The 133,528-nt window shown below is 46.3% G+C and overlaps 3 protein-coding genes across 7 annotated transcripts; all 3 read left to right on the forward strand.

Moving 5' to 3' along the window:
• The first annotated feature begins 9,840 nt into the window (after positions 1-9,840).
• LOC124474134 (adhesion G protein-coupled receptor A3) lies at positions 9,841-91,880 on the forward strand. The gene is given in 20 exon segments (XM_047030034.1): positions 9,841-10,551; positions 17,831-17,902; positions 25,199-25,270; positions 26,063-26,134; positions 26,315-26,386; positions 26,477-26,640; positions 31,004-31,217; positions 38,159-38,323; positions 39,515-39,734; positions 40,013-40,162; positions 41,392-41,553; positions 41,754-41,969; positions 64,081-64,288; positions 64,813-65,021; positions 77,338-77,358; positions 77,360-77,466; positions 80,097-80,220; positions 83,727-83,872; positions 87,798-87,893; positions 88,233-91,880. Coding segments are annotated over 20 exon segments (4,116 nt in total). The 5' UTR covers positions 9,841-10,321; the 3' UTR covers positions 89,629-91,880.
• Positions 91,881-98,232: 6,352 nt separating this feature from the next.
• Positions 98,233-119,619, forward strand: LOC124474115 (kinase non-catalytic C-lobe domain-containing protein 1). 5 transcript variants are annotated; one of them, XM_047030008.1, is made up of 30 exons: positions 98,233-98,843; positions 100,275-100,473; positions 103,033-103,091; positions 104,429-104,575; positions 104,748-104,865; positions 104,956-105,722; positions 105,877-105,991; positions 106,206-106,277; positions 106,491-106,552; positions 106,720-106,878; positions 107,187-107,264; positions 107,354-107,441; positions 107,595-107,787; positions 107,933-108,678; positions 108,840-108,978; positions 110,581-110,879; positions 111,661-112,025; positions 113,063-113,156; positions 113,252-113,349; positions 113,466-113,650; positions 113,889-114,011; positions 114,163-114,310; positions 114,619-114,786; positions 114,933-115,148; positions 115,288-115,364; positions 115,451-115,604; positions 115,825-115,947; positions 116,162-116,221; positions 116,591-116,748; positions 117,879-119,619. In XM_047030008.1, the coding sequence occupies exons 1-30, from the start codon at positions 98,739-98,741 to the stop codon at positions 118,108-118,110; spliced, it is 5,547 nt and encodes a 1,848-aa protein (XP_046885964.1). In that variant the 5' UTR covers positions 98,233-98,738; the 3' UTR covers positions 118,111-119,619. The 5 variants fall into 5 exon arrangements, 4 of the variants coding, with proteins under 4 accessions (XP_046885964.1, XP_046885965.1, XP_046885961.1 ...); XM_047030009.1 differs by having other exon boundaries at positions 113,889-113,999; XM_047030005.1 differs by having other exon boundaries at positions 104,748-105,722.
• Positions 119,620-121,260: 1,641 nt separating this feature from the next.
• On the forward strand, positions 121,261-127,379 carry LOC124473762 (homeobox protein vent1-like). Its single transcript, XM_047029432.1, has 4 exons — positions 121,261-121,525; positions 121,655-121,887; positions 122,238-122,377; positions 127,202-127,379. Exons 1-4 carry the CDS (start codon positions 121,261-121,263, stop codon positions 127,377-127,379), a joined length of 816 nt encoding a protein of 271 aa, XP_046885388.1.
• The last annotated feature ends 6,149 nt before the right edge of the window (positions 127,380-133,528 follow it).

Consider the following 133,528-nt stretch of genomic DNA (forward strand, 5'->3'; position numbering starts at 1 on the left):
TGTGAACGAATGGAGCTGCCATCGTGTAGGAGGAACAGTTCATGGGGACAGGTCCCAGGACAAGTTCAGCCCAAAATCACAACATCATCATGTCAGCACTACCTGTAGCCAATGTCGTATGAGCACTGACTGACAAGCCATGCACTTTGGTAGGTCTTCTTTTTCATGTTTACTATGTTGATCAGTCACCTGTGTTGTGTGATGTAGACAGCCAGTTTGGGTCCAGGGTGCTATGTCAGGATGTGTAAGGACAGGGTGTCGGTGTTGCAGGCAGGATGCAGATGAAGGACCCAGCTGCTTCTTCCTTGGTCCTCTCTGAGAAATAAAGTCATCCAGCGCTCCAGGTCCTCATGGATATGCATGAGCATCTTTTCAAGCGAGCTCATTCAAAGGAGCCCAAATATTAGAGAAGCCTTTTTTAACGCTTTAACAGATATGGTACCAGAGATGGATCCATGAAACAGTGTCAAGGAGGCATATTGGACAAAACAGCCGATCATTTTAGATAGGGAATCCTACATGAAAAATTCTTGTTTGTAATCATTTAGGTATTATGGTACGATTTCTTATCTTCCTTTAAAATGTACTATTCCACTAATCTGTTGTTTTCCTCTGATTGTACGTCTGTTGTTTTTTCTTACGAGCCTGGAGGCTCAGACGGCCTGATTGGGAAGTCACCAGTCTGCTCTGCTAACGCTCTACACAATGACAGGATGTGATGTCACAGTGCCGAATGGCTGGACTGGCAGCCCCTGCTCTCTGATTGGTTGCTTGGCATTTTAGGCTCCAGCCCGCTGGCAACTCGGCGGCCATGCTAACCGAGTACCTGCAAATTAAAAGGTAGAGAAAGTTCACACTCAAGCATAAAGAAGATGATTCTAAGGTCATTAAGATCAATTTAGTTCTTGACATACTGTAGATATATACAGTCCCTCTGCAGAATGAACTCCTGTAGATGTCTAATATTTTTTTTGATTCAAGGGAATGAGCTTCCGGCACATCCTGACCCTGCAGTATGCTGAATCTTTGATGCTGAATTCATTTTCCACTCAACCTCTGAAAGGGTTCTGAGAACATCTTGACCTCCACCATTACAACATATCAAGCCTTTTGAATCCTGTAGGATAATCTTCATGGAGACTTGGGAACAGTCAGTAGTTACTTACTGAGTAGTTACTCAGTGTGTCATGCACAGTCACGTTCCATGCATCGGTCATGCACGCAGCTGGCTAATGCTGAAACCTTTCCCCCAGTGCATAACCCAATCCCCTGAGCCCCTGAGATACCTGTCATTGCCTGGCAGCCAATCAAAGTCTCAGAACCGGCACGGCCTGTGACCAGCGAGAAGGCCTAGAGGAACACATGAGGTCTGCAACCGACGCCATGGAATCGGGGTCAGCGTTTTGCTTGGCAGGCTGCCAACATCGTGAACAAGAGGAGGGGGTGGAAAGGGAAGGGAACGGAATGAGAAGAAAAAAGAACAGGAAAACGGCAGTATTTTTAACTCCTGCAGTGCGTCATAGAGATGTATGGGGGGCAGTTAGTTTGCATGCAGGGGCTGGCGAGAGGGCTGTCCCAGGGCAGGAAACCCCCCCCCCCATCTCCCCTTCAGGCAAGCTGAAGTCAATCAAAAAACCTCAGTCAGTTTTGGGTCATAAAGTCTCCGATGATGCGCATGAGGAGTTGTAAATATTTCCTTCCCTTCCTCCCTCAGTTCCTCCATGTTCTGTTGTTCAGCCATTCCATCTCTGACAGCTCTGTTCTTTTCTCTCCTCCACGCTCTCTACATCCCTCCGGTTGACACGTCTCATCTTCTCGGCCTCCACAGACACCACAGCTTTGTTGTGGCGGCTCTCCTTAAACTAGCCTGGAGCTGAAATGGGTCCCTGATTTCATTTGGCCAGTGTGACGGCTTTTGGCTCGTGTGTATGGATTTGTACCGAGGATTTGTAGTGAGGGACTGTGTGCGTGTGTGTGTGTCTGTGTCTATGTCTGTGTGTCTGGACTTCCCTCGGTGCAGTGTGTTGATTCAGCTGGAGCCTCCCTGAACACCTGACAGCCAACTGACAGCGTCTGTCACTGGGCTCCGGCATGCAATCATGACTCAATAAGGCCAGGAAAATGAGGAGAGAGAGAGAAAACACACGTCTGGCCAGAGTGGACCGAACACAGCAGAGCAGAGGTGAGCAGGCCTGGGGAATGGAGTATGGAGAGAAGGGGTCAAGATTCACGTTGCTCTGGCTCTGAGGCTCCCTAAGAGGCTGAGTGTGAACATGAGAAATCATTTGTGTCTTGTTAACATTAACCAGAGGTAGTCTGTTCTGAAAACACAGGAACAGAGCTATTGAACATACATCATCAGGTGGCTGCACTGTTTCTTTTGCAAACTAGAGGAACAGAGAACTTGTTTTTCCACTGACCCTACCCAAATAACTGAACCCATCCCTTGGTTTCATCAATCCATGCCAAATGTTCACCAAGTGTAAAGCTGGAACAGAATAAAAAATAAGGCTTAATTGTCCTGTACTCAATGTCCAGTCTTTAATAGTATGTTCTGCACTGTGTCCGTTTGTGAGAAATTACTATATTTTGGACCGCCCCCATTAACTTCATTTTAATGATGGGAGAGTAGTGTGCTGTGCTTGGTAATTATGGCGCAAAGCAGTCATAAAAATCTCTGAGTGTAAGACAGCCATTCTGCCTCAAGATTCTCAATTCAAAACTGTAGGGACTGAAATTTTTATTGCATCGTGTCAGTTGTATAATAATGTGAATAAATTACCAATTTACTCATGTGTTGAAGCAATAAAGTTATTTTTGCATAAAAGCTGCACATAAAAGAGGTTGAGAGGAATATTGCAGCTGTACTGTAACACATTTCCATTACTATATTTTCCCCTTGAGACAAGCGTGAAATCATAAGGTGAAGATAGGAATGGCCTGGGTGTTTTAGCCAGTGAAACACAGGGCTGGTTGGCTAACTGGCAGGTGCAGCACTGTGACCTCCAGTAATCTGCCCAGTGTTGTGACCTATTCCAGCTATGGAGCACATCTCTTTCTAGAGGTGATCTGTTTTAACAGCTGGGGGTTCAAATGTTCTCCCCCCCCCCCTTCCTCCATGTTTCTCTCCACATAGCCATGGGCAGATTGGATATGGGAGGAGTGGTCTGTAAGATGAGTAGAAAAGTTGTTTTTCATGCTTTCAGTTGGAAATATAACTTAAGCTGGAACTACATGTATAACTGAACAAGGTCTCACACCTACAAAAACTAAAGCTAGACCATGGAATATAAATGTAATTCATTCCCACAGTAGCTTCCCAGTTGTTTTCACTGGGTCAGTTTTAGTTTTAATATGAAGCCCAGCTGTGGAAGGCTATCTGCCCTCTCAGAACATGCTGGGACTCCACCATGTGCGACCTTCTGGGTTTGAGGTCATGGTTTTCATGGCTCTGCCCCTCTGCGCCAGCCCGCCACATCCTCCCTCCCTTTGCTGTGGCGGCATGGCAGAACATTCTGTGGGGATGATGAGCTGGCCAAATCAGTGGTCGGAGCCAATTAAAGAGCTTGGAGCGGCGTGACTGGTTTGGAGGGGTGTTCCAGGGCGTGCGGACGCATACGCTGGATGACACAAGTAGGAGGTCGGGAGACAGGCCACCAGCACATCCCACCATCAGATGACAGAGTGGGTGTCACCAAAGAGCCCAACGTTAGCCTCACTACTCTGGAAGACTGCCACAACTACGGCAGGATTGAGCTGGGCAGATTAGAGGTTCCTGTGGTCAGGGACGTGGGCTTTCTTTATTTTCCTCTCATCCTTCCCCTTTTTAATGCGGAACAATTAGAGAGCTCCCTTGTGAAAAGTTGTGATGAAAAGTGTGCAGCGGTTGATAAGATTCCCGTTGAGATGAAAGGTTCGGAGGGTGGGAGCCTCTGGTGCAGGCTAGTGCAGTGAGAGGAGGGCAGGAACTAGGGCTGCCGGCACTTTCCCCAGGGAAACAGCCCTGACATCCTCACTGTGGATATGAGGAAGACATCTCTCGAAAGAGCCAAGCGTGCACTTTTAATAGAGAAAGCAGAGATAAAGAGATAGGGGAAAAAATCCTTGACAGACGGATAACATGGCGTGAAATCTGTGCGTTGGCAGAGCACTTGGTTGACTCTCTGATGACCTATCTCACCATAGAGAACAAGCAGCAATTATGCTTGAGGGATGGGTGGAAGTTATACTGGTCTGGCACCACTGTCCCTACAGCCTTACAGGCCCAGGGGTCACAGTCCTTATAGCATTCACCCTGAGGGCTGTTTTTAGAAAGATGTCATAAGACAAAATGCCATTGTCTCAAAAGCCCAGGCTTTTCAATAGATAGTTTGTTTCAATGACTTCTGCTCGTTTTTCGGATGTCCCTTTCCATCCTCGTGCCACATTGCCTCATGGCTCCATGGAGAAAAACATGTGTAGACTGTTTGTGTGTGTGTGTTTGTGCGTGTGTTTGTGTGTGTGTGCGTGTGTCTAGAGTTGTAGACTGCGTTTGTGCGTGTGTGTGTGGGTGTTCGAACACACTTGCGTGTTTTCAACCCCATCTTTTTGTTCGCCTGTGGAGCAGAATAGAGCACAGTGAGGAATCACTCCTTGGTGATAACTCAGAGGACATGTAAAGGACGGCAGAGAACCCCCCCCCCCCCCCCCCCCCCCCCCGCCGCCGCCCCACCCCAGAAAGAGAAACGTTCTCATGGGAGTTCATCTCCTCATTGGGTCTCTGCTCACGTAAATCGGATTACTGCTGGGGACCGGAATACTTATGAGGACAAGTTTTCTTCTGCTTAGCCCAACAGCTAGGGAATATGGATTCCCTGTCTCCTCAGCACATCTGTGTAAGAACAACAAAAATTTGTATGCTGCGCTAAAATTGTTTATTCAAAGCAAATGTATTGCTGACGAGTCAAAAGCAGTCTTTGTCTGTGCTAACGATGAGAAGTGAGCCATTGTGTTGACACTAATGATGACGGTAGTGAGCCTTGGAAAACAAAGTGCCGTATATCAAAGACATTCATGAGATCTGGGGGTTTAAATGATTTCAAGCTATTTTCATACATATTCGTGGGAATGAGACAGCACAAACCCCCCAAAAAAGAACCAAAAAATAACTGAATCATTGGGCAGTGAAGGCCTAGTGTCCGCAGGTGCATTACAAGTCTACATTTACATTTTGTCATTTAGCAGACGCTCTTGTCCAGAGCGACTTACAGTAAGTACAGGGACATTCCGTCCGAGGTAAGTAGGGTGAAGCCCAAGGACACAACGTCATTTTGGCACGGCAGGGAATCGATCCGGCAACCTTCTGATTACTAGCCCGACTCCCTCACCACTCAGCCATCTGACTCCCTCTCTAGACATAGATGACAAATGTTGCAAAGCAACTCTCATAGCCCACGTTAATTTATCAACTGTGAGCTCATCCATGGCTGTGCTATGCTGTTTGCACATGTGCATTTCTCTCTCAAAACAGCAAATTGATCAAACAATCAAAGCTAAGTGAGAGACGGCTGATGATCCAACAGAACTGATTAGCATATTGATGTGGCGCAATGATTGGCCCTATCATGCAACAGAGATAGCTGAAGCGCTACTCATTCCCTCTATTGGGCAATACGTCTCCAGCAGTGGCAGCCCAGAAAACAAAGTGTCCTCAGAGGAAATGATTTGGTTTCTCATGGCCTCCGTTTAGAGCATCACGTTCCAGGCCAAAGCCTCAGTGAAGTGGTATAGCAGTGATCTAGTGGCTGGTGGTCAGTGACTGTGCTTTGCCCTGGGAGCACTGTGGCCACACGTCCAGACTCCTCACACCGGAGCCCTCTCCCTTATATACAGATCTGGTTACGTTGTTTCCTCCTGGCACTTCCTCCTCCTAGATCACTGAGAGAAGTCCTTAATATTCTCTTCAATACATAACACAAGATACTATTGCTTCCCACTATTCAGTTTCACACTATATACTGTAGTATATACATTATGTGTGTGTATCTGTCAATGACACAATGGCAATGTTTTCATATTCTGTATACTTTACAGACTATATGCATACAGTGCCCTCCAAAAGTATTGGAACAGTGAGGCGAATTCCTTTATTTTTGCTGTAGACTGAAAACATTTGGGCTTGACATCAAATAATGAACGTGAGACCAGAGATCAACGTTTCAGCTTTTATTTCCAGGTATTTACATCAGGATCTGATGCACAACTAAGAAAATATCACATTTTGTTTGAATCCACCCATTTGTCATGTGAGCAAAAGTATTGGAACAGATATACTTAAAACATATTTAAGTGAATAAGACTTAATATTTAGTTGCAAATCCTTTGCTTTCAATAACTGCAGCAAGTCTGTGACCCATTGACGTCACCAAACTTTTGCATTCTTCCTTTTTGATGCTTTCCCAGGCTTTCACTGCAGCCTCTTTCAGTTGTTGTTTGTTTTGTGGGGTTCCTCCCTTCAGTCTCCTCTTAAGCAGGTAAAATGCATGCTCTATAGGGTTTAAGTCTGGAGATTGACTTGGCCAGTCTAATACCTTCCATTTCTTGCCCCTGATGAACTCCTTTGTTGTTTTGGCAGTGTGTTTTGGGTCGTTATCTTGCTGCATGATGAAGGCTCTGCCAATCAGTTTGGTTGCATCTTTCCTTAAATTGGCAGACAAAATGTTTCTGTAGACTTCCGAGTTCATTTTGCTGCTGCCATCATGTGTTACATCCTCAATGAAGATTAATGAGCCCGTCCTAGAAGAAGCCATGCAAGCCCAAGCCATGACATTACCTCCACCGTGTTTCACAGATGAGCTTGTGTGTTTGGGATCATGAGCAGTTCCTTTCTTTCTCCAAACTTTAGCCTTTCCATCACTTTGGTAAAAGTTAATCTTTGTCTCATCAGTCCATAAAACTTTGTCCCAGAATTTTTGAGGTTCATCTCTGTACTTTTTGGCAAATTCCAGCCTGGCCTTCCTATTCTTCTTGCTAATGAGTGGTTTGCATCTTCTGGTGTAGCCCTTGTACTTTTGTTCATGAAGTCTTCTGCGAACAGTAGATAGTGATACCTTCACTCCTGCCATCTGGAGGTTGTTGCTGATCTCACTAACAGTTGTTTTAGGGTCTTTCTTTACAGCTCTCACAATGTTTCTGTCATCAACTGCTGATGTTTTCCTTGGTCTACCTGTTCGACGTCTGTTACTTAGTACACCAGTAGTTTTCTTCTTCTTCAGGACATTCCAAATGGTTGTACTGGCTATGGCCAATGTTTCTGCAATGGCTCTGATTGATTTTCCATCTTCTCTAAGACTCACAATTGCTTGTTTTTCACCCAAAGACAGCGCTCCGGTTTTCATGTTGTTTTCACCTCTGAATACAGTCTGCATAGACAAAACCTATCTTACCCAATCTGAACCTGAGTGTAGACATTCAGTGGTATTTATTGATTGAATAATGTATGTAATAGGACACACCTGGGCAACAAAACACACCTGTCAGTCATATGTTCCAATACTTTTGCTCACGTGACAAATGGGTGGGTTCGAACAAAAAGGTGATATTTTCTAATTTGTGCATCAGATCCTGATGTAAATACCTGGAAATAAAAGCTGAAACGTTGATCTCTGGTTTCACATTCATCGTTTGATGTCAAGCCCAAATGTTTTCAGTCTACAGCAAAAATAAAGGAATTGGCCTCACTGTTCCAATACTTTTGGAGGGCACTGTATATACTGTATATATTGTAAGCATGTACATACATTTATGTTTATGCTTTTAATTTAAGAAGGGGCAATGCACGTTCATTAACAAGACCACTTGGGTCCATCATGTAAATATGCCAGATATATAACTGAAAACATTGTCATTGTAAGGGAATGCTCATAGAATTAACACACGCATTTAACTTCATTTAATTGTAAAGTCGACTAAAACAGCACAAAGGAAATAAGCAAAGACTGAGCAGAAATGTCAGAGAAGTTAGTCATGAGGTAATAATGAAATTCTGTCCTCCTGCTGCAGTAGTGCCTTGGCCTTTTCAAGCGCTGCATGTAAATATTTAGCGAGGACTGTGATTGCCTTGCAGCCACGGCCCATTCATCTCTGTCACAAGGCAATAATGGAGAGCTGTGAGCGCTAACACGAGCCAATGCTGACAGAGTAGTGACTGGGACAACATGAGCACGCAGGCTACAGACAAAGCCTGTTTGCATTGGTTCAATACCATTGACTTTGGTGCTTCATTTTGTTCTAATGAGTCTTTCTTTCCTTTCTTTTGAATGTAACTGTTAGCACTGTTTGAGCCGGGCTTACCCTAACACTGCTGTAAACAGTGAATGTGAACCAGCTGAAGCTCACAAGGATTTTCATGATGTCATCAGAAAAGGTTGCTGTCATGAAAAGTTTATAACATTCACAAAATGTTAATTGGTCTACAGTTACACAGCTGCTGGATGATCACTAGAGACTGTGTATGTGTGCCGTAACAATAAACACACCATAAAACCGTTTATATGACTTGCAACTGTTTAGGTGCGAAACTGTGCTGTTATTGTCTGTTCTTTTGTCATATCAAATCACTGTTTGTCGATGTGAGGATCTTCTGCTCTGCCACAAAAGAAAATATTTAGAGAAGAGCCTGACTGCAGGGGCTCTGTTTCCCATTAGGGCCAAGCAAGTAGCCCAGTCAGTGAACGCAGATGGCCCGCATCCAAATAAAAGTTTCTGTCTCCAGGCTCCATTAAAGATATATCATTTCAAATGATGATGTCAGCTCCACTGGGTTCTTGTCCAATTGGCCTATGCCTCCCCAGGGGTCATCTAGGGAGGAGATCCGCCTCCTCACTTTCACGAACAAGGTACGTGTACATCTGTGTAAACAAGCCTGAGTGACAGTCAGAGGAGCAGCGGCACACCATGGGGAAAGTAAGACTTCCATATGGCTTGAGTTTCCCTCTCCGAAAAACAGGGAGGGGGAAATCTGCCTCTTGCCTTGCGCAGCCCAACCCTGTGGAGAGACAGTCCATGTTTGCTTGTCAGGAAGAAGAATGAGAAACATGGGCTGCTCTTCTCCCAGCGTCAGGGAGCGGTTTGAAATGCTCCTTTGTGCTCCCAGTCTGTGTTGGAGACAATGTAGATAATGAGAGAGGAATTTGGCGTGGAGCACTGAGCACACACAGGGGAAGCACCTCGCCCCTGCCCTGGGGAGCCCTGGGGAGCCCAACCAACCAGCTGCCACAGCTTCTGTCTCCCAAGGCTGGATACTGTATACATGCTCATCCTCAGCCATAAGATATGATTCATATCTCTGCACACATTGTCTGCAGTTCTGCTTCTACTGCCCCCAAAATGTGGAGAAATAGCCCTGATATGTATGAATGTAAAGCCATTCTTCGGTTTTCTTATCATGATTCCAAGAACATGGCCTCTGTTGTTGTTAATGATGAGCTTGTGGCTTTTGTTTCTGTCTGAGGAAACATTCTGTGTTAAGGTATAAATCATGCAGCAGAAATGATCCATTACGTTGCACGAAAGGCTCCCTTCAAAGCAGTACAGGCATAATACTTACATTTAAGTATGGCCACATACCCACTAACTAGTCCAGGTTAATTGGACACGAAACACTGGACAAGCTGTCAGTAGCCTTGCCTCATGTCTGAGTAGACTCACTCTGAAAATAATAGTAAGTCGTTTATTAAGATACGTTTTATATGTTGGCTTTAAAACTATATTCGAAACATCCCTCGGTTTCCTGCGGGGATGCACGAGGGTGGGACTTCAATGTGCTGCATATTGTGTGGGCTGTTAAAGTAAGTAGCCTATCGCTGGGAGCGCAAGCCGTGAATGAGGACGTACTGCCAACCTGTTGATAACGGAGAAGACGATGACCTTGATTAACTATGCTGGAATGTGGTGATACAAATAACACGACGTCAAAACCTACCCTTCGACTAAGAAGACGGAGTTCAAGGTTGCAAATAAAACATTCCTTCGCGCTGGAGGAAAACTTGAGAAAAAAATCGATACAGTAAAAGTTGACTAGCAAGTGTGACTGTGAGCGTGATCAGTGATGACAAAAACATTTGAAACGTATCTAAAAGAAATGCGTCCGCTATCTCTAATAGGAAATCACGCAAGCTTCTTAATTTGTCGGAGGACAGAGCAGGTGTATTGTGCCCATTGTTAACAAGCCTTGCAACTCAACATTATTGAACATCTTTGGTCGGGATGTCCATACCTATGTGAACATAGCTATATGAAATGGTGTCCACCTGTCTTACAAACTGGGGAGGGATGACCTGAGATGACCATTCAATTCACAATGAAAGCGCTGATCTTTCTGTGTATCGGATTTTGGACGTCTTGTATGAGCAACAAAAGCTGTCCGAATCTCACCATTGACAGCTGTCGTTGCACTTCTGAGAGGTCCAAGGAGTTGAACAGACAACTCGTCCGAGTGAAAGTTGTTTGTGACGATGTGGAATTATTGGACACCTTACAACCCAGCTTTTTACTCAACGAAACAGTTTCCTTGTAAGTAACATTCGTTTTGTTCTGATATTGCATCCTTCTTTAGATGTCATAAACACTTGGTACAGTAAATTCTTCAAGCACATCCCACATTTGCTACATTCAGCACACAGTAAATAGTAAAGATTTGAATAATACAGTAAAAGTTTGGTGAAGCCTACTTTAATAAAATCTCAGCCCTCCTCCCATTTTATTGCCAATTCACACTGTTTTATCCAGAGGTATATACTGAAAGATGAAAAATAATTGCTAAAAATGATGTTGAATTTGATAACAAGCACATTTTAAAGAAAGTTATTTTTTAATTTTTTATGTTTTTATTTTTGTATATGAGTAATAATTATTGCATTAAGACTAGTAACACCGCTGTTGATCTAGCCTGGAGGCCACAGAAGAATTTAGTTTGTGAAGGTGCTCTCCATGGACCCCCATACTTCACGAGGTCACAGTGTTGATTGCAGCTCATAATTATTGTTAAACTGAATCAATTGTCCTTAAATAAAAAATCTTGGTCTTAAGTAAGCTTCAAGATAATCTTGGACACCTTTTTTGTTAAATACAAACCTAACAACCATATCCTCTCCTTCCCCCTTGTCCAGCCTTGCTCTTGTCCTGAAGGCCCATTGCCAGGAAGCAGTTTTTCTGCATTAGGAAATGTGACCTTTGTCTCGCTTTTGTTTAGACGTGCTGTGAAAATAAACAGATATCAGAGGGAAGTATGCACATGTGGAGTTCCGTTAGTGGATGTCCTGATGAATCTCTCTCCATGTCCCTCCCAGGCTGTGTCCCCAGCTTTCTCATCAGCCTTGTCTTCATGTGTACAGTATGCACAGTAACCCCCCCCTAGCTTCAATATACAGCTATACAGAAATCTATACAAAAGGTTGAGAAGGATAATTTTGAGAAAGGAAGAGAGGGGTAACATTTGTACCCTTCTGTTCCCCACTCAAAATTGTTCTTCTCAACTTGTTTTAAAAGGAAGGAAAAAGGTGCAATGGTCTCTTATTTTTTTCCAAGAGTTGTATTTTGTTTTATAAGAGTGGATTTATTATTGCTACACAAAAAACGGACTGAATAATTAATCCATGAAGATGTACATTTAGCTCAATAATAAACAACAAAGCAACAAAACATTTACTTCATAAACCTTCTATTCTTCAGTCTTTAATTTCTACAACATACCCTGTACGTGATGGAACAACATCAAACATAAAATGGAGAAATTAAATTTGAGTAATTTGTCCCAGCTGTAACGCAGCCAAAGCCCTTTACTAACACCTCTTCCTTTTGGGCCGATCTAACAGGGGAGAGGCTGCTGTGGAGTTGGAGTTCGGCCTGACAGCTCTGTTGACCTTGGGACCTATCTGCTGTAATGGTTTTCAGAGCATTAGGGTTAGAGTAGGAGAGACACTGGGCCTCTCTGGAGCACAGTAGCAGGGATTGTAGCAGACACCTGTCTGAGGCACTGGCTACGGTCAAAAGGAAGACAGATTGGTAGTGAGGGAGGCAAAGAGATACAGGGAGAGGCGGGGGGGGGGGGGGGGGGAGACTGAAATGGAGAGGCAGAGAAAAAGGGAGATAGTGCAAGAGGCAGTCACAGAAGGAAGTTAGCAAGAGAGGGAACGTTGAAAAGATAGAGGGAGTAAGAAAGACATTAGAAGGAGTGACAGGGACAGAAAGTCAGAGGGACTGACACAGAAAGCAGAGGATAGGATAAAGGTAGTATTGGGGAAATAGCTGTTTGCTCTGTGACATTGCAATAGAAACGACGTGACACAGAAAGATAAACAGAATGTTTGTCAGGGGTTGTTGCTCAGTCACAGTTTTAATGCCAAGTTACAACTAGGACAGGACTTTCCTCCATTTGGATATCACTTCTGACAGGATGTGGGCTCTTTTTGCACTGTATCACTGACAGAAAAGACGACTCGGGACTCCTACATAGAGAATTTGTAATGCAACAGTCCTTTCAGATTTCTCACTTGTACTGACTAAAAGCAAGTAGACGCTCGACATGAAACTTTCCAAAACATTCATTTCAGATTTGAGAGCCACAAGTCCCCAAAGCATGACAGGCTCTCATTCTGTCTTGGCGCTAAAGCACGTCAAGGACAAAATATGGCTTGGGTAGAGACCATATCTGGAGGTGTCTGGCCATCAGCCTGTCTCTGAAGACAGTCAGGAGGGGCAGCTTGTGGTGTTAGGGTGGAAGGAAGCAGGAAACCATAGCTGCCTCCCTCCTCACACCACAGAGACATTTCTCTTCTCGAGACTTGAAGTGTACTCCCTTGATCCACTTCCACAGTAGAAGATCCTCAGACTGTAGTTACGATGACAGGATTCTGCTGCATTGTATACGTCATGTCGCTATTCATCCTGTCGGGAGCAGTTACCTGTGTCAGACTGGTGGATTGAGGTCACCGCTCACCTCAATTTCACAACAGACCCTTGAGGAAACGACACACAATGCGGACACTCGCGTAAGAGGTCCTCCTGTGTCCGCTGTGATTTGTTTTCCTCTGAGCTATCTATAAATCTCGGTTTCCTTCCCTTTCTTATTTTTCCTCTCTCTTCAGCGCTTTTGCATTTCACCCCGGGTGCTGTTTGTGCGGGACACTCCTCACTGTCCTGAGTGGTTCTGCATGAATATTTCAGTGACATGCACATGTTGCCCTCTGTATCCTCTGTGCAGACTATGGACCTAGAAAACAGGGACAGGACAGAGAAGGAGAGCTTCTCGGCCAGTTAAAGGCCACAGTTTAATAAGCTGTGGTACCAACCCTTAATTGAAAGAGACAGGGCCAAAATGACCTTATACACTAGCTAGAGATTAGGACTAAAGGCTAGTATTGACAATGCACTTCCATGGTTCTGTTTCACTGCTTTTATCCAGCACCCATGCGGCTAAATCAAAGGATCATGTTCAGAAGTGGTCTTCCCTGCATTAGTGTCTGAAGTCCAAAAGGAATGTTTCTTTGAAATCACTTATTTTTCTGCCCCAAAATAGTGAGTACCACATTTACTTTATTTTCCCTGTAAAAGGCTAGCTTTCACAACCCTTGTTGTGTGTGATACATTTTGTGTTTATTTATTTTTTGCTCCGTTTTTTCTTTAGGTGATAAGGAATCACAGTTCATGACTGTTCAGAGGAGAGAACAGCTTGCAAATCACGATGGCCTTGCGAACCCAAGAATGTGTCCAACCTTAGTCAAATGTCTACCGTCTAAAAATATTGGAAAAGACAAATACAATGAGCGCCAAGGATACTTTTCTAGTCTGTTATCCCTACCTCCTCCCTTCACCATTGAGTAAATACCAAGGTTTCTTAAACTGTCATAAGTCTGCTGGCGCACAGGCAAGCCGGCTTAAGCAAGCATGTTGTGTTTTCCTCTGTCGCAAAATGAGTCAATTATAAACGTGATGTCTAATGCTTTTGTAGCAGGGGGTGGTCTCAGGAGGAAACACTAACTCCCTCCCTGTCTCATCTATGCAGAGGCCTAAGAGCAGTGTTTCAGTGTGTGTGTGTGTGTGGGGGGGGGGGGAGTAAGTGTCACTCAATCAAATTAAATCTCAAAATCATGATGGTCCACTTGTCAATTGATATGTTTTATTTAATTTATTTATGCCATTGTTTAATGGACTGAACAGTTTCCTGACTTCTGACGAACTTCGGGGAGAATTAATTGTGTTTATCACAAATACTGATTTATGCAAAAAGCCATGGTGATGATTTGCATGGTCTCAGTAAGAGAGCCTGACGTGGAGTCTTTCTGCTGCCCTGTGGGGCGGCGCCACATGCTCAGCTCTCAGCTTGGGCCTATTTGAGGCACTACTAATACTTGAACTCCCCAGCAATGTCTGTTTCTCATCCAAGGTCAATGTTAGTCAATATGAAATATGTTATTTTGGTTAGCTGTGCCTAGTAACCCGATATTGTAGAATAACAGAGGGGTTTGGATGTTTGACGAGAAATGCCTGGAAACCATGGGGCCGCCTCTCTGCATGTTTGTGATAGTTCACATTGTGAGCTTTTACCCACTTTGTCCCCATGATTGGTGACTTGGATCCCATCAATTGAAGTTATTTTTGTTTCTGCTCTCTTATAATCATAAAGTTGGATGTCTCTAGTGCATGGCTGGTCTCACTGTAAAGATGTTGCATTTTGAAATGAACCTTACAGAAATATACTAGCTGTGGTGTTGGGGGAAAAGAGTTGGACTGGTGATCTTGGACAAGAGTTGATATAAGAGTTGCTCCAAAATGTTTAACCACCAAGTACAATTCCAGTGAGGCTAACATTTAATGCCTTTGCCAAACAGGAAACATAGAAGATAAACAATATATTTATTCAAATGTAAGTATAGACTGTAAATTAAAGCACATCTGCATGTAGCCTAGGCCTCTGTGTGCCTGAAATACACACACTTTATGAAGTGTGCTGTAGTGTGGTGAAGTCTTCCATGTTAGCCCTAATCACAAAAACACAGAGCAATGACATAGACCATTTGCTCTGGCCCCAGCCAGACAATATTTAATTTGTCTGTTCTCCTGAAAGCAGCTTATCCTCTGAGAACATAATTGATCATGTAAATAGAAAGTTGGAAGGACTCTCTAGAATCTGGTCATGCGCTGTTTACATAATGTACAATTATGTTTTGCCTCTGATTTCCCGGACGTTGCACAGAGGCCTGAGAGAGGCATGCAGGGGTCGCTGAGCGGCTGCTTTCCGCTGCAAACACACAGATCGGGGGACGCTTGAGTTTGCACAAACAGAGGCCCCCTGTCCCTGCCTGCTGAGAGGGTACTTCTGCCCATAGACACAGGATGAGGGGGGGAGGGAGTTACGGGTGGAAGGGCAAGTGGAGGTGAAAATGACGGTACAGTACACAGCTCTTGCAAACCAGTACCACATGATCTCATTCAAGTGGGTGCCTTTCTGATCGAATAAAGGGTTTGCTGAAAGCCACAACAGCATATGTTTGTGTGGTTTATTAACACGCATTAACAAAAGAAGGTTTAGGATTTTTAATATAAATATATTTTTTCAATAAATGTTTATACCAGTTTGTCCTTACCTTTTAATAACCTTCCTTATACCTTTATTTCAAGAAGAATCCAACCTTTTTCATTTTTTTTGCAACCTCAAAGCACTGTTTTACTCCAACAGTAACTTTTCCAGCAAGCTTAGATATCTTCACATTTCTCTCCTTGTCATTCATGCTGTGTCATTTGATGTGTACGTGTCTATCCGTATGGCTTGTGTATCTCCCGTCCTGGCTATTCGAGCAGAACAGCTATAGCACAGCACCCCCTCCCTGCACGGTCGGTCAGCAATTTGCTTCTTCAGCACAATGCATTATGGGATCAAGCTGCTTAATCCTATAGCATTAGAATGGAGGATGCATTCCTGCTGGTGAAACGAAGCGCCCTCTAGTCACTGAGGTGACTCGTGACACATCCCAATTACCAGCCTTCCCAAACCTCTCCCATCGCTTGGGAGAGGAGGAGGACGACCTTGTTAAAGAAGACACGGAGGAAGACGGTGGATAGAGAGGGAGGGGTTTGACCTTGAGCGTGTGGGGGCGAGCCGGTGGGAACCATGTGACACAGTGCATGCAAAGCAGCAAGGCCTCTATCTCGGCATGCAGGCGGTGACGAGCTTGAGACAGCGTGCCAAGCCTCGCCATACCGGCAGGGCCTGCCCCACAGCCCCAGCAGACAGGATGATATAGGATCTGGCAAGAGCAATCAATATTTTAGCAGATACGAAATCCCAAAAATGCCATGTGAGTTGTATTTGAAATTATGTGGATCTAGGCCCAGGAATAAGCGTGACATAAATCATTACACGTCGCTCCTTTCTTAGCCCAGAGCTCAGCAGGGAGGAAGGAGGGGAAAAAGTGTGTGTGTGTGTGTGTGGGAGGGGGGGGGGCTGGGCTGAGTACCTCAGTTTTCAAAGTCAAAATGCTTTGCTGATGTGTTATGCCCTGACAGTGAAAATCAATGTCTGATGTTTGGATTGTGCTTTGTGAGTGGGCTTATCTGTTTCCATGTGCATGTCTACTGGATGATTGTCCACTTAAAAGCCCCTGAGTAGATCTGTGTGTGTGTGTGTGTGTGTGTGTGGGCACAGAGATGGTTACTATTGGATGGGTGAGTAGAGTTGATCTCAAGTCTGATATGTTTACCTCACTGCAGCAGCAGATAACACAGACCACCATCTGTGCTCTAACGAGTCCCCCAGGATTCTCACCAACTCACTACCTGGGGATGTTTGTTTGGGTCTGTCCTGTGGCGGAATGGGTTTTACCTTGTACAGGTATGGCAGGGATTTTGTGGACACTGTTTAGGATATTTCTGCGCCCTTGTGTTTGTGTGTGTGTGTGTGTGACTTTCTTCACGAAGGCTGAAGTTGTACCCACAGGCATGTGTGTGACGCCGGTTGTTTACATCAGAGGAACGAGTCTGAGTTACTCTCCAGGGAGATTCAAGTCCAAACTTTCCCTTCCTGCTCCATACAAATAGCCTACATGTTAGAGAACAAAGGATTTCATCAATGGCATTTATCTCTTAATACAAGTATGAAGCAACTGCAGTGGTCTTCTCTCTCTCTGAGCCAAATCACTATCAACACAGGCTCGCATGTTCACATCCATTCGTCACTAAATCCCCCTGTGGAACATAGCATTGATTTGTTTAGTGTTAGAACTAGCAGTGGATGATTGAATTGTGCTGAATAGGCGTTGCGTTAGGCCTCTTCGGCGAGGGTCATATTCTGACATGGGGGTCCATTACCCGTTTTAACCACGAATGGCTATGAATAAGACAGAAATGTAGCCCAGATGAGAAATTTACTGCCAGATCTAATCAAGGATAAATTTTCACCTTGCACCAAGTTATTGGCAGGATGAATAATTTACGGGGCGTTTGTATAAATCACCTCCTGGCTGTATTTCTGGAGGTATTTACAAATCTGTCCCCTGGCTCACCATCTCTCTCTGCTGTCCATCTTCTGTCTCACATCTGTCCTTTTCCTCTCCACCCTCTGTTGCTCCTCTATATTTCTCTCTCCTCTGCCTCTTCTACTGGATTGTGATTTCTCTCTCAGCTTTCTCTTTGTTTTGCGGGCCCTTCTTTTGACTATAACTCACTCACTCACACACACACACACACACACACACACACACACACACACACACACACACACACACACACACACACACACACACACACACTCACTGCCTCACCTCAGTCCCTCTCTCTGTCTGTGTCTCATCCTCAGGATCCTCAGCAACAACAAGATTTCCTTGGTGAGGAACGGCTCCTTCTATGGTCTGGCCGCTCTGGAGAAACTGTGAGTACCTCTGTGGCTTGTGCTTTCAGTCCAGCCCCTGTGCGCTAGAGCTGGCTTCACAGCGAGTCTCCTGCTTTGGGAGAGGAAGTCAAATGAGAATAATCTAAATCACTGTACAATAATAATGAACCGCTTTAAGAGAGGATGGTCTTTGATGCCCATAGTAAGTGCCACAGCACTTAACTCAATTGCAAGAGTAAGTGTCGTAATGGTGTAATATATAGGGTAACATAACAGCACTGCAAGTCCATAGGATTTGGCACTTCGATAGGACACCGAAGGATGGGAGTGATGTAAGTGTCCAGCCATGGGAAACTGAGTGACGATCTAATAATGAAATTATCATTGAATGAAAACCACTTATCTAAAGCAGCGTACAGTACATAGAGGGGATTTGAACCTTTGACCTCTGGATCTGCAGTCAAGTGCTCTAACCACCCTTTCCCTGTTGAGATGGTTCCCTCGGTAATCAACCAGTGATGATTACCATTCCTTCAACTCCATGAGTGACCATCACATTCAGTGGTGACGTCGAAACGGACCATCTTTCTGAGAGGGGAGCTGTTTAAGAATGCTAATGACATCATTACTAATGCTGCTAGCCAAGGAACTTCTATTAAAGCCAGTTCTGTTGTGGAGCCCCTTGACAGGTCATTACAGCAGGAGGAGAATCCTCATCTACTTTCTATGATGTCCCTGTGCAGCATACATAAGGATGTCATCGGTCTTCCTCTATGGTGTAATGGCACCATTACAGGATCAATAAACAGATTATGCAGCTGATATTTGTCCAGGTGACGTGTCACCACGTGACCTTTGACCTCACGGCCAATTGGGTCCCGCTGTCCCTACACCCGTCCATCTTGAAAGAGGCAGCTGAAGGCAGGGCCAGTGTACCTCGGGCTGGTGGGGTGCCAAGGCAGTGTTTCCAGTTGTGGTCAGTGAGTGGGCTGTAACGGCCAGCTGTTTGATTGCCTGGCTGGGGCTGGTGGCGTTGGCACCCAAAGACACTGCGCTTCTCTGAGTGAGTGTCCGACTGACGGAGTGTTGACTCTCCATACTGTGACCAGCTGGCCCCCTGACCAGCAAGAGCTGACGGGTGGGTGGGTGGGGGTGGGCTGTAGAAAATGTTGTAGAGGGGGAGGGGCATAGTTTCAACTGATGGCCGTGCAGAATAGCTTTGCTCTGTGTATACGGAAACAAGTTTGAGAAACGAGTTTGAATGTACCTTTGGTGAATACATATCGTCTGTATTTTGTATATCGCGCAAATTGGAGATTGGATTTCTCCGTACTTGTTGATTTGACCTTTCACTTCATCCACAGTGGCATCTCTCCGACTTCCCTATCTGAGAGGAGAGGCAGTATGTATGTGGAGAGAGTAGCCTGGTCCAACTCGCTGGTGTGAGGGTTTTTCTCACTCTGATTAATCTTCGTTAGAATTGGATTGAAGTCCAAATGAATTGATCTCTCAACAGTCAGTTGAGAGACAGAGAGGACACAGTCTGCTTGACCCAATGTTCCTCACTGACACCAGCAGCGAAGTCACGGAGAGGACTTCATCAAGATGCAGTGTGGCGAGTCATGGCCACTGCCATTCCTCACGCCACCAGCTGACTTCGGGGGCGCAGGACGCGTCCTCTACAGTTTTCTTGTCTGGTGGTTCCAGCTGGGGAGGAAAGGACTCAGTCGATTCCCCGTTCCTCAGTCTGGCGCGTTGGATTGATGGATGCATGGCAGATCCCTCAAGGACAGATCACTGCATCGCCGGCTCTGCATGTGAAAGGACGATAGTGGAAAATAGTGCCTGGAAAGTTTAATGCAAAAGTGAGTTTGGTGTATTTCAGGATTCTCAGTAATTGTCTTCACGTCCGAGTCCACTTGGGAAACCTGCCCTCAGAGGTCAAGGGTTATTTAAGGGGGGAGAACAACTCTAGTGTATTAAAGTTGTTGGATTGGGCCTGTATTGATTACATCTTTGGTGTCATACATAATTGAGCATGAAGTGAATTCATGTGATAAGGATCGCACACAGTATGATTGCTCTGGCAAGGAATACCATTAGCAATCAAGCGTTCTTTCATACGACAATATCTGAAAAGCAGCTTACTGTGGTATGTAGGAAGTAGTCATAATATAGACAGGCCCCAATGGTTTAGTGTTGTTTTGAGATATGAGGCTTTTCGACAGTGTTTTATGTGAGCCAGTTGGAGGGTCACTCTGGAGGTTAACTACCTCAGTTCTGGGGGTCTACTGATCTACTGTACCCAGCAGGCTGTGAAAGAGACAGGCTGACTCTTCAACCCCCACCCCCCCCTCCCTTCTCTCTCTCTCCCATTCTCTCCCTCTGTTTCACTCTCTGTCTCTCTCTCTCTTATGGGCTTCTCTGATGCCTGGTCTCTGAGGAGCTCTCCAACAGACCATCCATCAACTCTGTCTCATACCTCTACCTCTAAAGAAGAGTTACTTCTCTTGTTTTCCTTCTCCAACTGGCCAATGGCAAGACATTAAAGCATAGTGATTTATCTGTATTAAGCAGTTTGTGACGTTGTCCTGAAAGGGAGTGTTGGAAATCATCTCTTGGTTGGCAGTCACTTTACACAGGGTAAGTAAATAAAAGTGTATGTACAAGTGTTTCTCTCAGGATTCATGTTTTAGACAAAATGACTACTGTTTATCTCCAGGTAACTATCATCCCCAGGGAGGAATCTTTTCTTCTTCTTTTACCTGCCCTGCCTGCCGCTCCTCCTCCATAGTCTTCTCTGTGTATTTGAACCCATACGTCATAGAATTTTTTACCTTTAAATAAATACCTAAGGGGCACCCTACTTACAGAAAATATACAACCCTCTGAAGCGTTCTTTGTCTTGCTAGTGAAGCAGGCAGGAAATTATTGCAGTAGGGTTCCATATCATAAATGCTTAAACTGATTAGACACTGGGAGAAACACTGAGGCAATATAATTCTGACTGTTGGACAAGAGTCAATGATTTAGAATGATTTCCAAACCACATACTTGACAAAATATGAGCTTGTTTGGCAAAATGTATTAGCACTGGGCTGCATTCAGATGTAGTCTGTCAATGCCATATCTCTAGCTAGGGACCTTACTAATTCATGATGGTTGGCCCCTTGTATTCTATATGTTATTTCCCAACTAACGCAGTGAGGGAAAGCCCAATGGCTTTTGATGCTCTGGCAGTGGTTGCTACGAGTCTGTCACACAGACATGCGCCCAGACTTTCTAATTGGACTGAACTGTCTAACTACCCCTTCTTTTTGCTCCCGAGCGACTTTCAAAGCATATTTATTTACAATTTCGTAGGTGGCTGTTTCCACCCTAATGAGATGTATTTTCTCTCATTTGGGGAGTGTGAGAGACATATTTCCCTTCCATGCTGCTCAAAGGCACTGTAAATTGACCCACGAATATTTGGAGTATTAACAAATGAGTTAAACGGACCGCCTTATTAGCATAAAGAAATGAGGGTGGTATCAATGCAAACACAGCACGTTTTCAAACCTTAGGCCAAGAGACTTGTCATGCAGCTACTGACAGCTTGACTGTGTGAGGGGTGTACAGCTAGAGGACTTGTGTTCTCCCCGGCCCCGCACTGGGAGAGACAGAGGAGGAGGCAGTTTTTCAGCAGTGAGGCCACTGCTGCTACAGTGGCCTTTTCTCACTGTCAGCTGGTGAACTCTCCTCTCATTAGTCTATATGCCTCCCACACCCCCCCCCCCCCCTCCCACTCTCTCCCCCCCCTCCCACTCCCTCCCCCCCCTCCCACACTCTTTATTTCTCTTTCTTTCTCTCTCTTTCTCTCGCGGTTGCTCTCTGGTTGGGTAGGAGATGTGTGTTTATGTGTGTTGAGGGTGGGGTGACAGAAGTCGTCATGCATTGTATCAAATCGTCCTTTTCTTGAGTCACAGTGGATTTTGACTTCAGTCCCCTACAGGATTAAATTATGTTTGCTGGAAACACATAACATTACTGTTATGAATTAATTAAATTAGACATGACACAAGGCTTACACAATCGTATTTGTCCTCACTCATTCCATGTGATATACCATGCAACCTATCTAATGCACCATGCTGCATTGTTGGAATTGAGTGCGTTAAACCGAGTAGGAAGATATTTCATGGACAGCAAATCTATTTCTCCATGCTATATCATCATTAACCTTTACATAACCCTCGTGGCCGTCAGTTGGATTCTTCACAGTAACTTGATGTTTTCTTCTCTGTTTACATGTACTTTATGTGATTTGACTGAATCTGAAGCCAGTTACAACAACACAGATTCCAAGAGGAACACAGATAGTTAGATGATGAGATCCTGCACTATGTCTGCTGAAGCATGCGTGTGGTCCAGTCACCCAAGTCAGGAGTGGGTTTGCACGCATGTGTGTGTGGGTGTGTGTGGCAAGTCGTTGAAACGGAGATGAATCTACCCATTAGTGTCATGCTACATGGGAAATAGCTGAACATCCTAAGAGTCCAACAGATGTGGGGAACTCCAGCAGTCTAAGATATACAGCACTGTGGAAATGAATAGTGAACCACTTCAGTGGCCTTTTAAACATTAGCCACAAAGAGATGAGTTTATGTCAATGTTTCCTCCCTTCACTTCCAGCACTCAGTGTGCAGAGAACCAAAATGATTGTTGTTTAAACATTCATCTCATCTGAGTTTACACAGATGAACATATTGAAGAGTTGGTCACCTCATAGTCGCCCTTGGGTTTGTTTCTAGGTATGTTCAGACATAGGACTGTGTGTGTGTGTCTGTGTTATTCTTGACCACAGCTACAAACGGACTAGTCTGAGGAAACGGGAAGACTTATTTATTCTAGTGAACTTCCATCCGGCCTTTCTCTTTACCCTGCCAATCACCCTGAAATCCAACAATGCTACAACACAACAATCACATGCGCGGTACTGGAAGAAAGAACTTGTTGCTGATGAATAGAACACTTTCAGCAAACCAGCCCTGTTATTATGAGTATGTGGCAGAATAACAGAGCAGGAGGTCTTTGGAAAGCATGAAGACATGAAGCCTCTCAGACCATTATAGTTTAACAACAATGTTTTAGCAAACTCCTGAAAATGAAAACCCTTAACACATGCCCTGCAGGCATTTTTTGGGGTTGTGCTTTTCTCTGTCAAGGTCTTGTCAGACATTTCTGCACTGCACTAACTTCATACTTATAGCTAGCAGCTAGCTAGCTGCTTCCTCCTCTGTATTTGACCTGACTCATAACTGCCCCCAGGCCCAGGGCTGTTAGGGGAAGTGCTGACTGGTCAGCCCTGAGACAGATGGACAGCTCCTCGCTGAGGAGACCGCTGGTTGCCGCAGACTCAGAGAGATGAAAAGGAGGCGTACAGAAGGTACCACAGGCCAGGTGACAGACCTTCAACCCCAGCCCTTGGCCTGGTCTTCTTGTTGCAGTTTGTACGTTATCAAAGACCTGCAGAGACAGGAAATCACAACTAACCCACTGGTCCTAACCGTGCACGTGACATAGACTGCTGACTCGCTGACTTCTTCAATCAGAAAGATCTTTCCAAAAGTGACTGAGATTCAGTTTTGTTTAGTTATGAAGGGGCTGCCTTTCATTGTCCACTATTGTGGACCACCAGACCGTATATGTGCATACAGTATGCATATACAGGACAGTGACTGAGTGTGGTGAAGGGTAGATACAGACCTTGTGTCTACATGGCTGCTTGGTGTGGGTCGCTAGGGAAGGACTAACGGCTCACACAAAGTGTGTTTTAACTCTGGACAGAACAATTTAACACAAGACACAGATCATTAAACCCAGACAGGAGTCATTTATCTGACGATAATGATGGCTTCCCTCCCTTGTTTGTGTGTGCAAGTGTGTGGCTATGTGTGTTTAACGATTAACATTGACCAAATTACCACCAGTTCCAGTGAAGGCCCACCGTGTAAAACAGCTTGTCCTTCAGTGTTCAGAGTTTTTGACGTAGTAAAGTTAAAGTAGTAATATCAGTTACAGCAAAGTACTCCTTGTTCTTTGGCAGTAGCCTTCACCTCATGCCGTCTGGATGCAACATCGAGTCGTTACGCTGTGGCCTAAAACAACAGAGGAATCATTTAGCTAAGTCCTTCACAGTTGATTTAAAAAAGATGGGCATTTATATTTCAAGTGTTGTTTCATTTGCTTCATTCTTCTCCCTGGTTAGCTCCCTCCCAGCCATGATGACTGCTAGCTGCTAGCTGTAGAAGCAGCTGGATGTGGACTAGGAGAGCTGAGCCATGTGTTTGTGTGGCTCCTCACCCCGGCACATCTGGCTGGAGAGCAAGGCGAGCTGCCTGTGATGTTCACCGCTCCTGACAGAAGCAGGCGGAGGAAACAGGGGACACAGTTTCAGGAAGTTATCTTTGGCTTTAAAAGGGGAAATCAGGAGAAGCGAGGTACTGGGATGATGCGGTCCTTTCTTAGCAACTTGGGGCCGGGGAACTGAGAGAACTGAAACCACAATGTGTGTGTGTGTGTGTACTCTTCCCTCTGTTAGACACCACACTGTTTCTGCATAGCAGGGAAAGAACATCTGTTGGACAAACAGGTGCTACTCTTCTTAATACCTATAATAGGAACCTTTCCTTCCTCTCTCTCTCTCTCCCTTTCTCTGTTGCTCACTCTCTCGCTCGGTGGATAATGGTGGTAGATAGGATAAGATGATCTGTTCAGGGGAACACAGCTATGTCACCACCACGCTAATGGACAAAATAAAAAATGTCTCCAAGTCCAAGGATTTGTGGTTTTCAGATAGCAGGATGCACTCTTGAATTTCTCTATAATGTAGAAACCATGTCAATTTGACTCTATATAGTCATAGAATGTATAAACCCTCTAAATACACTCAGGCAGGAATTATGACTCCTCTGAAAATGATGTTTACATCTCCATGTCAGTGTGAGATGGAGTTCTGTGCTCTGACGAGTGCTGGGAGCCTGTCTCTCTCGCTCTGTCTGCCAGCACGATGACAGGGCCCCGCTGAGCTGGCTCCTATATACATGCCATCACGTGTGACCTCTCGGCTTTTCCCTCTTTCTTTTCTGCCTTCCAACTCTGACTTTCATTTCGTTACTTTCCATTTCTATTCTTGTTCTGTTGCTCACAATTTTTTTCTTTCCCTTCCCTCGTCCATCTCTTTGTCTTTACCCCCCCCCCCCCCTCCCTCACCCACACACACTCCCTCTGTCTCTCCCCCCCCCCCCCCCTCTCTCTCTCTCTCTCTCTCTCTCTGTCTCCCTCTCTCTCTAGGGACCTGAGGAATAATTTGATTAGCACACTGGAGCCCGGAGCCTTCCGTGGACTGCTGGTTCTTAGAAGACTGTGAGTATAACAGAGGACTGTCCCAAAATGGCCTGTGTGTGGGTGCGTGCGTGTGGGTGTGTAGAGGGTGGGGGGAGGGACAGGTAGGGTGGCCTACTATCACTGCAAAAGTGGTGATATTTTACTATGATGCTTTAATTGAGCACTCACACACAAAGACATGCACACACACACACAAACAGAAGGCTTTAGATCAAGCGTACGGTATAAATGTCTTAATTCTATCATGATCGTCCAGGTTTTTAGACTGGCAGGGTGTTGCAGGGATGCTGGTTTGGGACGCGTGTGTGCCAGGCTAAAGGAGCTGCCTCGTGCTAATTTAAGTGCTCCCCAACTGGTGATTACTCAAGTGCTTTGCTTATTTTCCCACAGCTGCTCCAGCAAAGCAGCTCTTTAATTACAGAGGGGAAGGGCACCGAGCCACAATCGCAACTGCACTCAGCTACTCACATCTAGGAGGCCTCCGTATGACTTGTGTGTGTGTGTTTTTGAGAGGTCAAAGGGTGTTAAAGGTCAGGGTTAATGTCCTGGGAGTTGGGCTGGTTTGAACATCACAGTTCCATGAGCTACTTAAGCTCTCTTTATTAGATTATTGAGAGAAGAGGGCAGAGACTCACAGATACACAAGCTGACACGCACTACACAAACTTGTTGTCACAGCAAAACCCATTCTGTTTTCTGTCACACACACACGTTCCCTGACAACCCGTCCAAGATTAGTACTGTTAATGGTTCAAGTCCAATAGGATTGGCTTATCTCTAAACCACAAAGTTTGCTTTTTGTCCATCTAGGGATCTGTCCAACAACAGGATTGGCTGCCTCTCTCCTGAAATGTTCATAGACCTTGGCAATCTTTCCAAGTTGTGAGTAATCTCCTAATTGGAAACATACAGCTCTGCAACGCACAATTTACAATGAGTGTGTTGAAAATATGTTGTTTATCTTAGATAATGTGGTTCCAAACTAACGCCTCTACAGATTCTGTTGCTGTTGAACTTCTTTAAACCATTTTAATGTGGATCTGGCATTGTGTCCCCACACAGGAACCTTTCTGGAAATATTTTCTATTCCCTGCCTGCGGGTCTCTTCATCAACCTTCGGTCTCTCAGAGTCCTGTAAGAACACCAAGGAGATCAAAACACACTCACACATATAAACACGCACATCGAGAATACAAACGTAACTCCTGTGTCGTGTCCCATCAGGCACTTCAGTACGGAGTCTCTGTTCTGCGACTGCCAGCTGGAGTGGCTGCTGCTGTGGGCCCGGGCCAACGGCGTCCGCATCGCCAACGACACCCTGTGCGTGTACCCCAACCACCTCCACGGCCTGGAGTTCCGCAACCTCCGAGAACAGCAGCTCCGATGTGGTACTGTCAATCGAACCCTCTTTCTAACAGTATGTCTGCTGGAACACTTTCGTCTGTGGGCTTGGTTCACAGGGCAGGGATAGAGACGATGGGAGCGCCGATGTCCCTTGGTGTGTTTGCGATTGCTCCTTGTGTGTATATGTGAGGCCAGAGTGTGAGGAGCATAGATGGAGAGAGATGAATGGTAGAATGTTCTGGTTTTTCCATCTCTGCTGTGTGCTGTGTGTCGCGAGGGAATGGTGTCTCATACGTGATAGCCTCTGGCCCCCCTCCCCATCACCCCCCGCGGCCTGTATAGGCTTTCAGGATATGACATCGGTATGACAGAATTGCATGAGATGAGAGCTGGAAAAGTGAGAATTGACAAGTGTCTGGGTTCCCCTGTATTTATTGTTGGCTGTGTGTGTGTTTGTGTGAGTGTGTGTTTGTGGGTTAGAAGGGTAGAAATGCTGGTCATATAAAAGGCCTTTTTCCTGTCTCCTTCTTGTTTTCAATACCTTGACACCTCTCTGTCTGAGCCCCACATACCAACCCAAGTTATTCGATGTAATGCGGAGCGTTTTTCATTTGCGTCGAACAATCCCAGCAATTACAGGCTAAATCCACGCAGCCCTATGTGATGAAGAGCCAAGTGTGGAATTAGGGTGGTGGGGTGCTGTATTCTCTGTTCTCAGGCCTAACACATCCATTATGGGATTACAGTTTGATAACATTCTGCACCCCCCCCCCCCTTTCCCCCTACCCTGCATGTCTCACTACCCCTCTCTCTTTACAATAGCCTTTTACAGTGCCTTATTTATGTGCTTGGCAACAGCCATCTTCGATTGGACACAGTACAGAGCTCCTACAAGCACTTCTTGTAATGTTATTTGCAGGCTATTATCCCCATATGGCTTCACTTTGTGTCATGGAATGCCGTGCGGCTTCCCTCCCGTCCCTGCTCCGCCGTAGCACGTCAGGTCTGATCACACCCGTCTGATGAAAGGTGCTTCAAGAAGAATATAGATAAGATAACAAACCATCGGCAATTTAAACATAATATATATATATGTATATATATATATATATATACATTTTTCGTATTTCAGTACACACTGAACTATCTAGGGGCTGTTACCACGCCTCGTTTCTGCGGCTTCTTCTCCACCGTGATGAGTAGCAGATGTCAAGGCCCCGCGACGCCTCTGCTCCCTCTGCCTGGCGGAGCGCTCAGGGTGGTTGTCCCTCTCAAGTGAAGGGAAACGGAGGGGCACTTCTTGCGGGGTTTCAGGTGTGTCCTGCGGCGTGGTCAGGGGCAGACGTACAGCACGTCTGCTCGAGCCATCTACCCACGGAGAGCCCTCTCCTCGGCTTCCTGGAGACCCTGTGTAGGAACCTTACAACCCCACTGTAAATATGGATTCACATGAAATAGAATAATGTATAATCAATAATAGGTTGATTCAGACTCCCCAAGGGTCTCCTGAATCTTTGGAATTATTTATTGTGTGATGGCACAGCAGTGAAGTGGTCTTTTATTGGTCACTGCATGGCCTAAGAAGAATCTCTACATGCCTGTCCTAGCTGGTGGTATTTGGCCACACAAAAGGACATGATTTTGCACATTACCTGGCATGCAATTACCTTGAATTTGAGTCATCTTAGAAAGCTACTACATGAGAGCAGAGCTTGTGAAAAGATGATTTTTGTCCGTTAAAACGTTCGCAGCATTTTCAAATAAAGGGAAAAATCAAGGTTGACAAGAACACAGCAGACTGGCTGAATGTTAGATTGTCAGCAGCCATTCCACTTTTAACCATTTGTCCTTCAATCTCAAAATGTTGTTTGAGACACATCAGTACAGTGTGTTTGTGTGTGTACATTTAAATGCTTGTATGTGGATTCATAAACGTGTAGTAAAAGTGTAAGTGTTTGGGTGACCTCGTATCTGTATACTGTGTGTGTTTGTGATTGCATGTCGTTTCTGTGTGCATTTTTGATGGATCTCTGGTTGAAATCTGCTACCAGTCGCTAGAGCATGTGTCCACTGCATGCCCCTGGCCTGACCACGGCAGATGTTCTGCCTCCCCGCCAGAGAGACAGGTCAATTTGGTTAACGTGGTGACCCTATTCCGTCTTGCCCTGCAAACTATCCCTTCAACCTCGTATACAAACACACACGTGTAGACTTACACGGGCGCACACACACCACACACACGCATGCATGCAGATATGGCCTTTCTCAGGCGTTGCTTGCACCATCCCACACGGGGATCCCTCTGGCTATCTGATGCTCACACACCCACACGGACACAAGTGTGTTGCTCTGGCAGGGCCTGATAGGCACGAGTGATCTGCTACTCTCTAATCCTTGGCTCAAAGTGTTGAATCAACAATATCAGCATCAGCCAAGTCAACAGTCAAATGCCACATGCTGTTTTGATGTGTAGCTTCCTGTCGTGCTAACAGGGTTACAGCTACTGGAGCCACCGTTTAGCAGCGATGAGTGCAGAGTTAGCAATAAACCCAAGTGTTGATGTAAATCAATTACTCTCTACCACTGCAATATCGGCAGAGTTTAGCTGTGAGCATGCCAGATAATCACTAAGTTATGCAGTTTACTGTAGCCTATACTATACACCCATGCAGCGTTAGCCCTGCAATGTGCGGTACTGCTATGCATCATGCGTTGCATAAAATCAAGGTCAGGAGTCGGCTCCTATAAACAGACTTGATCGCTCATCAGATTACACATTACCATAAACATCACGGCGTATATTTAAGATAGCCCTTGGGACGTGTAATGCTGTAGCCACTCTCCCTGGGCCTATCTGGCTCCATTCACAATAGAGATGTCACATAGACGTCCACGGCTCCTGTGAAATGTATGGGCAGCCATAAAAGCCGGCGGTTTACGACCCGTGGAGCCAACGGGCCGTCACGCTGTAAGTGCGGCTGTGCTGCAGGCGTCCGCCATTGATCTGAATGGAGGTGAAGGCAGAGTGAAGCGACGCTCCGCTCTGCTCCGCTCCCTGGAGCTGATCCAAGGAAATGTCTTGTAGCATCTAATCAAACATGTTTCCCCGGCGTCTGGAGAAATTCTGCAGGTAGGAATGCAAGCCAAGAAGACGCGATGAGCCAGGTTTTGCTGGTCCTGAAACACATGATTGATTCTCTCCAACCCATTGTGCACCACTATGATCCATTAGAATCCCATTATGTGAACTGGAGGCAGGTGTTTAAGATTTTATTTAGATGCTCATTCTACAGCAGGGTCAGGCACGATGAAATCCATATCTCATCCTCTCTCTTTCCATCCACAGAGCCCTCTCCTCTCAGGTCTCAATCCAGTTTCAATTGTAATGTCACTCTGAGAAGGAATTAGGATCAAGGAATCCTATCTCTAACGTAGAGCAGTTACTACCATCTCTTTAGTTTGTCTCTGTCTAGGGAGAGAGATAGGGCCTAACAGAAACATGGAAAGTGTTTGGCAGTGTGTGCCTCACAAAAAGTAATATTTATTTCATCAAAAGAATTGCCAAAGAGGACAACATCTTTATAAATAAAGCAAAATAACGGTGCCAAAGAAAATTAAACTGAAATTAATAAACCTGCTTAACCAAATCGTTCCAAATAGCAATTGATGCCTCTTTAACAAAAGTACATTGGGTGGCATCGTTCCTTGCCGAAGTTTTCTTAACAAGTTTAAATGACTTGAAGTGGTGTATGTACACGAGCAGTCTAACTGTCCCCTTGACCATGTGCAAATGACCAAACAAAAAGCATTCTTCCCCGTATAGGCCCAGTAATAGCCACTAAAGGATGAGAGTGTTGGAGGATGATATCTAAAAGAAATAACGTATACTTTTACCACGGAGTAGGAACACAACCAACACAGAATTGCCGACAGCAACAAATAACACCATCAAGTCCATTAGAGCAGCGCAAACACAGAATCAATCTGCTGTCAAACATGAGACAGGTGGGGTTTCACTGGAAGATGGACGCACAGCAGATTGGCTGGGAACGGTTCCGCTAGTGACGAGTAATGTAGTTGATGAGCCAATCACAGACCGACATCTGAATATATGAATGAGAATGAGGGAGGAGAGAAACAGAAGAGTAAGACAACACTCCACAGACAGAAATATATACAATAATATGTGGCCGTAACGAGCACCCACCATCTCCTGGCAGTGACAGTCACGGTGGGTCCAGGGCCTCCCTAGGGTATTCCTCTCTATCACGCCATCTGACTGCATCAAGACGTTTGGCTCAGCGCAGCAGAGAATAAAGGAGTGTATCTGCAAGTGTTGTCCCTCTCTATCCATGTATGAGTCCTCCCTCCTCCACTGACCTCCTGGCCTCCATGTGTTCCCTGCAGACGGACCCCTGGAGCTGCCCCTCTTCCAGCTGATCCCATCCCAAAGGCAGCTGGTGTTCCGGGGGGACAGGCTGCCCCTGCAGTGTACCGGCTCCTACCTGGAGCCCCAGGTGAGCCTGCACTGGCGCCACAACGGCCAGCCCGTCCACACCCAGGAGGAGAGGGGTGTCTACCTGGAGGACACGCTGCTCCACGACTGCTGCCTGCTCACCAGGTGAGGAGGGTGGGGAGGCAGGGCGAGGAAGGAGTGGGGGCGGCGAGGGAGGACACGAGGAGACGAGAGCTAGGTCATGATCTCGTGTACCGTGCTCATGAATGCACACGCCCACGCACGTGCTGATCGCTCATGCAGTGTGCTCCTCAGCATTTGCGCAATGCCAAGACCTACACAAAGCAGACACAAACACACACACACATATATATACCCATCCCCCTTTCCCCCTCTCTCTCTCTCTCTCTCTCTCTCTCTCTCTCTCTCTCTCTCTCTCTCTCTCTCTCTCTCAGATCGTGGCTGTGATTTAGCTTTTGTTGCGGCCGTCCTTGATAAGGATCTGAAAGGACAGGCCAGGATTGGCTTGGCAGCGTGCCAGCACCTCTGAGCAGTCTGCCACTCCTCTCTGGAGGTTAGCCTGGCACTCTGGCAACATTGTCAGAGCGCTAGCTGATCACACGCTAACACGAGCAGATGCTGAATCATAATTACGGCGATAATGCTCCCGGTGTTGCTTTTCTCACATTTCTACCGTGAGTGTGGGGGGGGGGGGGGGGGGGGGGCAACATCCTCTTCCTGTCTTTGTGTTTCCTCCCCGGGGGCGGCAGGGGCTTGTGTGTGTGTGGCTTAGGCTTCATCGGGGATGGGGGGGGAAGACCCATTGCCGCTGATTAGTTTAACTGCTCCTGCTCGCTCCCAATGCACAGCCTCTCAAACATAAATATTGATGGAGTGCTGACAGAAATATGTTTCCATGTGTCAACAGGCGGAACGCTCCCAGCATGGTTTACTTAGCAACAGGAATGCTGGTTCCTTCAGCATGCTTTCTGGGAAGAATAGCACCCTGTGTGGTGCTCCTGATTTGACCGATAGTTTTTGTTTATTATGCGAAGCCAGTCAGTCCCTTTCACGCTTCAAATCAGTAGGACCGATTCTGAGAGATGCCCCGTGGATCTTCCGATTTCAACAGCATTCCCTCAAGTTTACAACGATTCTTATTGTAAATAGATGGAAGGAGCTTGAGTAGTTTACCTAAATGATGAACAGTCCTTCCCTAGGCTGTTCCACCTGGCCAGTCATTAGATACAAGCTAATGATTGCTTAACACCCCAGCTAATAGGCAACAACAGCTGTGGTGCTCGCTTCTGAATTGTTTACACAGAAAGTCATCAAGCAGCTCTGGTGAACGTATGACTTGCGTGTGTGAAAGACTTGGAGAGTGATGAGCCAACACTGTGCAGGGCCACCACAGCCGTGCAGCAGTCGTTTGGTAGACTGGAGAGAACCAGCCCAGTGTCCATCACCTGAGGAGAGCTCTTTACGCCACCTGGCTCGGTGGTGATTTGTGACGGTCATCACGCCCTGCATTCCCCTCAGCACACATTGTACTGTACGGCTGTACTTTATTGTACCGTGTTGCCCCACCATCACCCCACGCCCTACCCCCGCTCTCTTTCCCCCCTCGCCTGTAGGAGACCCAAACACTTATTTTCCACCGGCATGTCCCAACAGAACACCTCCCAACAGAACCTGATGGATTTCACCTTATTCCCATTCTGATTAGGCTTGCCTCGTAATTAGTGGCAGGCTCTCCCTTGTATACACAAATGATGCCATCTCCCCCCCCCCTCCCCAAGTGGAACCTATACAGTCATGTTGCTCTTGGCAGCCAGCGAGCTGTCCTCACAGCGGACCAGGCGAGGAGACATGCCTTCATTTCCACCACAGACAACGAGTGTATAAAACAGACCTGTCCAAGAACAACACACACTGGGCCCAGTCTGAAGCAACCCCCTCCCCAACCTTTATCATAAACACTGGTGTGGAAAGACATACGGGGGGATTAGGGAATGTTAGGCTCGTTGGCCTCGGCGCCTCTCATTAAGTAAAGAGAAGGGATCAGGGATTACTAATGCCCTGGCTCAAGCCATGCCAGGCTGTGCCAGTGCCAGGTTAATGACACCAGCCAGTATTTGAGGGGTTCCGCTCTGTGTTGATGTAGTTCACCTTGAAGTAATGTACTCTGAGTCAGTCACCCCAAGTCGTTCAGCTCATTGGAGGAGAAAAGTCGAAACACACAGGATTTATCATGTAGCTTAACGTCCCTTGAACCTGGAACTCGAGATTGGCACAATATAATCAGATACGCTAAGGCAAGTCGCATCGAATTTAGATTTTATGACCCCTGTTAAGGTGACTCAGTGATGTTTTCTTAGCTAGAAGCGGTTTATTTCATAGTCAATACAGTGTCACACAGAATAACCTGTGTAAACATTCTGACTATGACCCAATCTCACTGTCATTGACATAAGTGTGTCCTGCTGTCTGTTGGTTTGTGTGTGTGTGTTGGTTTGTGCATTTACTGAATGTGTTTGCAACTGTGTGTATTTTGTGTGCAAGCATGTGTGTGTATGTTCAAGTTTGAGTTTCTAGTTTATAAGCCATTTATAACAAGTACAAGTACAGGCATATTGCAATGATTTGGTGCTGCTCCTCTTGACAATCCCTAGCAACTTATGTACACCTAGAGTACTCATCCAAACTATAAATACTGTAAATCTCAACCTATATGAGCTGCTATGCTTTTTATCTATATCAACAATAGTATTTAACAACGTAAGAAAGAAAAATGCTAGAATACTGAACAATTCACTGAATAATTCACTGAGAATAACCTAAGCTAAGAATAATAACTAAGAATGTGTGTATTGGCTACTCTAAAACTGCTGCTGTGCATGTATTATGTATCATTACAGCACCTCTCGCCGGAGCAGGGCAATAGGCTGATTCATTTTCATATTTCATTCAGAATCCGAGCCAAAAATAAGGTCCGATGCAAGGTGTGTGTGTGCGTGTGTGTGTGTATTACAGAGCGATGCTGAGCAATAGTGCCAGACCCGGCTCTCAGTAAGGGATGCTAGCGGCGGACATGGGACCAGCCTGGAATTCATGTTCCATGAATCAAGGCCTTTCAAGCCTGCAGCCAGCCACAGCTTTGGTGGGATCTTTCTTAATCCTCTCCATTTTTAATCACCCTAATCTAGCAGTGAACAGAAGACCTGGGAAGCATTCCATACTGGGGATAGAAAAGGAAGGCGCTCCGCCGTGCCCTTTATTCTATGCCTATCTCCTGTTCTCTCTCTTGCTTTCACTGCTTTTTCATGTCGCAACTTTTATCCATTTTTCACTCTGTTCTCTCTCTCTTCATTAATCCCAAATCTGTCTCCCTTTATCATCACTTTACGCAGTCCCTGCTCTATCCTCTCTGTCCTGTGCAGTACTTTCCAGATTTCGTCTCTCTCGTTCCCTGCTACCTGGTTGAGGGACTTTTCCAGGTTAAACGGTCTCCGCTGACATCAGTCACTATGGAGACCATCCTTAATTGTGTCAGTCCGGCTAGAATTGAATAATGCTTCCCAGTTCGTTAGTTGATCGTCAGCTAAGTTAAACCCATGAAACGAGAGAAGATGATAATGGCAAGTGTATCAGAGTAATGCAGTGACATCGAGGTCATTCCAAAAACATATCGAGATTTACCACTAATGTAGGATATGAGTTTAAATAATGGTCAGGTCATTTGAGGTAGTGTTCTCCCACAAAGCCCAGTTTACTGTGGCACCTTAAGCGCTTCAATCTGAGGAGCAGCATATCTGGTTCTAAATGAGGCAGGAGGGGAGGACAACCATTGCACAGACCAACATCTGCTTTCAAGGATGGGGCTGCAGGAGAGATCTTTTATTTATTCTGAAATCTCTCTGTAAAGCTTTCAGGTCGCTACTGTCGGCTCTCAGATTTAGCCCTCTTTATTAAAGCGTTATCATCACTGGCCAAGAGTCAGTCAGAGAGACTGTCGGTGTGTGTGTGGTTGTACTCCCCTGTCATCCAGTATTTTTGTGTTGTGTGTGATTGTCGACAGTAGATGTGTGTGTGTGCGTTTGTGTGTGTGTGTGTGTGTGTGTGTGTGTGTGTGTGTGTGAAAATCCTCACATCCTCTGAGAAGAAGTACTGTTGTAAAGAAGTTCATTAAAAATCCTGAGTTTTAAAAGACTTCTAATGAAAAGGGAACCGATTAAAAGTTTACTGCCGCAGAAAGCATTATGTAAACAAATTGTTGAATATCTGCAGAGAGTGTAAATGGTCCTAATGAGGCCTTCAGGAAGAACTCCGGGCGGAGAACTCCACAATGGAGTAGTTGTTGGTGTGCATTTAGGTCATTGCTTTTGGTGTGTGTGATGTGTTTGTATGTGTGGTTTGTTTGTGTGTGATTGTGTAGTGTGATTGTGTGTGTGTGAGAGAGATATTGTGTGTGTGTGTGGTGAGTGTGTTTGCCCCTGTCCTGCTCAGGGGTTCTGCAATGAGGCTGTCTCACATATGGTTATTATGCAGTGTGAGAACAACCTTCCCAAACTGAAGTCTACCGAACAAGCCTGCGAGCCTGCTGCATTAATTCCTATGCAGTCTTTTTGCCTTGGGTTCAAGTTCATTTCGGTTTGTTTTAGATAGTGTGCAATGCTACGTAGCTAATCCTTGCTGTTTTTGAAAGCACAGTACGCATGCTAACACTAGCTAGCCACACTAATACTGTCTGAACCTCCATAGTCTGTGATTGTTATAAAACATAACATCTTTATTCTGTCTGGTACAACTGTTTTAATACACAGTTCTTTTAAAAGGCTTAGACTAGGCTTAACCAGAGATTGCAAGGGAGGGGGAGAGAGAGAGGCAGAGAGGCAGAGAGAGAGATTCAGGGTGGGGATAGAGAGAGATGGAGGGAAGGAGAGAGAAATGTCTCTGTGTGTTGGCCAGTGTTCACCAGTGATGTAACTGGCCCCTTGACAGACTGGCAGCAACTACTTTTGTATCTCAGTCCCACACACGTGGTTCATATGCACAGAGATGCACACTTCATGGATCCAACGCTCGCGCTACAGTACAAAGTCCCCGCACTCATCATCTCCATCGTCACCATCCTTGTTGATGTCAACATCCTCATCACCCATCTCCATTCTCGGCCATTCTCAGTATTTGATCTTGACGTGAGGACAGGTCAGTGGTCCCTCTGCTGTAAGGTTTGTAGCAGGAATGAAAGAGAGGACTGCAGTCCTCAGGCTCCTCTTGGATGGAGCTCAGAGGCTTTCTATTTACGGCCTGACTGGAGAGTTGAAACCCTACTTTGTGGCTGTGTTTCTTGGAAGTAAGGCTGCCATTTGAGAAAGAGGGGGAGAATGAGAAAGAGAGATGGGGAGAAGGAAAGAGAGAGAGAGATATTTTCTGCCTGTGGTGGTGGTGGCGGTTGTGTAGATGATTGGCGCTGCTGTAGCACTGTGTTGACTATCTGAGGATTACTCAATGCTGGACTCCTACTGTGAGAGCTGGCTAAATCAGTCCCCTCTGTACAGAAGCAGCACACTACTTCTCCTGGGCAGGGCCCTGAACAAGTTGAAATAATTAACTGATCTCTCTATAGACAACCAGATGAATGGAGGAGAGGGGCAAAGAGTAGGAATGACGCTGGATCTCAAGAGGGTGTTTGACAGTGATGCGTACTGTGTGACTGAATGTAGAACATCTCAGGGCTTTAAGGTATTTTTTTCTGTCAGTGGAGCGGAGACTCTACTCCAACCAATAAAATAATGATCACTGAGTTTCAAAGCTTTTAGCTAACCGTCTTGCCAAATGCCCTGGAGTTTGTGTTGCGCAACTCTCTCTCTCCATATACACACATCACCCATCACTTCAGTCAAGCGTTCAAATTTGATTTAAAGCCCTTTGGACTACCGATCAGAAACAAGTGGTTAGCCAAATGTAGAAAATGGAATCATGGGTTATTTCATTATACATTTTCCTCTCAGAGTGTCATTGAAGCAAAGTCACTGAGAAGAATTGGTACTTGCAGATAACGTGGGTAGGGTAGATTCGAGGACATCACCGGCCTTTACCGACCACCAAAATATGGGGTTTGTTTGCTAAGTGATTCTGTTTGTGAGGCTGAAATTGATAGGAGTTGGGATATTGGTTATAGGAGCTGTAAAAGGGGAAAAGGGAAGAATAGTTGAGTTATTGGAAATTATGTAGAGAGGAAGCCAGAGGGAACTGCATTTCATGTCTCTGAATACATATTTCTCACAAATTCTCTGTTTTGCGACACTGTCAAGGATTAGGCCCTGGCACATCAGAGTGCACTCAGCAACTAATCATTTTGACTGTGGAAGATTTAAGTGTCTTCTCTAGCGTGTCACTTATAATTTGAATGTCAACTGTCACACAGCCATTTGTGGAGTGTTGTTACTCTTAAGTCGGATTTAAAAACTCATGTTTTGAGGGAAACTGCGTCTACTGTTGTGAGCACAGCACAAACCGACGCTTGACAAAAGTGAGTGGAGAGTGCCAGTTTGGTGAGGCTCGTGTGGAAATGTGCATTTGAAGGCAATTATGACCTGGTAGTAAATCAAGCACTTGGCTTTTCACTGAGGAAACATTTCCATGGTGATAGTGTTTGTTGCCTAGCAATTTGTTGAGTTTATTTTCACATGCGATGAGCAATGCTGTCACATGAGTTTGAAAAGCCCAAATGTGCCTGTATGAGTCAAGTGTTCTGCAGATTCACCATTACTTTGTCACATCCTTAATTTAAGCAAGTCTCATTGAGAGAAAGAGGTTGTCCTTCTCACACACTCCTCTCTTTCTGTCTTTCTCTCTGTCTTTCTCTCTGTCTTTCTCTCTGTCTTTCTCTCTGTCTTTCTCTCTGTCTTTCTCTCTGTCTTTCTCTCTGTCTTTCTCTCTCTCTCTCTCTCTCTCTCTCTCTCTCTCTCTCTCTCTCTCTCTCTCCCTTCGACACACACACATACAGTGCACTCACACACACACACAAACACAGACAATCTCAGTCAAGTTACCTGTACCCCTCTCTCTCCCCCCCCCTCCTCCCCCCCCCCCCCCCCCAGTGAAGTCATCCTTTCCAACATTGACGTCGGTGTTTCCGGCATCTGGGAGTGCCAGTTGACCAGTTCCCGTGGCAACAAGTCCCGCCAGATGGAGATAGTGGTGTTGGAGACGTCAGCCCAGTACTGCCCTGTGGAGAGGGTCATTAGCAACAAGGGACACTTCAGGTGCAGTACACCATGTCATTCTTATGTCTAATGCTTAGATTTGGGTTTTCTCAGTTCTCAGTTGATTATGAAGTAGAGTTCTAAGTAAAGTAGCTCATAGTTAGGATTTACATGATTTGTAATAGGCTTAGATTATTGTTAAAGGTTTAAATAGGCCGCTAGGGATTGTCGAGAGGAGCAGGCCCAAACAATTCCGATGTACCAATGTACCTTCGCTTAGACTTGTTCCATGGCATGAAATTAAGGGTTCATTTCAGGTGAAGGCCAAGTGACTAGGTCAAATACCGGAAGATGTTTGAATTAAAGACAAATTGTTTGTCGGCGGAAGGCAAATAATTAGATGTCTGAACTCTGCCTGTCCCTGTCCCCAGACAGGAAATGAGATGAGATAACACAAAAATAAAATGAAAAAATAAAATGAAAAAATAAAATGAAAATAATGGGCTTAGACTTATGCGCTGTAAGGTTAGCAATGCCCATAAGTTGTGTGCGGCGTATCAATCTACTAGATTCAAATAAACACCCCCGTGTAATATCTATACTGCTGCTCTGTAAAACAGGGTGGGGACCTCTCACTTTTTCTACCCACGCTCTCTCTCTCTCTCTCTCTCTCTCTCTCTCTCTTCATGGAGCGGTTCCATCGTAGTCTCTCGTTCTCCATCTCTCTCACTCTCTTCCGCTCTGTCTCTTTCTCTCCCACTCGCTCTCTCCCCGCCGCTCACTGTCTCTCCAGTGTTGTCGTGTACGCTCCAGCATGGCTGCTGTACTTTACAGCCCACTTCCACTGCAGCAAGCGGAGAGCCTTTGTTTCTGCCCAGCAGGGATGTAATGGGCTGGAAAATGAGCTCCCTTTTTTGTTGGGAGGAAATTAGTGCCATTCATTACTAAGTAGCCGCTACTACAATGACAAGGAGAGAGCAAGGAGGATAGAGAAGAGAGAGGACAGGTTCTACTCTAGAATAGATAGTTTGTTTGTCCCTCTGCTTTTACCATGATGAAGCCCAGTATGACAGTGCTGGGATTAAACACCCTATTATCTAGCTGGTTTGTACTTAACCAGCTCTCACTGGTGTGTAGAGAAGCTCCGGCATGAACTACGCGACAGGGAGTAATTGTACCGCTGTCATAATGTGCCGTGGACCTGGCTAAATGTCCTATTGACAAGGCTGGCGGGGTTCTATCTCATGACAGGTGGCCAAAGACCTTGGCGGGAATCCTAGCCTTTCTGCCCTGTGCCCCCCCCACCTTTGGCTCTGCCCCCCACCCGCAGGGCATCGTCCCTCCCCACCCCAACCAGAGGGAGAAGAAGGCCTGGCGCCACTGTGACCGGGAGGGCAGGTGGGCGGAGGACGATTACACCCAGTGCCCGTATGCCAGCGAGGTGACCCGTGTGCTCCATGAGCTCACCCAGGTAAGCCCGGTGCCAGCTTTCGATCCCGCTAATGATTGAAAACAATTTAAATGTCAGTACCAGTCAGGGCCTTAAAACTGCAGGCTGTATGGATGTTGTAGTGTATCTCGATCCCACTGATGTAAATGGCCTTAGCAGTTCTGCTCTTCAATCGGAATTGTGTCGACATGACTTTCGATTAACAGCTATAGATAAACTGCAGCATTGAATGCCATGGCCTATGTTTGAACACGCAAGCTTAATCCTGTTGTACCTCAATGACCCGGGACCTCTTGCAGATGCCCATCAACGCCACCAATGCCCAGCCCTTAGCCCAGCAGCTGGTGGCCTTCACCAGCAGGGCGGCAGACTTCACCCACGTGATGGACGTCATCTTCGTCACACACCTGGTGGAGCGGCTCACGCGATTGGTGGACCAACGCAAAGACGTACGACGACACGCGCGTGACAACGAGCCCCCACCCACATGCACACTGTGCACCCATGCACGGACACGCGCACGCACGCCCCCCCCCCCCCCCCCCCCTCCCCACTCTGCCCTCACAATGTGCTTGACCGCACATTCTCAATCCAAGCAAAGGCACTATAAAGTAAGCCAAAGTGTTTCCTCTGCACTGGCTGTTTTTAGTCCAATGAAAGGCCTGTCTGGAGGACGGTCTCTCTTAGTGCCTCTCTCTGGCTCGCCTCTCTGACTCCAGCTCCCAGTGCTCGACCTCATCTACTGCTAATTTCTCCACATGTCATCAGTGCAGCAATCTAACAACATACAATTTAGGGGGAGTAATACATATTGTTAGCTGCTATTTCTGGCCCGGGCATTATTCATGCCTGCGAGTCCTGAGCACTTTGTTTTTGTAAAACAGTGATTTGATGTTTCCATAGGAGTGGAGGAGTGCGGGAGTAAACTGCAGGCTTTCCTGTGCCATTCAGAGTTTAGAGGCAGCTTCGATAGATCACATGCTCCTGGCTGTCACTGGGCCGTGGAATCAGGCACAAGCCCACAGTGGACTATGAAAAACATGTCAGCCAACTGCTGGCTGTTAGCCCTCCATTGATCTTGAAGGAGAGCTGTAGGTTTTCTGTTTAAGCGCTCCCGTTCTCGTCCTGTGGCTCTCCCCCTCCCCTGTGCTTGTGCTGAGGATGTAGTTGAATGACCACTACAGGGATGGGGATTAATGGCCCTTGGCTAACAGGAGGAATACAGCTCCATTGGTTTTCAAGGTGCACACTGGGTTTGGCCCTGAGGAAGATGTCAGCGTATGTGTGAGGACTGTTTGCCTTTGACAGGAAGGAGGTTTGTCCGAGCTCCAAGCCTCATACAGCACCAGGTCAGACAGGGGTGACGGTGGAAGACATAGAACATCATTAATCAACCCCGGCTGTGCCATCAATGCATGCCATCCCATCAAGGAACATCGGAATAGAAGTTGAAACTGATGCAAATAGTTCAACTGTCATCCCAAGGAAGTGATTAGGTCCCATTCTAACCGTTAATCTAAATTAAATCTTTCTGTAATGAATTAAGTCACCATCGCCACCCTCATAACTCTGACATGGGATTGTAAATGTGTCGTCTGTAGTGCGTATGATAGATGATAATGACGGATGTGCGTCTGTGAATGTGTGTGTGTGTGTATGTGTGTGTGGGTATGTGCAGCTGGGGGACTACATCTCCGACATCGCCAGTAACATGATGCTGGTGGAGGAACATGTTTTGTGGATGGCCCAAAACGAGGCCAGAGCCTGCACGCGCATTGTGCAATGTGTGGAGCGCATCGCCGACCAAGCCCTCAACAGCGATACCCGGGCCATATCCAAGGTACTCGGTCATTTGCACAACTGGTCAAAGGTTGATTGTCCTATTTAAGTCATTGGAGATATATATATTTTTAACTTTTAGCTTAGCATAATGAGTTACTTTTAGCATGAAAGAGACCCAATTTCTCTTGATTCGTCTTCCAACCACTTCCCTTGTGCCTATTCTGTATCTCTCTCCCTCCACCCTGCTTTTGTCTCTAGGTGTCTGCTAACATAGCCCTGGAGGCCTTCCTTATCAGGCCGTCTCATTTTCTGGGTCTGTCCTGCACGGCTGTCCAGCGCCCCCCCCGAGGTCCTCTCCCTCGGGGGCCGGTCCGGCACAGGGCTGGCGAGGACCCCGTCGGAGACGCCCTGCTCAACTTCAAATGTCACACGGTCAACAGCAGCACCGGTCCCCACGCCAACCCTCTGACAAAGGTACAGTGAAGGTTTAAACACCTCCGTGTGGGACAGGATCTCACCGCCAGAGTGACCGTGGAGATGAAAGGGATCTTTTTAGTTCTAGACCGAGCTCGATCTGTGACTGGCAAAACCCGACCCTCTTCCTCTCTCTCCTATTGGCGAGACGTCAGCTTGCTTAAGACCGAAGTCATGTCCTGCAGTCTGCTGTTCCAGCTCCAGAGGACAGTTGGTGGCCCTCTGGCCACTGGAGTCCATTAGTCTCCTAGATGTGACGTCCTGTTGTGGCGCGCTGGCACACCGTATATCACCTCGTGATAGGACGGACTGCAGAGGGGGGATGGGTGCAATTTGGGAGTCAGTGAATGTAGGCCACTCCCCCGTGATGGATACGGCGGCCTTGTGTCCCTGTCACTTTAAATCAGGCCGCGCCCGGTCATACCTCCGGTTGGGCGCTGTCTCCACATGACAAACGCCACCTCAGTGGACGCTCTTCAGCCTGCATATGCAGACAGGAGCGACACAGTCTGCTCCCCTGGCATTGAGCTGGCATTGTTCTGCAATATTTCAACAGTTACACCCTCCAGCTATTGTGCTGGTGTGTGTGCGCGCGTTCGTGTTTTTTTCCGTGTACGTTTAAATGATGCATGTGTGTGTGTGTGTGTGTGCGCGTTTGTGAGAGAGACCAGGACCCTATTGTTCCCACTCTATTGCTTTGTAGAGAGAAAGTACTTTCCTTCCTGTATTCTCATCGACTGCAGCTACATTTTGACAGACATTTACGGGTGTAGAGAGAGAGATTTTGTTTTTTTCTACGAGTAATTCCTGTGAACCTAATGTACTTCTGCGGTGCTAGTGAAGCAGCATGTTTGTGGGCTGGACGGAAGTGATGGAGAGGGACTGCACAACAACACATGGGGCCACGGAGGGTTGGGATGAGGCCGCCGCCAGATCTCTCTCTCTGTCTCTCTCTGTCTCTCTCTGTCTCTCTCTGTCTCTCTCTGTCTCTCTCTGTCTCTCTCTCTCTCTCTCTCTCTCTCTCTCTCTCTCTCTCTCTCTCTCTCGTCTCCTGTCTCTGTCTTTGTCTCTGTCTCTGTCTCTTTCCCTCTCCCTCTCTCTGTCTCTGTCTCTGTCTCTCTCTCTCTCTCTCTCTCTCTCTCTCTCTCTCTCTCTCTCTCTCTCTCTCTCTCTCTCTCTCTCTCTCTCTCTCTCTCTCTATGATTCTCTCCTTTTGCCTTTCTCCCTCCACTTCTCTCTCTCTTTCTCCTAACTAGCGTTTCCTAAGCCCTGGCACTGTGGTCGTCCTTGCTCGGCCAGTATAAGCCTGAAACGTGGTAGCGCATATGGGAAGGCCCCCCAATTACTGGCTGTCTGGCAAGGCCTCTCTTGTCTCCTCACCTCATCCCACCTAACCTCTCTTGCTGACAGTGGTGGTATAGAAATAGAATGCCCTCACACAAAGAACTAACTAGGGACAAAGTTTTCAGGCCAGCAATCGCAATTATTTGGGCTCTGGATGTTTTAAGAAACCAAATTTAGATATACAATATATAGACACAGACACACAAAAAACATACAGTTGCATACAAGCACTGACAGAAAGTCACAAGCAAGAAAGCTATTTTCTGAGGCATATAACAAATGGCTGTGGCTGCAGAACTGCTTCTGGCTATACAACCTCCTGGTGGTGGGAGGGTGGATGTGGGGGTGATGAAGGACCTTGCTGACATCTTGCAGCACAAGGCCCACTGAAAGCAATTACAAATGCTGTGGAAACAGGCCCCACAGTTGACCTCCCTGGTTGTGTGTTTCTGTGTGTGTTAGTTTGGGTTGTTTGTGTGCACATGAACATCTTTCAAATAATCATGGAGCTACAAACACTCATTATACCCTCTTCCTACCCTCCTTCTCTGAAGAGACCGTGTCTGTATTGATGTAACGCCGGGAAGACTTCTACAACGTGCTCTTCCCTTCTCCCAGCCCCTTCTCTGGAGTCTGTCCCTTGGGCTGGAGCTAAAGAGCTGGAGCCCAGTGTTCCTACCTCTGCTGTTCTATAGTCGCCCCTTCTGATCTCTCTCTCTCTCTCTGGCACTAGCCCAGGTCTGTTTAGCACTGTGCCAGGTTAAACTGGACTAACACACACAGCATATGGCCATGCTGGGCCCAAGACACCCGCAGCCAAACAGTGGCATTACTTCAGTCTCTGTTCTTCACACACGTACCACACAAACACAAACACACACACACACACACAGTCAGGCAAGTGCTCATGTGCACCCACGCACACAGGCGTGCGCTCACACACACACACACACACACACCCACCCACACACACACACACAAACACACACTGCATGTGCCAGACCTCAGACACCATATCCAACCACTCACTTTGGTTTTGAAATGTCTGGCTGCAGTAGCTAATTGGATTGGTTAAGTCTGAAATAGCAGGACTTTGGTTTGCAAGCTCCCTCAAAAGAATTTCACTCAAAGGCTGCACACAACTCGCATATTCCCTTGAACAATACCGTGGTGCTTAGTTAGTTTTGCCATCATTCTTCAAACAGCATGTTTAATAGCCGGATAGCAGGTGCATCACACTCTCTGCCAGCCATGGAGAGTTCCCTTAGACCTTCTGTATACACACATACTAGGCAGAGTTATCTCCATTCCACAGACTCATTGATACTGGTCAGTGTGATTACTGATTGTTTCCAGCTGTTTACGTGTACTGGGAACATGACTGTCCTGGAGTGGACTGTAGGATCCCAAGGCTGAGATGCGTCTGATCATAACAGTATGATTTTAAGAGTTTTGAAATATTCAAAACTGCCTACGCTCCTGAAATAATGTCGTTCTTAATGCGGAATTCTAGAAAAAAAGTTGAGGTATTACAAGTCGATCTGAAACCAAAAAGTGAAGTCTGCACGATTCAGGTTTATGTGATGCTGTTTGTTAAGAGCTTTCTTCACAGCTAGTACCTCTCCGCCCCAGCTTCCCCGGTGGTGTCAGAACTCTCTTCCTGGTCCTACACGAGTGTGGAGCGGTTCTGAATGATGCTGGTTGTCCAGTGCAGGGCCCTGCAGGTGTAGGTATTTGGTGCTGCTACCACGACAGCAGCACACTCCCAGGTCCCCGCCACCAACGCTGTGCCACCCAGACAAATCAAAACATGACCCACTTTTCCCGTGTTCTATATCAGAAATAAAAAATAAAATCTACCTATTCTCTTGCGTATGAGTGAGGAAAATAGCTGGATGTTGTTTTGTTACGTGAGCACTTAATGACTACATACCGACACCTATGTTGTTTGTAGAGGCCAGTGAAAGTCTTAACCAAGCCACTTCAATGGGTATCTGTGAAGGCCTGTTCATTAGCATTGTTGACCTGTGTCTGCTGAGAGAGAGACAGGGGAAGCCATGTACGTTCACAACACACAACGCGGATGTGATCCGTCCAAATCCCGTGTGTATTTTTGTGTGAAGATGTGTGTACATTTGTCGTCCTGTGTCCAGTAAAACATATACAATCAGTTTTCTCTACCTCCAGAAAAGCATCTGCTTCCTGGTGTTGCTATTTAGAACACAGGCCAGTGATGCTGCAGTGAGAGGCCCTGAATGCTAAACACATTTCAGAGCACTGAGAGAGAGGAGGGGGCGAAAGTGAGAGGGAGAGAAAGGGAGCAGATGGAATTCAGAAAAAATGAAAAGGGTTGGGAGGACAGGAGAAAGCGACAGATTAAAAAAAAGGGGTGAGGGGGATTGATAGGCAGACAGAGAGATGGTGCGAGAGAGTGAGAGACACAGAGAGAGATTAACGGGAAAGGGGGAGGGGGGTGGAGATTGAGGAAGTAGAGGAGCTCTATAGATGGATAGAAATCTGGGGCCTTGGGGAGATCCGTCCATTTCCGCCGAATGAAGGACAGAGGAAATGTGCATTCCTTTGTGTCGGAAGGAGGGGGGGGGAAATATGGAAGTAGGAGAGGATGGCAGAGCATCTAGGGCAAGGTATTGTCCAGGGTGGAGTGACCAAGTCATCCCTCTATCATATTCTGGAGTCCCTGAGAGGGGGAGCACCCTGCCCCCAGGGGAGCCCTTGCCCTTTTTGGATTCTGGATTCTTCCACGATCCTCTATCTTACCCATCCCCCCCTTCCTTGGTGGAGGCAGGGGGGTGGATGTCATCGGTGACACGCTGCTGATTCACGGTCAGATCTGTCACAGAGGCAGATGTTGTTGATGCCCTTGGCTGGCAGTCAGTCACAAAAGGTCGACTTTGGTGACACACACTCCTTGAACGTTGATCTCGTAGGAGGCTGTGTAAAGACCCTTGCAGACCCTGCGCCGTGTGGTCAAATCACCTCAGTCATGAGCTGCTGTCCACGTCTGGGACTGAAAATGATCTAAAGACGTTTGTCATATTCCCACCTTTTTCCCGCCACATTTCACCCTTGACCTCAGTAATAGAGAAGTACAAAGTAGTTGACCCACGGCACTTTACTACGTGGCAGAGGCTAATGTAACCTTCTACCTCCCCTCCGTCCAAAGCCTTTATCTCTCTTCCCCCCTCCGTCTTTCTCTCCGCCTGCCTGTCCTATCTCTCGTTTCCTCTCCTATAAATGGCTAAAAGCCCCATTTTGGGCCAGTTGGCTGGGGCTCTGTCCCTGGTGCTAGTTAATCTGCCCTGTCCTGCTTTATCTACCACCTATTGCTACTGGCCTACAAATCACAGCTCCCTCCTCTCTCTCTCCCTCTCTCCCTCTCTTTCACTCTTTCAACTTTCTCTCTCTCAACTCTCTCTCTCTCCCTTCCTCACTCTCTCCTCTCCCTCCACCATCTGTCCTTGCAGCCGTCTTCAAGCTGGGGAACAAGTTGAGTGGCGGTGTCAGTCTTTCTCTTTTTTCTTCTCCTAGTTTCACCCCCCCCCCTTTTTCTGCTTCTGTTTATGCTCTGCAAGCTGATGGCCGCCTCATGCAGTCCTTCTCTGGCTATGTGGGGTAATTAAAGTTAAATTAACAAAGAATTAAGTACTAAAAGAACAGGCTGTTGTGGGTCATTGGGAGTAGTGCAAACACGCAGCACAGCCACACACGGTGAACACACACACACACACACACAAATATAGCAGCAAACGATCACACCACCGCATGTACCGTACGCAGGCACACACACTTCTGCGCACGCAAATGATGAAATACACACACACGTTCACTCATCTCCCATCCATTGTGCCTATTTAATGTTACCACAGTAGTCTCTTGATATTTCCTTTGAAATGCCTTTCTCTTTTCCCTGCCTTGTTTCTCTATTTTCTCACTCTCTACTTCAACCTCTGTCTCTCTCTCTCTTTCACACACACACACACACACACACACACACACACACACACACACACACACACACACACACACACACACACACACACACACACACACACACACACACACACACACTCAGTTTCTCTCTCTCTCTCATCAAATTCATCTATCCAGTCTCCTAAATAGTGCTCCAGGCTTCGGAGGAACAGTCTTTTTCTAATACCCAGAACCAGGAGAAAGAGGACATTTTCTAATTGCTCTGCAGTGTGTTTGCATGGGCGCCATCTGCGAGCGTCTGCATTTCCCTCAATTAAAATTCTTAGATTAACGAGATTGAAATGTTCCTATACTGGCAGTGTTTGTGTGTGTGTATGTGTGGAGTGTGTACAAGGCTGTGGAGTTGGTAATTACAGTAACACCTCGTTGGTTTCTCAGTGCCTGTTTAAGGAGGGTGTGGAAAGGGTATTCTATTACTCACTGATTATCCCCATATCTCTTCTTGAAATAACAGTGCTGCTGGTTTTAATGGAACCACTAAAAGTCTCTCTCTGTCGATATTGAAGATGAACTAAAATAACATTGTTTTCTCCCTGCAAGTGTTTTTGTTGTGCCGATCAATCCCACTCTTCAACACTCACATGTATATGCACACACGTCCATGTAGGCAAATATATACAGTACAGAAATGAGGGCCTTTGTCATTTGGAGGACATTGTGAGGCTTTGCTAATCTCTATATTGTGTCAACGTAGCACATATTTAGGCCATACAGGCTTTACATGAAACATAATATGTGAAGAACGGCATATCATACACATACTCACTCACACACTCACAGACACACACACACACATAGTGCAGTATTCTGCAGCATTAGAACAGAAATCTCCCAACTCCATTGTTGCTTCTCATTATAATTTAAACACTACTCTGCCCACCCACTCCCATCTCTCTCTCTCTCTTTCTCTCTCTTTACTCCAAATATCTCCCAACTACCCACTCAGACCTACACACGATCTGTGATCACCACAGAGCTTGACGGAAGGTCCACATTGCCTCCCGCCCTTGCAAACAGACATTTCGCCTGGGCCCATTTCCTCAAGGCCTTTTGGTCTACATTACTATCCTCCATATTGCCATCCCCTCCCTGTCTGTTCTAATGGTCAGCCGTGTTGAGTGTAATAGCCACCTGCTGTACGCAGAGCAGCGGAGGACTGCAGTAATTACAGCGTGCAGGCTGATCCTCCTGCTCAGGACCAGCATGTTAATGGCTTCTCAGGGCCGGAGCAGGGGAGAGCACAGCGTAGAGGGGATTCCTCTACCGAAGGTGGGAAAGGGAGGTGAGGTAGAGGGGTGGGTGTTGACCGAATAGGGTGTACACACCCACATACACACATGCACATACACACACACACACACACATACAAGCAAAACGACATAGGTTTGACAGAGCGGAAGAAAGGAGAGTGGGGCCCTTTAATGAAATGGTTCCTTTTCCTGGTATAAGCTTGTTCTCCCAGATCATCCCTCTCACATACCCAGTGGAGTGTGGCACCCTCTCTGCTGCTCGGAGCCAGTCTGGCACCAGGGGCTTCTCTGAGGAGTGTGAGCATCCCACCCCTCCCTAATTCATCCTGCTCTACTCCACCACCTCAGGCTGGCACACCCGACTGGAATGCGAAAGTTTACAGAGCATTTGTATTTGTAAGCCAACATGGCCCCTTGCTGGAGCTTTCCCCCTCATAGCTGCAGTTCAAGGAACACCGGGCTGGATTCCGTGTTTCTGAGATGATTTCTTTTAGAAGATAAAGTGACCTGCATCCCACAGGGTTGCTCCATAGACTGGGCGGTTATGCCTTTGTGTATGTGCACCGTGTTTTGATTCAGACCCATTCCGAGAGCCTAGAGAAAGAGTTAGAGAGTGTGTGAGGGACGGAGGGACGGAGGGAGGGAGAGAGGGAGAGAGGGAGAGAGGGAGAGAGGGAGAGAGGGAGAGAGGGAGGGAGGTAGAGAGGGAGAGAGGGAGGGAGGTAGAGAGGGAGGGAAGGAGAGAGGGAGATGTGATTGCTGCTACAGTGTGGACAGTAGGGCTTCGATAATTCATGAGAGGCTGATAAGGGGATAAAAGCTGCTCTCAGCTGATGGAGGGAAACCAGGTGGTGGAGAAAAAGTGAGGGAAGAGATTCAGAGGGAGAGAGATAGTGCCGGTGACAGAAAGATGGCTTTGAGTAAACATTGTTTGCTCACAACAACAAAAGAGCATGCACTCCTATGATTGTTAGTTTATTGACCAGGTAACTATAGCACCGCGGAGACACACTGAATGATACTTTGCAGGTGTGACACAAGGGCCCAGGGAAATAGCAACGCGCCTCCACTTCTGAACACCAATGTAAAGTGCATCTTCCTGTAGAGGGTAGAGGGAGACGGAGAAGAAGAGAGAATGAGAGCCAGCACACATGGGTTAAGGTGGGGAGGGAGAGAGGGAAAGAGAGATCGAGTGAGGATGATGAAGGAAGCCAAGGAGGAACACAGAAGTGAAAGAAACGGCAAACCAGATGGAAAGACGTCAGAAATGGTGCAAGTTTGACATCCATCATTTCCTAAATCTTATTCCTGTGTTTGTTTGGAGCGCGGCAGACTTTACTTTGCGGCACCTTATGGCGCCTCCCTGGCTGTGCCTTGCTGCTTCTGTGTGTGTGTGTGTGTGTGTGTGTGTGTGTGAGTACGGTCATTAAAGCAATGTGATTTTAGCTCCTCTCGTCTCGGTCTGCTGTCCGTCTGCAGGCTGGACTAGGGAGGGCACTGGACTCCCAGCGCTTGGCTAATCCCACCGGTTTAGAGCAGACGCGAGGAACAGATCTTGTCTGATGATTGGTACATTGTTTCAAGGCACTTGGGCTCTCCGTCCTCCTGGTGTAGACTAAAGGAGAATAGGAGAGAGGAAGGGAAGGGGAGAAGGGAGGGGAGATAAAAAGGAGAGAGAAAGAGAGAGGTAGTGAGGTAAAAATGGTTACAGATAGGTTTGGAGAAAGAGAATGAGGAGAGAGAGAGTGAAGGGGAATCATAGAGAACAATATTAGACAAAGGGAGCAGGATGAAAAGACAAGTGACTGCTCTCCCAGATGACAGTTCTGTTCTATGTGCTTGTGCTTATGGCTGCATTTTAGAGGACACTTGAATAGATGTGGGTGATTACTGATTATCCTAGGTGGGATGGAGCTACGGAAATGCACACTGGGTGTATTTAATCCCACATCCCCCTGGTATCCTGTCTGTCTCACAGCTAGCTGGAACTCAGTACAAATGGGACTGGGTATTACTTGAATACCCAGTAAGGGTGCAACACCAGTCAGTCCATGATTTCATCCATTTGCTGTTTATGAATGTTCTCGCTGTATGTCATGTGTTGTAGATTCACCACAACAGGACAAACGGTCAATGTGTTTCACCCCAGTTCCTTTATAAATGTATTTGACAAACGGATAGATTTGGTTCCATTTGTGGCACGGATACCCCTATTCTCTTAGCCTTCCTGCCATGTCCTGTCCCATCATATTACAGGCTGCCTGAGTCCACGGCCAATAGGGAGTGACAGCCTGAGATGAATGTAGATGTAGAGGATATTCTGTCTGGGCTGAGTTTTAATAGATTGCATTTCATGGTGATTGGGCTCCCCCCTGTCATTCAGAGAGCAGTAATGCCTTGCATACATACACATTCACATGCTCACACGCAGTTTCTCTATTACATTCATAGATATGAAGGTTTGCCTGTTTCAGTGTCAGATTTCACTCAAAGTGTCTTTGATCAGTGATTTTTGTCTGTGTTGACATACAGTACGAGTCTTGTGGAAATGTTAACGATAGAATAATTGCCGAGATTGAATAAGGTGTTTGTCTGATTTGCCCTTGTCTTTTCACTCTATTTTTATTGAGCTGCTCCTGAAGCGACAAGGTTGTTAGCGGCAACAAAGGCCGCAAATTAGGTTTGGCGGCCGACGGGCGCTTAAATGGTTCAATAAAAATCTGTTTTACCCACCGCTAGCCGCCGCCCAGCCAGCCAGCCACCAGCCGTCTTCCCTGCTCTCTCCACCAGTCTTCTGTCCATCAGACATCTGGGCAAGTACACTCCAATCACACCCTCCGTACGGACCAGAGCTTTTTATAGCACGCCATGTCCGCTCTCAAGATGGCTTTTCAATTAAGTCAATTGGCTCTCAATGATGTGGGTTTAACTTGCTGAGCATTGATTGAGCCAGCTCAGGCCCAGCCCCCTCTTCCCTCTTTGCCAGACAGCCAGCCAACCAGCCAGACAGACACTGTTTCAAGGTAGACTTGTTTTGATATAGGAGAAAGAATCAAATCAAATCCCAATTGGCAGGTCTTTGAGGCCTGATATCCATGCTCCCGTGGTGAATCGTTTTATTCCAGTCCTGTGAGTGAACCACTTGTTTATACGGCAGACAACATTGATGTTAGAAGTGATCCAATTTCTTTTTTTTTTCCTATTGGTAGCCTGGAACAGAAGTATAAATGTGTGTTGAGAATCCGTACACATTTCTCAAGGTTAAGTACATTGCCTACAGTAGTAAGGAATACCGTTTTATAGGAGAATCTGTTATTATCTGTTATAACAGAATCACACAAATCAAGTACATGTATGCACACTTACTCAACACATAAATTCTATGCCAACTGCAATAGGTAGCGAAGTCACCGATTCACTCTCTTAAAACAGGAAATAAGAATTCAGTCATTCATTCAATCCTCTTTACCTCCTGGTGATGTTGGTTGCCTCAGGTAATGACCAGTAATAATTTATTCATTAAAATCCATTATCTGATTAATTCCAACTAATCAGACGGTTCTGTTTCAGTAAACCCAGTCAGAGGCTAACAGAGACTCACCTGACCGCGTTTCATCTCCTCACCCCCGCTGCGGAGAGAGTGAGAGAGACGACGACAAATCTGAGTTTTGGGTGAAGAAGAGCGTTGATTAAGGTTTTATAATGTGAGAACAGGGGCTGGGAGAGGGGCTGTGTACCAGGGAAAGCTAAACCAAACAAGCAGCTGCCAAACAAGGAGCCCGGCTCCCCCGAGCTAATGAATAATGTATCGCAGGAAAGCAGTGCGTTCTGTTAGCGCCGCCACAACAGTAAACTGCCAGTTAACACTGAGAAGCTGCTAAAGGGGAGTTATGGAGGTGTTTCCCAGCAAGACCAGGCTCAAATCAAGGACTTTCTTCCTGTCATGTTCACAGGCTTGGACTGGAACCAACCTTACTCTTTTGAAGTTAATTAAAGATGTATTATCTGGTGTATGGACCCAGATACAGTTATATACAGTACAAACAGACAGCTGTAGAAGGCTGTCAATGTACAGTTCATGGTCAGACTCCATGCCATCCTTCCTGTAGTTTTCTTAGCATATACTTGTAAAGTATCCAAGAATGTTCTATAATTGTTCTATCTTTAGCTTAATGGCCTGTTTCATTCAGTCCCATAGCTTCCCATGGTTTCTAATTCATGACCTATTCTGCTTTGAGTGAGGCTCCAGCAGAGTGTTTGCCTGCTTCCGGGCATGGGGAATTGTGGACATGGTTAGCAACAGGTGGTGTGTTTGCCGAGTTTTTAAAGTGTTAGCCCATTTCTAGGGCTGAAACTAGGGAGGGTGCTTCAGCTAGCAGCATAGGTTCTGATGCAGTGGAAAACGCCTCACCACCAACCCCAGCCTCCCAGCGACCTCACCAGAGCCTCTTCAGGGTCAAACACACTCTGGAGAAGATTAATGAGGCCTCATGAAACCAGCGTTTACCTGCATTAGCCAACAAGCTGACCAAGCGCAGTATCTCCGTTTCATCATCCTGTGAGGTCGACCTACTCTATTCGTGTGGAAGGACAGGTTCACACTACAGTATGATGTTATCTCTGCACCCACGCCGGGGAAAATGTTAGCAGTGTCATTTTCCTCTGTTGCATAACACCTAAGCAATAGCCAATTGCACGCAGTAGTCAGTGGGTGAAGAGAGACATTTTAACTGTCCGTTTGCCTCAATTGGACACAGTCAGCCTCCTCTTCTCGGGGGACATTGATTGACATGGTGTGTTTACAGACACCGGGGTGTGTAACAACACTTATCAGGGTCTCACAGCCCCAGGAGTATACTTGGCTCAGCTCACCAGCTCACACACACACACACACACAAACACACACACAGCCCTTCAATGTTAATGAAACGGGATACTTACTGGTGAACGGGAGGTGGGAAGGGGGGGGGGCATTACACTAGTGTATGTGCCTCTCTCTCTCTCTCTCTCTCTCTCTCTCTCTCTCTCTCTCTCTCTGTCTTGCTCTCTATCCTAATGAAGAGCTAGGCCCTGGGGGAATGTAAAGGTTGGTGGTGGTGTGTCTGTGTGTTATTTGTGTGTGTATGCAGGTGTATGCTGTTAGCAGGGAGTTGGTCTCAGAGCCCTCTCTAAAACGGGCCACAGAGGCAGGGCTGAGTAGGGAAGGTCATTTAGATAAGGGGGAATGATGTTCAGCCTGGAAGATAGGGAGGCACTGCAATTGCCACCACATCCATGAAAGTCTCTTTAAATATCTGCCCGCCACAGACCCATTGACAATGTGGGGCATGTGGGGACTCCTCCCCCTTCCCCAAACCCTCCCCCACCCCCCATGCACATACACATTGACACACTAACACACCTGCCAATGAAAGCTATCCTAGCTGAAATGTGTCCATGATTCATTTATGGCCCAGTGTGTCATAGGGAGACACTGACACAATATGACTGCCTCTCAGTTTGTAAAAAATAGTGCAGGGGCATAGTCGCATACACATCCACACACACATCCATGTTCTTCATCGATACACACATCCACAGTACAGTAAAACACACACACACACATTTACCTCTGACTGAGTCTCACACCTTAATCCTGGATCCAAGGGGAAGAGGTGCCTGGAGCGGTTTACTGGGTGAAATTTACATTTATACTGACATGGAAAAGCAGGTCTATCCCTGGAGCGGAACCAAAACCAGACCGGCAGTAGCATCTCTCTCTCTTTCTCTCTCCCACCCCCCCCCTCTCTATCTCTATCTCTCCGACCCTCCCTTTCTCTCTCACCCCCCCCCCCTCTCTCTTTCTCTGTCGATTTCTCTTCCTATCTCTCTCTCCAACCAGGCTTTTTCAGGAAGAAATCAGTTCCAAGGAGGCTGCAGTTTTGCAGCTGACTTTATTTGCCTTTGAGCAGCTTGTACGTAGAGGCCTCAGTGAAATGTTTCTCCACTCCTTCCTCCTCTCACGTGTACTCTCTCCTCCTGTCTCTCTCGCACATGCGTATGTGTTTGACCCCCCCCCCCCCTTTTCCCAGCTTCAAAACAAAAAACTCTGATGGGAAGAATGTCAATAGAACATAACCGTAAATATTCTTCAGCCAAACTGCTTCTGAAGCATTTTCCTAATGACCAATTCGGCATTCTAATATTAATGGGTACAAAATGAGAAATGTGCTCATTGTACCGTGCACACACAAAGTATTCCCTGTTTAAGATCAATCTATTCCACTAGCACCTCATTTGTTTTTGTCTGCGCTCACATGCTCAGCGAGAATGGCACATAGCATGAACCAGCATCGGATAATTCACTTATCTATTAAAACATTCTTCTGAGGAATGCCGTATTTTTCAGCCAGCTATGCTGAAGAGGGGAAGAGGGGTGCCTCCCAAGAAGACCAACATCGTATGCTAATAGCGGAGTTGGTAATGAGTTGTAATGGTGCCCATTTTCTCCGCAATAATTAATGAGAACGAAGGGAGTGTACGTGCCATCCATTCTGAGGGGCACGGTGTGGAACGTCCCCAATGCCAAGTGTTCCGGAACAAACCGGATGAACCCCTTATGCGAAGACTCCCTTGGGCCTTTGGTCAGGTTGGTTGAGTTGGGCTGCCATTATTCCACTTACAGGCAATGTGGTGGCTGTACATGCACAATACGTATGCAAGACCAAACTGCTGCTGGGCTTAATGAACAAGGATATGGATGAGTGTTTTCGACTTCCCGTGGCGGAGGGGTTCCAGGAGACGTCCGAGGCCCCGGCAGCCCGGCTCCTTAATCTGGTGAGAAGGACAACCTGGGCTTCCAGAGGAGTGACAGCGGGAGGTCATGAGGAACACAGACACCGAGCCAGATAGTGTCTCTCTCCAGATGAAGGGGACAGCAGTTAAGAGCGTAGAGATGCCAGCTGGTATAAATCACTCCGCGGGCTAGACGCACACATATTGGCTAGACGCACGCACGCACGCACACATGTGTGATAGTAATCTGACCCCTGCTGAAACACACTGGCATTTAAACAGCACGGTGACTAGATAAGAGAGGCGGGAGTCAAAGAGGAGGGCCTTTATGTTGCAATCTCTCTTCACTGACTCCCACTGCTTGTAGTCGAGTGGAGAATGGGACATGAGGAGATTCAAGGCTCAGATATTCGGCAGTCGTGTTAATAGCTACTACACTATGGCAGATGCTTTGGAGTGGCACAATACAAGGATGAGGCCAACGTGTGTGTGTGTGTTTCAGCATGCGCGTGTTTGAGCATGTTCACACACTGCACGTTTGTTTGGGAATACACCAGTGGGCAGTCACAGCACCCACAGGAAGCGATGTCAGGGAGCTGAATCATTGAGTACATGCTCCAACAAGTACAAGCACAAGAAATCAATCTACAAGAGAGTCAATCACAGCCCCCCAGCCCGACTCCTTTATGCTTCCCTAGACAGTCTCGTAGTCCTCCTGTATCACAACCTTCTGTATACTGTACCAAACTTAACAGATGGTAAAAGCGACATGGTCAGACGCTTGTATTCGCGTTCGTTCGATGCACATGCTTGCGTTCTAATTAGCGCAACAAACAAATCTAGACGTCACTTATCGCCTCCCCGTTGGGTCAGCAGACCTGCTAATGCGTCCCTGTTGGTTCTTTGAGCCTGGCTCTCCGCCAACCCTCTGGCGGCTTGGAGCGTGCCCGCTCAGCCAGCTCCTGAGGCTGTGTACCACAGATGAACCTGTGCCAGGCGAAGGTGCTGGAGGAGGCGCGGTGACAGGAGCTGGCCCAGGTTCAGGCTGTCACTTCAGCGCTCTCCGGCCAGGGTGGAGATGTCTCTGTTTTCTGGCTGTGCTGTGAGCGTCGTCATCACTACAGCCAGCTCCGTCACATCTCCAAGGCGGTATTTACATCATTGTAATGAAGGCCTGAGGATTGATAACGCTCTGTAGGGTTTATGTCATTGTCCTTAATCAGATTAGACCAGATCGTATATCAGATCCCAACGGAAATTCTGACTCTGGAGTCTATCAGATCCTCTTCATCAGGTCAACAGCATTAGTGATATTGTCATCATCATTGTAATCATCATCATAATAAACAATAAATAATCGTCTCTCGAGGCAGAATATGGCTCTCTTTTTTCTGATAATTTACCTAGTAGAGACCGCATTTTATTCCCATTCTCAATAAATTAAATCCATGGTATCTGGCCTTGGTCTGACCTATTCTACCAGGAGGTAGTCACGGATGGGCTGCTCATTGATCACGCTGAGAAGGGGGTTGGGGACAGGGAAGAGGCTGAACGATCAGGGTCATGGTAATGCTTCAGCAGATCGATTAAAGGGATATGCGTTTGTGCCACAGGAGCACGACCATAAATTCTGAATCGCAGCCCGGTTCCTTGCTCTCTCTGGCAGCCAGAAAAGTGTCGTCCTGGCAGGCCCCAGGCAGGCTCTAGGCAGGCTCCAGGCAGGCTCCAGGCAGGCCCCAGGCAGTGCTCAGCAGCATGCTGAACAGCTTCCCTGGGGGGTGCACCCCCGTGGCTCAGCGGGTAGAGAGAGTACCACATAGGCTAAGCCTGACCGCATGCTCCTGGATTCAATTTTGGCCCGGGCCATTTCCTGCATGTCATCCCCTTTCCTCTTTCTCTCTCTCTCTCTCTCTCTCTCTCTCTCTCTCTCTCTCTCTCTCTCTGTCTCTCTCTGTCTCTCTCTCTGTCACTCTCGCTCTATCTCTCTCCCCCAGCCTTTCCTGTCTCTCTGTTTCTGTCTGTGTTCAAAATAAACAAAGACCAAAATATACCTCTAACAGCTGCCCAGGGAGACGTTGGGGCAGTGGAGCACGCCAAACACCATGTGACTCAGTGTGGGTCAACTGGTCTGAAATGATTGTTTTGGCATGTGGATAGAAATCTTCATGGAAAAGGTAAAATGGTCATGTGATCCCTATTCTTATGACACATGTTGTGGGATAGCCACCTCATGGACATGATCTGTGCTCTGGGATGTTTTTGGAAGAATGTCTATTTGTAGTTAGGTAACAGCATCCTTTTTGCACAAGCACGCGCACACACAAACACACATTCATTTGGACACGCACACACTTTCTGTGGGAACTTATGATGGACAGTTCCATGGCCTGGGAGTGAGTTTGTCATTGTTGCCAGTGAGTTCATCATCAGACAGAGTGATACAGATTGCCACAAAGCCATTACAGTTTTATTTGGTGCAGCCAAGGATTAGAGGGAAGGAATTAATATGGTTAGAGGCAGTCATAAATATAAAGCCTTTTTCTCTCCCTCCGAGTCTATTTCTCTCTAAAATTAAGCCTGGTAAAACGGCTGAGGTTTATGAACATGAAATAAATACTAATTTGAAGGGTAAACACTGTCAGACACAACAGCCTCTAATGTTTGATCGTTTTAATGTTGCGCGCCAGATATAACATGCTGGACATGACCATGGGTCATCCACATTCCCTTTTTGGCTCTATCCACAAATAATGAAGACTTGTGACAGATCTCCCTGCATGTGTGTATGTGTGCATGCGTTCCGGCCTGTGTATGCATACATGTGTGAGAGTGTGTGCGTGACTGTGTGTGTGTATGTGTGTCTAGGCATGTCTAAATACATGTATGCGTGTGTATGCCCGTGTGTGTGTGTGCTTGTGTGTGTGTGTGTATGTGTGTGCTTGTGTGTGTGCTTGTGTGTGTGTGTGTGTGTGACTGACACACGTGAGTTCCTTCCTGCCTGAGGCTGACTAGTGCGAGGGTTCAGCTGGAATCAGTCAGCTTGTCGCATCATCAAACACAGTGGTGAAATTTCAGAACCCCCATGATGGCGTTTAGATGTGTGCAGAGGTGATTCATCTCACAAGATCTGTTCTGCAGCCTCATTGTTAGTTTGCCATGCAGACAGCCATATCCCCCTGCCTCTTTGACATCTCATTGATTTACATGTGTTTGGCGTTTGGAGGTGAACGATTGATGACATGTTCTCCTGTTCAGTCATGGCATCAGAAAATACTTCCCTGTGCCATCTAGTCAGCTGTAATACCCTGACATTAACTAACACAACCAGCACACCCGCACACGATTAGCACAGTCACCCCAAGTCACCTTAGCTTTGGCTTTTATTAGACCTATTCTCTAACTAAAAGACCTATTCTCTCATCAACTCCTAACAAAAGTGTCTCAGGTTATTAAATAGCTTGATTACAATGGCGTACAGGCCCCGAAGGTTCTTGCTATGACTTCAGATGATGGCTCTTGTGCAGATCTATTGGCAGCGCTTTGAAGCAGACCTTCATTTGGCTGATGAATGGACAAGCCTTCGGAACTCTCACACTTGAATGTTCTTATCTCGCCACTTTGATGTAAAGGCACTTTGTCGGCCAGGAGACCGCTGCCCAATGCCCCCCCCCCCCCCACCCCCCCCGCCCAAGCCCACTGTCCCCCCCCCCCACTGTCCCCCAGTCCCCCCCTTCCTGCACTCCAATGAAATTGTTAAGTCACACAGCTTCATAACCAGGTTACCATGGAGACACTCGAGGATCAGTAGCTATAGCTCCTTGCTGCAGCATCATAAATTGGAAAAGGCTCCATGGGCCAACATCTCTCAATGGTTATTACTATGAACTAATACACTCCATACATCATGGGTGAGACCTCTGATACGGACCTCAGAGGGGTGTGTGTGTGTCTCTGTCCTTTCCTGTGTGTGTGTGTGTGTGTGTGTGTGTGTATGCACATGTGCACGTGTTGTGTGAATCCACACTGTTGAGTTTGGGAGTGTGTGTGTGTGTGTGTCTGTGCAAATCTGCACTGGTATGTTTGTGTGCGTGCACGTGTGCGTGCGCGTGTGTGTACTCCTCTAGCTGCCTGATTGTGGGAAGTGGTTGAAGTTAGAATCTATAACACTCTGCTGTGATAATCATGTCATTGGAATTAATTTGCTGAGTTCAACTACTCCAAATAATTCAATAGGAGGCATTGTTATGTCAATTTAAAAGCTTCTCATCCTGAAATTGTAGCCCCCCAGTTCAGCTCAGATGTCATTAATTGGGGTCAAATGCACACCATGCACAGAATGTGTCGTAAATAACTCCCACAGAAATCAAACAGCGACTGAAAGGTAAGTGAAAAAGTGACTCTGTAGAGAAAGGCTGCAGGTCACATTCACTTCACCTTGGGAGCCTAATCTCAAATTACAATCTGCAAGGCTCTTGCAGGCACCATTGTTTTCTCCCGCTTACATGAAATAAAGATCCCATTTAATCACAACATCCAAGTACAATGCAATATCTGGAGAGGAACTATTGATTCTGACAGCTGCTTCTTAAGATGCATATAGTAAATTGTTGCTGACAAATATTACATGTCTGACATTTCATTATATCTGCCAACCCAGACCGTCCTTATGTCAGAAACAACAGCAACTCTGAATCTAGTGAGAGATTGGGAGGCCCTCTAAGTGAATCAGGGAAACAGCATATTTACTTTATTGTACTGTTATCTTGTGGTTTGTCTCTTGGACTGCAATTCCTCCCATGAAACTGAAGGTTGAAACGATTGGAGAGTACTAGGTAGCAGAGACAGAAATCTTCTTGAATGGAGAGGTTGGAGGCACCGGTTATGTGATTTGGACTGGTGTGGGCTTGACAGAGACACCCCCTGTGGCCTCATCCAAGTTATTGCTTTGTTTCACCACTCAGGCAAGCCCTGCACACCCACATTAGCTGTGTGTTGGCCAACTATTAGTGCAGTGCCAAGTGTCACCCCCCACCCCCCTCTCCAAAACAAACACACACCACCCCCTATCCCCTATCGTTCTGCAAGATATCTTGAGCATGAGTCAAACAGGAGAAATGTGGGAGGGAGCCGGTGGTTCCACAGTTCTGGATGGGTTTCTAAAGATATGTGGGCACAATTTCAAATGAGAACCAGTTGACCTGTTGCATATATACTTATGTTGTCAGTCATGGAGATTGGTTCATAAAAACAAATGTAATTCATTGATGTACTTCCATTAACTCACATCTACTCTTTCTGAGAGTGATCAAAATATCTACCGTTTTCTTTTATGAATGAATAAATAAAAACATGAATAACTAAATAAATAGAAAGCCCCGGGCTTGGCCTTTGTCTCTCAAGCCCTTGCCTGGAAGCTTTTATTTGTACATAGCTTTGAAATGACTATAAAGTGCATTAACATATGCAGTCTAACCTTTCCATTATGGCTGATCCCAGTGGCCTGGTGGAGAACCAGGTCTTTGTTCTGTGTTGGATCTGTCTGGGTGTAACAGCACTGAGGACTGGTGCTGCTGAGCCTGACACCTCGCTCATCCTTGTTGCCTCACATCCCTTTCAATCATCCTGTTGTGAAAAACATATAGGATATGAACAGACTATTCAACTGTGGCAAGAACCTATCCCTGCTGTCAGGTTGCTGTGAATTCGGAACATCTTTGCAATGTTACAGGTTTAAATCTCCCCTGTGCTGTTAGTCGTTTTTGATAAAAGCTTCTTCAAATGATTACATTGCAGTACAGTAGCTGGTATGAACTGATTAGATAAACAGAATAGATTGATTTGAACTCTCACAGAGTAAAGTATGAGTATTCCAGCTTGCTGTAAGAGTATCGTTTTTATGTTATATAATTTGATGTTTTATGTATTTTTCAGATCAATTGGAGTCATACCCCTGTTGGTGTCTGCCTTATTTCCTGACTCAAATCCCCCCCCAAACACACACACACACACAACTATGTCTGGGGGAAGCAGCTGGTTGGCATAGCAACCCTGTAGCCTGTTTTAATTTCTCCCAGTGAGCGATGATAACGACAGAACACGAACAGGCAGTGTAAGCCTCAACCATGAAAATCATTTTAGAGATTTATTTTTTATTTTTTACTTCAAATAATACAATTAGGATTCAATAAATGCTAAACTGTCGCTCTCCTCGAAAGCACCTTCCAAGAAAGGCATGTGCAAGTTCATATTAAATATATATTTGCAAGCAACTGTTGTAGCTGTTGTGATATTCACGTCTTGTACACTAACTTGTACTGTATACTGTTGACTTGTATACTGTAGATGAAGTGTATACCATTGCCTTGTATACTGTAATTAGTACCAAGAGGAATAAGGAACAAGAACAGAGAGGGGGGGAAATTAGGGGAGAGGAGAGGCACTGATCATCTCACCACAGATACCAGAAGGTGATTGTTGACATTGTTCTGGAGGCCCTTTGTCTGAAAACAAGAAACATTTTGCCAGCTAAGGCAGTCTAATTGTAAGGAAGGTAGAGAGAAGGTAACAGCCAAGTGAACAGAAAGGATAGAAGTGGGGGGGTGAAGTAATAATGGTTACTAAGGCGACAGCATGCCACGTTATCCAAAAGGGGAGGCGCTCTGGGAAGGTCAGGTGGCGTTGCAGCGCCTGACTAAATCAAGTCTGAAGTGTGAGGTCCCAAGTGGGTTTAAGATGTAAACATACCTCCTTTGGAGCGTTAAGAACAAGCCAACGTTTGTTAGAATAAGGCCTTGTTCATGCCACCAAACAGCCTCAGGGCTATAGATCCCTTTAATGTGGCCTCTAAAGACAGGGAAAGAGGAGCAAGGATGAAAAGTCAGGTGGCATGGGGATATTGGTGGAGAATAGAAGATAGGAGTCTGGTGGTGTGCGGTGCGCTTTGACTCATGAGGTCAGCTGCCATGCGGCCAGCCTGTGATTGGATCTGAAGGTAGTGCTGCCAGTCGTGTCTGTCACCTGGCATTTCTGATGTTACCCCTCTGGTGCTCCTCTACACTGTCCCAGATGACTAGATCCTTTGGATTCTGGGAGACAGAGTGGTTGTTTAAGCCTTACGATGGCAAATAAATTCCAAGGCAGGCATTCTATCTCTCTCTCTCTCTCTTTATCTCTCTCTCTTTCTCTGTTGCTCTCTGTCACTCTCACCATCTCTCTACTCTTCTTTTCTCTTCTCTCTCCCTAAGTCCCTTTTCTCTCTCTACCTCTTTCTCTGTCCCACTCTCCCTTTCTCAATCTTTCACTCTTTCTGTCTTTCTCTCTCTCTCACTTTCTCCCGTTCTCTTGCCATCTCTCTCTTTTCTTCTCTCTCCCCCAACCTCCCTTCTCTCTCTCTCTCTGTCCCTCTTTTTCCCTACCTCCCTTTCTCACTTTCCCTCTCTCTTTCTCTCTCTCTCTCTCTCTCTCTCTCTCTCTCTCTCTCTCTCTCTCTCTCTCTCTCTCTCTCTGCGGGATGGAAATCAATAGGCTTTCAAGTGTGAGTCAATGCAGAAACGAATAGCCAACAAACCTTGGCCATAAAAGAGCACAGGCTGCTTCACACAGCGGTAGCAAAGAGAAGGAATCGTGTTAAAGTACTCTGTAGCCCCATGTGACTTTATGGAGTTGTCCTCCGTAGTGTAATGGAATGGTTGGTCAGGATAACTTGAATTTCTATCAGGAGCAGGAGTTAAGACACCTATTTCTATCTCACTGAATCTTGATTAAGCACTACGGCAGAGACTTGGTTTCCAACATTCAGTGAAATTACAATTATACAGGCTTGTGGATTCATTGTGTAATGTTATTAAACATGTGATCATCATGTTCTGGCAGGGCAGGTGGTATGGGCACCTTGTAGTAGGTGCACTCATGTCACTGAGGGAAGACCCTGTCCCATTTGGAGAATAAAACAGCTGATGTCAGGCTCTTTTGACAGCGATTGTAGATCTTAAACCTCATGAACCTAGAGGTTTTTATTTTGCTACATTATCTACAACTATTGCTAAATGTAGTTGTCATCCATCCCCACAATCTCCTAAGTAGTTATAAGGAAGAAATATGACATCGGCTTTAGTTGTAGCGACAGAGACAATTCTTTAGATCCGAAGGGCATGAGATATAGTAATTTTAGCACAGCAACATATTTCAGTTTGACGCATCTACCTACATATACATGTATTATAGCTGACGTTAGCATTTTGGAAATCTCTTTATATGATTACGTTTGACCTCAAACACTGTAGAGCAGCACTTGTTCTGGGTTTTAAAAGTGCACTCAAACCTCCAAGATAATGCGCGTGCAATAATCCGCATGCACGTCTCTTCTCCAATGTTCCTTCCATTGCTTACATAGGATAATTTTAGGGAGTACCGTGGTGTTTATGAATTGTGAGGGGAAGATAAAGTGAGGCCGGTTGTCTCTTTAAATCAAGCTGCAGTGTTGATGTGCCCTGGAGCTGAAATGGTAAGAACCATTTCTACCTCTGCGGCAGGGAGCCTGACCAAATAGGCGCACGAGAGCGCTTCAGACGTACCGGGTGATACCCCAGTCCCCTTCTTACTTGCTCTCTCTGGTTGCCTCCGCATGGGAAGCAATTTGTCAGTCTTGCCCTTCTGGAGTTAACATTTTCAGCGCATCAATAGCGAATGGCATTATTTAATTTTTATTTTGTCCTTTTTTATTCCATCCGCAGAACTCAGTGGCAGTCGCCTCAATCCATGTACCACTGGCTGGTACGCCTATCCCCTCAGCGTTGCAATCTGTTGATAACTCGACTTGCAAGCTGCAGTTTATTGTCTTTCGAAATGGGAAACTCTTTCCTTGCACAGGGAATTCTTCAAATCTTGCAGATGATGGAAAACGTAGGAGTGTTTCAACACCAGTTGCTTTCACCAAATTAGGTAAGAGGACATCCATTTTATCATCATGCCTATGATGTCAACGGTCTGTCTACAATGAGCTGTCGACAACACAAGGACACGCGCATGCATGTAACATATCCTTATTCGGCGTAATCTGCAGACGTCGACTAAGAATCGTGTTTCATTCTACGCGTTTGTCTGTCTTTCATTCATATTTTCAACTGTCACACATCTGATCACGCTTTATTGCCTGATATCAAGACGTCACCGTTTGTTCACGTAGACAACATATACTTAACTCACTGGTGATACCTACAGGGTGATCTTACAAACTATGTATCCAGCCGATGCATAACCCTAACTTGTTACTGAATAAAGTATAAATATAGACACACATTAAAGTTACTGATTGTACAACCTATAACAACCACTGCAAATAAAGTGTGTATATGTTGTGCTTGTGTGTGCGCCCGAATCTATTTGTGCGTGCTAACTAGCTATGGCTATTGCACTTAAAGACTTTCTACTTGGTTTCCCTAACATAATGTGTTGTTTTCTTGCAGATGGGTGCAGCCTCGGAAGCGCCGTGCACTCCGTTACCATCGCTCTCAGGCACTTTGCGCTGGGTGTAGACCCCACCGCAGCCTATTGGGATTTTGACTTGCTAGATGGGCACGGTGGCTGGCGGGCAGAGGGGTGCCACATAACAGGCTCCGCGGGCAACACGACCACTATTCATTGCACTCATCACAATAACTTTGCTGTGCTAATGGTGAGTACAGTTAGTGGTGTCATTCATTCCCTACCCCTCACCAGACACACTGTTCCCAACCTTTTGAACTGCTTGTTTCTTATTATGTATCAAATGCACCCATTTCACAAAGGAAAGGAGGGTCACGTGTTTTGCAAAACACTTTATGACAAAAGGGACCTTAAAAAGCTTTTTATTTAGTTTTCCCGCCGAGGAAAATGTCTATGGCAATTTGCGCAATATTTTATGGTTAAGAATGCCATTATTTTGTTATGTTATAGCCAGTAAAATGTTTTTGAGAGAAGTTGTTGATTTTGTTGTGTGCCTCCTCCTCCAAAAGCAGTACAGCAGCTGAAATAAAACGATGCTCAATAGAACGTGCGCCTTGTCAGTATTCGCCTGCAAGCGCAAGTGGTGTACTAATTGGTTCCAACCTTTCCCACCGAAGTGTTCGATTGTAAAGCACGGACTCGTTAATCTAGCTTGCTTGGTCTTGACGTCGCATTGTGTATTTTCGGAAGCCTTCTCTTGCAGTCGTTCCCTATTAAAATTGATTTCATGTGGAAAATACCAATAGCGCTATGGCATCGCATCGCTCAGTCGTTCCGTAGTGCCGCTGCGCCTGGTCCGCTTTTGGACGAACAGCAATCCTCCGGATGTTTACCGAAGAGTGGGATTCGCTAGACTGGGAGGTCAGTCCTTGGTAGTGCATGAAAGTGGTGTGCTTGAAATGATGGTAGCTTTTTACCTGCACAATTTATGAGGCGCTTCAATGTTGTTGCTATTCATGTTCAGAAATATGCTTGTGAAAACCCCAAAGGATAGAGCGTTGGTTTTTAGATGGGAGAGGGAAAAGCAGCGCCGAAGACTCTGGGAGCGAGCTGGTTGTGTTTAGAATACCAAGTTGTTCTTAAATGGAGCGCAGAGATGTCAGATTGTTATTGTACGGGGCTGAGGCAATGTATGTATATTTAATATCTAACCTGGTCAAGGGGAGACGCTTTTCGCTGCGCTTGACAGCGCGCCGTCATTGGGTACCTTGTGGCTGTCAGCTCAAGACTAAAGTGAGATCGCGAGGCAATTTAGTTAATGGACGTGACACCAGATTAATGATTTGAACTTCAGGGCATGTCAAATAGAAGTGATGGCGGTGGTATAGGGAGCTGTTGCTCCACGGTCAGTGGTAGAAGACCCTGCGTTTTATTCGGATGTTTGCGCGGAGAAGATCGCGTGTTTGCTAATGCAGTCACCACACCCGCAGTATGTCTCTGCAGTGCCCGAGAAAAGGACCCTTATTTACGGACTCGTGACATCACTCTCCTGTCTATTCTACAGCTTTTGCGGTGTGTTCTCTTTTAAGGCTTGCTCTGGCACACTAAACCTGTTGCATAAGCTCTTAATGACCAGCTGAGAGGGTTGTCATGCTCCTGCAGGCAACTATCATATTTTCTTAATCCTTCAGTGGAGAACGGATTCATGGGCCACACAGTATTATAAAAAAAAACCCTGACCCCTAAAAAGCTAGCATCTGTTTCAATGGATTCAAGGAATCATTCATGGACCCATATCCAAACTTTTCCCATAATCTTTTAAAACCATTGCAGTAAAGACGTACTGTGATGTAGCTCTTACTGTCATATCACTTTTGTGATATCTTTGTCATCCCATATATACAGGCAGAGGTTATGTGGTGCAGTTTGAGGTGACCCCTTATCTGGATTACACATCAAAGCCCCAAACTGAGAATATAAACTCTAAATTGTACAATACAGACCAATGTGGGGGCAAACCATTCAGAACAAAATGACAGGATCGGCCATAAAATACTGCTTTGTACGATGGAAAATTGAGAAAATTGTCCACACGATAGAGGGTTGTGAGAGAGGGTGAGAGAGGGTGAGAGAGAGAGAGAGAGAGAGAGAGAGAGAGAGAGAGAGAGAGAGACTCGCCACAGTCTCCAGCCTTTATGTGATGGGCAGTTTTCATTCAGCATTTAGGGAGCTTGTGTGTGAAGGTGATTAGTCTACAAATAGTGTGACAGACCAATACAATTGTCCCTGGGGATTTCCGTCCAGTTATTGTTTGGGATATTAACAGAGGGGTTTAATGACATGCTTTTGACTTGGCTTAGGAACACCAACTAGAGAAAGCCTGTCTTCTATCTGTGATTAGAATGTTCAATGAGGAAGGATATTGGACAGGCTCCATCATCCATGTGTTGCTTGGTAGGATATTCCCCAGGGCATTTTGCTGTTGTCAGAGTAACTGTAGAACTACATTGGCTATTTGCAAACAGACAGTTAGATCACTAGTTACACCCACTTCATTATTGGCTTTTATTGAAAGAAAAGAAAAAAAAGCAGCTGGATGCTAAGACTACTAATGTTTATTAACTGTCTGAATCATTAAGGGATACTGTGGTACTCTGTGGGCTTACAGACCACTAGCACACTGCCTTCCAGCTTTCAGCACCTTGGACAGTGCCAGTCTCATTCCAATCCATTGGTCAGATTAAATTTGCCCAGCATGGCTTGGTCTTGTCTGGTGTAGTTTGGATTGGCCCAGCCCCCTTCTGTTATAAGGCCTGTCTCTGCTGGAAAGAGAGGGCTGACTTATTCATTTACAGCAATGCAGCCTGATCATCATTCTTCATCAACACTGATGAGCCTTTTCCCTGTTAACTGGCTGTATGTTTTTTCTTTGTCAAAAACACGGGCATCGTAGGGATAGCAAGCAGCAGAAGTGACTGACGTTGGAGGCAAAGTTCTCCATCTGATTGCGTCCCTGTTTAACATGCACAAACAGACCTTTTGAGAAAGAGCGGAATGCAGGGAAGCTGCCTTTTGTCAGTATCCAATCATAACAAAGTCTCTGAAGCCATAGGCCAATAACAGAGAAGCAATTCAGAGATATATTGTCATATGCCCATTAGGACAGGCTGTCTGTGTGATGCTTAATAGAAAATAGATAGTCTTGCTCAATGATGGCTCAGCACCACATAATACACATTAGGTGTCTGAGTGAAGCTGAATAGATGAGCTGTAAGGTTCGCTTTCTTAGAAAAGCTTTGACTTTGTTTTCAAGAGAAACCTCTCAACACAAACAGAATACCAGTGATCGTCTGCCATTATACTGACTCATGTTTTGCCTGTGTTGTTTTATGGTAAAAGTGCACTCAGGGCTATGTGAGTGTCACGGTGTGTAGAACACAGCAGAGGGGTCTAAGGATGCTAGGAGGGCATGCTGACCATTTGCTAGCCACTCACCCTGGGTGACCCCTGACCTGCGGTTCTCCCACTCTGGTTTAAAAGATGGCAGCGTATGGAGGGCCACACATCCATGTCCGGCACTGCGTGGGCAACCAGGCCGCCTCCTGCCTCCAGCCTTCTGCTGGTGCAGCCAGGCAAAATAAGGAACACGGCCACACGCAGTGAACACAAAGATCTGCTCTCTACTCACGGGACAAAAGGTTGCAATCGTTTGGCAGCTTGAACAGCTGATATAACTAATTGGCTCACTTTCTTGCACAGTGTTTAGGCACTTATAGTTTAAGAATTGAGCTATCAAATTCAATGTGTCCAAGTTTTATTGGTATCTTCCAGTTCCATGTTGTCGAGAGCACGAGGCTGTATGAAGGCTGTCCTACGTGTGGCTGTGGGTTTACACCAACGCCAGAACCACTGGTTTGGAACGGTCTCTCTGGTTTGGAAGACTACAGCTCTCTTTACTCTTCCTAGTTCTGAGCTGTCCAGTCTGAGCTTGGCTTGAGCTGCTAGCTAATCACTTTGGTGCGATTGGTCAAGCTGAGCAAGTGGTCTTCCTCGCTTCCTTAACAGATTGCTGCTTGCCAATGGTTTGGCGTGTGATGCAGATTGTTTTCTTCATGAGTAATGAGTTCTGAGGAGCTCTGCCCACCATTAATCTGGACCATCAACACTTTTCTCCCGGGCACTGCTGGAGTCAGCCAGCAGGCCGTTTTGTGTCTTCTTTCTCTTCTTCCCTGACTTATCATATTGACTGAGATGCACGCCTCCATTTTTCATCTGGCCTATTCATTCCTGCCTTATTTTGGGTACAAATTGCATTACTTTATAGCCAATTGTTATTCAAATGACTGTTAGTTTTCATCTAAGTAGTTGAAAGATTATAACATTGCTGTTCCCAGCAGAAGGGAAGTCTTGAACAAACGGATGTGTTTGTAGGTGTGTGTGTGTGTGTTTCCGTGTGGATTTTTACTGTATATGTGTGGATTTGTACAAAGACAACAAAGCAATACAATCCATAGGAAGTTAATGGCCTATTCAGTGCTTTCCCAGTTTTGTTGTTTATATAAAATAACGGGGTAATTGGCAGCCTAAGGAGCCCAGCAGTTTTATGAAGACTAAAGCTACTCTGACTTCAATTGTAAATCTATCCATGCTGACAATTGTAATTTATGAACAATAATCATATCGTTGACTTTCTTTCCTGATTAAAGGTTTTTGCCAGACTTTGAACAATTGCACTGTATAATAACTGCTTATTGATAGAAGGAAGCACGCATAGATCTTTCTTTGAATAGACAGTTTATTCTTTGTCACATCTTACAACAAATCCCTCAGACAATCTCAAACTCAACAAGTCAGTTCGAGCTCTTCATCAAGACTCCCGCTACAACATTGTCCCTAGTAGCACAGCCCAGAAAGCTGCCTCAAAACCTGGACGGGAGACCATCAGGGTAACAACCTCCCTTCCCGAGGAGTACTATTCACTGTTTGAGCCTCGAAGTGAACCCGACACCACCTCATTTACAAAATGCTGGCCAGTCTAGACAAAACATTTAGAGCTGATTTCCCCTCTATTAGGACCATGCTTGGTACAGTGCGATCCAGACCAGCCTCGGCTGGCTCCGCTGTCTGCCTGTCTTGTCAGCCAAGACAGCTCATCTCCCCCAGGTCTCCCACACATCTTTTTCTGTGCTTCTAGCTGGCAGCCCGCGAGAAAAAAGGAGATGGGAAACAGGGACATCAGGGAAGCCTGGGGGTTAAAGGCCACAACAGCTGCTCTAATCAATTGCCCAGACAACCGGCTAGGGGAAGGATTTGTTAGCGTGCTAGCCCCCACTCCAGGTCACAGGTGATTAATTCCCAGTAGTTTACACTGTGGTACAGCAGCCGCATCACTTTGACCTCTGAACTTTGACTGCATGACCTTATCATTGCTTCAGGGGACAAGGTCAGTGCTGGGGGTTGTAGTTCTGTTTTGTCACTGTCCCTGAGATGTGCTCTGTGCTGCTGCATGATGCGGAATCCTAATGACATGGTATCTTATTGATGTGAAGAGGCCCCAGTGCACCTCAGGGTCTGATAAGGACAGGAGAAAATTAGACTTGTATGATTTGAAGGTGGGCGACAAAGAGGAGGGGGGGGGGGATGTATCTGTGGCAAGCTCTATTAACTAGCCTTTGAATGCCTTATCAGCTCAGTGGAATTGAAATATTCAAACAAATGTTCTCCGTGGTTGTGCTCGGTTCCTGGGTACTGTGAATGTAATGTGACTGAATGCTGGATCATGCTGTTATGCAGGTGACTTCAGTGGGGTTCTAAGGTGTCACAGAGGCTTTTGCTTGACAAGATGTTTTCATGCCAATAGTTGGAGTTTTGCCACATGGCATATACAGTATATTTTGAAAGTATGTGTTTAAAATACTGTCAAGTTTACGTTTGTGTGTGTGTACGTGTATGATTTAGAGGTGTGAGCATGGGTTGGGCGTGTTTGCATGGTGTTGAGCTTTCACCAGTACGTGTATGTGTGTGTCGGTGTTTGAGTGTGTGTATGAGTCATGTTGCACATTAGTATTTCTCTAGAGATCGGCCTTAGCACGGCAGCGGTTTAACTTCAAAGCCCACTCAATTCGCTCCCCAAATCCCATTCCAGCGGGTGAGCGATATGCTCTCGTATCAAAGGTGAAAACTAATCTGGTCAGTGAAATTCCCCCTCCGCCCTCCAGACACGGGGCCAGCCTTAAAAAAAATGTCCTAATGAGACACAAACATGTAAATGGCTGCTGGAAAAGATGGAGCGCCCACTTAGAGCTAAATGGCACTGCCAGCATAACTGTCAGCTGGCGAAATGGGATTGGCCAAGATCATGTCACGCAATCCATAATCAAAAATGGAAGGAAAGATTGCCTCGTCGTGGGAAAGGAGGGGGGGCCCTGGGAAGGGGGGGGGGGGGGGGGGGTGGGTTTTATAAGGACTTGGAGATAATGATATACCTCTCACTATCCGTCTCTGCTTTTGTTTATCTCTCACTATCTCCCTCTTCACCTACTCATTCCTCTACTTTTACTCTTTCGCTTTGTAGCATCATAGTGTACAAAGTTACACACGTCGTCACATTCATATTCAAGCCTTATTGCTCTCTCTCTCCCTCTCTCTCTCTCTCTCTCTCTCTCTCTCTCTCTCTCCCTCTCTCTCTCTCTCTCTCTCTATCTCCTCTCCCTCTCTCTCCCTCTCTCTCCCTCTCTCTCCCTCTCTCTCCCTCTCTCCCTCTCTCTCCCTCTCTCTCCCTCTCTCTCTCTCTCTCTCTCTCTCTATCCCTCTCTCTCCCTCACTCCCTGTCGTACAGACAGTTGCTGTAAAGGTAAAGAGTGTCTTTGCCAGCTTGGATGGTGGATCCGGTAGGGGGAAAGCTTGAATATTGTTGCAGCAGTATTGTAGCACATTGTCTTTGGCAAGGAGCTCAGGTAAATTCACTCTGAAGTGCTTTTGGAGACAATGTGGTTTTTATGGCAAATCTAATGGAGTCTTCAGTGGTCTAGCATTACACAGCTTTTTATGTTGCCAGCTAGCTGTACTGCTTTGGTACGATAGGATGACAGAGTTTGGGAGTTAAATAGAGAGAGAGAGAGAGATGGGAGGAGTATGGAGAGCGAGGGAGAGATAGATGTGTTGGCCAGGCAGAAGCAGATGTGAAGCACATCTGCTTCTCATCAGATCAGTAGCTTTAGTCTTCAAGAGAAGCACGACTCTCTGGTGAGTTTAGTGATTGCAGTAGCTGAAAGTCGTTAAGCACCATGCACTGAAACATACGTTGTTTATCCAAGGGACCTTCATAAGCTGGGAGTGCTTCAGTCTCTCTACTGTGTGTGTAGAACTTGGTACAATACTCTAGTCCGATGTGTAGTTTGGTGGTGTCCTACTCAGCCTTGAGAACCTTCAGACGAGTCACCCGTGGCCATGTTTCCATTCACATTCAGTCTTATTTGTCACAAAAGGCCTTTCTGAGCACATTGTGTCAACCTGTAAGGATGAAGATAGGGAGAGACGGATCCCATGCTCCCTCACAGTGTGCTAAGCCGCATGAGGTCTCACGGGGCATGAGGGTGTGTGTTTACGTGCACAACCGTGTCGGTGTGTGAGCGAACGTTCGCGCCATCGCCCGCATGGACGTATTCAAAGTAAACGGTGCCTCCTCTGTAGAGACAGCCGTAGTGTGTGGTGGAGAGACTGCTGTAGTGTGTGGTGGAGAGACTGCTGTAGTGTGTGGTGGAGAGACTGCTGTAGTGTGTGGTGGAGAGACTGCTGTAGTGTGTGGTGGAGAGACTGGCGTAGTGTGTGGTGGAGAGACTGCTGTAGTGTGTGGTGGAGAGACTGCTGTAGTGTGTGGTGGAGAGACTGGCGTAGTGTGTGGTGGAGAGACTGCTATAGTGTGTGGTGGAGAGACTTCTGTAGTGTGTGGTGGAGAGACTGCTGTAGTGTGGTGGAGAGACTGCTGTAGTGTGTGGTGGAGAGACTGCTGTCGTGTGTGGTGGAGAGACTGCTGTAGTGTGTGGTGGAGAGATGAGTCACCCTCTCTGCCCCAGACAACACCCACCAGCCGGCTCTCTCTTCACCGGGCCAGCGCGTGGACGTGTGCATTGATTAGGCTCTCATTGTTTGAGGCTGGATGCCTCCGAATGCGCTATCACAGACTAACGTGTTGCAATACTCTGTGTGGGAGGGAGGATGAGAGCTGGGCTCATAGAGGGTGTGGTTGGGTCCAGGTTTTGCCTCGCAAAGTCACATTAGACAAAGCAGACGGACATTAGTCACTGTGCGTCCGTACCACCACTGACAAGGGACAATGTATCTTTTGTGCTATTTGATTGCACAGACAGGACAATATTTACAAATAATGCCAGTACAGTATGCAGCTCCTGAATCTGAAAAAAGGGAGACTCACTGTAATGGAGAGCCTTACACTATGATGGCACTTGATGACTAAGTAAATAAATAGAACACAAATTACATGCCTGACCCTCAAATGATAGCACTGGTCTGGGGGGACTTTTCTATTGTAGTTCAAATGAGATTCATCAACTCATAATGCGGCCTGATTTGATGGCTGTTTATTTCATTTAAGTTGATTTGATTACCCTCACAGCAGCGGGCTTGTTGACCTAATCTGTGAACATTTAGAGGGAAGTAAGAAGCTGTGCGATGCTGAGTCTGTCTGATCCCAGCTTTCCAGATGCAGCGACGACGCAGCCGACCGACTGACTGACCCGCCGAGGTGTGACAGACATGACAGATGAATGACCTTGGCCGGTGTCGGCTAAAGATTTCGTGAGCGTTGCCACACTCAGGTGTTAGATGGGTCCAGGCTCTGTGCTGTCCGGTGGGGCAGGTGTCGTAGGGTCTGATTTGCACACGCTCCCCAGCTTCGTTCCAGTGTTCACACGGCACGTTCCAGGATGATAAAGCATGGCGCTGGATGCCAGCTTGGAGCCCTAGGGCAGTCTGCCAAAGGGTTTTAATTTTGTGCGCGTGCGTTGGCGTGCGTGTGTGTGTTTGTATGTGAGCGAGACAGACAAAGAGAGAGGGAGCCTTTGTAGTTTGGCCATAACCCTTAAAGGTGCAATCTATAGTTTCACCTGTGCTCTATGAATACAAACCGTATTGACCTTGCAGGGATGAGGACGAGGAAACCATTGAGTCCATTCCTCTGATGGATGGCCTCGACCAGCATTGCATGAATCTACCCCTTTAACCCTCTAAATATCTGAATATTTCATCACCCTAGTAACAGAGCACTCAAAACATCATACAGAATGCTGGACCTTTGAACTCTGAATATCTATGAATATCTTCCAATGTTGCCCTCCAGGCAGGAGGACACTGTAGTCCAAACCCGCTGTCCTTCCCTTTGACTTGTTGGACTTGACAGTATGGACATGGCCACGTTTCATTGACACAAGTAATCTATTTTTGGGCGAAGACGTGGGGGCAGGAGCCAAGCCTGGATTAAAGTTGTAGCTGCTAAACGGACATGGGATAAAGAGGGGCCTGTTTAGCTCCAGCAGGGGACTGTAGAATACACTAGGTGCATGCTTAGATGTAGCTACGCCTGCCCTAATCCAAAATAAAACCCAGTCGGCTTGGCCACAGTAATATTCAGTCTGAGTCTGTAATGAATTGTCCCTGTCGGAGTCTAACCACATGACCCACTCCCACTCCCCCCCCCCCCCCCTCCTCTGCAGTAATAAAGTCAGCCCAGCCACAGCACAGCACCGTGATGTAATATGATAGTAATAATGATAATAACTGGAGTGGAGGAGTCACATTTGAAGCTGGCTTCTGTCCTTATCTGACATGATGTTGGCTGTCCGGCTAACTGGAGAGCTGTTGGGAGACTCTACAGGAAGTGGATTGTTCTGCAGCAGGGCCAGGGCATTATCACTCATTTTAACTGCTAGGTCAGGAATTACAAGCCTGCCATTAATATGGGCTCGCTGGTTGTTTGTAAGTGGTGGCACAACAGACACTGGTTTTGCAAATCCATACTGAGCAATGTTAGCGGGATTAACGAAAAGAACCGTTATTTATCATGAAGATATATTTATCAGAATCTACCGTGGGGCATTCTGTGGTATCTCTATATGAGTTATGGTGGCAGACAGTCTTTTCATGATAGTACCGAAGCAACTGATATAGCCAGTGTCTCACTCAGCCAGCAGGCTTCTCTGCCCTGCTCAGTATGAGAGTCAGGCAGAGCGTCATTCTGTCCTAGTGGCAGTACCTCCCTAGGAGCATAAACATTAGGGCCAGGAACCATATGAACAATTTGTCCTGGGTTCCCTGTAATGTGCCTCGCTATTTTTCTCCGGGCCCATCCGTCTGGTGAAAGTGACATCCCCCTCCATCCTTACTTCCCATCCTCTGTCTCCATCCCCCTTTTTCCTCCACCATTTCTCTCTGGCAGCGCCTCATTCGGGGGCCTTCAATTCAAGCTGGACCATTAACGGGTCAGTTAGCTTAGCCATGGGCTCGTTAGCGAAAATTGTCGGCAAGGCTTGTTAGATTAGGCCTGAGTTAGGTATATCAACGATTCACCAGTCCTCCGTTGAAGTGGTTCATGTGTCAGCTAGGCTCTCTCACACTACTTTTATTGTGAGCTGATTTGTTGGGCGCTAGCCTGTTAGCTGGTCTGTTAACACAGTGCTATTATACAGCCTTTTTCCCCTCAATGCTGCAGTAAATCCAGGCCTCAGCTGGCCCAGAGAGGGGGAGCTCTCTATTGCTGTGCCACTCCTCTCCCCTGCCTGGCTGTTTAGGAGCAACGAACACTCTCTCTCAGTCAGGGAATAGATTTCTCTGCTAGACCCCTCTGGTTAAATCCTTCCCTGACTCTGTGTTGAGAAGACAGTCACCCAACAGTAGGTTGTCAGCAGTGCTAGTAAATGGTTAAGTCCTGTACAGTCTCAGGGGACGGCCGGGAGAGGGAGGCAGACAGGCTCAGCTATCATTAGAGGCTCATTGATGCTAATATGTCCCATGAGAACCTTTGACTCGGAGAGATCACCCTTGGCCGACCCTTGCACTCCCCCCCCCCCCTCCCCCCCGGCCATTTAAGTACAGTAGCTGTCATATCCCATCACAGAGAGCCACACTTCAGCTTTATATTGTCCCCTAGATACCCCGTCTCCCTCTCACATCTCTCCATGTCAGCATCTCTTCCCGCCTCTGTTTTTAGCACATCCAAATCCCCCCTCTGCGCACACACTCCCCAGCCCCTTTGCCGTCTATTTCCTCTCTTTATTTACCCATGTCATTCCCTTCTCATTCCCCCCTCTGGTTCCCATCTCTCTCTCTCTCTCTCTCTCTGCGCCCTCGTACTTTCTTCTCTCACCCGGTTCATCTTCTGGTACGACTGGATTGTAATGCTGTGACTCACAGTCTTTCTCTCACACTGTCACATCAGTGGAAATGCCACAGATCACACTCCCATCCGCTACCCTTTGGCTTGCCCAGTCCCACCCGCCCTGACTGGACCTATTAGTGCCCACCATGTGGAATGTCTGGGTCATGACCCCCACAGGCCCCTACGGACCCCTGAGCCAGCCCTGTAGGTGAACCCAGAGAGGGGGTTTTTGCTTGGCTGGGCAAAGAGACGGCTGGTTGTGCATCACTCTCTCACACCCAGACACAGGACCTCAGGGGGAGCTGATGATGTGCTGGGTCATATCTATGAAACAGCCCTGTCAGCATGTGTACTACCCCTACATGCTCTGTAAAGCCGTCCCGATGTTAAGACCAGCAGCCGCACCCACTACAAAAAACGTCTGCTGGAGTGTCTTTACCAGGAATAGGCATGATGATTGGCTCCCTCTCCTGGCCTCGGGTCTGTGTTGTGCTCATTAGGGGAAATCGTGCCGAGTCATGAGTGATGTGCCCCGACATACTTTTCCTTTGGTAGCTTATCTATTTTCTGCCGAGCAGCTGTCTGTCTATCTGCTTTCTGATTATTAAGCTGTGTTTCCTCCCGCTCATTGACAGTGTGCATTTAGCAAGGTAGTCCCAGTAGATTTACTACGGAAATGTCCCTCTGAGGCAATGATTGGAAGCACCTCATTATTATAGAAAAGTGTTTGCACAGGCATACTATAAAGAGGTATTATGGTTTGCTCAAGTCATCATAGAGTTATGTATATGAGAAACATACTTTAATAGTGCTGTGTGTTTTCTGACTGTGAGGTCTCTCTCTGTCATTTTCTCTCTCATTCTTTTTTACTTTGTCTCCCTTGCTCTCTCTCTCTCTCTCTCCCTCCCTCTCTCTCTCTCTCTCTCTCTCTCTCTCTCTCTCTCTCTCTCTCTGTCTCCATCGCTCTTTCTCCTAATTTCTGTCATTTTCTCTCCCGCTCTTTACCTCTGTTTCTATTATTCTCTCTCTCTCTCTCTCTCTCTCTCTCCCCCTCTCTCTCCCCCCCCCTCTCTCTCTCCCCCCCCCTCTCTTTCTCCCCCTTTCTCCCTCTCTCTCTCTCTCTCTCTCTCTCTCTCTCTCTCTCTCTCTCTCTCTCTCTCTCTCTCTCTCTCAGGATCTGAAGAATGTGCTGTCTTTTCCCCCCGTACCCTGGGGAGTTTCTGCACCCTGTCGTGTATGCCTGCACGGCGGTCATGTTGCTCTGCCTCTTCGCCTCCATCATCACATACATCGTGCACCACAGGTAACCACTTACTGCCCCTTCTGCCCCTTCTATGACTGTCACTGTAACCACTTCCTGCCTCTTCTATGACTGTTACTGTAACCACTTCCTGCCTCTTCTATGACTGGCTGCGTGCCTGTGCGTCTGTGGATGACTGTGTGTGGCCCGTGGACAAGCTCTTTATTTGGATCCTTCCAAGTGTTTGTATTTACCCCCTTAAATTCAAAGGGAAGCTGGGGGCAGGTGGAGCCGCAATCCCCTTCCTCCGCCACAGTCTCCATCTCCACACCACCTCTCTTTTCCTGCTTGTTTGTCTCTCCCTCCGTCCTGTTCCTGGACTGTGTGTGAGTCAGACGCTTAAGGCCGGCAAGAAGAAACGCTGCAGCCTTTCTGAGTCACGGATCTAAAGCACAGGATGGATGGAGTGTGTGTGTGTGTGTGTGTGTGAGTGAGCGTGCGCGTACATGCGTGCGTGCGTGTGCAACACCGAGACCTAACAAACAGCCTTTTTCGAAGAGATGGCTCAATCACATTTCCATGGGATCCAGGCCATCTCCCGTGCCCTTGTTCATTGGAGGATGGTTAATGAGAGTGTGAAGCCCCTGGGCGAGGAGCTAGCGTCTCCCTGTTCATCCACTGTTCATCCACTGTTCATCCACTGCTGAGGATCCAGAGAGGGCTGGAGGCTGTTGGCAGCCTGGATTCATGTCATTAGCGGGGCCCACACATTCACCTTGAGTCCATGTTAGATACTGGAGCAGAAGATCATGGACAAAGGTGCAGCTGAATGTATGGCCTCAACATGGCCTTTCTCGTGTGGGAAGCTTTCTGAATACACTGGATAAACAGCATTACACAGTGAACACAGTTTTCATCAGTGTGTCTGTGTGGGAGTGCGCGCGTGCGTGTGCATGCTTGGTACCAGACAGCATGCAACCCCTCACTGTCAATGCGCTTCTGTCTCCCAGCTGCAGCAGGGTCAGCACGCTCTTAACACCTCCCCTCCCTGCTGCCCCAGACACAGGCCTGAGCGCTCCTTACTGCTGCGGCATGTGTAGTAGCACTTCCCTGGATGGCTGTCACTGGCTGGCTGGCTGTCGCTGGCTGGCTGGCTTTCACTGGCTGGCTGGCTTTCACCTCTCAGCCCCAACACCAGGTGACAGTGTGTAGACCGGCACAGATGTAGGACGGTGAGCTTGTTAAAGGAAGGCAATGCCCAGTGCAAGATTCGTCCTGCGCCGAAAATGAATGAAGGCTTGTTAAAGAGCACACTCGCATGCAGACATTGCAGGGGAACAGTCCCTTCCTCTCTCTCCCAGCGCCACTATAGGGTTTATGTCCCTTTTGAGGGTTTACGGGGAGAGGAAAAGCGAGCGACGGGAGGGGAGGTGGTGGGAGTGGGGAATATTTTAATCACGTGCTTCTCTGGAGGGATGGGGAGGTGGAGGGTTGCCAGGTTAATGTACTTGACCCACTGAAAGCCAATACGGGGAGCCCATGAAAAAACACCCTCCTGTGTAGCCAGGAGCCCGACTGATTTATAGCCTCGCTCCTGGATGGAGTTCAGCACCTGGGCAGCAACAACCAGCCCAGGCAGCAGCTTGGCCCGCGCTGGCACAGAGCAGAGAGCCAGCCAGGCCGACCCCTGGACACGCCTCACAGCCCCCTGGCGCTCCCTGGCGCTCCCTGGCTGCATTTGGCTCTCCACCATTTTGGTGAGCCGAGCCAGGCTCCCAGGATATAAAAAGGAGGTTGTTTTTCCACGGTTTACGATTATGATAATGAGTGTTTGTGATGAATGTCAGCACTTGAAATGTTATGGTTGCTAAGGCTATTCTCTGTCGGCTTTGTTATCAACTAAATTCCCTTTTTTCAATGCGTAAAGTACACTGAAGGTCTGTCTGCAGTCACCAAGAGGGGAATGACTACTGAAGGCTGTGTGTTTGGAGATATAATAGATTTGGTCCATTAGTGTTTGGGCTCCAACCTAATCTGGTCGAATACTGTACGTTTGTATTGGCCGACCTACATAGTGTAGCACAGTACACAGTAGTGTAGCACAGTACACAGTAGTGTAGAACAGCTGGACTGACTGGTGGCAATATGGGTTAAGTGCTGAGCCCAAGGGTGTATAACACTTTCAGTCCGTTTCTCAAAGAATGTGTGTGTGTGTAGTGCTCTATTGTGGAGTGTTTCAATTGACTCAGCGTGCTGGAATCCATCTGCTATTTTGTTTATTCACTGTTGAGCCAAATTCTGCTGCGCACATAAAATGTTCGGGCAAGTGGATGACTTAGCTGTGTTCTGAATTGCACAGGGCATTCTTGTCAGCTACATGTGCTTCCAATCCATACCCCCAGACAACCACACCTAAAATACATTATGCTGTGTTGAACTTTGAAATGTAGTAATCTTGTGAAGGAATGTACAGTAATACAGGACATGTCACTCATATGCCATATCAATTAATTATTTGACGGTTTGTCATCTGTTCTCTATTTCCCTTTCTCTCTTCTTCTTTTTCTCACCTTCTCACTCTCTCTCCCTTCCCCCCCCCTCACTCTCTCTCCTTCTCCCCCCCCCCCCCCTCTCTCTCTCTCTCCCTCTCTCTTCCCCTATCTCTCTCTCCCCCTATCTCTCTCTTCCGGCAGCACCATCCGTATCAGTAGGAAGGGATGGCACATGCTCCTCAACTTCTGTTTCCACACGGCCCTGACCTTCGCAGTGTTCGCCGGGGGCATCAATCGAATCAAATACCCCATCATCTGTCAAGCCGTAAGTGCACTCGCTTTTCATTTCCCTGTGCGCTCTCAAAGCTCTCCAGGAAATTGATTATGAATGTCTATTGAGGTGGTCAGTGGAGCAGAGTGCCAGGACTCTATGCCGGACCTGGCCTCCCGCTCCTCTTTGATGCACTGGAAACATGGCGAGCCTCACTTTATCCATAGTGAAGGGACAATGAGACAAGAGCTTGAAGTGTATAAATGCTCTCTTGCTTTTGCTTTCCCTTCTCTCTCTCTCTCTCTCTCTCTCTCTCTCTCTCTCTCTCTCTCTCTTTCTCTCTATCTCTCTCTCTCTTTCCCTACAACTGTCTTTCTCTATGTCTCACTCCCTCTTTGTGTCCCTCTCTCACTCATAGACTCTCTCTTTCTTTCAAGATCTCTCTCGCTGTCTCTCTCCTCTTGCCTACTCTGTACCATAGCCCAGGGGGATGGTGAAGGTGGTGTTTGTGATGGTTGTAAAGACAACCGCCTGGCCCCTGTCCTGTGATAAAAGCGACAGCCCCGTTCCCTGGAGGTCCTCTCCTCCTCCTCCTCCTCCCCTCCCTCAGGGGCCCTTGAAAGACAGTTTGTCATCCTAATTAGCCCCGCTGCACCGCCAGCTTGGGGGATTTCAGCCGCCACTGTCGCCAACAACCGCCGTTTGACTCTGAGCCTGTACACGCGGCATCTTTGTCATCCCGCCTGCGGCTAGTGAGGGAGCACAGGCGGTGCCAGGCAGCCAGTGGCGCGGCGGGACACTGCGTTTATGATCCCCCACATGCCGGTGTAGGATTGGAGAACAGGTCACTGGAGCACTGTCTCTCCCGCTGGCTGCATTAACACTTGGATGTGATGCCGTGTAGAGCAGAGCTGGATGTGTCTGTGCCAGCCGGAACCTTGCCTCCCCTCCAGGGGGTCCTGCTTTGCACGAAAGCCCCTGAGGGCCAGGGGCCTGGATGCAGGGGTGTGGCGGCTCAGCCCCCCGAACGCATCGAATCCAGGAAGATACTGGGTGTAACTTGTGTTAAGTGGTGAGATAAGACTCAGTAAGTGAGAGGGAGAGAGAGAAAGAGTGCGAGAGAAAAGGAGAGAGAGCAAGAGAAAGAGAGGAGAGACAGACAGACAGAGAGAGACAGAGAGAGAGAGAAAGGGGGGGGGGAAGAATGATGTCTGTAACCAGGGGCACAATTGACCAGATTGATGGGTGGAAGTGACGGGGACTCATCAGGTGAAGTGTGCTGTCCCTCCTCTGCCTCATCCACTCAGCATGTGGGCAGTCAGCCACAGCAAAGATCCCCTCATCACCTACATCTATCAACCACCTCTCTCTCTCTCTCTCTCTCTCTCTCTCTCTCTCTCTCTCTCTCTCTCTCTCTCTCTCTCTGTCTCTCTCTCTTTCCCTCTCTCTATCTCTCTCTCTCTTTCCCTCTCTCGATTTCAATGCAGCCAGTGTGAGGCGGCCGTCTATCCTCCTGTCACAACCACTTCAGCTTGTCCTCCTCCTCTTCCACGCCGTAATGCCTGCGTCTCAACATGGCGGGGCTAGCGCTAGCTCAGCGTAGCTCAGTGGAAGCTAGCAGCGAGCTAGGCTGCGAGGCACGGTGACGGGGATGACAGCGAGGCACCTCTGTTTCCTGTCAGCCCCCGTCAAAGCGTGACGGCCTTCCCTCCGCTCCTGAGATGACACGTCCCGGCTGGCGCCTGCCTTGCCGTCCCCCCCCCTTCCCCCCTTCCTCCCCTCCCCTTCCTCCCCTCCCCTTCCTCCCCTCCCCTTCCTCCCCGCCCTCCCCCCCCTCCCACTTTGCCATCGACTTACCTGCTCCCCCGCTGCTTAATGTTGCATTAATAACCCTCAATTAGCACATCCCATTTACCTTTACTGCATGAGCAACATGTGTAGGGAGTAACAAGCAGCCGCTCCAGAACAAGGTCACCGATGCCTGTGACGAAAGAAACACTCGCAACGGTCAAATCTTTGTTGACAGTCTTGATATGTACCCTCTCTATGTCAACAATGAAAGTGGCGACATAGCAGACTGTTGCAATTTGGACGCCGGTTAGCGAGGCTTCGCTAAGTAACACAGAGCCACGCAGAACTGGTGGTGATGACTTTGCCGCCGCAGCATAGACACCCTCCACCCCCGCCGCTTGCGAGATCCCTCTCAAGCCCAGCAGGGCTCCTCCTCCCCTCGGGGGGAGAGATGGCGACATGACACCCCCACCTCCCCCTCCCCCAACCGGGGGAACTTCAAGGATCCGTGGAACCAGTCCTGGCAGCTTCTCAGTACTTCAAGCAGATACACCCCTCCTCCTCCGCCATCTCCTCCCCCTCTATTCCTCCAGCTCTCCACCTCTCTTCTTCTCTTCTCCCAGTTCATTTTCTCTGGCACACTCCTTCCGCCCACTCTTTCTGCACAGTCACTCTGTCTTCTCCAATGTTAGTCAGTGTCTTGTCTTTCCCCGTGAGGTTTTATGGCCGAGTGAAAGGAACGGGGGCAGTAACCCCACACATCCTAACAACCCACTCACATCACATACTGAACACTCATTTGGTCTGCACAGTCACTCAGCTTAACAATACACATCCCCACTCACAATCACACTCCTCCAACCCCATCCACTGCGTTCTCTCCGTCGGTCCATTTGCAGGTCCTGCGTGCTCCTACACTCGGCCCTGGTGGGCATGTGGAGATCTCCAATACAGTCACACCTGGACTGACTCCGTGTTTTTAGGTGTGACCTCACTTGCTACTGCAAGTATGGCTCTCTTTTGCTCCCTACAGATCCAAGTATGGATAACACACTGGGTAGGGTACTTCTGAGATCCCAACATTTGAGTTGCGGGACCGAGTGAGGCGCTCTCCCCCCTTTCGTCCTGTCTTTCCCTGTTTTTTTCTCCTGAGCTCTCTTTTCCAGAGCTTTCTTTCTGCTGACAAAGCCTTGGAACAACGGCAGATCAATTACTATTCAAATATGTTTCATGAATATTAAAAACAGTGAATTGAGTGTTTCAGACAACGGTGCACTTGTGTCTGCAACTTGTGTATACAAGCTGAACGTGAGCTACATTCAAAAACCAGATGTTTCCTCTTCAGCTCAAGATAGTTGTCCTCTAACTAGAAGTGTATGGTTAAGAGGTGGTTGATATCTATCAGTTAGACTCCCAGTAAAAAAGTTGTTCTTTCCCCTGATGGCTCCATCACTCTTCACATCAGTTCAACGTCTCTTTCAGTGTAAACTCCTCTTGACGCCTTTGTAAAAGGTATGAAGGTGCAGTCTTGAGTGAAAGGCGAGCTCTGTGGAAAGGCCCTTGAAGTGACATTGATTGGGTGGCAAGTGAAAGCACTGTGGCACCGTGTGTGTGAACGAAAGCTTTCCCTCCAGTCAGCAGTGTGTGATCAAGAGAGAAAAAGATACTGAGAGACGTGGGACTGTGGAGGGATGTAGCATCTGACATGTTTTCTGTGTGTGTGTGTGTTCATGTGTGTGTGTGTACGTGTGATCCTTTTCATGCTGCAGGTTGGCGTGGTGTTACATTACTCATCTCTCTCCACCATGTTGTGGCTGGGGGTGACGGCCAGGAACATTTACAAGCAGGTGACCAAGAAGCCACCACAGACCCAGGACGGTGACCCACCAGCGCCCCCCAGACAGCCTCTGCTGAGGTAAGCACTGCACACACACACACACACACACACAAACACACCGAGTCATGGATCACCTCTCTGTGAAAGATCTCTGCTGCAGGTTATGAATGATGAAAAAGTGTTTGTGTTTGTATGCACAAACGTGCCCATGTTTGCATGTGGCTGCGTCTGTGAATGAGTGTGCAGCAAAGCATGGGCTTCTGAACTTTCTGTAGATGATATATCTCGCTGGGATTGTGCTCTGGGTGTATTTTGGGGGGTCAGGAACTGGTTCAGCAAACAATTCTCTGCTTTCTTATTTCATTTTCCGCTCAGTACGTGCCTCATGTAAGCCAAAGAGACACGAAGAAGTCTTCCACAATCACAGGGACTCTCTCTATGTTTGTCCTGTGAGGCCGGGTGCTGGCTTGTTAAAGACTTGGATTTGTAATCTTGGGCTTGGTCACCTTTCTTTGGTATTATGTAGATGTTGTTTTCTACCGAGAGTGACTGATCATTTCGTTTTGGGATTATTTCCAAGAAAGAGATGTGGATGGTATGTAATCTTTTCAGTCTGTGTTTTCCGTGTTGTTCGTGTTGGTAGCTGTGCATGTGTCTGAGTACAGGCATGTTGGGTGTGGGTGTATGTGTGTGTGTGTGTGTGTCAGGTTTTATTTCAGTGTTATTGTGCATCAGAAGAGGTGTCTCCAATTAGTTTGCGTTCCACAGTCCCAGAACTGGTTCCCTCTTCGTCTTGATTTTACTGCAACTGTTTCCGATTTTCTAAATGAGAAAGATTACACTCTAGAATCATGCGGTTCCATCTGGAGGAGTTTGGCTTTAAATAATATGACTCACGTAATGCAAAAATTTGCTTGAAAATACCCCCTAATTAGTTGGGGGCATAGACAGTTCTTTTTAATCTGCTAAATTCCAGAAATGAGGCCTATTCAGATTAGAATAGCCTTCTTAGGGAGCAAGGCAGAGGTGACTTTCAAAGTACAGGCTGCTGCTTAGCAACGCTGTCTAACACAGAGGCAGCTGGCTACATCTGTCCAGGGAGAGGGTGTCTGCAAGGGAAGCTTTGCTAATCATCATTATCCTCTTCATCATCATCCTCCTCATCAACATCATGGTCATTTTCTCCTTTGTGTTTGCAATGTAGGCAAATATAGGCTAGTTGCAAAATGAGATGACTAAGAAGGATAGATCAAGTTGGAGGAAGTATCTTTTCACACAAAGAGGAAATATCCTAAGCAACCTGTTCCCATGACGATGGCCCAAGGCTGTGACTAATAGCCTCCGTCACCTTTCGAGAGCCTGCTGAGTTGCTGGACCTTGGAAGTTCCGTCACAAATCTCAATCTGGTTTGGCTCCGACAGCTTTCGTTGCCATCAGCATCAGTTTCAATGTTGCTTCTAGGTTTTCATGTTTCACTTTTTTTCTGCTTAGTCATGTTGTCTGGCACATTTAAAGAGGATCAAGATATTTGGGATGGAAGGTGGGGAAGGTGCTGTGTGAGCTCTTTGCAGATCCAGGCTGTGAAATAGCACATGAAGTCCTGTAGGGCTGAGGAAGGATTTTCAGGCACCTGAAATGAAATACAGACAGACAGACACACAGGCAGACAGGCAGACTGACATTCAGACAAGCGGACAGACAGAGAGACAGATAGATAGACAGGCAGGTAGGCAGACAGGCAGTCAGTCAGTCAAACAGAAAGGCGGGTATGTTGGTAATATTGTAGGTTCACCATACAATCCCCAAATGCATGGTCATGTGTCAGATGTGTGAGTCTCTGAAGGCCTGTGAAAGTCATCAAGGATGACCCAGCAGAACAAGGAGCCCCAGGCCTAGAGAAGCTCTCTCCTTACAGGCAAATCCTCTGCCGCCTTTGGACAGCTTAGTACGTTTCAAAGGCCTACGCGGTCATGTGCTCAAGAGCCAGAGAGGGCTACGACTGGGGAGGTTGGAGCGTTTGCGGCAATTTTGATCCCCCGTGATTGACTATAATGCTCGCCATCAGAGAGAGACCAGGCTATGAGACTTAGCCGCTGGAGACAAATCAATTTCGCTCATCCATTCTTCCTCTCTTCCCCCTTCCACTTCTACCTTCCTCCCTCTCTCCCCACCCATCTCCTGAGCTCCATAAACAGTCCAATGACAGCCTCCGATGGCAACAGCGGCTTATTGGTCCGTCAGCTAATCCAGCAGCCTATCCCGATGACCTTTTGCCAGTTGACTCCTGCTCTGTTGGCCAACAGTTGAACTGCCTGCATGCTAATAAGTCGCCGTTACTCACACACACACACACACAAACATACAACATTTTAACAAGCACACAGTAGTCACTATTTATATTTCTTGCTTATTTTCTGTACAAAACACAAGCTCGGTGCGCCATGACTTGACAGGGCTTGATTTTTCAGTCAGATGCAGCTGTCAGTTTAACGCATCGTGCTGTTCTGGATCTGTTTTTAGAAAGTCTATAGTGAAGAAATGAGTAATGAATTTCCAAGGCCAGACAGAGAAAAATAAATAAAGCGAGTGGGAGAGATAGCGAGTGGGAGAGAGGGCAGTTTAGTACACACAGGAGAGGACAGAGGCTCTTCTGTCTCAAGGGGATTCGCTGTCTATTTATATCAAACCCAACGCCGCTTCCCAAACTTACTTCAAGTCACCAACCGGCCCCAGCACTGCCATTTGGAGTTGAAATACTTGAACGTACACACCCATGTCGAGTCACGGGGTTTGGAGGAAGTGTGGGTGTGTGTTTGCGTCTGTGTGTGACTGGCAGCAGGGCTTCCCTAACGCAGATAGAGCGGTCGTCAAGCTCCAGCCTCAACATCTAGTTCTTCTCCTTCTTCTTGGTGCTCATCTCCCCGACGGTTTTGTAAATGGCTTTCTGTTGGAGAGAATATCCCTGGGGGGGTCGCTCCACTCAGACAGCGTCAGCGCTGGTAATGCCCCAGCCCTTTACGCACACACACACACACACATACGGACACACTGACACACACACGCTCCCTTTCCACCTGCCCAGACAAACATCTTGATTGGAATTGAATTTTGGGGATGGGTGCAGTCACTGTGTGAGGAAAGAGATTGAGTGGGGGAGGGAAGAGACAGACAGACAGACAGACAGACAGACAGGATAGAGAAGCAGCGTTTGAGACTGACAGAAGAGAAGAGAAGAGCAAGGACAATGTAAGAAAGAGGGGAAGAACAGATGTGGAATGAGAGAAAAACAAAAGGACAGACTGAGAAAGGGAGAAGAGTTGCCGATTTAAACTGAAAAAAGTATTGAGGAAACAAGATTGGAAGAGATTAAAAAGAGTGAGAGAGAGAAACCGCTCAAGTAGACCTATACCAACTCACACATGCACACATGCACACATACATATACAGACGAGACTCACTTTCATCGACCCGTGGGCAGAATGCAACGCAAAAGTTTGAATGTTTGCATGAAAATGAAATCTAACATACTATTTCCAAAGACATGCACTTCCATCAGTGGTGGAAAGTGGTTGTATGGCAGCTTGAACAGTAGCCCTGTCTCATATTGGAAGAAAGTGAAGGAGCTCATGTACCTGACTGTGGAAACACGTTCTGCACAAATATAGCTGTTTGCCCTCTTGTCATGTGACATTCTGCATCTCAGAGTTGTCTTTTACTCTCTCTCTCTCTCTCTCTCTCTCTCTCTCTCTCTCTCTCTCTCTCTCTCTCTCTCTCTCTCTGTCTCTCTCTCTCTCTCTCTCTCTCTCTCTCTCTCTCTCTCTCTCTCTCTCTCTCTCTCTCTCTCTCTCTCTCTCTCTCTCTCTGTCTCTGTCTCTCTTCCAACTCTCCCAGTGACATTCTACTATTGATTCAATCCCTACGCAGAGAGCGTATTCATGTTACAAACCGTCTTAACTATGTCGCACATCATTTTTTCTAATCTCTCCCCTCTGTCCATCCTCAGGTTTTATCTAGTCAGTGGCGGAGTGCCTCTCATTATCTGTGGGGTCACGGCGGCCACCAACATTGAAAACTATGGCAGTGGAGAACAGGCTCCATAGTGAGTCCCAGCTTACACCCTCACACGTGCCCCTGCACACATATATATTCAATTTTCTTCATTAACACTCCAAATATGCAGCTTGGTTTCATGTTGAGTCACACTCAAATATGTGTTTTGTACACCTCCCACTCCCTCCCTCCTTCCCTCCCTCCTTCCCTCCTTCCCTCCCTCCCTGCGGAAGTTCAATACCTCCTAAGCCCTGTAGATGTTTTGTGTGGGCTTGTATGTGTTGGTTAATGTGTAGGCTCGTGTTTGATAAATCAAACATCAATCCAAGGTTGTGTTAGCAGGGATGCCCATGCTAGTTTGTGTGTGTGTGTGCTGTGTCTGTTCCAGCTGCTGGATGGCATGGGAGCCCAGTCTAGGAGCTTTCTACGGTCCAGTGGCGTTCATCGTCCTGGTAACCTGCATCTACTTCCTGTGCACATTCGTCCATCTGCGGCGCCACCCGGAGAGGAAGTACGAACTGAAGGCCCTGACGGAGGAGCAGCAGAGACTGGCGTCCGCCGACCTGGCACAGTGCCACCAGGGGGAGCCGGGCGCCCAACCCACCAGCGGGCCCTGCCCCCCGGGCTGCCCCGGCATCATCAACCCGTCGCTCCTGGCCAACGAGCACTCCTTCAAGGCCCAGCTACGCACGGCCGCCTTCACCCTCTTCCTCTTCCTGGCCACCTGGGCCTTCGGGGCGCTGGCCGTGTCCCAGGGCCACTTCCTGGACATGATCTTCAGCTGCCTGTATGGTGCCTTCTCCGTCACGCTGGGTCTGTTCGTCCTCATCCACCACTGCGCCAAGCGAGACGATGTCTGGCACTGCTGGTGCTCCTGCTGCCCCGGCCGACAGGCCAACAACGGCTGCCACGCCCGCCCCAAGGTCAACGTGAACGGGGATACGCACAGCCACGGGCACAGCCACTGCCACCTAGACTCTCCGTGCCCGGGCAAGGCCATGATGGGCTGTGGCCACGGCCCTCCCTCCGGTCACTGTAAGTTCAGCGGGCTGGCGTCGTCGGGCCAGAACCACGTCACCTGCCTGGCACCCGCGACCCCCTGCTGTGCCGCCCTGCACAGCCAGCAGCTGATGGAGGAGGAGCCGGCCCCACACGTGCTCCTGCATGCCGACCCCGAGGGCTACCGGCCTGGCATCCATCTGCACCGCTGCCTCAAGGGCAGCACCAGGACTAAGGGCCGCCACTTTGGGCGCCAGCGGGCGGGGGCGGGGGCAGGCGGAGCAGGCTCCGGGGGGGAACGGGAGTACGCCTACCACATCCCCTCCAGCGTGGACGGCGGCAGCGTGCACAGCTCCCACACGGACAGCCCTCACAGCACACACGAGCGCCACGCCCACCTGTGCCACCTGGCCCACGAGGGCCACCACGAGTGTCACCACGAAGGGCACCACGCGTGCCATGTCATCGCCCCTGAGGCCCTGGCGTGCCACAACACCTGCCACCGGCATATCTGCTGCGCCAAGACGGACCTCTTCCCCACCTTGTGCCAGGCGGAGGCGGGCGACACGGGCACCTTCCTGTGCGGCTGTGGCAAGATGGCGGAGGAGGACTTGATGGCGCCGCATCACCACCTGGAGATGCACCCGCGCAGACAGTCCTACCCGCAGAACCCACCCAATCAGAACGGGATTCTAAAGGGCGGCCTGCATGAGGGCTTCCTGTATGCGTCGGACAGCACGGGGAATATACGCACCGGACCCTGGAGAAACGAAACTACTGTGTAGCCACCCCACCCTTCCTTCCTTCCTCCCCCCCCCCCCCCCCCCCGCTTCCCGCCCGTATCTTCTTTTCCAGATCCGCACCTCACTCCCTTTCTAGGATTTAACAATGAAGCGAGCTGTTCAAAAACACATCACATGCAGTTTTTTTTTTTTACTTTCATGTCGCATTTCCTGTGTTTTCAAAGCTCTTATTTCACTGTACAGTTAAATGACAGCCAGTGACGGCCAGCCATGCAGTCAGCAGAACAGATCTGTCTCCCTAAGGGAGGCCAGGGAACCCTACCGCCAACAGACATACCTCTTATCCAAGGTATATTTACCTCCATGTGACAGATCTGTGTGAGAATGTGGATGTGTGTGTGGGGGTGTGGATAGATACAACTTCTCTACGAGTTTTAAAAGGAGAATCTAATTCTGTTGACTAGACTCGGTCGTGTCATTCCAGTACTTCAAAGAAAAACTCTTGGTTTTCATGTTTTAGACAAACAAACCAGCAATTAGAGTCCATTTTGTTATATTTCTGCCAGTGAAAAAAGCGTACTAACTGTATACTGTGAATATCAACTAGTGGTTTCTTAGTAAATATACAAAGATTACTGATCTCACCAGAGTTCTGTGGATGCCAATAAGTTGTGGAAATTAAAAAAGACAACTGAAAAGTTAAGTGAACCCCACATTACTGAGTATTCTGTTCCAGGTTTATATTGAATGTCCTATGTGTATGATGTCTTAACTGTTGTGTCTTTTGGAGACGTGTTCAGCAACAATAACAGCATCTACATTATGTATAGTGCCCGGTGCTAGAGCTAGGTGGGATTGTTTGTGTCACTGTTTACCATGATATCCAATCAAACACAGTGCCACACAGATCAACTTCCTGTTGACTTATTCTATTATTGGATCCTCTCTCTACTTTCAACACTTTCACAACATATACTAAACAGAAGGAGCTACACTGAGCAGATGGTGCCAGTGATCAATGCTAAATTACAATCATGTCTTTGCTTTCAATAGAGACCCCAGAGCATGCACGCCTTGTTGTATGTAGCTACTATATGTCGTGTGTTTTTCCTGTTACATTAATGCGCATTCATTTGATATTGAGTTTGACTCGCTGATCAGGCGAGAACACAGCAACAGGCATATTTTTTCTTGCTGTTTGCTATCATTATGCTATTATTGTCCTTGTTACTTCTGAGGCAATGCTGTGTGGAAATGCAGTGTTTATTGTCATCAAGGTCACCGTCACTTTGAAGCGCTGCCTCACCACAGAGCATGAAAGATATGCTTCTTGCAGAGTGTGAATGATGGTGGTGGTATCGAGTTAACTGCGTCGCAATATTGCGACCAGTGATTCAGCATTGACATGGCAGGTAACCACAGAATAAACTGCAACTATATTACAGCTACCAGCAAAAATCCCCATGATTTGCACTCCATGTTTCCATCTATCCATCCATCCATATATTTATCCATAATGTGCACTCTCCTCTGATGTATATATAAATTGTTTCCGACTGATTCTTTTATATGAGATTTAAGATATTTAAGAGTAAATAAATCTATCTGTAAAGAAAACACATGGGAAAAACATTCCTCTCTATGTTAATGCTCAGTATCTGAGTTTAGAAATGTCACAAGTTTTTGCATTTATTTTGTTGTTGTTGGCGTTTCTGTTCCATATAAAGTTTTAAGACTTGACTCCATTGAGTATGCCACCACTGTTTTTGAACTCAATCTACATTTTAATCGGCTCTGGCCAGAACGCTAGAAATATCGTAAGATAGAGACGGTATTTTCAATAGGAATATCAAATGAAAACATGCAAGGTAACGTTTCATTTGAAGACAGGGAAAATAAGAGACTTTTAGAAGTAAAAAGATGAAGCATGACTTCCTTTGTCCTTATTTAGTGGAATAATTGACTTTGTGACAGTATCACCTGTGACAAACCCTATAGTCCCTGGTATCACCCCTTCAAAACCTCGTTCTACAGTACATGTCAAGAAGATTTTGCTTTTGTGTAAATGCTGTACATTCACCCATGTTACTGTTGCAAAGTGAGCCTGTCATGTTTCTGAAGCTGTGTGTTTGGTACCATAGTCCACCAGTCTTCTTTTCAGCAGAACTACTGCCAGATTTAGCCTGAGGTAGCCCCTCTGACCTCTGTCTAGGTTCACCTGTGGTACTGTAACAACACCCAAAGCCACATCTCACCTTTTTTCTACATCAACACGGATTCCAATAAATGTATTTTTTCACCATGCAAAGAACAACCCTGTTTTGCTGTATTTGTCGTGTCTGTCTGTGTGCATGTGTTTGAGCGTTTGAGGCTGTTCCTTGCAGTGTTCATGTCTTCTGACTTCAGCGGAGATGATGGAGATGTCTTAAGGACTCCCCACAGGGGGGGACTCCGCTGATAGCTGCCTTGACTGGCACTGTGGGTGTATGCGTTTGCAGTCGTGCATGCCTCCAAGTACATGCATTTGTGTTTGCGTGTGTGTGTGCCCGTTCATATGTTGATGGGAGGGCACGTGTGTGCATGTGCGAGTAACTAAGACTGTGTGTCTTTTGTGCATCACAAATCAGGTCAGGGCTGACAGGCCATGAAACGCCTGAGCACATTTAATATGCAGCTGGATTCTTTTTTACAAGGCCGCACGCCACTCTCCCCCTCCCGACCATCAGATTATTTCTGTAACTTGATGCAAATAAAACCAGGATCCAGCTTTCCTCTCAAACATGGGAACGACAGCCAATGACTATGTGACCTTGTGGAACGTGTTTAGAGTTGATGGTCGTCTTACTTTCTCGACTTCAATTAATGACTATTTATGTATCTAATTGTATGCGTGGCCTGGTTTGTATTTGTGTGCATGAATATACAGTTCAAGACCCATTGTGGAGATACTGGTTTTAGGGTATGAGAAATGTTAATTATACGTTGTGTTTCTGAGCCAATGAGTTTGATCCTGGAGCCGTTACTGCTGGTGGGACCTCTGTTCTTTACAGTATCTTCAGTCTGCAGTACCGTCAGTCTGCAGTATAATCAGTCTGCAGTACCATCAGTCTGCAGTACTATCAGTCTGCAGTACCGTCAGTCTCCAGTATCCTCAGTCTGCTGTGCAGAAAACAGAACAGAGGGGACACATGCAGGAGGAATTATAAAAGAAGAAAAAACCTGCATCTGTTTCATTAAACATACATGTTAGTTTTAGCCAGGCAGCTGTCATATTTACAATACACTTGAAGCTGTGTTCTTTTTCATATTTAAACATGATAAAAGCCTACAGCTACCTGTTTTGGTGTGCACGTTTATCTACTGCTGTTCTGTCTGTTAGAGTTGGTTGAGTTTACTGCACATCATCTGGACCTCAGTTGTGATTATTTGTGTCGTAGATGCACCTCACAACACTGGTTGTAAAAGAGTCTCAGGTCGTCTGACTGATATGACCAAAGAAACAAAGTGCTCTTTGAGTCACATGTGCTATTTGCCTTTCAAATGTATGGGTTAGGGTCTTTCTTTATCTCTCTTGCCCTCCAATATCTATCAACATGTCTCTCTCTCTGTTCCTGCCATGTTGTGTCCTCTGCAGCTTAGATGGTGTGGGCTGATCCTGCAGCCCTGGCTGCAAGGCTTCTGACAAAGCACTGTGATCACCATGCTAATGCTGTCCTGTACTGGAAGGGGGAGGGAGAACTAAGACATTCTGGCAGAGAGAGAGAGAGAGAGAGAGGGGAGGAGAGAAAGAGAGAGAGAGAGAGAGGATGTGAGTAGGGATGCAGAGAAACGTGTGTTCTGGGGAGGGTTGGCATTTGTAGGAACACAGGGTGCTTGTTAAAAGGGGCACTGGAGAGCAGAAAGGAAGGGAGGGAGGGTTGAGGTAGAAAGGGAGGTACTATTGTGTACAATGTAATGACTGTAGTTTGGATGAAAATACAGAACGTGTATTCCAGTCCTCCGGCCTCAGCCTGGTAAAGACCTGTGATGATGATGATGATGATGATGATGACAGCAACAAGCAAGAAACACCCCTGCTGGCTGTGTCATGAATGCTTTTGTGTGTTTCCACACCAGCTTTAAACTGACAGATGGGTCCCCCTGGACCTATACAGCAGTCAGCAGGCCTGCAGGGCTTGGTGAGATGCTGGGCTGAAGAGGGAGATGCCAGACACACAGAAGGGTCTAGACATGGAAAAACACACACAGATACTTTAAGGGTTTTATGTCTTGTCATTGTTCTGTTTTTCCCTGGATATCTTCTGCTGCAGCTGTTTCCTCCCAGACAGTTTTCATGTTTCCCCTGAGAGGACCTTGAGAGCGATACTCCCTCTGAGAACACAGCGGTAATGAACGCAGCTCTGCTCGACCTATTTTACATTGCTGCTGCCGCTGCTGTTGTTGTGCCCGTCTTCCCTGCTGCTGTTTCCCCTGCAATTTTCTAGCGAAATTACGACTGTTAAAGCAGTGAAAGAGAGCACCACTTTTGTCACTGGTTTTAAGGACAGAAAAGTATCTCATTGATTGTGTAGTTAATGCATTCCCTCCATTTATTTAACTTCAAGCATTATGCCCACCTGCCACATTACTTTCTTGCTTTGTGACTACTGCTGCCTACACAGAATTGCTGTGGAAGCCATAGTCAATCTGCATGTGAGCAGCATTGCAATGAACCAAGCTTGTCTGTCTCTGTCAGAACCCCCACCACCTACTGGTACTCATCTCAGTTATTTATAGCTCAGTGTGGTGCCAGTTGTAGTGATGCAACATGTGGTACAACTGGAATAGAGCAACAAATCCTGGGCTTGTTTTAATGTACAATCATAACCCTTGGATTACAGAAGGGTCTAAAGTGTCTGTTGCTTCTGTGACATGCTGTCTGTGGCTGCAGGCCGGAGGGAGGGAGGGAGGGAGCAGATTACACTTGTTGTGTGTCTGTCATTACTGTTAAGATCTCACAGAATGTCTGTAAATGCATGTCCTCTGTCTGTCTCTCTCTCTCTCTCTCTCTCTCTCTCTCTTACACACACACACATATGATATTTGCTCTCTCTCTCTCTCTCTCTCTGGTTTCTTAGGAGTGGTTTTAAAGGTCATAAACGGCCATGTCAAGTTTTAGGAGAAACCTACAAAACATATATATATTTGTTTCCATTATTTATGACCTGCTCTCAGCTTTAACAGAAAACTAAGATATCCTTCTCTGTGACATCAAGCTCTATAAATACAGCAGACAGAATTGAAACAGACAACAGCACTTAGGCATACTTAACCAATCGTGGTTTTGAATTCTTTGAAAAATCTGATGAAAAAAATGTCAACTACGCCTGACAAGTTGAATCTTAATGTTGTGCATTGCTGCACTCTGGTGGCAGCGAAAGAGCAACAGTTTGTTTTGAAACTGTATGCCATTAGGTGCTTGATGATGCTTTCATGAATGCTTTCAAGATGATGTTGAATCCTTTGATTTATGTGTATTTAAATGTTTCCCAACATTTGTAGGTCACCTGGTCTGTTTGAATGTATTTTGTTACCGTTGGCAAGACAAAATGACTCAAATTATATTTCATCAACACCCTGCAACATACGTGGCAAAACTGTAAAAAGTCTGGTTTGGGATAGTAAACTGAAAATTTGAATTGATCATCTCAATAAATTCAAGGTTTGTGTGGTGGCAAATGCAGTAGTTGCAAGACACATTAAATATGTGTTGGCTAAGCGGAGGAGAAACACTAGGGCAGTGCTCCAGCTATCTAAATCACCGTCTGCTTACGACCTGACAGCCCAATTTAATAGATTTTTATGAAGTGAAAGATTCGCTTGCTGAAGTAATTAAGTGTTCAGATGAAAGAAAAAAATGGGGGACCCTGCTGAACTCTACACCCCCATCCCCCCACATGCACCCTCACAGACGTACACACACACACCTTGTCTCTCTCTCTCTCTCCTTAGTAACCCATCCTCATTTCGTCACCTTTTGTTGCAGCTCATTGCCCTATGTTGTTTTGACTGGGTCTTGTCTGCGAGGCTTGATGAATATTTAGCCTTGTTCACTGCCTGCGTACCCAATTTGCATTCTACCATGAAATGAAAAATGTAAGAGGGCTCTGGAGATGAACAACTGCAAACACACACACACACTACGTCTTTCTCTCTTTCACACTTCCTGGTTTGTGTTCACCTCCACTGTGTCCTGTGTTACACAGTACGATTTACCAGAACTATGTAGAAATACAGATGAGATAGTTGCTGTTAAGTTGCAGTATGATTGATATGATTGACACTGGGTGAAAGGAGCCTGATACAAACTTACAATTGAATGTACCTTTGAATGCCAACTCCAGAGACCAGGAGTCCAAGATAATCAAGTCTGTAATTTTGGAGTAAGTTAAACATGAAGTACTTGAAGTACAAAGGAAACGTTCACTGTGTGTTTGGCTTTGTGAGTTTTTATGTGAACAGGCCCAAGGCTGTGTATGTCTGGTAGGTTTACATGTTTATGTATGTGTCTTTTCATTTGACGGGGTGTCGGTATGTGTGTGTGTGTCGTTGCACATCAGCTGTTTGTTTATCTTCTTGCCCATTGGGGACTAGAAAGACAGATTGCACTTTTAGCAATATGTTGTATTGTGAAAACAGATGCCTCTGTTAGGTTTGTGGAGATGGATCTCTGTTCAGAGCTCTTGTTTAAACTCTGAGCACAAATGTTTAAGGAGAAGGAATGATGTTGCCTGTGGGCTCTGTGAGGAAGGCTTTATGGAGATTTGTGCTTAAGCTCTGATTTGAGGAAATCTACATAAATCCTGCAAAAGATTATATTTGCTGTACTATAATAAAACAGAATTAGTCGTATAACACTGTTACATTCATCTTAAAGTGTGCTGTCTGTGCCAAACGCTTCCTCCTGGACACAGTTTACAATCAAAAGGTACCATATACCAAAAGTTCAGAATTGCAGCCTTTTCCGTTCAGATAGAACCTAGAACTTAGGGTTCCAAAGAGCAGAACGATAGATTTTGGAACATAAGGGTTTGTTTTCAAAAACTTATTTTCAGAAGGTTCCTCCATCTTCTAATGGTTCCGTGTATAGTAGCACCCATATCTTTGTTTTAGTGTAGAATACAATTGAGTCAGAAGAAGATACTCAGCTAGACCAGCAGGAAGTGATCCAGCTCTCTTGGTTCCAGTGTGGGGCATTCTGGTGGGCCAGGCCTCTCTGATAGCTCTCACACCTCTGAGCTCCTCGTCTGACACATCTACTGGGTGTCACAGTCCCCCGAAGGCAGATCGCTGTCCACATGGCTGAACGCCCACATGCCACAGTTGTGTAACAATACAGTCCAGATGGCCCAGGTCATGCAGAGCGGTACCCACACCACACTCACACACACACACAATGTCACACTGTGTTTATGTGGGCAGGGTGGGGAGGCGGGGGTGAGGTCATGTCTACACATGCCACTTAGACCATCTCTTTGTTGGCCTCACCCTCTCTTTCGTGTTTGGCATGGCAAAGGCTCATTGTAAAATCCTAAAGGTTAGCACGGTGTTGCCAAACTGTTATCAGATGACTCCAGCTGCCATTGTCCACCGACTCTGTGCCTGGTGCAGTCTCGTCTGTGTACTGCAGAAGCCTTTCTCAAAGGGCAGGAGCTGAAGCGTTCCCTGGCTTTGAGGCTAATTCTTATGAAGATGAATTACTCTGGGAATACCGTAGAAGTCTTAGTTCAGAACAAAAAGCTGCCAACTATGATCAAATTAACTACTTTTCTTGTTTAATGCGGCAGAGTCGTTTTAAGAATGCGTATCCCCCATTAATTGTTTGGCGGCTAACCTCATAAAAATGTTGCCCAAATTTCTCAACATGTCCGACAGCCAACCAATCCAATAGTCTTCCCCCCCGTCTGGCCAGACAGACCTCTCGATCACTGCTCAGTGCCACAGGGCACTGCCAACATAACAGCAATCTCATTCCCTGCCACCCCTGTCTAGGCAGGCACTCAAAGTGCCTCGACAACATCAACATCGAAGGCATCAGCAGTATACATGTTAGCTAGGAGCACCCAGTAATGGCGTGCTCTTTTCAGTTTGCTGGGACCAGGGGTGTATAGAACGCTTCCCACAGAGGTAGGCTCAGTTAGTTTTCAAAGTCTGACCCATATTTTAATTCAATAATATAAAGTGGGGATGGTGTGTAGCTTAATGCAAAGTGAGGGGTGAGCCATGACAGACAGCACAAGAGAGACAGACGTGGCAGAGGTGATTGTGGACAAGGACAACAAAATAGAATACATTGGGTGTGTGAGAGACAATGACACAATTAAGCTGTAAAATAGTAAATAAATCTATACTCCAAAAGGCTATTGAGGGTATATAATATTATCTCTTGGCAAAATATATTCCAGTATCAGACTCTATGGCACTAGTGAATTATTTCAGAAAAATTTAAGAAATAGAGGAAACATTTTACATTTGTATTTGCATCTAGGTGTGTTTAAAATGGTCCTTTGCTATCTACGGTCCATCCCATTTTTTGCTCTTAATGTCGCAATGCTATATTAGTAAAGTCGCCACATTCTTTGCAGCAGATGAACTCGTATGGGAGAAGTCAGCCCCCGTACATGAGTCACGAAACGTTCCAACAAATTGCTTTTGAAGGCGCTGAAGGAATCTAGAAGACCAAATCCAAAACACATTCTACAGCTACAGGGAGGAGGAAACTGCAGTTCAATATCGTTATGTTGATTGTTTCTGTGTGGAGGTGCGGCAGTCGTTGCCATGACAGCATGTAGTTGGCAAACTCCTCTCTTACCGTCGATTATTGACAATTGACAATTGCTATGGTCAAATTGTCGAAATCTTGGCGTGTTTCAGACGAGACGAACCGCAGTGACTTTGTCTCGTGGAATGCCGCATAATGTTGTTAGTTGAGCAATGAACAATCTAAAAAGTAATTCACATCTTTCGGGTTTGGTGCACCAACTCCATTTAAATCTTGAATCCTGATTCGATAGATGTTGCCAGGACACCACAAGAAAAAGCTGTTCAGTAATGCGGTATCATACTACGACTATACCTTCAACCGCTATGAGTCCTGAATCAAACTAATTAAAATGGGGACATCTGAAACTGATGCAGTAGTCGCATATTCAGGTACAGAGGAGGAAGAAGAAGAATATTATGAACAAGAACATCTACCTCCACTCCTTGAAGATGAGGTAAGATTGATTATTTTGTGTTTGTAAATTAGACGATCACACCAGCGAGATTTACTGCGGTAGGCTATGCTGGCCGTAGTCCCTAGTGTAGATCCCAAGGGTGTCTATAATTGTGAAGTCGGCTAGTATTGTCAAGAATGCACTTGATGTTAATGTAGTCTCAATGGACATTGATTGATAATGCTTTTGACCCATTGATTTAATGCAGCCAACGCTGTCCCCAACTGTTTAACTCCCCTAATTGTTTGTGCAACTGTTTGCAGTAAGCTACTGTGATATTTATCAAACAGCAGGAGTGTCTAAATGGAGTGACCTGATTTACTGAGCTGTAGGCTACATTCTTAAACAGTATACTAATAACATACTCTGTCTAATTTTACGTTATTCTACAAAAGGGTTTAATAATAGGAGGTAGACTAGAAAGAAAGTAATCAAACTAATGGCAGGGATATTGCGAACTCTCCACTTGTCAAATTGTCACTATCTTACTACCCCAGCTGCCTACCCACACAGTTATTCACTACCACCTCCCTCGTTTTCTGAAACTCATTCATTTTTTTTCCTGGTCCCTCTGACAGTTGTCCTTTAGACCTCTACCGAGTTCCAGAGAGCATTGGTCTCATTAGAGCGCTGGGTTTGTGGGGAGAAACTTATGTAGGACGGCACTTGAGGAGAGAGGGAGAGAGACTCCCCGTGTTTCTGTGCACTGTTCTCAAGGGAAACAGGCTATTTATGGGCTCGTGCTATTGCTGAACGTGCTAGTTTTATGCTCTGTAATTGTGCTGTGTTCTGCACGGCTGTGTATGTGCGCATGTATTCACTTTCGTCTGTAGGTGGTTTGATCCAAGTGAAACTAAGACAATCAGCCGTGACCAGTTAAAGAAGCTTTCCCAAACATCCCCCCTAAATCTTTCTAGAAAACACAAGACTATGATATTTTTAGGAGTATTATGAAGCAAACATCAAAGTGAATAAGATATTCAGTCATCAGCTCCAAAACCCAGCTTTGGTATAAAACTTTGAGGGCCTTTAGTCTTTTTCCAAATAATGATGGGGACCAGGCAATTTTCTGAATAATTTGAGAGAATAAGAAGACACTGTTCTGTCACGGTTTAGGCATGTAATGGAATTTCAGAGTATTGCGTATTACACAATGGACTCTCTATAATTCTCACAGGACAAGAAGAGGCCTGCTTTTGTGCACTCGCACCAATCCAACACACAATCCTATCCTCATTACATATGTATGAGTCCCTACACATTCACCATGCAGTCTTTCAGATAGCTCTTTAGGCTCTCCATAACACAATTACTACATGTAGCCATTTGGCATTGTAGCATTACATATGGGGTTGTGGGTGTGTGTGTAGGTGTTTTGATGCACGACCATGACATGTACAAATACTGTGTGTGTGTGTGTTTATACCCTAGGAGAACGTGTCGCTGGCAGATATCCTCTCCTTGCGGGACAGTTGTCTCTGTGAGGAGGAGGTGTGGGCGGTGTGCGTGGAGTGTGTGTCGGCCCTGCAGAGCATCGGCCCTTCGTCTCTCTTTCACACCTTGTGTATAACACCCGACACGCTTGCCTTCAACGCCCATGGCAACGTGTGCTTCATGGAGCAGCTCAGTGGTAAGTCCACACACCTTGACGTGAACTCAGCACCCTCTGTCACTTCAGTAGTATTCAAACATAACTCACTGATACTGCTATGGATTTTTCCAGTGAGGGATAATGCTGTTCAAATATGTTGTGATGTTTAACATCTTTTGTTGGTGTACTATTTAACAGACGAATTCTGGTTTCTAGGCAGTTCACAACTGACACTGAACATGGCAGCCCTCGGTTCAAAAGTCACAATACTCATCAGGGCTCTTCCCCTCTTTCTCATTTTCTCTCTCTCTCTCGCTCTCTCTTGCTCTCTCTGTCTCTCTCTCTCTGTCTTTCTCCCGCTCTATCTTTTTTTCTTTCTTTTTCATCAGTCTCTCACTCTCTGGTCTTCTCTTACTGTCTGTCTCTCTTTTTCTTACACTTTTTAGCTCTGTCTTCAAATAAAAGTTTTGTAGCTAACTGTACTTTTCATTCCAATCAGACCTCTTCACATCAAAATCAAAGCTGCTCCTTTCCGAGAGCTCTAGAGTCATCGGATAGCAAATTTGACTGCAATTGCAAAGTTTGAAACACTGAGCTTCTGTGTGATTACATCTGAGAGATTGTGCAGAGGTCTGCAGTTCTCCTCTCCTTGACAGGGGGAGAGAGTGGGACAGGGGGAGAGAACACAGGGGAGGTGAACTCACATCCTCAATACTTTAGATGTACTCTGTCTCGTCTTAACCCTTGGTCTGAGTGAAATTTTCTTCTGGCCAAGACGATATCTATCTCTTCCTCTCTTCCTCTCTCCCTCTCTCCTTTTCTCTATGTATCTCTCTGTCTATCCCTCTCTAACTCTCTCTCTTTAATGCATCTCCTCTCAGTCCTCCATTTTCCCTATTTATCTGTCTTGCTCACAAATACTGCATTCATTAGTCTCCCACTAAACAGGTTAACGTCACTGCCTGTTACATAGGCAGACACAGACACTCAAACACACACCAACAACCCCCCACACACAAACACACACCAACACCCCCCCACACACAAACACACACCAACACACCCCCACACACAAACACACACCAACACACCCCCACACAAACACACACCAACACACCCCCACACACAAACATACTATCCATGGATCCCCAATGTTCATCAGCTATTGATAAGCATTGATGAGATGAATAGTGTCAGGGAGCGTTGTCAGGGGGACCGTTGTCCTGGTAACGGTTGCTCTGGCGGTCAGCTGTTCATTAGTGTATCTGAGTCACTCTGGGTGCACAAGGCTGCCATAAACACTGAATACAGATCTGCTCCTTCACTCTTTACTCACAAGTAAAGTTTTCCTGTAGCTGCTGAACATAGATTTGGGTTTGTGTTGTTTTTAGAACATACTGTCATTAGGACAGACAGAATTAATTTAAGGGATGTTGTTGGAAAATTGATGTTGGTTGTTGCAGTCACTGTTCGATGGCCATTGATAGTGTATCCTTGTAGAAGTCAGTCCTTCTCTGCTCCCCAGGGCTCTGCTGTCTTCTCTTGGCCCATGGGGCTCTCATGAAGGATGTTTAACTGGGGGTTTTCTTCTCATCTGAGTGTGCCACGTCATAGATGAGTGCCCCTTTGGCTGGTGTGGGCAGCCATAGTAAAACATGGGGTGAATATCCAGATAAGCCCCAACATTCGTTTTTCAGCATAGTGTCTACATAGATACTGTATGTTGTAGTATTACTTTGATTACAACCAATCCCCTCTTGCAATATGACCCTTCTTTCACTGTCTTTGCCCTGTTTTCTCCTTACATCCCCTCGTGCCTCCTCTCCCCCCCCCTCCCCATCCGTGTTTGTGGGCCCAGTAGAATTCCCCTCTCCTGGCCGTTCCAACCTTCCAAACAAAGGTGCCTCAGCCCGCCCTCAAACCCACCAGGAAGAGGACATCATAACTCCCAGTAGACAGCCCCAAATCTGGCCTGACCCACTTCCACCCCCTACCACCACTCTTACCCTACAACCACAACTCACAGCTCCAACTGGGGATACAGACAGAGTGGAGCAGGGCGGGTGGGTTGAGGTGGGGTGGGGCTGTGTGCTCCCTGCTGTACCCAGAAGAGACGCTGGCCTAGATAAGACGCAGGATGGCGCAGAGCGTCTGGGCTCTGATCTGTAGATAACGTTGCCCTTATCAGTCAGGGATTAGTGGTGAGATTACAGGCATGAGTGACAGCATGCAGCATTTGGGGACTGTGGATGAGCTAGGTTATGGCGTGTTGGAGTAATTGCTCCAATTTGTGTCATTTGGGGTGCTTAGTTGACGCTGTTAGATGCCAGAGACTATCCAATTTAATACCCTTTTGTGTGTTGATGCATAAATGCATAGTTATCCATAAATTAACTTGAAACCAAAGACAAACACTGGATGTTCCGCTTTACTCTTCTGTCTATGTCATTGTGCACACCTCTTAGTCTAAAGTTGGATATGAAGGCTTTTTAAGTTGTAGTGTACTAATATTTCTGGTACTGTATGTAATAGTGTTTACCATATGTTGTTAAGAGTTTAGAATATTACAATTTGTATCGTTGTATGATGGCCGTGCAGATGATCCTGAGGGCTCCTTTATACCTCCTGAGTTTGACAAGACTGGCTGTACGTTTGAGGTGAGTGACCACATCATGAGGATCATCATGAGGATCATCAGGATCCCTCATTGTTGTCAAATACATTCTGTCTCTCTGTCTGTCTGTCTCTCTTTCTGTCCCTCTCTTGGTCTCTCTGTCTGTCTCTCTGTCTCTCTCTGTCTGTCCCTTTGTCTGTCTCTCTCTCTGTCTGTCCCTGTATCTCTGTCTGTCCCTCTGTCTGCCTCTCTCTCTGTCCCTCTCTCTGTCTGTCCCTCTGTCTCGCTCTGTCCCTCTGTTTCTCTCTCCCTCTGTCTGTCCATCTGTCTCTGTCCCTCTGTCGGTCCCTCTGTCTCTCTGTCTGTCTCTCTCTTTACCTCTGTGTCTCTCTCTGTCTGTCCCTCTGTCTGTCTCTCTGTCTGTCTCTCTCTCTGTCCCTCTGTGTCTCTCTCTCTCTGTCCCTCTGTCTGGATCTCTGTCTCTCTCTGTCTGTCCCTCCGTCTCTCTCTCTCTTTCGCTCTTTCACTCTCCATCCATCTCTGCCTACCTTTCTGTCTCTTGACATGTTTACTTGAGGCACAATCTAAGTTTGTCAGAAAGGAGGACTTCAGTCAGCTATTTTGGATTCACACTTTCAGATCTGTCTCCACCACATAAGTACCATATTGTTTTCAGCAAACATAATGTCTATGATAGGGCCTCAAAAACACCTGCCTATGATTCTCTGGGGAGTCAAATAGCCTACTTTAATTGCTACTATAAGACCCATTTTTCCAAATGAAAGCCCTGGGTATGCACAACGTATGATAATACTGCAGTTCACTGAGGTGAGAACCTTTTCATCTTTCTCTCTCTTAACGCCTATAAAGACATTACGGAATTTCCACATGGCTTTTTTATGGTGGCCCATTAGTTTGTCCCCCCTGACTCCTGGTATCACAGCAAACCGTACAGTGATGGAGGGATGATGATTCATCAGTTAGATGAGGCTGCCAGGCGTGTCTATGGCCTGCCAGATATGATGGATCAGAGGGCGTGAGTGTGAGAGAGGAGGAGGTCTGCCCTGGCCTTGGCCTAGACTGACCTGCACTAGCTTTATTGACTTTGTAATGGCTCTGAGGAACAGCTCTCTAAACCAACACTAATGCCAAGTAAGCTCCACATTAAACAACATGCCACATATATGAGGAATGAGTTCTATGGGGTTTGTCTGAGGCCGCAATGTTAGTAGTTCATGATGGTCGACGACTACAAAAGTGATTTAAGACTTTTTAGTGTTTAGACTAGGCACCGTCCTTGCTTTAGTTTCTCGAAAATACAGTTCTGTTGATGTTTGGGTTCACCGTGAGGTCAACTGTGCTGCCTCTTCTCTGCTCCAGGGACACGTGTTCTCTCTGGGCTCCACCCTCTCTGCGGCGCTGGACTTTGTGATCGAGCCCGAGCTGGAGGCGGAGCTGGGGGAGGAGACTCAGAGACTGCTGGAGCAGATGCAGGAGGAGAGGCCAGAGGACAGGCCACGTCCACAGGTCATCAAACACATCTGTAAAGCGTCTGTGTGCTTCACAGTCAGACAGAAACACGTGTCTCTATAGCAGCACCGTGTGGATGAGCAGTGGTACTGCGATTCGTTATTCGCGACGGGCACCGACACACATTCAGAGCATTGATTAAGTGAATAAACTGTGTTTGTTCCAACAGGACATACTCTCCCTGGCCGAATCCAAACTAGCTCACACTTCCTCTGCAGCCGTGTGCAGAAAGCTCTCCTCCATTGGACGGAGAGTCCTTTCCATAGAATCGGTCTCCACTTTCCAAGGTCGCCACACGCCGTGTATTCATTGTATGCATTGGTACCTGCTGTGGTCCTCTGTGTGTGTGGAACCACACGGTCTGCGTTTCTCCACAGATGGCCCTGAGAGCTCCTGGGAAGCCAGGTGGCAGCAGCCAAAGAGCAGCCGGCAGCTCCACAGGACCAGCTCAGATGACAGCACCCAGGACGCGGACCCAGATCCCCCAGGTGAGAGGCTGCAGTCGAACGGCCTCTCCAGGAGAAACGTCTGTGGGGCCTGGGACGTGTCCCTCTGGACCGAGGTGATGGGGGAGGGAGACGGGGAAGGGGAGGCCCAAGGCGAGGACATCTTTGGGGCCCCGTCAGACTGCCGGTCTCAGAACAGCTCCCCAGTGCGGCGGAGAGCGCAGGATCGATCTGGCAGGGTGAGGGGAGCCCTCAACCGCTCCTGCTCCGTCCCGGATTCCAACAACCCCCCCTCCCTGCCCCCAACCCCCCACGGGGACATCAGCGTACCCGTGTGTGATCTGACAGAGATAGGGGCTGAGGGGCACGTTATGTCCCACAGACCAGTGTGGAGTAACAGGCTCCACAGAGGGGAGCAGGGGAAGGGCCCGTCTGACTGTTCAGAGCCGTGTGGGATCTCAGTCGGGGACAGTGGGACACGTGAGGTCACCCAAGACCAGCCTGTCTGTCGAGGTGCATCAGAGTCTGATACTAGTCACAGTGGAGCTCAGGACAGAACGTCCTCCTCCTCCAGTCAGGACCCGGAAGCATCGCTCGACTCGACCAGCGACGAGACTCCAGCGCACAACCACCTCTACACTCCTAATAACCACATGACCAAAAGCATGCTGTGCCTCAATGAAGAATCTCAGGATGAGGTGATGGAACAAGATATGGCTTTGGTGTTTGCCGTCATTTCAGATCCAGACATATCTTCATGTATGGTGTTGAGCTGTTTCACGTTTTTTTATCATCATTTGTGTGTGTGTGTGTGTGTGTGTGTGTGCGTGCGTGCGTGTGTGTCCTACACAGTGGATCTCTCTAAGGGAGCTGCTCACACAGTGTGGGCGGAGGCTGTCTGTTAACGAGCTGTGGGCTCTGTGTCACACCTGCCTGTCTACACTCCAGACCTACATCGACTATCCAGGTCAGTCCAGATCTCTCTCCTTCCTTCTGGGAGGCTGCACTGACCCCCCCTGCACATGCAGACGTTCACCTGCTCCTTTCTCTGACAAACCAGAGTGAGCGAATAACCTTTAACCTTCGACGATATCGATTCAAATGCTGTGAGTGTTGACGTGAGTTTGGTAGATCACATGGCGTTGATCTTTGTGATTCACTTTGTCTTGGCTCTTCTAAAGCCTTCCTATGCCTGGAGACCGTCTATGTGGGCTGTAAGGGAGAAATGCTGTTCCTGAAATCTAGAAACACAGGTAATGTGTTTAATATATACACACACTTACAGTCAGAAGTTCTAAGTCCTGTGGAATGATATGGTTATTTCAGCCTCACTTCCTATTCTCTTTCAGTTCTCTTTATTGACATCTCTTCATTGATGTAGCGTCATTACTTATCGAGCAAAGATCTCGAAGCAATACTTCTTTGAAAAGAGCCTTCAATAATTCAGTCTTGTTGTTCTGTCCCAGGATCTTGTGATGCCTTTTTTCTGGCCCCTGAGTTTCAGGAGCATGGGATCGTAACTGAAAAGGTGTGTTTCAACTTCTGACTTCAATGTTCGAAAAAAAGTTTCAGAACACAGTTGAAGTGACATATGTTTCCCCTCTCCCTCTCTTGGCTGTCTCTTTCTCTCTCTTTCCCTCTCTCCCTCTGTTCTCACTTTCAATCTGTCACTCTTGTCGTGTCTGTCTGTTTTAGGCCTGTGTGTATGGAGTGGCTGCAATACTCTGGGCCACCGCCAAGTTCAGCCTGACGCCCAATCAGAAGCTGGCCATGCCCCGCAAACTGAAGAGGTTACTCCTGGAGATGGCCAAGAGAACCCCAATAGAAAGGCCTTCCATTGTCATGGCCAAAAAGGTGCAAACTGTTTATAACAAGCTTCTACAGCACTCGAATACTTGATAAGCTCATCCACACCCATGATGTCATTCAATTTGAAGGATCACAATGCTCTTAATTATGTTTAATTATCTGAAAATGTTATTATACTTTTGCTTTCCAGGTGTTTTGTAAGGAAACGACTTGCCCCTCGCATTACGCTATGATTACATTTGAATGGACAGTACGCCAAACAATAAGTGAAGTGTTGTCAAGATTGACCCGTGTGAGTAACAATTCAAGTTCCGATGGGATTCTGATGATTGTTTGTTTGCCTGCTGTTCCAGAGCTGCAGGGACTACCTGTTCCGCCAGGGGACCAGCGCAGAGATTGTCTGGAAGAAACTCATCAGCAGAGTGCATCAGGTACAGCTTTGTTTCCTGAAAACACCTGTCACACCTATGTTAACAAACTTCATACATTCTGTTAGTTTAAAACCAAATCTTCCTTTTAGCCACACTCTAGGGCCGTAGATAGAGAGGACCGATATGGGCTGGATAGTGAAAGAAGCTCAAGTGAGGAGCCAACACATATCAAGAGTGGTAGGATCATTTGATTAAATCGCAATCATGTCTTTTTCTCTTGAAGAAAAATACAACAGAAAAAGTATCAGCTTGTGTGGGATGTACTGTAAACGTCACACTATGAAACGCTACCCAGGACATTGTAACTGGCCTTGTTGTAACTGTGTGTAGGATTTGTGCCCACGGCCACTGAGAGCCGATTGGCTCCTGTGCCTGGCCCTCTTCCCCATAGCTATCCAATCAGCAGGAGCCTGCAGCTCCCGGAGGCTTTCACTTCCTCTGCCACACACTTCACCCCCATCATCCTGACCCAAGAGCGAGACCCAGACGAGGAGTGTCCTCCACCTGCATCTGACAGTCAGGGGTAATGGGCCGTCCTTTAGTCTCCTTCATGCATGATGGACTTGGCAAACGGGAGATGGTCGGACATGACAAATCTACGACCACACCATTGACACTGTTTCATGACCTCAATGGCAGATTGTGAGGCATTTACGTTTGTGTTGCAGAACTGTGGATGAATTCACAAGAGGCAGTCACAGTCAACACGCACAAGACAAGGACCTAGACACCACCCCACGCCGTGAAGCCCCGCCCCTAACCCAGGAAGACAGATACCTGCAGTCAGACAGGCAGGGAGGAAGCCTTGTCAATCAAAGAGCCACACCAAACTTCTCCTTCACGGCCTCCAGTGCCAATACACTGGTCAGCTCTCCATCACTGACTGCCTCTGAATTGTCCAATCGGGAAGCAAGAATCCCTCCTCTTCTAAACTCATCCTGCTCCCATCTCACTGGCTGTGGTGTTTTTAATAACTTCCTCCTTCGTCAGGACCTCCAGACAGGGTGTCTCACCTTAGTGCCTGTTCACATATCTGCTCCAGACGCGACCCCTAAGTTGGAGGTCAGTCTTCCCTTTTCATCCCACTCCCTCCAAGGCCAACCCATTCTTCCAGGAGAGCTTGGAGGTGACTTTGTGGGCCTAACGATGACCTCTAGAGACCAGCCGACTCTTTGCCAGGAGTCCGAAGCCCCCCAGCCCTACCCTGACCCAAGGCCCATCACCTGCAGCCCCCCCCCGGACCCCACCGAGCCCATGTCAGAGTCCTCCAGTGGGGAGACATGCTCCAGGGCAGAGGGGGAGTCACTCTCCTCACCCCAGATCCATCCTGCCCTACAGGAGGTCATTGCCCTGCTCAGGGGAGAGTTTGCCTTTGATGGTTATCTAGAGAATGGAGAGGAGGACCTGGCTATGGGTGAGGATCTAGTTGGATTCATGTATCATTCGGCATACGTTTTCACAGAGAGGTTGTTCATGTAAAATAGGGGGATTGTGCCCTTGCATAGTTTGATGACCAAACCAACAGTATTTCAACTTGACACATTTTCATTGACGTTTTTCTTTGCTCCATGCCAGGAGAGTACATCTTCTCCCTGAAGGACCTACAGTACCACACGTTTGCCAATGTCGTGAAGGAGAAGTTTAGAGATCTGTACTGGGAGGAGGACTTACTGGGAGTGCTCTACTGTCTGGTTAACTACAACCTATCGTCACTGTGAGTAGTAAAAAGGATGACTTTCCTGCTACATATCTTTGTCCCCAAAAACCCTTTCTGTTTTAACCCAACTCCCTAAAGTAGGCTGGGATATGTGTGTTATCAGATGGATTTCTCTCAATCTTCTGTTTACACAGACATGAGTCAGGCTTGGATGCTCTCTGTAGTGTCGAGGGAGAAGCCCAAATTTGGCAGTGCTTGTGCTTAGAATTTTAATGTCTTACATGCAAGTCCTCAACACAACACTGTGGATGCTTCAATCCTCTTCTTCTCCTCTAACCACCCTCTGCGCACACACACACATGCGTGTGAATCAAATGCACACCAGAATAACGCTTTCCAGTCATAATCAGCATTCACACAAGATGTACTTCAGGCACACACTTCCATTCACTCAGCTTTCCAGCAAGAAAGGTCACTATGGTAACAGCTCGCCCAGTGTGTTTGTTTTTCCCCTAGTAGATTGGCTGAAGATATTAAAGAACCTCTTGTCATCCTCCTGCAGTGTCATTGAGAGAGCCGTAAGGAGCATTGACGATCCATAAGTGTAAATGAATGACTGTGGGAGGGGGAATTAGGGTAATATGGCCGTGTTTCCTTGAAGGCACGTATCCCTTCACCTATATATGGAACAGGGAGACCAAGAGGCCGGTGAAGGGAGGAGGCCGGGGGGCGGGGGTGGGGGGGGGGCTTGTCAGGTTACTCAGACACCTTTTCATCACCGGTTCGCCAGGCTGTGCTGCCTGAGGGCAGAGTGTGGAGAAAGCCTTTAATCTTCTCTGGTGGTGAGACAGCACAGCCCAGAGCACACACACTTGAGAGGGGCAGGACTCTCTCCTCTCTCCTGGAAGAGGCTGGCTCTGCTCCTCTCAGTCTTTTGCTGTCAGAGGGACAGGAGACACCAGAAGCACTCTGCTCAATCTGGATACAAACGGATCTGTCGCGACGCCCCAGCCTGTTTGGACACGACAACCCCAGCGTTCAGGAAGTAAAATCTTCAGCTTAGGATCGATTGGTTTGTTTTGAATTGTTTATAAGATGCTCTGTTGTACTTTGGTCCATGTATGTCATTCCATCTATGCTGTCCTAATGGACACTAGGAAATGTTAAGGCCTGTACTCAGTACAGTCTAAGTTCATATTGTGAGTTGTTGGAGGAGTGGATGGTTGCAAATAGGTGTCCACATTTTTATTTTTAGGTTTGAGAACAGGTCATTCCGTTTTTTGCTGCTTTAATATTGACTCATCTTTCCATTCCTTTTCTCTGTCAGATGTGTTTCTGTTTTCTTTTTGGAGAAGCTATGTTTTCCCATTTTTCAGTGAACTTGAACTTAAACTGTGAGGAGTTATGTTCTTTATTAGAAGTGCATTTGTTCCCATTCTGGCTCAATAGTTTATCTGTGTTTATGTCTGTACCTGTTCTGTGTCAGACCCTCTGGGAGGATTGTGCCTGGCCATGCCTGTCGTGCGATCTCTCAGCTTCATCTCTCTCTCTTTTTATTTCTTCGTTTAATTCTCTCTCGCTCTCTTGCTCTCTAACTCTTCTTTTCTCTATTTTTCTCTCTCTCTCCTCCTCTCTCCCCCCTGATGTGCCCTCATGCAGCGTCTCTAATGAACAGCCTCCATCAAAGCCTCGTCAAAGGGCAGCCAACCCACCCCTGAGAGGGAGGAGAGAGGAGAAGGAACCGGTCCCACGTCGTCCACTCGACCTGAACGCCAACGTGGACCTCAGTGACCCGGGACGTCCAGAGGTGTGGGAGAGAACTGACCTCGGGCAGGAGGCTGGACTCAGAGCCCCCCAAACGGAACCATCACACCGAGATACTGAAGGCAGAACTGTCCACGCTGGAAAAGGATCCCAACAGGTTATACCAGTGGAGTGTTTACACCATGGCTGTCAAGGTAGGACCCGGAGTGGAACTGACACACTTTAAACATCATGGTCACTGTGTCTGCAGTCATTTGGTCAGAGCCATAATGTTGTGTGTTGTTTCTGAAATGTCTACTTCAAAGGCGATTCAAAGCTGTGGTATTGGTACTGATTTGGCTGAGACTGGCAGTTGGATCCGATTTGTAAGAGGGGTGATTGGCTGCTGGATGAAGTTGTTAGGAGTGAGGCTTATTGAGGGAGGCCCAACTCAAGCTGAGACGTTCCAGTGCTCCTCTTGGCTGCTGGGGGTTGTTGTGGAAACACTGACACTTGGTTAACTTCCTGTTCCTGTACACACTTTTCATGACACACTCACATCCAAAGACACTGATAAAGGATTGTGCACACTCTCATACAGACCTGTGCAAGTACAGACACACACACACACACACACTGCTACGTAAACACACAAAACATGCTGTCTTCTACATTGTGACAGAACATTGGATTTGAAAAGTTCCACCAAAAATAACCTGCTCTCAGTGGTGTTGAATGCCTGCTATGCAGAATCTAACAACATAACAAGGTTAGCATCTCACGGGGAGCCAACAAACAACTTTAACAGACCTGATAGTGAAATCTGCTCAGCCTAGAGTCTTCTCCACCAAACCCTGCTGGGTGTCTCTCCCAAGCTCTCTCACACAGATTCACCCACACGGGCATAGAGACACAGACACACTGACATTTCTGGGGCATTTCGTCATGTGCCTGACCCATCCCTCTTCCCTCCCTCTCTCTGCTCCCTCTCCACAGGTCTAGGTGTGAAGGCTGCCGAGGACTCGGCTGCGGGGGCCATGGAGAGCGGGGATCATCCAGTGGGGGGCGACGATGAAAGCCCCTCTGAAGCCAGCTCTCCCTGGGGGAGAGATGAGGTCCCAAGAGGGGGTCACCAGGGCCAGACCAGCCCTGACTGCTCAGAGGACATGGAGGATACAGACTCTCTGGTGTCTGAGCGCCTGCTCTCTCCCAGCTCTGGAGCCGAGGAACAGGGTCTTAGCCCTTGCCCGTCTTGGGCCCTGGCGTTCCACGGGGAAGACTGCTTCAGCCAGGAAGTGGTCAACTACACCCTGAACCTGGGACAGCACGCCGAATCTCCTTGTCTGGAGCAGAAAACACAGGTGGGTGACCTGGGAGAAGAGGTTGGGCATCAAATAGAACAGAACAGCTGTGAATCATGGCCAAACTCGGTTCTTGTGCTTGTCCAAATATCACTTTTGAATGGTACGTATGTAATGTACTATGTGTTATTAAAGCCTTACTTTTAACAATTGTTGTATCAGTCAAGTGTTTGGTAAGAATAGGTTTGTGATTAGATGTTTGATCAACCAAAGGGCAAAGCGGGGTGAATTAAATAAAGAATTAGCAATTCAATAGCATCCGCATCCTCATTACTGTAATTTAATTTAGTGTTCTCTGTAGCCAGTGTTCCCTATTCACTCAACACTTTTAGTATGAACACTAAATTTGAACAAGATTGAATTTGGTTGTTGGCTATTGCATTTAAGTTATTTACTGTAACATAATGTATTCATTCACCTTTGACACAGTTAAACAGTAAAAAGCTAGCTGAGGTAATGCATTGTCTTGTATATCTATAAAAACATGCAGGATCATAGGCAATCATTTGCATATTATAAATAACTTATTTGTATCTTTTCTTTTGTTTCGTTTACCCGCAACATGTACAATACATCTATGAGATTATCTAATTAAGGTGGCAAAAAAAAATTTTTTTATAATCCCAACAAGGGTTAGGTCAAGTTTTTGGATGAAAAAGAAGAGAGGGATTAAGATAACTGGCTCATTATTTTAGTCAAACTTGCATTGTAGATTAACATGATCAATCCTCTCCATTTGGTGGTGAGAGGATTATCATTTGTAATAGAATTCTAATGACTCGGCTTTGTCTGTTAGTGGGCTTTGAAATCAGTGCTGCTGTCCTATAACCTGAGCAGTCCAACAGGACCACTCTCAGGTCTTCAAGGACAAGAGGTCTCTATTGGAGTAGATCAGGTCTCTCTCACTTCAAAAGATCTATTGATTTTGGTTTCCATGGTGAAGGATTCAAGGGAAGAGCCACTGGATGTGCTCACGGGCTGTGTTTTATGTGTGCCTGACATGGTTTTGTATTGAGTGAATGTTGTTTATCATATAGGAGCTTCAACAGCAGCTGATAATAGAGACTAGGAATCTGAAAAAGACCAGAAATTTCCACCAAAGGCTGCTCCATCAGGAGAGGAAAAACAGAGGTACCTTTTATTGAGTCCCCAGACTTCCCTTGCTCTCTAGATTGAGCTGCTAGTTAGAGATTCAGCTATGACCTAATGAGTATTCACTTCTACAGGTTCTGAGACCAAGCTCATGCTGTCTAAATTAAAGGGCCAACTTGAGGAGCTCAAAACCAAAGTGGAGTTTCTGGATTCAGTGAAGAAATATCTTGAGGTAAAGAAATTGACCTGACACCCACTTACTAGTAATTATTGAAATCAAAATATCATTCAAAAATTAAAACCATCCAGTGTTATTGAGACCCAGGCTGGGATTGTCTGGGTGGCCAGGTGTTGAGCATCGATCGGTGGGGTGTAGAGGCATCCTTACTCCCCTCCCTGGCTGCACGTGGTCCTGGCTCTTTGAAGCTCCAGGCCTCTGAGGACTCTACGGTGCTCAGCTTTGGGACAGGCAGAGGGAAGACCACTTTGCAGGCTGGATCCCCCTTTGGCCTCATGGCCTACTTGTATGCTAGGTAGGACTCACCTTATATTACACTTAAATCATGTACAGTGGGCCTCCAGGATTAGCATGGTCCCTTACTCATGTACTCCCTCTGGTGCGCTTAGTGACTAACTGCTCATTACACTGTATATCTAATATGAATTCCAGAAAACTGATGGAATTGATCAATGTCATATCTAGATTAATGAATCAACTGGTTCCCACAGAAAAATAGACATAGTAAACAATGTTCCCTTCATTTCTGATAGAAATGCACCTTTGGAGGGCTATATCCAGCAGTTCCTGTACACTTATCGTTATTTCTGCGCTCCAGAGGAGTTCCTACAGTTCCTGATGGATAACTTCAGCAGAGCGGCAGGGTACAGCTATATGTAATTACAGAAGCTACTGTGGTAGTGCTCATTAAAACTCAGAAAACACAATTGAATATTAGGATTTAGTTTTGTGTTGGTGATTTTTAGGTATTTGTGTATATATGTCTGTGCACACATGTTTGTATGTCTGTGTGTGCCTGTTCTCCAGGAGTGATTCAGACATAGACGGTGACAGTGCTAAGGTGTACCATCGCAGTCTGGACCTGTTGGAGGCTTGGCTGGCTGACTGGAAGCTGGTGGACTTCAGCCCAGAGTCCAGTCTACACAACACCCTGGAAAACTTCCTCACCTCCAAGGTAGCTCAACAACTGACTGTTCACACACAATTAGTTTGAAGTGAATTTTTTTTACTTATTATTGGATTATCAAACTAGCAATCCGTTGGGGATGTTGAGCATCTCTGTGAATATTATTGATTTTTTCAGAGGACATCCAACTTTGCTTTAATGTCTGCATAGGCACTTCCTTTCACACAAACCCTGTTTGAACTGTCATATGGACCATCCAAAACACTCTTGGTACGGTCTGCATTTTCAAACTTGTCACATCATGTGCTATAATCATACAATATGTCATGTATTTTTTTTCATGTGGTTTTGTCCAGGTTTCTCCTGTGGACAGCAGGGGGGAGAGCCTTCTAGCCACACTCCAGCGTTCTCCAAGGAAGAGGTGGAGCCAGGGGTCCAGCAGCCCAATCAGCATGCAGGAGGAGGACTTGCAATCTGTCCACTCCTTGTATAGAAAGAACTCCATTGAGGACCCTGGGAGGAAGGTCAGGCCAGCTCCTCCACTATATTCATTCAATACACAGCTTTCAATCATCCACCAGTGCACAACAAATTAAAATGTATATGGATTTCCATTGATGCTGACATCTCAGGAAAAAAAGGGTGTCTGTGCATGTGTGTGTGGGTGTAGAGCTTCCAGTGGAGGTTCTCCAGAGTGGTGGAGCCCCAGGCATCCCTGCCCAAGGAGAAGGCGTACTCCATAGCAGCAGCCCTGCCGCGGCCCTGCTACAGCTCCCTGATGGAGGACCTGTCCAGCGTCTGCCTGCGCAGCGAGAAGCGCCAGCCCTTCAGCCATAACGAGCACGGCGCTCAGCACATAGCACAGCAGCTCACCATGTTGCAGCAGGTGCCTACACACACACACACGCACACATCTGCAAACACACACGTGAACACATACTTTTTATTTCGCTCACAAACAAATACTCATTCTTTCAACATGAGGGAGAGACAAATAATTCACTGATATCATGTTCCAAATACAGGAGATGTTCCAAGGCTGTCACCCAGTTCACTTCCTGAATTCTAGAGCACAGGGAGTGAGAGATAAGGCGACTTGCAAGTGAGTATCCCACCCCTTAATCTCTCTGGGTTGTCTGTAAGTGACTCCTTTGTTATTTAAATGTTCTTCACTCTCATATCCACCAGGAGTGTGTCCCACCATCTCCCTCCAGCAGAGGGCAGCAGTCTCTTTGTGTGTGATGGGCCAACTCTGGACAGCCCCCTTCAGCAGCTGCTCAGATATGCTGACAGTGTCACCAACTGGGTCTCAGCTGAGATCGTTATATGTGACTCTGTAAAGGTGAGGTATATATCCCTCTTGTCAGCCCTGCATTCATATTCAACCTTCTGCTGCCTGACTTAGCAAATGCAAAGACTGGGTTTTGCCCCATCCCCATCCCCCTTTCCTAAACCTGTACCCACCCCCTCCCCTTCTCACCATTGTCTCACTGGTACATACGTTTGCTTTTCAAAGGAATGATAGAAGTTTATCATGTTGCTATTTTATTTATTTATTGCAGACGCAAGCAGCTTTGCTGACCAAGTTTCTGTTAACTGCTAAACACTGCTATGAGTCCAGAGACTTTTCTACAGCCATGCAGATCCTTGGAGGGCTAGAGAATGTGATTGTACGGCAGCTACCGGTGGGTTTGATGTAAAATAAACAGAATCAAGTATAACTGTGTCTTGGCATCAAGGAACACGTTAATTGTTAAGTGTTAAGAAAACTGGCATTTGGATTCCATTGGTGTGTCAAAAGACAGATTGCACATGCACTTAATTTACTGTTGTCTTTAGAAAAAACATTGAATGATCTGCTTTTTGCTTACTAAATAAACCTGCCTTTTTTGCCGACAGGCTTGGAAACATCTGTCTGCTAAAGTGTGTGAGATTCTAGAGGAGCTTCGTGCTGTGCAGGTGTGGTTGTGGTTTTGTGTTTGTTTGTTTAATTTTGTTTCTGTGTGTTAATGAACAATCTGGTGTTTTTTATTTCTCTGCCTCGCTTCATGCTGTTCATATGTTGAGGCCTGTGCTGCAAGGCAAATCAGTGGAAAAAAACAAGTATATTTTAGCATATATGTGTAAAATGCTGTGATTAATTTACAGCTGGCCAGGTTTTTATTGCGTTGCTTTTGAAAAGACAGATTTGAGGTTCTTTGTAAACAAAATGAACTTTCTACCAGAAAATAACACACTCTTACTAACTCTCTCTTTCCTCAAACTTAAAACTTTTTACTGTGAGGGAATGTGACAGGAAAACGTGTACATGTCCAATCCCCCCCACAGGTCTTTCTGAAGAGTGACAACCTGTGTCTGATGGGTGGAGATCAGGGGAGGAGGAGACCCACCCTCCCCTCCGCCCACATCCTGGCTATGCACCTTCAGCAGCTGGAGATTGGGGCCTTCACCCTGACCAGCGGGGCCTACAAATGGCCCAAGCTCAGGTGAAATGACCCACACTATAACCGCATCGGTCACCACAGTAAAACTCATCGACAGGTTCAGAAGTATAATAATATAATAAGTTGTCAAATACAAATCCATCACCCCCCTTTCCTAAGCCTGACATAGATATTAACTTTGTCCTGACGTAACAAAGTCGGCCAAGTTGTCACCAAACTCAGCTGGCACTAGTTTCTCCACGTCCTTCTCCTCCCACTTCAATACGGCTGCCAGATGCTAGGGTCAGCACAAGTCACGGTACACGATAATGACACAGCTGCCTGATCCACCGTCGTCGTGTAGGATTCGGGTTCTTCTTGCCGTTGCCAGAGTCTGGCCAGATGGCGTTTTGAGAAGGGCATGTGATTGGTGGAGATGAGGCTGGACAGGTGCTGAGACACGCATGGTTGTAGCCAGATGCTCGGGTCAGGCGGGTTGGCGGGCAGAGGCAGAGACACAGCTGGTAGAGCTGGACCCAGGGTTACCCCTCCCCTCTCAAATTCAGGTCACTCGCATACTGGATGCTGAACATACTCAGGAACATCATGCTAGCCATATTACAGTGCTCCAGCACCCTGGAAACAAGCTTGTTTTTTCTCCCTTCATCTCTCTCTCTCTCTCTCACACACACACCATCGCTTTTTTCCCTGTTGAACACACTGATGTCTCACTTGGAAGTGATTTTCATTGCACATGAAGTGGGACCCTTTACCAGTGAATGTGATTGCCCCCCACAAAGGGAGACTGGGAGGTTGTCATTTAGCTAGAGTAGAGTCTATCAGCTGGGAGGGTACACTGTAGCAGACGTTCACAACTCAAGGCTGAAATTAGACTTGACAATTTAAAGAAGTCTTCTTCAAACTGATTATTCAGTCTCCTCTACATTTAGAAATGTGAAAAAACAAGACACTTGCACACACGCTCAAATAACCTATTTAGTATTCAACTGCATTGTTGCAAGACTAAAATAGCGTACGCTATCACGCCACCTTATCAATAGTACCCCATGCTAAATGTTTTAGCCAAATACTGTATCGCAAATGTAATGCGTGCTCACAAATACGTGCTCTCTCTCTTTCTCTTCCCTGTTCCCCTCCCCCATCCTCCCTCTCTTCCGTCCATGGTCACACAGGACCATAGCGAAGGTAGTGAGCCAGGTGCATGCGTTCCAGGACAGCGTGTTCTCCTACAGCGCTGACCCAGAGCTCCAGGCTTACCTGAGGCTGCGCATTGCCCACCTCAGCACCTGTGACGTCCACCTGCTGGCCGCGGACAACGACGCCAACTTCCACCAGCTCCACGCAGAGAGACACACACGCCTCATCCAGGACACTCTGAGGAGAGTGAAGGCAACCTTCCAGTGACTCCCAGACAGGAATACTGGAGCCTCTTTATCCCCTTGGCAACGAATAGTTCCGAAAGAATGTGTGGAAGGATATCTTTTTGTGATATTGTTTTGGTTGATTATATGTGCGATGGCATATATCATATCATTCATATCATTGTTTTTTTGTCACATGCCTCTCCACAGGAGCATGTCCTGGTTGAGTTGAAAATCACTCGTAACCTTCTAAAGGCACAATGCCTGAATTTGAACCATAACCTGAATAGAGAATGCGAAGCTACGTCATGCTGCGTTGCATGCAGCTACCATCTTGTGAGGCTCATGCTAACCCTATCCCTAGGAAAAGACAAAGGAAGTGGGCCTAACTGGAACCAACTGAATGCCAATGGCAAGCAATTATATTTGGATACATTTAACACCATTAACAACAATGGTTTAATGCAGCAGGAATGAACTACCATTGTAATATTTTCCAAAATTTAAAAGAATATCAAAACCCAGCCGTAAACACACTAGCAGAAAAGAAGCTTGACCCTCATAATATTGTGTTGACACTAAACACAGTTTTAAAGACACAGCGTGACGTCAGCTTGTATCACCTGACATTTTTATTGAAATCTCTTTTTTAGATGAGAAATGATTGTACTAAAATGATCTTTACTTTGGATCACTATTGACGTCAAGACAAATGTTTATGTCACGGCCACAGCCGTGCCCCCCTATTGTTTTTGGTTTTGCCCTGCCCTAGTGTTTCCCTGTCATTGTCGTCACCTGTCTCGTTCAGTTGTCGTTAGTTTCATTGTGTTCACCTGTGTCTTATTTGTTTCTGTGTATTTAGGTTCCTGCTTTGTGTCCAGTCTTTGTCTTAGCATTGTCCTTTGTCCCTGAGTGTACCCTGTCTGTTTCCCGTTTTGAGAATTAAACCTGTGTTCCTCGCTATGCCTCGGTACTCCCCTGGATTTGGGTCCAACCCCACCTCACGTCATGACAGTTTATCTCTCAAAGACCCGTAATTACTTGCTTGTCAGACATCAATTAGCACCACCTAAATGACAGCAAATGTAAAATGTTGATAATAGTAATAAGCTGTATGGGTTTTACAGATTTCAACATGGAAGTAATGGTTGCACTAACCATTACAGTTTGATTAAGGTAGGCTATGGCTTACAGCAATACAAACAGTTTGTCAAGTTTCAGTAGCCTATTGCTCTCAGACAATGCTGTTATCTTTCATACTGTTTAAGTGCATCTTGCAAAATAAAAATAATTAGTGTGAACATCAAACAACTAAAATAGATTTTAGTCAATCATGTGAATAGCTTACATGTACTAGAACAAAAAGATCTACAACAATATATCAATGATCCTAGGCCTACATGTTCACATCAAGCTTTAGCAAACTCAGTTTGTGTTGTCACTTGTTCTTATCTTGTTTGTTCATGAATATAGTGTAGATACTATAGTCCATGAACAATGCCAGATGTGCCATTGATCATGCTCAAAAGCTGTGGCAGGTCTCTTTCAATAAAGTGAGCTTTTAATATACTTCATTTGTCTCATCATGCTATCCTACTACTGAGTGAGAACATTTTGGGTATGACGCTTCTCAGAAATACACCCTAGACTACTGCACGATTTAGTCGTGGAAGTCAGAGGTCCAATTTGTCGACCAGACTGGCCGTGGAGTCGAGGAAATACGCGCTATATGGAGCCGACTTCCCCCTTTGGTCTCCCGCGAGCTGCGGACAGCTCCTATTGTTGTCTGACCGGATCAGAGCGCATCTTCAAAGCTCGGTCAAATAAAGGGCGTAATTGGCCGTCTGTGAGGCCAGTCTCTACAACAACAGATCGTCGATAAAAGAGACATTCAGTAAACCTTTATCCGCATTGTCAGAGTTAAGCGATCATTTTAGTGTCATTGTGCTGTAGCGGCTAGGGGTATTTAGTCTCAAAAGGCTCAAATACTTGACGAGGTTTGCATAGGGGCCTGGGGCCTGGACAGTCCGCGCTGATAATGTCGTTCATGCCATAATACTCCAGCACTTGTAAAAAAAAAAATATGTGTCCCAATAACGACGCATTTTTGTACACCAAACATCATTGCGATTTAATGTTTAGGCAAATGCACAAAATCTAGCTTGTGTGTCTGACTGTCCAGGCTATCTTTCAGCTTTCTTTGCCCTGTTTACATTTTAACTAGCGGACAATCAACTCTAATTGTGTTGCTACTGTAATACCTTTGATCTGCAATGAGCCGACGTTGGCAAAAGCTTTATGTTGGTCCACTGGCGCCAGTGCTCACCGGGGTATCGAAGACGTGTTAATACTAAACCATTACAACGGTATTGTACGTGCTTTTGTTTTCCATTTGAGAGTCGAGGGATGAGGAAGGGGATGGCTCTTAGAAAGGAAGAGTGACATGATTATAAAAACTTAATTTTGGGGTTAACTGGGCACATTTAGATGTTTTTCAGTTCGTTGTCTTGTCTATTTCAAAAGAAAAAAAAAATGATCAGGTCAATCAGACCTGTCAATGTAGGCTATTGCAACATTGGGTTTCTCATTAGGCCTATCTGCATTGGAGTTAGGCAAATTTGTGGGCTCAACATATTTTCAAATAGAGACTTTGTTGCTGAGTTTAGAAAGTTGGTTTGTTCGTCTGTTCTTCATTGTCGCGTGAATAACATGCTTGGACAAATGATCATAGACTTTGCCATGGGATGGGCTCATTAATTAAATCCCAATGTATTTGGTATTCTTTATTGAAGCAGCGGGGCAAACTAGTCCCACTGTATTCGAAACTTGAAAGCGGTCTCCACCTCTGTCTGCGATACAGCTGTTTTCAGTAGTGTTACATTTTCATTCTGGGCAGGCAAATGTATGAGATCAACTGGTTCTCACAGACTTGGTGGCGCCAGGCTTTCACACACTCACAGGATATGTAAAGACTTCAATAACGACCCATTAGCCCTAATCATTGGGAATCGATCAGGCGTTAACGCGTCTTTGTTGATGCAAATTTGGGAGAGGGCTGGGCATATAAATACTGACCCTCAAGACCTTCTCACAGCACTCTGACCCTGAGTGCATAGACTACTGCTCGTTGACCAAGACACGGGAATAGTTGTGTAGAATTTAGGCACGATCAATAAACAGTAACAGCACGAAGATGGTTAAAATACTTTCCGTCGACTGGATGGCACAGAGCTATCTCAGGAGTGAACCAAACAATGCCTTGCAACCAATGGAAAATATGCCAACCCAGGGTAGACCTCATGTGCCCTGTATGGTCCAGCCACGGCAGCCTACCTCCTACAACAAGGTCTACCTACAGCCAAAGCCAAACTCGACAAAAATGGCTTTTACTGAGAAGAGTAATCCAAATTTTAGCCTGGAGTCCTCTGTACATCAGACAATGTGTTCCTCACCAACTCGTAAGTACAGACTAATGCAAATAAACCAACATGACTTTTTCCACAGTAATATAGCCTACCGTATTTAACTGTAAACAACATGACACAATTCTATGCAGTTAACTAACATACATCTACTTTCGATTGCAGTGACAGAAAACAATGGATACTCATCTGGGTATGAGAGTGAAGCAGCTTCTTCAGAATGTCCCTCTCTTGAGGATGGCAGCGACGGAGAACGGAATGGGGCCCAACGCCGTCTGCGAACTAAGTTTACCCCAGAGCAGATTCATAAATTGGAAAAGATATTCAACAAGCATAAATACCTGGATGCTGGGGAGCGCATCAAAACCGCACTGAAGCTCAACCTCTCTGAAACTCAGGTACGGGCCGCTCTATCTATCAAATCTGTAAAAGCATTAACTTATGATTTAACCATGTATTGAAATGGGTTTGCCTTTTGGAAATGTGGAACTACTTGCATTGGAGCATAGCTGGCATAGCACACGTACTGTAACAAGGCAGGTAGCATAGTATATAACATGGACAGATGGACAGGAATCATTGTGACAATACGGAATGGATGAACTGGGGAGTGCAGTTCGAGTACCATGCCAGAACTAGCTATACCAATGCTAATGCAATCGTCATTCATTTTGTTCAAATCATTCCATTTTAATTGTGGTCGTGTTGTTGACACTGATTCTCAACGTTTTTACATTTTGTGTTACAGGTGAGAACTTGGTTTCAAAACAGGAGGATGAAGCTGAAACGTGAGGTCCAGGATTTGCGCGCTGATTACCTTACTCCCACGCTGTCTCCGATGGTGTTTCCACGCACAAGCCCTTTTCAGAACCATGGCTTCGCTGGACAGCAACTTCCATATTCTGCCACAGCAAATCACACATTATACCACTCCATGGTGCCACACATGCCGATGCCACATATGTTTTCGCACCAGCTACAGGCAATGATGTCCAATCCTCATTACTTCTGAAACTGCTCGAAAGACAGAACTATCGACCAAAACACTTAAAATGTAGAGAATAAGTGCAATCTTCTTGTATAAATGTGATGTGTAAAATATATAGGCCTATATTTTTGTGCAAATATGTACAGGGACAAATGTTTATTTTATGATTCAATAAAAAGCTTTCTATCATAATCTTGGATTTTTTTCAATGGTGGCCTTATCCTTTTGTATTGCAGTGAAATTGACTTATTGTCAGTTTGAGATAAAGGTGTTTATAGGTAATTGAATATTGATAGGCTGATAACAGGGGATATACAGAGGATTATATAGGCTATATGCCTGCATCTTCATAGTCCTTCTGTCCATAAAATGGGATCAGACATTGAAGAAAAGGTTGTCAGTGGGTTATGGCAATCATTCTAATTGTATATCAGATACACTTAGGGTTAGGGTCGTTTTGGGTTAAGGATCGTACGTAAACCGCATAGGCCTCCTGTGGTAATTTAATCATTTAAGTCCGGCCAGTGAACCCAAACATAAAGGAAGACATACGTTGAGTGGTAACATATTTGGATGCAATTCAATTTTCAACCACAAATATAGACCTACATCGTCATAACAGAAACGATCATTTGTTCAGGAATCTTTCGTATCAAATAGATATGGGATATTTGTAGTGTATACGCAGACGGATCATTGGGCTAGAATTTGACGGCGACATTGCCCTAATGTCAACGGCTGGCAGTCTCGTGCTGTGCTTTCATATGCGCGTCAACTAATTCTGTTTGTCCCAGTGGCGGCACTTCAAACGAAAGCTAACGGGGAGATCATGGTCAACAATTAGTCCCAATTAAACCTGTCACTGATGTGTTTACATCTACCATTGGAGCCCCCGGGACTGGCTCCAGAAAGTCTGGGGTATTGTGTGTCTGAGACCACCGGTTTTAGGTTTGAAGTTAGACCTGGGGTGATCCTGGGTCTGTGAATCTGGAATTAGATTGCTGAGCCCTAGTGCCTTGACGTCCAGTCCCTTGTATACGCACAACAAATCAGTCTAGGATCAATCCATGCATATCAAGAGCCAGTTAAGTTTTCCCTTGCAGGCATACTTACATGATAGGCCTAGATAATGTAAGAACTGAGAAAAGTGTCACGTTTAAGATTAAACTTGTACACGTTTTCTTCTTTTGTCTGTAAATATTACATTATGTTTGGTTTCAAGCCTTGATTTTCAATGATTCTTTGGGTGTCAGTCGCTTGGGAAACACGGCCATAGAAATGCAAGTCAATAAAGATCAAACAGGATTCTCACTTTCCATTGATGCCTGCTGACTGTGGTCACACCCACTGTCTGTGACAACTGGTCGCGTGAGGCCTCATCAGCTGCTGCAGACGAACGCTCTTCTGCCTCCAAAAACCAACTTCTTAGCGATTATGATAAAGACAATGGGCAAGCTGACTAGGAGATACATTCACACCGGAGATTACATTTTGTTTTTGCTAATAACTCAAAATTCACGAGGAGGTTCTCTCATCATCAATTTGTTGAAGTGATTATGACCGTATTCACAGATAGGTATAGTCATTCAATCCCATTGATTGCAAATGATTCAACACCTTTCCAGACATCCAAACACAAAGCCTTGAAACATTCCATTCCGAGTTTTGATTTATTCCCTGCAGATATAGGCTACTATGCTACTGTAGGCATATGTCCTCGATTGTTCTACTCAGACTTGTCGGCGCCTGGACACATCAACCAAGCACAGAACGTGTGAAACACCACGATTGCAACAGCTATTATCTTTAATTAGGACGACAATCAAGTGTCTATGGTTCCGTTGAGAGGCATTTGCATATGCCAATAAAGGGCTATGTCTCTTATATAAACAAAAGCCTCGAAAGCCCCAAGTCTCGAAAACTCAGATATATCATGGCGAAGAACTTCTCCGTGCAATGGCTGTCTCAAAGTTTTTACACAAAGCCAACGGAACTTAATGACGTTGAGGATAAAATTCATAGTCCAAGATCTCAGAAACAATCAGAAGGTTTTAAACAAAATCGTTCAGAGTCGAGGCTTCATATTGAATTAGAAGAACTAACAAGCGAATCAAGAAATTATTTCACATCAATATCACCAAACAGTAGGTTATGTAGCTATATTTATCCATTCGAACAACTGAAAGAATTATGTTGTTGATTAACTGTTGAACTTGTTTAACCAATAACGTTTTATATTTGCAGATACATTTGGCTATACTTCAGGTTATGAGAGTGAGGTGGCGGATGACAACGAGGGCGAGGCTGCGCTCAGTCGGCGGATGAGAACCAAGTTCACATGTGACCAGATCTACAGACTAGAAAAAAACTTCAATACGCACAAATACCTGGGCTCCACGCAGAGAAGAAAAATAGCTGATAAACTGGGTCTTTCTGAAAGTCAGGTAAGGTCAGCTAGCAGTTATCTGTTTTGGCCTGTTTAACGTAATATATTGTTGTTTTGACCGAACTATTATGTCATTTTTTACACATCTTGTATAGGTGAAGACCTGGTTTCAGAACAGAAGGATGAAGTTAAAGCGCGAGGTACAACAGGATGTGAACTCGGATTTTGTTGTGCAAACCTCCATGCTGCCACTGCTGGCCTATGCTTCCGCTCCAACATTTCAGCACTACATTGCGGCTGGACAGCACCCCACCTATGACCAGACATTAGAGTTCCACCCACCCCCGCGACTCCCGGCCCTCTTACCACGACTCCCCATCCAAAACGTATACCAGCAACCTCTCCATCCACTGATGCTGACTTATTATTTGTAGATATTTTATATATGGACTATGTTCAATATTTCTATTCGTGTTTAATGGATTCATTGTAGAAATCTAGTATCTAGGTTTGTATTCACCTTTGCACCAGTGTTGTATAGCCTATACGTACTATTTATTTTAAAAGTATGACTTCATATATATAGCCTATATATAATCATGTAGCCTACCTTTATGCAACCTTCTTAAGAATGCATTTATTACAAATAAAACATCATTTTAATACTCATTACATTGTAATTTATAGTGATTTTCCTTCAGTAGCCCCACTGTAATGCCTAGTTTGATTATAGCGACTACGAATCAAACACAAGGTCCAGTGAGACGCGTAGTTTATTAAATCATGTGTCCATGATTTTCTGTTGTCATTTTACTTTAATCAGAAGTCTGTTATAAAGTTTAATCAAACCAAATGCCTGAGATAGGCTACGTTTGAGACTTTTCACACAATAGTCCTGTGTATTATTTGTTTTATGCGTGATCCACAATTTTTTTTAATGTAAGCTAAAACATTTTAGCAAACATACGAACTTTTTTTGAACTGCCTCAAAGAGAATTGGAAGGAGAGTAGGGCTTTGGATTTAGCCAACATTTTCTAAGTATTTAAACAAATCTACTGTACAACATAAAGTTCTCTAGTAATGATGTAGTCTATGTTTGATATTAATGTCAGTTACGCAAATACTCTGGGTTGGTGTCCTGTAATATCTTTGAATCTTCTTTTGTATCTCAGAGTAAGTACAAGATCATTGAGATACATTTAGCTCCATTGTCTCTAAATAGTCTATTCGCACTGCTCTCAAGGCAAAGAGGCGAGCGGCGCCCTGAAGTCTGCCCTAGGTGTCTATTGCCTCACGTTAAGTCGTTAGTTGATATCAGCTAAATAGGTGGCTGATTGAGTCATTCTATCACAACGAATTATTGGGTCTTAATCTGTTAACTTTCGAAATTGAACATTCCTGTTTGAATGCAGATCTCATTGAGTGCACTTTACACTCAATGGCAGATTTCATCAACATAACTAAATCCTTTCTCATTTTAAAGTTTGGTAGAAATTGCAGATATGCCCCACTAGGAGGCACAATCTTCCATTAAGTAAATAGGAGCAATCCCATGATCATCCAACTCTTTATGGTACAATTCAACCACCCTAGGTTTGTATGGTTTCATCTAAAAAATGACGTCTCTATTGAATTGTCTCCAACTTCCCCCTAGCCCACAGTGTGATCAACTAGTGTCATAGCTTAAGCACTACTAATAGAGACATACTCTATACAAAGTGAGTGGCACTCAGGTAAGGATGTGTTAATGGCTTTGCTATTGACTGCTGCTGGTTGGAGGCTGGACACAGGTCTGGTGACTGTTTGTCCTACAATACTGTTGTCAGCACCATCTCATTATAATTTGAACATGCAGTTAACCTTGTACTGATACACACACCTTCTGAACTTTCTGCTATTTAGTCGCATAGAAAGACTGTTAAAGCTCAAAACAACCGTCATAAACTGCATGAGAAGATTGAATGTCTACTTACTGGAACTATCTTTGGAAGGAAGATTGAACATCTTCGTGCATTTCAGCACAAATATTGTGCTGAAATGATAATCTCTCAAAGAATGATGCAAACAAACCAGGGAACAGTGATACTTTCTTTGTGTATTTTAATATAGATTCATGGTGATCCAGACCAAAGGGTTCCCCCTCCACCAGGAGCAACCCACACATTACAAGACAGTCATTCAACATAAAACCATCCAAATTCATATCTTGACCTTGTACTATGAAATCGAAATGTTGAACATACATATATGGCCAACAACCAGCAGCTTGGTCCCGTCATCTGTAGGCAGAGGTTGGAATGGTGTGTTCTCCGTCTGAAGCCGTTGGCTTGGTTCCAGGTGTAAGAGGGGTGAACACGGAGAGCTGGTAGCAGGGACTGTCCTGTGGAATACCTCTGCAGCCCCATTTTCCCATGCCCTATGCCTCTTTAAAGCTAAGTCTCAAAGAGGTATATGCATAGGAAAAAGGAACAGCGAGTGCAAAGTGCCCCAGGAGTCCTCTTCTGCAGCCACCTAGGGAAGACACACAAGATGTCGCACAATATCAAACATAAAACAGTTTCAAAGAAGATCCAAAGTCAAGTTATTTCTGACACACACCCTTGCAGTTTACAACCTGTACACAGTAGTACATCGAGACTTCTCAGCAAGTAAATCTAGAACACAGACAGATGTCGTTACTCACGGAAACTGTTGAAATCAACTTTCTGTTTTGGAATTGTATTTAATATCTGCACTAGAAAGTTGGAGAGTTCTGAAGTAGAGTCCAGAAGGAAGCAGTCTTACCCTGTGAGGTGCCAGCGCCTTCTCCCTGATGCCTGCATCTCTGCCTGGACCTTTATCCCTCCCCAGGGACCTTGAAGATGTTTGAGGAAGACAAAGTAGCTGTTTTCTGTGCCTGCTCAGCATTTAGCCCACCTCCTTGGTGTCAGGCCATGGCACGTACCCTCAGGAACCTCAGAGATTTCCCAAACTAGATAGAAAGACAAAGTAATGAAGAGAAAAAACAATTCTCAGAATTTTCTGCAAGGTTGATGGCATTGGTTACAATTATTAATTCTCTACTATCTCCCAGGCAAGGCATCTATAGGAGTGGAGCGAGGAAGGAGGGAGAATGAAGAGTTTATTCGAAACGGCTGAAAACTTTTCTTATCGGTTCAGGGTCTTTGTCTCTCTCTCCCAAGAGAGAGGCCCCATGCTTTTAGCACTGAAGGTCTCCAGACAAGGACTCTCGGGGTGTGCTGAAGTGAGACACTCACACAACAACACGCGCACGCAACACACACAACGGAGACGCACACGTAAACACACACATTCACAGGCACACAGGCATTCACATGCCACTAATGTGTGCACACACACATAAAGGCACACACACACACCCACACGGCCACAAACACACTCACGCACACACATCGGGGGAGTGTTGTGCCATGTCAAGGCCAGTGCAAACCAGCCAGAGATGAAACTGTGCACTCCTCTTCTGGAGGCTCTGAGCTTGCAGCTCTCAGGGCAGCAGTCATGCATCATGGAGACTGAAAATGAGGGCCTGTCATCCATGGCCAGGTTACCCTCACTGGGCATTTCACCTTAGCAGGTCAACATTATTTATCTCTAGCCCTTGGAGTTTACAAGGACAGACTTTAAGAACAGAGCTTAAACAATGGCAAACTAGGCTATTTTGAACTTCCCTCAGTTGTGTTACATTTTGTGTGAAACGTGGTATGTGTTATTAGAGTCACCACTGGGTGGCAGCAATCTCTAGCACTGTTGAGCAAACGTGATCACACACTGGTTTATGCTCTCTGTGACCTCAGTAAAAATGGTATTTTAAGAGTTTCTTGAGTCGATCTTGTGCCTGACTTGAAAGTTGTATACGTTCTCTCTCCCTCTCTCTTTCCCTTTCTTCATCCCTTTTCACTCTCACTTTCTCTCTCCCTCTCTGTTTCTCTCTTTATCTCACTTCTTCCTTCTTTCTCATGCTCTCTCTCCCCCTCCCTCTCCCTTGCTCTGTCTCCCCTTCCTGCCTATCTCCCTGTACTGTACGTGTGCCAGAAAAGGGATTGTGAGGTCCATTCACCTTTGTTGAAACCCCTGACTCATTTCAGTCTCAGTTCTCAGGGGTGTCTTATAATTGGCTACATTTTAGCATGCTACTTTGTAAAATCTTTTTATTTTTTTGCAGAGTTTTACATTTGAGATGGAAAATGCAGTGTTAAGCAGAAATGTCTCACTACTCAGAAGTAGGCAACAAAAGCTGCTTGTTCATCTAAATAGACCTGCCATGTATCAGAAACTAGTTCTATCAGAATTTTGTCAATTCACTGAAGTTCTGTTTTGCAAAAGCGGTTTGACTATTGGGTGGAATTAACTTATACCTTAAGTTGCTACACACCATTAACAATACATATGTATCAATGATTTACTGATGTACTAATCCATTTAGGAATTTTTGTAAAAAAATTAACAACAATGTAAGATTTCTTTGAATGGAAAAATGTGTTGTGTAGCCATGGCAAATGTTTAGAAAGGAAAAAATATGTTGACTGATTTCAATGGATGTCTCAAATAGTTTGTGTAAAAGCGAGGAGGTCTTGGTCACATATTCAATATAAACTATTTCTCTTTAGAAACAAGCTATGTCAACTCCTACAGATTTACTGGAAATCAACCCAAGGCCAGATACGAGGAATGTAATCATCTGTATCAGTTCTCAGGATGTTGGTACAAAAGCGTTTTATTTAAACATCAGCACAGACACACAGAGAGACACACAGCTCTGCATAGCATGGATCTACAGACAGGAAAGCTTTCCCTCCATCTCTTCCAGTAGTTATCATGCTGTTAACTTCCCCTCCCCCTGTTTCCTGCCTTGAGTGGGAGAGTTGGGGAGGCAGACAGCTGAAAACGGTCCTCCACGGGCCCTCCATGCAGGGGCCAATCTACATCCGGCGAAGGGGGCTGACAGAATGAGGCCAGGGGGCTGTGTCTGGGCAAGAGAGGAGGGAGGTACACTTACCTTTCCCAGGGTGCCCAGGAGGGTGGGCTTCCAGTCAGATCGACACCTGGCACCTGGTGGGAGGTCTAGGAGGACACCTGCAGCACGGAGATGACAAACACTCTTCTCAATACATGAAAGCCTGCTTGGATTTGAGTGGGCGACACGTGTGTCTGTGTGAGGTAGGGGAAGACAGACAGGGAAAAAGAGAGAGAGTGAGAAAGAGAGAGAAAGGGAAGGGGACAGAGAGAGGGAAGGAGACGGAGAGAGGGAAGGAGACAGAGAGAGGGAAGGAGACAGAGAGAGGGAAGGAGATGGAGAGAGGGAAGGACACAGAGAGAGGGAAAAAGACAGAGAGAGGGAAGGAGACAGAGAGAGGGAAGGAGACAGAGAGAGGGATAGGTGGTGGAGAGTACTTGAGGTCAAAATCATATGTGAGTCCATAGCATCAGACCAGGCTTCAGTGATCCAGCTGAAATTAACAGACAAAATTGTGTAAATGACTTCTGAGTGTGGTCACATATCATTAGCCATTTGTAATGAACCGTGCTGGAACAAATTTCACATTTAGACGAATGTGTCTGTCTTTAAGGCAGTACATTTTTACTTTGTTCCTGCAGTTTCAATGTGTTCCGGAATGTGTGACCTCTCGCTATCTCACATTCAGAGGTGTTTATGAATGCACCAACACAGCTTGATACTCCCGCCCTTCCCTGCTCTTCAGCATCACCATCATTGTTCAAGCCTGCAACAGGCTTGACTGTTGACTTGACTGAACACATTATATTCAGTCAAGATCATTTTCACTCAAAGACTTAGCCGTGTGGGCAAAATCAATACATATACCAATTAAGGACTGTTCATAGTCAAGCTTTGGTTCACAGGTTACCATTGTGACCTCTGTCAGTGACTGAATTTGACAGAAACAGTTTGCCCTATATGAATGTGCCACAGTGGTTGTGTGGAGGGTTGGCCATGTATGGGGGTAAGATCACCTCCGGGTCCTCCTTAGTCTTCATGTGCTTCCTCGTCTGAAGGCGGCTTGCAGACAACAGCAGTGCCTGTCAGTCTCCCTTGAAGATGTTTTAATTTAGCCATGTCCCTCAGGCAGGGGCAGATTCTCACTTCAAAGACTGTAGGTCCCCAGGTCTCCCCAGGAGCTGCCAGATAAGGACTCTCTCTCTCTCTCTCTCTCTCTCTCTCTCTCTCTCTCTCTCTCTCTCTCTCTCTCTCTCTCTCTCTCTCTCTCTCTCTCTCTCTCTCTCTCTCTCTCTCTCTCTCTCCCTCTCTCTGGCTGTCTGTATCTGTCTCTCTTTTGTTTTCACTCTTTGTCTCCTTCTTTCTCTGTCTATTTATCAGCATGTCTCTCTCTCTCTCTACATTCATGTGCTGATGAGGTCGTCAAGATAATCCTCGAGAATGTCTTTCTCTATGATAAGCAAAACACTTTAGGCCCTAGCTGGGAGAATGAAAATACCTGGATAATTCCACATAACATCCTAATAATGATGTGCAGCCTGTGGAACAATCTTCATGTTGCCTAACAACGTAATGGTTTTTGTAACCACTTAGTCCATGTACCCATGGTCTCTTTTAGTGTTACTGTGTGTATATACGTCTTTGCACACTTAAATGTTCCTGAGGTTTGTTGACCTTGCATCCTTACCCAATCTTGCTGGCAAACAACCATCTATTGTGTTGTGTGTGAGAGATGTGCAGAGTAAATATAAAGGCCCAGGCCAAGGTATTCTGTTACTGTAAGAGCTGTCTCTGCTATTGTACCTCACAATCACACCGATGCAACCACCTCCTCTTGTTGATCTAGATTAGCTGGTTTGATCTGGGCTAATAGTGCTTTAATACTGCAATTAAAGATCAAACGGTGATTACTAAAATATTTAGTGCAGAACACATTCTGCTGCCTCGCTGCCTCGCTGCCTCGCTGCCTCGCTGCCTCGCTGCCTCGCTGCCTCGCTTCCCTCAGCCATTAGAAAAGCATGACTCAGCTGCATTGTATTTTTGTGCGTAGGGCGCACTTTGCTCCCCAATGTTTTTTTCTCTCTCGTTTTCTCTCCTCTCTCTGTGTCCTTTGATCTGTTTTCCCCTCTTTTTAAACTATTTTTCACGTTGCTACCTGTCCCAGTGCTATTGAAGTTGAAGTGTCAGAATGTACTCCATTTCAGAAGCACAGTATAAAGCCATACACTCTAGACATAAACCGAGCGGAGGGGAGATGGTTAGAAATGGAAAAACCTCTCTAGTTCCGCTGCAACCCGCTCCCCTACTGTGTATGTGGTCTGGGGAGGGGAGATGTGAAGGTCGCTGGCACTTTCTTGTTTTTTTTTCTCCCATTCCTTCACCTCACTTCCCCCTCTCTCTCTCTCTCTCTCTCTCTCTCAGTCTCTCTCTCTCTCTCTCTCTCTCTCTCTCTCTCTCTCTCTCTCTCTCTCTCTCTCTCTCTCTCTCTCTCTCTCTCTCTCTCTCTCTCTCTCCCTCCCTCCCTCCCTCCCTCCCTCCCTCCCTCCCTCCTTCTCCTTGCCTCTCCCTCCCGCAGCGAGGTGAGATCTCTTTCTCCCTGTGCTACAGCAGGGGGGGGGGCTGTAGAGATAAGGCTGACAGCTGCTGGTCCTTCTCCAGGGAACAGGGAGTTCTGGGACTCTGATACTGTCTAGTACTGCAGAGGGGATGAAGGTCGGTGACGCGGTGCCCAAGGTGCCCGAGTCGGGAATGTGTGTGTGTGCATGTGTGTTTGTGCATTTGTTGTTATGCACTTCTCAGTGAAAAAAACCTTGAAGGAACCACAAGCCCAAACAAAAAAAAATAGCACACAACAAACTGGCCCAATCAAGGCTAACCAAAACCCAGGTCAAGATGACCCTATGCAGAGAAAACACTCAAGGCCAGATCCAGCCCCCTGGTACAGAGAACTTTAGTGCTAGGTCCCTTCACCATATCCACCATGAGTCCTATAGCTGGAGGGCATCTATAATGTATCCAAATTTAGTCTTGAACCTGAGGCCCGTCCTCCCCTTTGCAAGGTTGTTGTCTGTGTTCAGTGAGGGTAATGAGCTGTCAATCACATGAGCGTGTTTGATTCACAGACAGCTCTCAGGGACCAGTGAGTTATCGCCAGACTGAAACTGAGCTGAGCTGACAGCTGAGCCTTGCATAAAAAAAATTAAGCAGCCACATTAGCATCCGCCTGGTCTGACCTCGTACCTCCTATTCGGTCTAAAGGAAAATGCTATTGGCTTTTCCTCACGCAGTTGAGAGGAAGAGGTGAGGCAGGGACAGGCTGGCAGTGGAGTGGGTGGGGGCATTCTGGAGAACACCCCCCTCTGTTGGAATGTTCCAGCATCTCCCTGACATGTCCTCTCATTATGAGGAACAGAGCTTCCTGCTTGGGGGGGCAGGTATTCCTGGGGCTGTCACAGTATCACATCAAACACAGATCCCAGCACTGTGAAAGCGCACACACACACATAATACATAGCTTCAGTTGTGAGAGTAGCATGCTAGGACAGCATCACATCTCTGCAGTTATCCATTCAGCACGGCAGAATACTGTTTATGAATGATGAAGCTACTTTCTCATCGCCGCCATCTTAGGTTTAGTGCACCAGGTCATATTTCAATCGAAGTATTACATCAACCTCAACTCTCTAACC

Source organism: Hypomesus transpacificus, chromosome 11 (assembly GCF_021917145.1).
Source record: "Hypomesus transpacificus isolate Combined female chromosome 11, fHypTra1, whole genome shotgun sequence".
In the NCBI taxonomy this organism is placed as follows: Eukaryota; Metazoa; Chordata; class Actinopteri; order Osmeriformes; family Osmeridae; genus Hypomesus; species Hypomesus transpacificus.

Coding starts and splice junctions, on each gene's coding strand:
- LOC124474115 (XM_047030005.1), top strand. CDS start 98,739: ATGGGGACATCTGAAACTGATGCAGTAGTCGCATATTCAGGTACAGAG. Junction 115,149..115,287: donor AGCTCACCATGTTGCAGCAG/GTGCCTACACAC, acceptor TTCCAAATACAG/GAGATGTTCCAAGGCTGTCA. Junction 116,749..117,878: donor TACAAATGGCCCAAGCTCAG/GTGAAATGACCC, acceptor ATGGTCACACAG/GACCATAGCGAAGGTAGTGA.
- LOC124473762 (XM_047029432.1), top strand. CDS start 121,261: ATGGTTAAAATACTTTCCGTCGACTGGATGGCACAGAGCTATCTCAGG. Junction 121,526..121,654: donor AATGTGTTCCTCACCAACTC/GTAAGTACAGAC, acceptor TTTCGATTGCAG/TGACAGAAAACAATGGATAC. Junction 121,888..122,237: donor TCAACCTCTCTGAAACTCAG/GTACGGGCCGCT, acceptor TTTGTGTTACAG/GTGAGAACTTGGTTTCAAAA.